Source organism: Delphinus delphis, chromosome 7 (genome assembly GCF_949987515.2).
Source record: "Delphinus delphis chromosome 7, mDelDel1.2, whole genome shotgun sequence".
Classification (NCBI taxonomy): domain Eukaryota; kingdom Metazoa; phylum Chordata; class Mammalia; order Artiodactyla; family Delphinidae; genus Delphinus; species Delphinus delphis.
Window position 1 is genome coordinate 104,863,924 of NC_082689.1, and position 144,179 is coordinate 105,008,102.

The following is a 144,179-nucleotide window of genomic DNA, read 5'->3' on the forward strand; positions in this document are numbered from 1 at the left end:
TACGGACAATCATACTAATCAATTTCTTGAATCTAGGGTTCATGTATGACCCAGGCAGGGCAAATTAAAGTTTTGCCCCATGATTAACATCTGAACATTGGAAGAGAGGCTTCTTTTTCAACTGAGGTTGCTAAACTGAGAGGATATGAATACAGGATTACAGGTGGGCCATTTCCTCATCACAGGGGAAGACACAACATATAGAAGAGAATGAGACCAACACAGAGAGCTAAGATCCAGAGCTCGAGAGAAAGCACAGATTGTCATTTGGTGACCTGAGTCCAGGTGTACTTGAAATCACCTCCAATTTCAGGCCTCTTGGTTACATAAGGATATAATTTTTCCTTTAGCGTGAGATCATTTTAGATAGTTTTCTGCCCCTTGTGACCAAAAGAGTCCTGGCTAAATAGATTATCAATAATTTGTTTACAACAACCAATGACCTTTCATCAGCTATCATTCTCCTTCAGCTCTTCTTGGTATTTCCCAAGGATGATTGGTCCCTGGTTCCCTGAAGCCCTCTGTCTTAGTCTGGTTGGGCCGCTAGAACAAAATTCAACAGACTGGGTAGCTAGTAAACAATAGAAATGTACTGCTTACAGTCCTGGGGGATGGAAGTTCAAGATCAGGGAGACAACATGGTCAGGTCACAGACTTTTAATTTATCCTACCAGGGTGGAAAGGGCTTGTGAGCTCTGTGGGATCTCTTTTTGTAAGAGCACTAACCTCAATCAGGAGACCTCCACCCTCGTGACCTAATCATCTCCCAAAGACCTTGCCTTCAGGGGGATAGGATTTCAATATGTGAAATTTAGGGGAATGCAAACATTTAGACCATAGCACTCTCTCTTCACTTGACTTCTGTTATTTCTGCCCCCCGCCTCCCCGCCCACCAACAGCATACACACTTCCCTATGACTACAGAAGAAGCTTGGTCCTGTTTTTCCCATTAATTTATGGTACGCCCATAGGTAAGTTACTTTACCTAGGGCTTTATTTCCTCATCTCCAAAATGAGTATGTTACACTAAAATTACTCCTAAAATAAACCAGTCAGCTCTAAAATCCTGTGCTTTTATAACAGGAGGAAGTGAGGAGAAATCACTGTGCAGTTAGAAGTTGTATAAATTTTAACACATGCTTGATTCAAATGCAGATGCACTTAGGTGAAATAATTTTTAATTTCCTTTTTAACTGTTGGGTAAGGTCGTGATGCTTTATAATATGTGCATTTTTTTTTCCTAGAGGAAGGAAGGAGACCTTTTGAAAAAAGCCATAAAGGATTTGACAATGCCCAGTAGTGTTGTTGCTGGAATCCAATTACTGGGAAAGCATTCTACATCTTTACACATCACATTTGAACATGTCATCTCCTCTAAATGGAACCTATTTCATTAAAGTTGTTAGGGAACTACAATCATCCTCCTCCCTCCAGTAAAAATGTAATCATAAAAAATTTAAATGTACATATTCATTTTCCTCCCCTTCAACCAAGCAAGTACACCTCATCAGTATTCTCTGAAAAAGTGATTATAATGTCTCTGTTCATGAAAATCTTAATGGAAAAATTAGATGGTCAACAGACTCCTGCTAAACTAAACATCTGATTCTGTTACTAGCTGGTATTCGTTTTTACATCTGCCACCAAAAATCTTTTAGCTTTGCTATTTTTCCTCCTCTGTATTTTTTACTTTCATTGTGTGTGTGTGTGTGTGTGTGTGTGTGTGTGTGTATTAGAGAAAAGAGAAGGAAAATATTTTCCAGATACTCAAGCTAATACTGTACCAAATATTTAAATTGCATATTTTCAAGATTATATATATTCACTGAAAGGGTTTTAATTTACTTACATCCAAGAATATTTCGTTGCTTTATTTCTTCCAAATCAAATTAAATCTGACTTCAACTCTTTATTTGTCAAAGTAGTTAAGAAATGTAATGTCTTTTTGTTTTGAAGAACTCTTACCCACTTGGGAATCATTTCAGAGCTCTTAGGGCCTGCCACACTCCAGAACATTTGGTTCAGGTCTTCTGGTCTGTCCATAATGGTCAGCAGGAATGTATTGTGTCCAAATCTACGTGATTCCTTGAAGTTGACAGCACTGCACACTTTTGTGTTATACTTGTACAAAGAGGCTATTCATGAGGCTAGGAGCCTTTACTCATGCCTTGTCCTTTTACAGTGAAGTCTTGTTCTCCTAAGTCCTACCGTCTTTCTCATGTGCTGAATTAGGAGTAGAGTGATTGATTCTTTCACCTATGGGATTTTCCCCCACTTCTACAGAGTCTTTCTAGTTTGTGCAGAAGTTAAAAAAAATCTATCTATTATCATTTATCTATCTATCATCTGTCTATCTATCTATTTTATCTATCTATCTACAGTTTAACCACCTACTATCTAACTATATATCTATCTACAATCTAACCATCTACTATCTATTTATCTATCTATCTATCATCTATCTACAATCCATCCATCTATCTATCCATCTATCTATCTATCATCTATCTATCTACAATCCATCTATCTACTATATATCTATCTACATATCTGTCCTCAATCTGTGTATCTACAATCTTCTACTCTCTATCTATCTATCTATCTATCTATCTATCTACCCACCTACCTACCTATCTATCATCTCTCTACTTTGACCACACCTAAGTAAGACTTGGCTCCCAGCAGGGGAAACTTGGTCTCCCCACCTTTCCTTGGGGACTCTGGTATGTCCTAGCACAGCACAATGCACACTCCTGTCCTCAAATCTAGGGGATCAGGTGTAAACATAGCTTTCTAGATTTTGAAAATAAAGGCCAGAGAGGATTATCAGAAGTGGAACTTCTGCTTTGAACCAAGACAGACAAAAGTAATTAATTATCCACCCAAACAAAGGTCTAACCACATTTTGGGGAAAGGAGGACTGAATATTACCAGTACTATTTAATACAGTATAGTGGGCAAGAAGAACTATCTTCATCTGGATTCAAATCCCCACTCTAGTGTAGCTGTGGGACTTTGGGCTAATTACTTAAACTCTCTGCACACTAGTTATCTTATTGGTAAAATGAAAATATATTAGTACCTAATAATTTATGGAGTTGCTATGAAGGTTAGATGAGTTATTATTAGAAAGGTGTCAGATTACCCATGAGCTCTATGTAATAAGCCTGCATTTTCTGGACTCAATAACGCTCAACATCTAATGTCAAATACAACATGTTCTTCAGAATCAAAGGCTTAAATCTTGATCTTATCAATTGTCTGACCTTGGGTCATGTAACCTCTCAGCTTTGGTTTCATCATCCGGAAAATGTAGTTATTAGTATCTACTTATAGGATGGTTGCAAGTATTAAAATAAATGATGTCTGTGAATCCCTTAGCAGAAAGTTAAAAAAATATTCTTAACTCTTGACCGTGGAGGGGAATTTATTTCCTGATCTGATTACAACACTGCCCAACTCTAATATGATGTCTGCCAAAGTTACCTTACTTCTCCCATTTTCCTGACCCTAGGGCTAGACACAAGGTAGGAACACAACTACATATAAATCCTTGTTGAATTTAGTTAACTCAGCTGGGACTGAAGAGGTAGGTCTAAGTTATCTTTCTATTGGCTGTCGCCTGTCATCAACAGCGTACCAACTGTTGTCCAGATCTGACAGCAGGACTCAACCCCCAGTTACGTTCATTTATCATGAAATGGAGTCACGCTGAGAGAGTGTTCATTCTTGCCATGGATGCTCTGTCTTGTGCCAAGCAGCCAGGCTGCCTGAATGGAAGCAGATGCAGAGTGCCTGGTCTGGAGGAGCCATCAGAAGGGCCCACAGGTTGCCTGGGAGGATGCATCTGATGCCCATATTGAGCCAAGTCTAACACATGGACTGTTAGCAATATTAATGACTGTCCTCAAACGGGCCCAGCCAAAGATTATTTCTATTCAGTAGTCTTCCAACTCACTCTGTGTGGCAAGGCTGAATGGGAAGGTGAAGCTATGTGCTCTTGATGGCAATATCAGCTATTCTTTGACAAAGTTTGTTTGCTTTTCATCATTCGGTAAACTGCCAGAGACTTTTGGTTCTTCTATTGTATGCTCATCCTTAGCCTAGGCACTTTGTGGAACTCCATAGAGAGCTGTTTTAAGCCACTGAGAAACTTACCATCTAATTGGGAAGAAAAGAACTATATTTATTAACTAAACAGGGAATTAAAATAGTGAGCTCTAGCATATTGATTTAACAGACATCCATTCATGTATCACATAGTTATCAAAGAGTGACAATTGATGGTATGGCTGTGCACTGGACTGTAAGTAAAGAAAGCAGAGCAAACAATGTAACCTGAAATAGCCACAGGATATTTCACAGAGGAGAGAGATTGAGCATTGACTAAAGGAGGGGACAGATTAGTATGCTGATGTCTTTCCTGGTTTGGCACCTTTACATAAACCCAGCCCATGGGTAAAAACCATCAGAGGGGTAATGCAAACTGTTCCCTGGGTCTCAGTACTTTTCATGCTGCTTACCAGTTGTGAGAGCTGAGACTTGAGTGTATGAATGTCTATTTCCCAAACCTAAGTTAGTGTTTGGTGGTTGCAGTAGCATTAGGGCTAATGGTAAATACTGTGTTCTTGTTTCCTTCTTTCTGGGCACATGGTAGAACTGAGTTTTCTTCTTTTGGTGCTGTGTGTGCCCACGTGACTAACTCTGGCGAGTGAAATTTGAATGTGAGTGGACTGTGTTACTTCTAGATGGAAGCTGAGAGTCAGAGTGTGATTCTCCATGACGCTTCTCCCATCACAAACATACAAGCATGTGTCAAAATGGAACTGCCCTCAGTCTCTGTCTCTAGTGACCAAAGCTACTGGCCAATCTGTATTAGACATTGTGGGAGGGAGAGATGCATTTTTGATACATTAAGATTTTGTGTGAGATTTTGGGGCTGCTTTTTACTGAGGCATAACCTGGACCATTCTGCCAGAACTGGAAGCATAAGACAAATGCCAATTATAATAGGGACCAGCCTAATGAAGGGCAAAGAGGATGTCTACCTATCCACAAGGATGAGGGGAGTCTCAGAATCCCCTTAATTAAAAAATGATATCCCCTACCATGTGGTCACAAAAACCCAGTAATCCCCGCTTCTTCTGTCTCCTTTAAGTTATGGCCAAATGCTTCCTGTTAGAATGCAAATGCAATCCCCTACAGCTGCTAATTAGGCAGCCACATAGATCGAGCTTGCCAGCTGTGTTTCTTTCTAGCCCAGTGGTTTTCATCCTCTGTTTTTGCATAAGCCTGGTGGTCCAAAGCTACAGTCAGATTTAAACAGCTTTTTTTTTCCCTTCTCAACTTTCAAAGTGAAAAAGTTAATGGGAATAATTTTTCTTAATTAAAAAAAATTACATCATGAATTGCATTTAAATCTCTTTTACATGCTACTGCTTATTGCTAGTAAAAATGTAGCCCCAGATTCTGTATAGAGTAATTTCAAATACAAATATTTGCATTCTGACATTTCTCATTGTGTCATGGAAAGAACAGAGAGGTGTTTAGGTCTTCTGTGACCTTAACCATGTTCAGAAACATTGAATTATAACTCACTTCTGCTCCTTGTTTTAAGGATTCACAACCCCAACTGTGCCTGTCTCCTAGAAAAGTATGTTAAAATGGAGGGTTCTAGGAGGAAACAAAAGGTCCCCAGGGAATTATAATATTGAAGAAGGCAGAAGGTGGTCAAGGGAATGGACACTTGACTTGGTATTAGGGGAGAAGGGAGACAGCCTGTGTCCACACAATTTAACTATACCTTCCAGGAAATTATCACTTGGAACAATAAGGATGTAAACCAATAAACAACTTTGCTGTTGCATCAGGAAATTTCTACAAACCAATATGTCTGGGCAAATGGTTTGCTCATTAGTTCACCGATCCTACATAATTTATTCCTCAGACTCACTTCAAGACCCCACTTCACGGTGCTACCTGGAACAAAATCCAATAATGATCGACTCCTTGCCTAGAAAGATCTGCCTAATACCACTTGAGCAGAAACACCAAATCTCTATAAATATCCTCCCAATCTTCTCCTTTTGTGACAGTACTAAGTTTCTGTCAAGGTAGCATTTCCTCTTACAGCACTGAGTAAGATTTGGTGAAATATGGTAGATTAGGATCATATGTCCATCCATGTCATACATCGACTTCCCCTTGTTTAGAAATGGAATATTTGAATATATGTTACCAAAAATGGCAAAACACATTCTAAACAGCAAATTTATTTTCCATCAAGTATTTATTTATTCTTGGTAATTAACTAGCCCAGTACCAACTGCACAGGGATGATACATTTGGACAAACTAAAAAGAAACAAACATGCATATTTTGGCCAAGGAGCCCAAATTTCAAAGTGAGTCTGTATTGTGTCTCTCCTCAAAGGAAATTCAAACAACTCTGTAAAGAGAAGTATAGCTAGTACAAATGAAACTTCTACCACTTTATATGCTGGTGCTCTCTGCTTAAATGATCATTTACAGTTTCATCACCATCAAAGAAGTAGATAATTTTGCTGTCAATGATGATCCTGTCCTAGCAAAATATGAATATGAGTTTGTTGTATTTGGACTTTTCTGTGTCAGTTCTTTAGCTGTAACACAATTTTGTTTGCAAAGGAAGACTGCATTTTGGTTTTCATCCATTCTAAAATTAATTAGCCTTTTCATACTTGTAGCTGGCATATCTCACACTCCAGCAGATAGCAAGGCTGCATTTCAGCTAACTACCCATCTTGCAATTATTTTTGCACATCAGATTCATCTCCAAGGAACCGGGCACCAGCTTTAGCATTTTGCTGTCTAAACACAAAGAAAAGAACTATCCCTTCCAACCCAGCAACAAAACATCTAACACTCACTAAGCATCAACCCTGGGTGGAGTGGAGACTGTGCTATGCACTTACGTGTCTTAACTCATGAAACCTCACAATAGCCCTATGAATTAGTACTGTTATTAGCCTGAGTTTGAGACGAGAACATGTAAGCAGACAGAGTTTAAGTTGTCCAACAACGGTAGCTAGAATGTGGGAACTGGAATGGGATATCTACCTGCTCTTTCCACAACCTGTGCACTTAACCACACTCCCTAATAGGGCCCAGAATTAACGCACACCAGAATTTATCTTACTAAACAAACATAAAATATTTGCATTAGGATTACTTCACCATTTTTTTTCTTAAGAGATGGGAAAAGAAATGGCTCCTCATTTTACATTGCATAACCAAATGGTGGCTTCTTCCAAATAAAGGAGTCGTCTGTCTACTGATACATGGAAGCTTCTACTTCTGGTGATTGACATATATTCCAGGCTCCATAAGAGCTTGTGAAAATGGGAACAAAGTTGAGCTCCACCTGCTAAGAGGGCTCCCCTCATCCCCTTGGGTCCCCAAATTACCCAGACCAGACAACTTCAAGCTTGCTATTATCTTTGTCTTTTTGTTTTTTGTGTTTTTTTTTTTTTTTTTTTTTTTTTTTTTGCGGTATGCGGGCCTCTCACTGTTGTGGCCTCTCCCGTTGCGGAGCACAGGCTCCGGACGCATAGACTCAGCAGCCATGGTTCACAGGCCCAGCCGCTCCGTGGCATGTGGGATCTTCCTGGATCAGGGCATGAACCTGTGTCCCCTGCATCGGAAGGCGGACTCTCAAGCACTGCGCCACCAGGGAAGCCCATTACCTTTGTTTTTATCAGGGCTAGATGTCAACTGGCCCTGACTAGTCCTTCTCCTCATTCCTTTCATGCTTCAAACTGGCTGGCTGTTGCCATATCCTGGAAAGTTTTCTCCCTATTTACCCTATTTTTCCATAAGGAGATGCTCTATCTCATTCCCTGTTTCCAAAATGGTGTGCCTAGCAGTTTTACACACATTTACAATTCAATTTTTTCTTCATGTAGTATAAGACTAATCCATTCCTTTTACTTATATTAGATTTGCTTGTCCACTAGCTCAATAAAAGTGAAAGAAATATGAGATTGAATTAAACTTACAAGTGGGATTATAGTGAAGTCTGAAAATCTTTAAGAAGAAAACTGAAAGATTATTGATTTTTATAACTGGGAATATTTTCCAAGTGGCTTAGATGCTCTAGAAAAGAGGAGGAAGTTGTTCTACTTTGAGCATACACCTGTTGAGGCTAATAAATAATTGTACTGCACACTTTGGTTCTCATCCTTTCTCCACACCCCACCTTAATTTGTAAAATGCAAAGATACATGCTTCATCTGTGGGTGAATGAGTCTGTTTAATTGACAAGTTGTCATGATTTCTTGTAATTTTCATTTTTTAACTATGTGAGAAAAGCCAAATGATAAATTATAGTACCATCATTTGTCACTTGATGTAACGATGATCTCTGAATTATAAGTGCTGTGTGCACTAATGCATCTGTTATTTCTCTGTGACAAAGAGGATAATCAAAACCTTTAATAGAGTGTACTCTTTTCTCCTGACAGGTTTATTTATCCTTTTTTCTGTGTTTACAAGATCCCTTCCCACTCATTATCTTCTACTTGCACCCAAAGCAGGGATCCAGAACCAGGACTGAGAGCAAGCCAAGCTTTTCTCTGGTAAGCAGATCAAAGTAAAACTACCATCCTGACTGGTGTATGGGAGGTTCTTGCAGGCAACTTGAGGAGGGCACTTGGATAATTGAAGCCACTGCTAACTTAGCACCAATTCTTCACTAGGTATGTATTATTATTCTTGTTATCTCCAAGAATCATTCAGGAGCATTCTCTCACTCCTCCCTCTGCTGGTTCCAGCCTCATTCCCTCAGTTGCTTGGTTCTTAGGAGAAGCCTCACTCCCCACTATAAATTCCATCTTCTGTGGAATAGGGCAACCTGCATATCACCTAGGTGCTCTCTGATGGTACTTGGAAGGCTGAGGAACTTGGTGGCTTCTCTGATGATTGGTATTCTATCTCTTATCTCGCCTTTTTATTATTTCTTGCTGTCTTTTTTAGAGATTTATAATCAGTAATCTTTAAACTGGGCACACATATCCCTATGGACATAGAAATATTTTCTAAGGAGCATGTATAGATGAAAGAAAATCAATTTCTGCATACTCAGCTTCCATTTGCAACCTTCTCTAAGATTATTCTGTCTGGGAACCCATCTGCCCGTTCTTTTCTTCATTCCCTTTACTAAATGCTTTTTCCAGTTTCCAGGGAAAATAAGGAAGCATCTCCCTCAGCTATCTGGAATTTACTAAAGTGCTGTGATCCAGAGCGTAAAAACCCCCTGAGCACTCAACAAAAGGACACCTCAAAACTGTTCCCCTCTCAAGGAAGAGACCTTTGTTTCAGCCAGGAAGCACCCAGGCAACACTACATCTCACTGCTCGCTAGTTAGCATCTTAGAATTAAAACTCAGCAGTGAGAACTTCATGGAGGGGATGTGTATTCACAAGTTTATTTAAATTTTAAAAATGAACTGAGGCTTTTTCTCTCAGAATTTAAGCCTCTTAGGCTGATTGGTTTGACAGTGAGGACAGGAATTAATGGACTAAATCAGCAGATTTTAATCAAAATATATTAAAGCATTATAAAACATGTAATACGTTGGAAAACACATCTTTGGTAATTATGAGAATTATAATAAAAATTTTCAGATGTCGACTTTAAAATATGTCAGGAGTCCACGGGTTTCCAAGCTGTCATGTGGGAACAAACCTGTTCTCACTGTTCAGTCTCCTGTGCCCATTCAGCATCCGTCTTTCTCTTTCTGTATTTCCTCTATTTGTCTTAATGTATCTCCATGTAACTCCATGTAGCAGTTTCTCAAAAACTGCATATGAGATAGAAATAAAACTATTTTTTAAAAAGTTCTGAGTTCTTAGAATACTGCAGTGGACTTGTTCATCTGAAACGTGATACAAGTTCTTTATGCAGATGGATCAAATTTGATTTCATGGCTCTTTTTCACATCCTGGCATGATTTACTTTTACAGACATTATACTTATGGTATTAAATGTATGTTTTCAAGGAATCAAAGCCTTAGGGAATTAAGTGGTTGCATACACTAGTGAAGTTTGTATGAGCCTGCAGCTCAGTGGAAAGATAATTAAGAGAGAGTTAAGAGAGAGACCCAGTTCAGGGCAAGAGCCCCCAAAACAGGAGCATCCATTCAGCCCTTAAGTCCTGAACAAAACCTTTCCCTAAAATGTTTCTGGATGAAAGAAAATCCAGAATCAAGTCAGTTTTCAGAAATATCATAGCTTAAAGGAAAGTTCTTTTTAATGTGTATTTTGTAATATTTATATCCAAGTGTCAAAGGGAGAGTTTGGATACTAATTCAGTCATACACTTGAGATGAAATGGCCCCCAGGAATATAGCTGTCTGTTGAGATCTATCAAAGCCTTGGTACCAGGGGGCACACCTTCCTTCCTGGCCAGCAACATGGCAAATGAACACTTGAGATCAGAAATATTGCTGAGATGGGACATGAGGCATGTTATAATTACATATTTCCCCCTGCTTTGAACTTTGGGACTAGGTATGCACAAAGGAAAGTTATCTTAATACGTGAAAAAAGAAGCTTATGAGCAGGAGGAAGACATTCAAACAGCATATGAGCACACAACACTCTTGCGCAGTCAGAAGTCATTTTGGCATGGGGTGCAATGGGACCCCCGAGGATCGTGGAATGTGCTCAGAAAGGCAAAGATGTAAGAAAGATCTGAGAAGCGAGGGACAGAGAATAAGAGAAAACACAGGGAAAGAGAGAGTGGAAGGGAGAGAGAAAGAGGAGTTGATTTAGAATGCCAAAAATATTAGTACAGATATGTGCGAGGGATGAATATAAACATGACTGCAAAAATGCATAGGTGATTAGAATCTAGAAAGACCAAAGGGATTTGCTAAAGGATGAAGCAAACAATTTGAAGTCACCACGATGACAATATGGTCCAGGGCAGAGGTCAGCAAACTATGACCATGGGTCACTCTGCCCCACTGCCTGTTTTTGTGTGGCCCAGGAGCTATGAATGGTTTTAATATTTTAATTTTTTAAGGTTTAAACTGTATGTTACTATTTTTATTATTTTAAAATAGTCAAGCATAGGTGAAATAATTTTAGATGACAGAAAAGAATAAAAAAAAAGAATATTTCACAGTGATAATAACTATGTGATTTTCAAATTTCAGTGTCCATAACTGAAATCTAACTAGAACACAGCCATATTTGTGTATAGCTATAGCAACAGAATTGCATAGATGTGACAGGGTCACATGACCTGCAAAGCCTAAAATATTTACTGTCTGACCCTTTATAGAAAAGTATTTCCAATCCTTGTGTAGAGAACTTATACTGGGCTTTTGGCTAGAAACACATTTTTGTTCTACTTTTCCTCTGTGTGTCACCTGGGTTGGTTAGTTAGACTTTCTTGGATTTGGTTTCATCATCTGCAAAACTAATAATATATCTTGGTGGATTTATGGTGATGATTGCGAGTAGTCTCAAAGTGTATTCATTAACCTGGCAGAAATGGTTAAAAGTCACCATGCAACATAAACAATGCATAATCCTCCTATCTAAGGCTAATCTCCTTCTCTTTACTTTGGGTTCTATCACCTTTTTCTTTTTTTCAGGAATTCTAAATATAGAACTGAATCACTTTGCTGTACACCTGAAACCTACACAACATTGTAAATCAACTATACTTCAATAAAAAACTTAAAGTGCTCTCTTTTAAGTAAATTGGAGTCTTTTGATTGCCTTGTTACATCTCATGTTGATTTACCCACCATCTTCATGCCCACTGTGCCCTTGACATAGTAATACTGTAACAAAGCTAATACTTCACATTAAAGAGAAAAGAAAGAAAACATAACAGCATATTTTCAGCAGATTAACGTATTAATTTTGGATATCAGGTTCACAGTAGTTTATACATCTCATATTATGATTCATCATCATCACTGATCTAAGCTCATACTCTCTTCTATTTATTTACTTTTAATTCATTCTTAAAATTTGGTTCTCTGTACCTCTTATTTCCAATTCTAAACCCTCCACATTTTACTCCTCTCCACAGGCAACTGTGGTTTGTATTTAATGTGTGTCCTTCCTTCCACTTTTCATAAAATTATTTGCATTTAGGCATCTATGAGCTATTTACAGTATTGTTTTTTTGGAGGCGGCAAGTTTTACTAATCTGTTTAAGAAGTACTGTAATTCTGATTTTTTCACTTACAATGTTTTTGTGATTCATCCTTGTTACTTATTTAGACCTAGTTCGTTCCTTAGACTGTTGCATTATATTCCACCAATTGCATATGATAGTTTAAAAATATTATTCCCTCATTCCCATTTGACTTGCTTTCCACTTATAGTCATTACAAATCAGGCTCTGATAAATATCCACGTAAATAACTCTTTTTGTACCAAATGAGAGGTTTTACTAAAGCATATATCAGGAGTGAAATTTCTGTAAGATAAAGTTTATCTTATTTTAAGCAAATACTTCCAAATTTATCTGCAAAATAGCTGCACCAATCTTCACTCCCATAAGCAATAGGTGAGGGTTTCCCACATTATCAACATTTGAAATTATTTTACTTGTAAATGTTTACCTTTCTGTTTTTTTGTACAGTGGTTGCTTGTTATTCCTTTTAAGTAGATTTTTCTCTTAGTTAGTGAGGTGGAACTTTTTAATTCATATTCTTTGTAGCCATTTAGGTTTCACCATTATTGAAATATCTGTTCATCTTTTTTGCTCAAATTTTTAAAAATTGGTCACCTTCTCTTTTTTCCCTAAATAATTTAAGATGTACATACACACATATATATACATGGCCCCACCTGGCACATATTCTTTATGATTAGTCAGCAGGAATCATGACAAATATACTCTTTTTATAAGTTATTACTTCTTTAACTATGTTTATGTTTCTTTTATTTTTTAACATCTTTATTGGGATAAAATTCCTTTACAATGATGTGTTAGTTTCTGCTTTATAACAAAGTGAATCACTATACATATACATATGTCCTCATATCTCTTCCCTCTTGCGTCTCCCTCCCTCCCACCGTCCCTGTGCCACCCCTCCAGGCGGTCACAAAGCACAGAGCTGATCTCCCTGTGCTATGCGGCTGCTTCCCACTAGCTATCTACCTTATGTTTGGTACTGTATATATGTCCATGCCTCTCTCTTGCTTTGTCACAGCTCACCATTCCCCCTCCCAATATCTTCAAGTCCGTTCTCTAATAGGACTGTGTGTCTTTATTCCTGTCTTACCCCTAGTTTATTCATGACATTTTTCCCCTAAATTCCATATATATGTGTTTGCATACGGTATCTGTCTTTCTTTTTCTGACTTACTTCACTCTGTATGACAGACTCTAGGTCTATCCACCTCATTACAAATAGCTCAATTTCGTTACTTTTTATGGCTGAGTAATATTCCATTGTATATATGTGCCACATCTTCTTTATCCATTCATCTGATGATGGACACTTAGGTTGTTTCCATCTCCGGGCTATTGTAAATACAGCTGCAATGAACATTTTGGAACATGACTCTTTTTGAATTATGGTTTTCTCAGGGTATATGTCCAGTAGTAGGATTGCTGGGTCATATGGTAGTTCTATTTGTAGTTTTTTAAGGAACCTCCATACGGTTCTCCATAGTGGCTGTACCAATTCACATTCCCACCAGCAGTGCAAGAGTGCTCCCTTTTCTCCACACCCTCTCCAGCATTTATGGTATCTAGATTTTTTGATGATGGCCATTCTGACAAGTGTGAGATGATATCTCATTGTAGTTTTGATTTGCAATTCTCTAATGATTAATGATGTTGAGCATTCTTTCATGTGTTTGTTGGCAGTCTGTATATCTTCTTTGGAGAAATGTCTATTTAGATCTTCTGCCCATTTTTGGATTGGGTTTTTTTGTTTTTTCATTATTGAGCTGCATGAGCTGCTTGTAAATTTTGGAAATTAATCCTTTGTCAGTTGCTTCATTTGCAAATATTTTCTCCCATTCTGAGGGTTGTCTTTTGGTATTGTTTATGGTTTCCTTTGCTGTGCAAAAGCTTTAAAGTTTCATTAGGTCCCATTTGTTTATTTTTGTTTTTACTTCCATTTCCCTAGGAGGTGGGTCAAAAAGGATCTTGCTTTGATTTATGTCATAGAGTGTTCTGCCTATGTTTTCCTCTAAGAGTTTGAGAGTTTCTGGTCTTATATTTAGGTCTTTAATCGATTTTGAGCTTATTTTTGTGTATGGTGTTAGGGAATGACCTAATCTCATACTTTCACAGGGACCTGTCCAGTTTTCCCAGCACCACTTATTGAAGAGGCTGTTCTTTCTACACGGTACATTCCTGCCCCCTCTATCAAAGATAAGGTGACCATATGTGCGTGGGTTTATCTCTGGGCTTTCTATCCTGTTCCAGTGATCTTTCTGTTTTTGTGCCAGTACCATACTGTCTTGATTACTGTAGCTTTGTAGTATAGTCTGAAGTCAGGGAACCTCATTCCTCCAGCTCCATTTTTCGTTCTCAAGGTTGCTTTGGCTATTCAGGGTCTTTTGTGCTTCCATAAAAATTGTGAAACTTTTTCTCTAGTTCTGTGAAAAATGCCAGTGGTAGTTTAATAGCGATTGCATTGAATCTGTAGATTGCTTTGGGTAGTAGAGTCATTTTCACAATGTTGATTCTTCCAATCCAAGAACGTGGTATATCTCTCCATCTATTTGTATCATCTTTAATTTCTTTCATCAGTGTCTTATAATTTTCTGCATACAGGTCTTTTGTTTCCTTAGGTAGGTTTATTCCTAGATATTTTATTCTTTTTGTTGCAATGGTAAATGGGAGTGTTTTCTTGATTTCAATTTCAGATTTTTCATCATTAGTGTATAAGAATACCAGAGATTTCTGTGCATTAATTTTGTATCCTGCTACTTTGCCAAATTCATTGATTAGATCTAGTAGTTTTCTGGTAGCATCTTTAGGATTCTGTATGTATAGTATCATGTCATCTGCAAACAGTGACAGCTTTACTTCTTCTTTTCCGATTTGGATTCCTTTTATTTCCTTTTCTTCTCTGATTGCTACAGCTAAAACTTCCAAAACTATGCTGAATAAGAATGGTGAGCGGGCAACCTTGTGTTTTTCCTGATCTTGGTGGAAATGCTTTCAGATTTTCACCATTGAGGATGATGTTCCTGTGGCTTTGTCATATATGGCCTTTATTATGTTGAAGAAAGTTCCCTCTATGTCTACTTTCTGCAGGGTTTTTATGATAAATGGGTGTTGAATTTTGTCAAAAGCTTTCTCTGCATCTATGGAGGTGATCATATGGTTTTTCTCCTTCAATTTGCTAATATGGTGTATCACATTGATTGATTTGTATATATTGAAGAGTCCTTGCATTCCTGGAATAAACCCCACTTGATCATGGTGTATGATCCTTTTAATATGCTGTTGGATTCTGTTTGCTAGTATTTTGTTGAGGATTTTTGCATCTATGTTCATCAGTGATATTGGCCTGTAGTTTTCTTTCTTTGTGACATCCTTGTCTGGTTTTGGTATCAAGGTGATTGTGGCCTCGTAGAATGAATGTGGGAGTGTTCCTTCCTCTGTAATATTTTGGAAGAGTTTGAGAAGGATAGGTGTTAGCTCTTCCCTAAATGTTTGATAGAATTCACCTGTGAAGCCACCTGGTCTGGGCTTTTGTTTGTTGGAAGAATTTTAATCACAGTTTCAATTTCAGTGCTTGTGATTGCTCTGTTCATATTTTCTATTTCTTCCTGATTCAGTCTTGGCAGGTTGTGCATTTCTAAGAATCTGTCCATTTTTTCTAGATTGTCCATTTTATTGGCATAGAGTTGCTTGTAGTAATCACTCATGATTTTTTTTTATTTCTGCAGTGTCAGTTGTTACTTCTCCTTTTTCATTTCTAATTCTATTGATTTGAGTCTTCTCCCTTTTTTTCTTGATGAGTCTGGCTAGTGGTTTATCTATTTTGTCTATCTTCTCAAAGAACCAGCTTTTAGTTTTATTGATTTTTGCTATTGTTTCCTTCATTTCTTTTTCATTTATTTCTGATCTGCCTTTTATGATTTCTTTCCTTCTGCTAGCTTTGGGGTTTTTTTGTTCTTCTTTCTCTAATTGCTTGAGGTGCAAGGTTAGGTTGCTTATTCGAGATGTTTCCTGCTTCTTAAGGTTGGCTTGTATTGCTATAAACTTCCCCCTTAGAACTGCCTTTTCTGCATCCCATAGGTTTTGGGTCATCATGTCACCATTGTCATTTGTTTGTAGGTATTTTTTAATTTCCTTTTTGATTTCTTCAGTGATCACTTCATTATTAAGTAGTGTATTGTTTAGCCTCCATGTGTTTGTATTTTTTACAGATCTTTTCCTGTAATTGATATCTAGGCTCATGGCGTTGTGGTCGGGAAAGATACTTGATAAAATTTCAATTTTCTTAAATTTACCAAGGCTTGATTTGTGTCCCAAGATATGATCTATCCTGGAGAATGTTGCATGAGCACTTGAGAAAAATGTGTATTCTGTTGTTTTTGGATGGAGTGTCCTATAAATATCAATAAAGTCCATCTTGTTTAATGTATCATTTAAAGCTTGTGTTTCCTTTTTTATTTTCATTTTGGATGATCTGTCCATGGGTGAAAGTGGGGTGTTAAAGTCTCCTACTATGAATGTGTTACTGTCGATTTCCCCTTTTATGGCTGTTAGTATTTGCCTTATGTATTGAGGTGCTCCTATGTTGGGTGCATAAATATTTACAATTGTTATATCTTCTTCTTGGATCCATCCCTTGATCATTATGTAGTGTCCTTCTTTGTCTCTTCTAATAGTCTTTATTTTAAAGTCTATTTTGTCTGATATGGGAATTGCTACTCCAGCTTTCTTTTGGTTTCCATTTACATGGAATATCTTTTTCCATCCCCTTACTTTCAGTCTGTATGTGTCTCTAGGTCTGAAGTGGGTCTCTTGTAGATATATAAAGGTCTTGTTTTTTTATCCATTCAGCCCATCTGTGTCTTTTGGTGGGAGCATTTAGTCCATTTACATTTAAGGTAATTATTGATATGTATGTTCCTATTCCCATTTTCTAAATTGTTTTGGGTTCATTATTATAGTTCTTTTCCTTCTCTTGTGTTTCTTGTCTAGAGAAGTTCCTTTAGCATTTGTTGTAAAGCTGGTTTGGTGGTGCTGAACTCTCTCAGCTTTTGCTTGTCTGTAAAGGTTTTAATTTCTCCATGAAATCTGAATGAGATCCTTGATGGGTAGAGTAGTCTTGGTTTTTCTCCTTCATCACTTTAAGTATGTCCTGCCAGTCCCTTCTGGCTTGTAGGATTTCTGCTGAGAGATCAGCTGTTAACCTTATGGGGATTCCCTTGTGTGTTATTTGTTGTTTTTCCCTTGCTGCTTTAATATGCTTTCTTTGTATTTAATTTTTGACAGTTTGATTAATATGTGTCTTGGAGTATTTCTCCTTGGATTTGTCCTGTATGGGACTCTTTGTGCTTCCTGGACTTGATTTCCTTTCCCATATTAGGGAAGTTTTCAACTATAATCTCTTCAAATATGTTCTCAGTCCCTTTCTTTTTCTCTTCTTCTTCTGGAACCACTATAATTTGAATGTTGGTGTGTTTAATGATGTCGCAGAGATCTCTGAGGCTGTCCTCAGTTCTTTTCATTCTTTTTTCTTTATTCTGCTCTGCAGTATTTATTTTCACTATTTTATCTTCCAGGTCACTTATCCGTTCTTCTGCCTCAGTTTTTCTGCTATTGATCCCATCTAGAGTCTTTTTCATTTCATTTATTGTGTTGTTCATCTTTGTTTGTTTCATCTTTAGTTCTTCTAGGTCCTTGTTAAATGTTTCTTGCTTTTTCTCTATTCTATTTCCAATATTTTGGATCATCTTTACTATCATCATTCTGAATGCTTTTTCAGGTAGACTGCCTATTTCCTCCTCATTTGTTAGGTCTGGTGGGTTTTTATCTTGCTCCTTCATCTGTGGTGTGTTTTTCTGTCTTCTCATTTTGCTTATCTTACTGTGTTTGGGGTCTCCTTTTTGCAGGCTGCAGGTTCGTAGTTCCCATTGTTTTTGGTGTCTGTCCCCAGTGGCTAAGGTTGGTTCAGTGGGTTGTGTAGGCTTCTTGGTGGAGGGGACTAGTGCCTGTGCTCTGGCGGATGAGGCTGTATCTTGTCTTTCTGGTGGGCAGGTCCATGTCTGGTGGTGTTTTTTGGGGTGTCTGTGGCCTTATTATGATTTTAGGCAGCCTCTCTGCTAATGGGTGGGGTTGTGTTCCTGTTTTGCTAGTTGTTTGGCATAGGGTGTCCAGCACTGTAGCTTGCTGGTCGTTGAGTCAAGCTGGGTGCTGTTGTTAAGATGGAGGTCTCTGGGAGATTTTCGCCATTTGATATTATGTGGAGCTGGGAGGTCTCTTGTTGACCAGTGTCCTGAAGTTGGCTCTCCTACCTCAGAGGCAGAGCCCTGACTCCTGGCTGCAGCACTAAGAGCCTTTCATCCACACTGCTGTTTGTCTTGTTTTGGGCTGTAAATTTACAGAGCTTGCTGATATTTCATCTGAGGCAGGATAAATGTTTCCTCCCCTTTGCTGCCTTTGCCAGTTTTCCCGGGATGCTGTCTGCAGGCTCCAGAGTGTCCAGGGTCTCACTTGATCACCCGAATCTGTAGGCGAGGAAAATAATTTTCCCTCCACCCTTTATAGAAAGTGACCAGCTGAGGCCCTTCTCCTTGGGGGCCCCTCCTAAATGGACGAGCTTTTCTTGGTTAAAAGTTCTCTGCTGTGGCCACTGTAACTCAAGATCATTCTTGGTCAGTTTACCCTCTGGGCAGCCTTAAAATAAAATTTAATTCACCCGCGGCCTCACAGTGGCCCAACCCAATTTCAGTCAGACCCTGTCTGAGGATGGATCCGGCCAGTCTGTTTATGTTTATTAATCAGAAATCTTTAACAGCAGTACTGAAGTGTAATTGACATCAATAAACTGCACATAATTAAATTATGTGATTTGAGAAATGTTGACTTACTGAAGTGGGTGCTATGCGTATCCATGAAACTAACACCACAATCAAGATAATTGATATAGCCATCACACTCAAAAGTCCCCAAGCCCCTTTGTAATCCTGCCTTCCAGGGTCTTCCTGCTCACCCCCCTTCACCCACCCTATTCTCACGCAACCACTGATCTGCTTTCTGTCTCTATAGATATTTTAAAAACACTTTTAGAATATTATATAAATTTATATAAATGAAATCATATAGCATGTATAAATCACACAGTATGTGTATGCAGTATGTATGATTTTTTTGTCTTTTTTCATTTGGGTTAATTACTTTGCAATTTATTTATGTCATTGCGTGTATCAATAGTTCATTCCTGTTTATTGCGAAGTAGTATTCCATTGTAGTGATATACCATAACTTAAGTATTCATTCATCTGATTATTATGTATATTTATGTTGCTTCCAGTTTTTGCTTATCACCCAAGAAACTTCTATAAATATACGTGCAAAATATGTATTGACATAAGCTTTTTATTTTTTTAGTAAATAGATAAGTGACATGGCTTTTTAATATGGCTGATGAATGTTTAAACCTTCAAGAAAGTGCTAAACTATTTTCCAAAGTGGTTGTACCATTTTACATTCTTACCAGAAGTATAAACTTACTGTTTTCACAGTATATGGTTTTCAATCCTTTTGCTTTTAACGTACTTCTGTCAACATACTTCTGTCTTTATATAAGTGGATCTCTTGTAAACAATATAGAGTTGGGTATCTTTTAGTTATTCCAGGCCAGCCATCTTGTTCTTTCATTTGCAATGTTTAGTACATTTACTTTGGTGTAATTACTTATATATTTGAGGTTAAATCTTTCATCTTATTAATTGTCTTTTATTTGTCCTATTTGTATTTTCTGCCTTTATTTCTTTGTTCTTACCTTCTTTCTCAGATGAATCAAATAATGTTTTATCATTTCATATCATCTTCCAATTGGCTTTATAAATCTAGCTAATTCCATAATTTTAGCTAATATAATTCTAACATATAAATATATATATTTAGTATTCACTGTAAAGATTGCAGTACATATCCTTGACTGCAGTCTCTCTTCAGTTAGTGCCTTTTCCACTTGCTAAACAATCAAAGAATATTTGAGAGTTATTTGTATTTTCTCTTCAATTACTAATTTATCATTATGAAATGCTTTACTTATTTTTCAAAGTTCTTTTGGCAATTATGGGTTGTTTGCATTTCCATATGAATTTTAGAATCAGCTTGTCAATTTCTACAAAGAAGATAACTAGGATTCTGATAGGAATTACATTAAATATATAGGTAAATGTGGGGAGTATTACCATAATATGTTTTCCAATTCATGAGTATAAGATACTTTCCCATTTATTTAGATCTTTTAAAATTTACTATCAAAAACATTTGTAGTTTTCAGTGTAAGATCTTACATTTTTTTTGTTAAATTTATTCCTAAGTATTTTATTCTTATTGATGCTATTTAAAATGGAATTAATTTCTTAACATGTTTTTAGGTTGTTCCCTGCAAGTTATAGAAATACTGTCGATTTGTGTATATTGATCTTGTATCTTGCAACACTGATGAACTTATTTATTAGTTCTAATAGTTTTTTTTTTTTTTTTTACTGGATTCCTTAGGATTTTCTGCATATATTATCATGTGATCTGTGAATGGAGATAGTTTTACATCTTTTTCAGTCTGGATGCTTTTTAATTATTTTTCTTGCCTAACTGCTCTTGCTGAAACCTACAGTACAATGTTGAACAGAAGCATCAAGAATAGACTTCCTTATCTTGTTTCTGACCTTTTGGGGAAATCATCAAGAATTTCACTATAAAGTAGGATATTAATTGTGGGCTTTTCATACATGACCTGTATCAGATTGAGAAAGTTCCCTTCTATTCATAATTTGTTTAGTGTTTTTATCATGAAAGTCTGTTGTGTTGTGTCAGAGCTTACTAAGGTAATCATATACTTTTTGATTTTTATTCTGTTAAGATGATTCTGGATGATAAACTGTGCTTGCATCCCTGGGATAAATTTTACTTGGTAATATTATGTAATTCTTTTTATACAATGTTAAATTGATTTTCTGGTATCTTGTTGTAGATTTCTGTGGTCCATATTTTATAAGAGGTATTGGTTTGTCATTTTCTTTTCTCATTATGTCTTTGTGAGTTTTTGGAATCAGGAAAATGCTGGCCTCATAGAATGAGTTGAGATGTTTTATCTTCTCTTCAATTTTTTTGGAAGATTTTGTGAAGAATTGATGTTAATGATTGTTTAAGTGTTTGGTAGAAATCACCAGTAAAGCTACCTATACCTAGGCATTTCTTTATGGGTACCATTTTGATTATTAATTAAATTTTTTAACTTTTCTATTCAGAATGACTATTTCTTCTTGAATCAGTTTCAGTAGTTCGCCTCTTTGGAATTTGTCAATTTCATCTACATTCTCCAATTCATAGGCATAAAACTGAGTACAGCCCCACCCACTAGCAAGCAGTCTGTCTTAAGACCCCCTGAGCCCACGGCTGTCCTGGGACCTGTCCACGTTCACAAGAGTGTTCAAGATCTTGCCCCATACACCAGTTTTCTGGCACTAGCCACAGCAGCCCTAGCAGTCCCAGAGACCCTGGGATCCAGATCCACCCACTGATGAGTTGGCACTAGCCCCAGGACACCCCAGGCTATCACAAGCTCTGGGACCCCTGGACCCTGCAGCCAGGGACTATAGAAAACAGTATGGAAATTCCTCAAAACATTAAAAATAGAACTACCATATGACTCAGCAATTTCACTCTTGGGTATACAACTGAATAAAATGAAAACACTAATTTGAAAAGATATATGCATCTATGCTCAAAAGGAAAATGAGTTCACATTTTTTGATCTCTTTGAATTTCATTATCTGACCTGTGTCAATGATATACTAATTTCTTGGGTGGAGTCAAGATGGCGGTGGGGAAGGACGCAGAGTTCATGTCTCCCCACAGCTAGGATGCCTGCCAGAGGCTGGTGGGTGACCTTGAGGCCCATGGAGATGGGAGGAACCTCTGAGCGACCAGAGTGGATGTGGGTTGAGTGAGGGGGGAGTGAGGAGGGAGGAGAAGTGGAGGCTGGACAGTGCCCCTGAGGGGTGGCTGGGAGGGGGGAGGGGCTCCCATGCCTGGAGGGGCCCTGGGGGCTCAGAGGATCAAGGCAGAGTGCACCTAGCATTTCCCCCACCCACTCGGCCCAGGAAGCCTACTGGGCTCCCAGGCCTGATCCTTTGTCCTCTGAGGCCCCCTCTGGCTGCGGGGGTCTTAGGGACATAGGATGGAGGGAGGAGTGGGAAGAGGAGGAGAGGCAGATGGAGGGGACCCTCTGGGGCCGTGGGATTAGAGGAAGTGATGTGGGCTTTTTCCCCACTCATGGCCCCAGGAAGACTGTTGGGCTTCTGGGTCTGGTCCTCTGCATTCTGGGGTCCCCTCTAGTCACGTGGGTCTTAAGGGCATAAGAGGAAGGGAGGAGGGGAAGAAAAAGAGAGGCCAACAGAGAGGAGTCCTCTGGGATGGGAGGATTGTGGGGAATATGCCTAGCATTTCCCCCACCCACTCGGGCCCAGTGAGCCTGCTGGGGTCCTGGACCTGGTCCTCCAACCTCCAAGGCCAGAGGCACTCCTGGGCCACTCCTGCTGCATTGAGCCTAAGCCCCATGCCCCAGACCTCCCAGGGCCTTTTCCAGCCCTGTGGGTCCCAGGCATAGGCCACACCCACCACCTAAATTCCACCCATACATAAGCCCCGCCCCCCTCAGTCAAGGCCATTTCTGGCTTTTTTTTCCTCTTCTTTTTTACTATTGTGGTTCTGTTTTAACTTTCAGTTGATGTTTCATCTATATGTTTATTTTTTATTCTTCCTAACATATCTGTTAGTTTTCTAATCTTATTTTATTTTTTACCCTTGTTATTGTTCTGCTCATTTTTTCCTTTATTTATTTATTTATTTATTTGCTGCCTGATGCAGCTTGTGGGATCTTGGTTCACAAGCTGAGGGTTGGGCCAGAACTCCTGTGGTGAGGGCTCCAAGTCTGAACCACTGGACTAACAGAGAACCTCAGAACCCAGGGAATATTCATTGGAGTGAGTTCTCCCAGAGGTCCTCTTCTTGGCACTAAGACCCAGCTCTATCTAACAGCCTACAAACTCCAGTGCTGGAAGCCTCAGTCCAAACAATGAGCAAGACAGGAACACAATCTCACCCATCAAAAAAAAAAAAATGAGATGACAAAAAATTATGTCACAGATGAAGGAGCAAGGTAAAAACCTATAAGACCAAATAAATGAAGAGGAAATAGTCAACCTACCTGAAAAAGAATTCAGAGTAATGATAGTAAAGATGATCCAGAATCTCAGAAATAGAATGCAGGCACAAAATACAAGACATGTTTTAAAAAGATTTAGAACTAAAGAACAACAACAACAACAAAAAATACACAGATGAACAACAATAACTGAAATGAAAAATACACTAGAAGGAAACAATAACAGAATAACTGAGGCAGAAGAATGAATAAGTGAGCTGGAAGAAGATTGGTGGAAATAAATACCAAGTAGAGGAATAAAGAAAATAAGAATGAAAGGAACTTAAGACAATCTCAGAGACCTCTGGGACAGCATCAAATGCACCAACATTCAAATTATAAGGGTCCCAGAAGAAGAAGAGAAAAAGAAAGAATCTGAGAAAATATTTGAAGAGATTATATTTGAAAACTTCCCTAATATGGGAAAGGAAATAGTCATCCAAGTCCAGGGAGCACAGAGTCCCATACAGGATAAACCCTAGGAGAAACACACCAAGACACATATTAATCACACTAACAAAAATTAAATTCAAAGAAAAATATTAAAAGCAGCAAGAGAAAAGCAAAAATTAACATACAAGGGAATCCCTATAAGGATATCAGTTGATTTTTCAGCAGAAACTCTGCAGGGCAGAAGGGAGTGGCATGAAATACTTAAAGTGATGAAAGAGAAACACCTACAACCAAGATGGCTCTACCCAGCCAGGATCTCATTCAGATTCAACAGAGAAATCAAAAGCTTTACAGACAAGCAAAAGTTAAGATAATTCAGCAGCACCAAACCAACTTTACAACAAATGCTAAAGAAACTTCTCTAGGTGGGAAACACAAGAGAAGAAAAAGACCCACAATAAGAAAGCCAAATCAAATAAGCGAATGGTAATGGGAACATACATATTCATAATAACCTTGAATGCAGATGGATTAAATGCTCCAACGAAAAGGCACAGATTGGCTGAATGGATACAAAAAAACAAGACATTATATATATATATGTGTATATATATATATATATATATATATATATATATATATATATATATATATATATATATATATGCTGTCTACAAGGAGACTCACTTCAGATCTAGGGACACATACAGACTGAGAGTGAAGGGATGAAAAAAGAGATTCCATACAAATGGAAATCAAAAGAAAGCTGGAGTGGCAATACTCATATCAGAAAAAATAGAATTTAAAGTAAATAATGTTACAAGAGACAAGGAAGGACACTACATAATGATCAAGGGATCGATCCAAGAAGAAGATTTAGCAATTGTAAATGTTATACACCCTACATAGGAGCACCTAAATACATAAGGCAAATGCTAACAACCATAAAAGAGGAAATTGACAGTAACACAATAATAGTAGGGGACTTTAACACCCCAATTACACCAATGGACATATCATCCAAACAGAAAGTAAATAAGGAAACACAAGCTTTAAATGACACAATACACCAGATAGATTTAATTGATATTTATAGGACATTCCACCCGAAACTGGCAGAATACACTTTCTTCTCAAGTGCACATGGAACATTCTGCAGAATAGATCACATCTTGTTTCACAAAACAAGCTTCAGAAAATTTAAGAAAATTGAAATAATATCAAGCATCCTTTCTGACCTCAATGCTATGAGATTGGAAATCAATTACAGGAAAAAAAAACTGTAAAAAACACAAATGCATGGAGGCAAAACAGTGCACTACTAAATAACCAAGAGATCACTGAAGAAATCAAAGAAGAAATTAAAAAATACATAGAAACAAATGACAATGAGAACACGATGCCCCAAAAGCTATGGGACACAGCAAAAGCAGTTCTAAGATGGAAGTTAATAGCAATTTAATCTCATCTCAAGAAACATGAAAAATCTCAAACAATCTAACCTTACACCTAAAGCCACTAGAGAAAGAAGAACAAAGAAAATCCAAGGTCAGTAGAAGGAAAGAAATCATAAAGATCAGAGCAGAAATAAGTGAAAGAGAAACAAAGAGAACAATAACAAAGATCAATAAAACTAAAAGTTGGTTCTTTGAGAAGATAAAATTGATAAACCTTTAGCCAGACTCATCAAGAAAAAAAGGGAGGGCTTCCCTGGTGGCACAGTGGTTGAGAGTCCGCCTGCCAATTCAGGGGACACGGGTTCATGCCCCGGTCCGGGAAGATTCCATATGCTGCGGAGCGGCTGGGCCCGTGAGCCATGGCTGCTGAACCTGCACGTCCGGAGCCTGTGCTCTGCAGCGGGAGAGGCCACAACAGTGAGAGGCCCGCGTACCGCAAAAAAAAAAAAAAAAGAAAAAAGAAAAAAAGGGAGAGGACGCATCAATAAAACTAGAAATGAAAAAAGAGGAGTTACAACGGACACTGCAGAAATACAAAGCATCATAAGAGACTACTACAAGTAGCTTTATGCCAATAAAATGGACAACCACAAAGAAATGGACAAATTCTTGGAAAGGTACAATTTTCCAAGACTGAACCAGGAAGAATTAGAAAATATAAACAGAGCTATCACAAGTAATGAAATTGAAATCGTAATTAAAAATTTCCAACAAACAAAAGTCCAGGACCAGATAGCTTCACAGGTGAATTCTATCAAACATTTAGAGAAGAGCTAACACCAATCATTCTCAAACTCTTCCAAAAATACAAATGAGACTTAATTAAACTTAAAGGCTTTTGCACAGCAAAGGAAACCATAAACAAGATAAAAAGACAGCCCTCAGAATGGGAGAAAATATTTGCAAATGATGCAACAGACAAGGATTAATCTCCAAAATATACAAACAGCTCATGGAGCTCAATATCAAAGAACCAAAAAACCCAATTAAAAAATGGGCAGAAAGGCCTTCCCTGGTGGTGCGGTGGTTGAGAGTCCGCCTGCCGATGCAGGGGACATGGGTTCTTGCCCCAGTCTGGGAAGATCCCATATGCCGTGGAGCGGCTGGGTCCATGAAACATGGCCGCTGAGCCTGCACGTCCGGAACCTGTGCTCTGCAACAGGAGAGGCCACAACAGTGAGAGGCCCACGTACCACAAAAGAAACAGAAAAATAAGCAGAAGAACTAAATAAACATTTAACCAAAGAAGACATACAGATGGCCAAGAGTCACATAAAAAGATGCTCACCATCACTAATTATCAGAGAAATACAAATCAAATCTACAATGAGGTATCACCTTACACTGGTCAGAATGGCCATCATCAAAAAATCTACAAACAATAAATGCTAGAGAGGGTGTGGAGAAAAGCGAACCCTCTTGCACTGTTGGTGGGAATGTACATTGATACAGTCACTATGGAGAACAGTATGGAGGTTCCTTAAAAACTAAAAATAGAACTACCATATGACCCAGAAATCCCACTACTTGTCATATACCCTGAGAAAACCGTAATTCAAAAGAACACATGTACCCCATTTTTCATTGCAGCACCATTTACAGTAGCCAGGTCATGACACTTAATTGTCCAATGATAGATGAATGGGCAAAGACAATATGGTACATATATACAATGGAATATTACTCAGCCATAAAAAGAAATGAACCTGGGTCATTTGTAGAGATGTGGATGAGAGTCTGTCATACAGAGTGATGTAACCAGAAAGGGAAAAACAAATATCGTATATTAACACACATGTAGAATCTATAAAAATGGTACAGGTGAACCTCTTTGTAGGGCAGGAATAGAGATGTAGACATAGAGAATGGACATGTGGACACCTTCGCCTTTGGGGGAAGGAGAAGGTGGAATGAATTTGGAGATTAGGCTTGACATAAATACACTACCATGTGTAAAATAGATAGCTAGTGGGAACTTTCTGTATAGCACAGGGAGCTCAGCTCCATGCTCTGTGGTAACCTAGATGGGTGGGACTGGGGAGAGGGCTGGGATGGAAGTCCAAGAGGGAGGGGATATAGGTATATATATAGCTGATTTACTTCATTTTACAGGAGAAACTAACACAACATAGTAAAGCAATTTTACTCCAATAAAAAAAATTATATACTATTTTTATTTAAAACTCTGAGAAGTTTTCTCCTTTCTCTAATTTTGATAATGGATTGTTTGTGAGTGTGCCTTTGTCCTCTGATGTGTGGGAAAATCCACCAGTAAGCCATTTAGGCTTGGGAATGTGGGGAGTTGGGAAATTGTTGACAATTTCTGTTTTAATAGTTACTTTTCTGTTTAATTTTTCTATCATTGTGCCAATTTTGGCAGTTACTGTGTCTTTGATCTTATATATTTATCCATGTCAAATACAGCTTCAGTTTGTGGTTTATTCTTTTCCAAAATGTTCTTCTAATATTTTTGAATCTCTTCTACATTTGTGGTTAGTTTCCCATCCCCTCTCTCTTGTTTTTGTAACTTCTCCCTGTCTCTGTTGTGAATGTTTACTAGTATTTTACTGATCTGTATTTTCAGAAGTTTATCATATTGTGTTTGTAATCATTCTTATTGTTTTGTTTTTCTCTGTTTTGTGGATTTGTGATATCTTTCTTGATTCCTTTCCTTATTTCTTTAAGTTTATGTTTTTAATTTATTTAATTTTTCGAAGCCAATACATAAGTTCATTCATTGTTTTCTGACACATTTAAAATTATTATTTTTCCCTCTAAGTAAACATTTTGATATTTTGAAATTTAACTGCTATTTAGCACTAAGTACCTTAGAGTATTTTTTTCATTTCATCTTTAATCCATTGTTTAAAGGGAGTATGCTTTTAAGTTTTATAAACTGTTTTAATTATCCATTTGCTATTAATTTTCAAATTTGTTGGATTGTGGTCAGAGAAAATATTTGGATGTTGAAATGTATTGAGATGTCCCGTGTGGCTTATTTTACTGTTCCCCATGCTTCTGAGAGGAATCTAGAGTCCTAATGAATAGTACAAAAAAATGGAAACACATCAATTAAATTGTACTTGTTAAGCATGCTAGTCAAGTCCTCCATAACCTAGGATAATTTTGAGGATACTGTGTTTTTAGGGGTGTGTGTGTAACTTCCAAATACACTTGTAAATTACATATTTTTCCTAATACTTTGTCATATGATATATTACATAGTTCAAGGCTATATATTTATGTGATATATGATTTTAATTATTGTCTCCATTTAGTATAGATTTTTCCTTTAATCAGTATGCAACTTGCCTTTCTGTCACACTTTCATTTTTATTTGAGTGCTATTCTTTCATATTAAAATGACCAGCTTGCATTATTTTAACATTTGTTAGCTATTCCTTTGTTTTCTAATCCTTTAAAATCAAATTTCTTGTAATATTTTTTCTTCATCTTTTAAATAAATACCATTAGTTCTATTTTATTAAAACCTATGACTGCATCCTTTTAATAAATAAATAAATTTGTGTGTAACATAATAGCAGATAAAAATGAACTTATTTGCCATCTCCCTTCATATTTTGTAATTATCATGCTTTTTTTGGTTTTGATTTCTTTTTCTAATTATTATTGCACAGATGATATTTTTCTTTTTCTACTGCTGATTTGTAAGCTCTATGTGGTTTTTTTTATAGTAACACTTAATTTTCAAAGCCTTTATGTACCCACATTTACCCTAATTATTTAAGATTATCAATACCTGTATACTGTTTTATGGGAAACAGCAATTGTTTTTATCATGCTTTGTCACTCACCTATCTTTAACCTTCCCAAACCGTCATGTTGATTTTCAGATTGTTGCAGGTATTCTTGGTGAATTTGATGACTTTGCAGGGGAAAAGCTTGGCACTCTATAAACCCTTTCAACAGAAATCTAGTGTCATTTAAAAACACATATTAATTTTAAAATATTTTGTTTTTCCTTTGTCCCTATTTCCTCTCCTCTTTAGACAGATTGGCTCTTTTGCTTTCACATTTTTCTTAGCTTATCACTTAAAATTTTCATTCTCTATCTCTTGATATTACTTTTGAAAAGACCTCCTTCATCTTAATGTTTGGTTTATTAATTTGCTCTCTGAATCCATTTATTCTATCATTTAACTCATTGTTATCATTTTGAGAACTTTATTTGCAGGTAGAAAAAAATCCAGTTTCATCTTAAAGATAGAAAGGAATTTAATGGCATATGCAACCAAATATGTCTTCAGCTATAGTATGAACAGTGTTCCTATCTCTGATCTTTATATGTAGAGTTGATGCTCAGACTCACTTCCATTATGATAGGAAGACGGTTTTAGGCTTCAAACAACATCATCCAGAGCAATATAGAAGCATCTGTGTCCCACAACTTCCCCACAGAAACCTGAGAGTCACTTGAATTTGACCACCTCAGGTTACATGCCAACACACAGATCAGTCACTGTGGACAGGGAAGCAACACATATTGTTCAGTTTTTCAAGGCCATAGGCTCTTTGAGAACCACACATGTCCTGGTGGAAATTATGGACCATTGGGAAATGGGAGTGGTGATGCTAGGGAGTCCACTAATTGGTGCTATAATTCTTTTGAAAATGTTATTTTTAAGGCAATATCACCAACAATTTCTCATGCACACGTCTTGTTCTTATTTCATGCTTGCAAATGCCTTTTAAAAATTTTCTGAGATAATAATAATAGTTGTTTAAAATCCCTCCTCAAACTGCCATATTGCACTTGTCTCTTCTGTTACAGACAGGTCTCTTTTTGCCTTTTTTCCCAATGTTTGACCTTCATCAATACTTTAACTGTTTTGCCCCAAGCTCAGGTTTGTTCTCTCTAGACTGTCAGCTGTCTAGGCTTGTCCTCCTTTGGGTAAAATTTACAGCTAGAAAGCAAAACAGATGTTTGAACTCAGTACTGTAGTGCGGACTCAAACATCTCTTTTTCATGACCTTTTTTGCACCCAGGTCAACTTCCTCCCGTGTCTGAAGGTACCACTCTTGTCTGATGAACTCAACCTTAGTTTCAAGAGCCTGGTCCAAGGGGAAGGGGTGTAGATGCACACTAGCTGGTCTATGTGCAACTGTTCTCAGCATGATTTTGGCATTGTCTTTCCTCCTTCCTGCCATTGTCTTCCTGCTACTGCTCTCTCACCAGGAACCAGGACAGGGTGGACCTTCAAGTGTTGGCACACTTATGCACCTGTTTGTAGGTCCCCCTATCCTGAGTGTTTCCCTGGCCAGCAACACCAGCCTGTGTCCTTACATGCCACCAAAGGGGTTCTAATCAGCTCTTGCCCAGAGTGCTGATTTTAACACCTGTTAAAATTTGTTGCTCCAAATTTTAACAGGTGCCCTACTCAGCTGGGCTCAGGCCCCTATCTCTGTCCCTCTTCCAGACACCATTCTTCCTTACAGTGACATCCAACCATCTTTAGTCTTCCAAGTTTTCCTTTAAGTTTTATTCCTACAGACATCCATTCTGACACCCTGTGTTTTATTTAGTGTCTCCAGGCTTGGTGTGAGGGACTATGCAGAAAGCTGGAGCATAATTTATCATCTAGATCTAAGCTAGAAGCCTTTCTTTATTCCTCCTGTGATAAAATGGAATCTCTCCGATCATTTACACCCTTTCCTCTAATTGACAAGATGGATGACAAGAGTTTGATTCCTTATCACTCCATGGGAGGTGATTTTTTAAGAGACATTTTACTCAGAGAGAGGAAAAGAATATTTATATAATGGTGGGGAATTTCAGGTACAAAAACAAGCCAGATATATGTTTTTTTTTATTATGGGGTAAATGTGGCTCCTAAGTCTCACAATAGAGAAGAATACCTAACTCACTTACTTGTAAGATCCTCCTTCTATAACATATAACATACAAGGTGAGAATTGCCCTTGTTCTCTATACTGGACATGTAAAAAATAAATAAATAAAATTAGTAAGATACATATTCTTATAAACCTTGAAGAACATCTGACAAGGGCAGAGATCATCAAAGCTTTTGTCATAAGGGTGAACTGAAATTTACAGTGGAAAGAGTTAATATGCTAGTCATGTGATACCAGAAAATGTTATACCATTCATAAAATGTGTTGCTATTTTCTATTCTCATTGTTTGTTTGCTTTGAAAAATTTATTTTCTTCATTGTTGATATTTAAAGTCAGTTCTTTAAGTGAAATATTAAAATAAATGTGATTTAGAAATGAATTCAATGACTTTGTTTTAGCAAATCAAGGTCTGTGTATTTTTAAAGTTCTACATTACATTGAAGATGCAAGTTGCATTAGTGAAATTAATAGTACAAAGACTTACAGTACTTTTTTAATGCAAACATTTTATCAAAGTTTTTGTGATTTTCCTTCTTTTTTTCTCATTCACATATGTGTACACACACTTAGAATATTATATCAAGCAGAAGTAGGTCCTCCCTTAACAGTAATTACTTTAAGTGTAAACTCTCCAATCAAAGACAGAGATTTTCAGAATGGATAAAACATACACATGATCCAGCTACATACCATCTATAAGGGACTCAATTTAGATTGGCACATAAAAGTAGGTTGAAAGTAAAATGCTGGAAAAGATACTCTATGCAAATAGTAACCAAAAGACAGCAGAGGTAGCTATACTGATATCATACAAAATAGACTTTAAATTAAAAATTCTTAAGAGACAAAATAGGACAATATATCTTAATAAAAGATTCAATATAGCAAGAAGATACAATTGCAAACATTTACTCACTTTGTAACAGATCATCAAAATATATGAAGCAGGGCTTCCCTGGTGGCACAGTGCTTGAGAATCTGCCTGCCAATTCAGGGGACATGGGTCCGAGCCCTGGTCTGGCAAGATCCCACATGCTGTGGAGCAACTGGGCCCGTGAGCCACAACTACTGAGCCTGCATGTCAGGAGCCTGTGCTGCGCAACAAGAGAGGCCGCGACAGTGAGAGGCCCGCATACCGCAATGAAGAGTGGCCCCTGCTCGCCGCAACTAGAGAAAGCCTTCGCACAGAAACGAAGACCCAACACAGCCAAAAATAAATAAATAAATAAATAGATTAAAAAAATATGAAGCAAAAACTGACTGAACTAAAGGGAAAAATAGACATTTCTTCAATAATAGTTGGAGATTTCAACATCCCACTTTCAATAATGGACAGAACAACCAGACATAAGATAAGTAAGGAAATAAGGACTTGAAGAACACAATAAACCAACTAGATGTAAAAGACATGTACAGAACACAGTAACTTGGATGTACTTAGTGACAACGAATTGTACACTTAAAAATGGTTGAGATGCCAAATTTTGTGTTATGTGTATGTTACCACATATAAAATTTTGAAAATTAATATAAATATGAGGAGTTATGGTTTCATGGGTACAATGTTTCAGTTTCGCAGGATGAAAAATAGTTCTGGTGATGGGTGGTGGTGATGGTTTCACAACAGTGAGAACGTACTTAATACTAGAGAACTGGGGCTTCCCTGGTGGCGCAGTGGTTGAGAGTCCGCCTGCCGATGCAGGGGACACGGGTTTGTGCCCTGGTCCGGGAAGATCCCACATGCTGTGGAGCGGCTGGGCCCGTGAGCCATGGCCTCTGAGCCTGTGCGTCCGGAGCCTGAGCTCCGCAACAGGAGAGGCCACAACAGGGAGAGGCCCACGTACCACAAAAAAAAAAAAAAAACAAAAACTAGAGAACTGTACACTTTAAAATGGTTAGGATAGTAAATTTGTGTGTATTTTACCACAATAAGAAAGCAAAAAAATTCATCATAAAAATCCTTCATGTGATAAGACCAGGATTTAAAACATGTCTCTGGCATAACTCCTACAATCATGTTAAGATAGACATTTGCTTTACACCAAATTCAAGGCTAGTAACAACCACAATAAGGAAGCAGTATGAACTTCTCTGCAGTATGGACTTCACTCCCATTTCACTGTATAAAATATGTGGAGTGAGAAGAGTTGGATGTTGCCACACATTTCAGTCTTACCAGAAACAGCATTCATCACTCTGTCTTGTACAAAATACATGGGAAACGTGTTCCCCTTTGCCAGAGTACAGCATGAGAAACCTTGTGAATTTTGAAGTTCAGAATTTTGCATAAGGTTCTAGAGGCTGTTAGTCACCTTATTGAAAATATGAGATTCCTAAAAACAAATTTCTGGCACCAAATAAATCTAAAGAAAATCATGGTGGAGATATACAAAAATAAAGTCATTTCAAGTTCAGTAGGACTCCAGAATTTTTCCAAGTTTATTTAAAAATGCATGTTTATTAAAGAAATTAGGGAAAACCATCCAAAAAAGTAGAAATATTTTCATGGCTCTACACTTCCTTCTCTGCATTTTAAAGTTGTTTTAAATATACTATAAAAGGTGGAATTATTTCTGGTTTATTCACTTAATATAATAACTGTTTCTCACAAGCATTTATGTTTGGGCCTGTGTCATGTATGTGCTTAGATTTGTTAATTAAGAAATTCTTAAGCACCCAGTATGTTCCAAATCAATCTATATGCTGAGAAAGATATAAGAAAAATAGAAGTCAAAAAATTTAGAGTCCTGAATATATAATACAGATGAGCAGATGAAGGTCCAAATTCCAGGAGAGCTTCCAGAAGGAAAAACTTTTAACATTCCCAAGCAGGGTTAATCAGTCCCTCCCACTGGACTTTCCAGTTCAGATCTTTGTTCTTTTATCTTCATGTCTAAAGTCTCCCGAAGCTCTTGACTGGGTGGTGAAACTCAAGCTGACCTGAACTCATTTGGGAGCCAATATGATCTGAACAGATGTGAGTCTATTTTTAGTCTTTAGCATATTTTGTGTGAATATTCATAGATTCCCTGAAGAATTGTCAGCATGTTTACTTATTGAGTGCTGCTTTAGACAAAGAGTATGGTACGTTATGTCATATAAAAATTGAAAAGTTCTGGATTCCAAAACAAATCTGATGTGAAGGTTTCAGATAGATTACGGGCCTGCGCTTAACCATGGAATTGTAATGCTTACATGCCATCCTTATAGATTCTGAACTTCTGGAAAGGAGACTTACTTCACCTTTGTATCCCCAATACCTTGTGAAAAATAGATGCTCAATTAATGATTTTTGTGTCCTGCTGTGTCTGACAAAGGAATTAGGCTCTGGAGCATGAATAGCAGGCATAAGAAGATGAATTTCAGTACCCCATTTTTGAGACTAGTTTCCCAGGGATCCTCCTATGATGAATTTCAGGGTATGCCTATCATTATCTTATACACATTTTGATTCCTTTAGAAGTTGAACCCCAATCTATGTTGTAGATTTTTAATGTTACATAGAAACAGTGTTGAAGGATATGAAATCCTCATAGACTTCCATAATTTACCAGGTTTTTAGATGATCACATCAACTGGTTTGACAAACATTGTATGTTGGACTTTTGCTTTTTACTGTGTCTTGAATCCATGACTTGAAGTCAGGGGCTCATGTTTGAATAATCTTCTATTTTCTTGCTCAAGGTCATGCAGGTAGGGTATTCTTTCTAAATATAAACATGAACCTGTTTTTTCTTGGCCCCAAACAGAAACACGTCTCCTTTGATTCAAGTCCAAAATTGACTTTAATTCATTTCTATTTTTTCCCAAGTTTCCAGCTGCTTTATTTATTTCCTTTTGTACACTGGCAAACCACTTTCCCCAAACTTTGAGCTCCTTGAGGAAAAGGTCTTAGCTCTATTCATCTGTGCATTCCAGTGTTCAGCATCGTGTCCTATACATGCAGATGCCCAGCAATTTTTGGAAAAAGGTTTTAAAATTACTGCCACTATTCTTTTATGTGCATTTAGCTCTTATTTATAAACCTCTGAAAAATGTGAAGTGAAGCAATAGGAATAAGGCAGGACCTATACAATACTCATGTCAGGAGGACCTCAGGTACCACTTAGCTCCACTCTGCTCATTGATCACATGGGTAGAAAGCGAGTTAAGTGACCAGCAGAACCAAGTGTAAAGCTGAGATTTGGTGCCCAGTCTGTTTCTCTCTCATTTTGGTCTTGTCTCAGATTAAACTGCAAATTGTAATAAGCCCTAGATGAGCCACTTGCACAGAAAAGTCATTCATAAAACATCTATTGAGTGAATGACATATTGTGATGAGAAAACAGACCACTAATAAAAGGAAATGCCCAGGTTGGCAGAAAAGACATGCTAAAATAAAAATCATGAAATCATCATCATACCCCTTTAAATCATGAACCATGCTTTGAAAACCAGTTTGGACTTCATTTCAACCCCTAAATGTGATGTTAATTTTTACTCTTCACTTTTTAGTGTCTGAGGGGCAACAGGAAAGGACCATATTTGGCAGGGAAATGACTGGAAGTTAAAGTAAGACATCAGGGTTCTCAGAAGAAAAGGATGAGGAGTCAGTCTTATATCTGTTCCTTGCACATACTGTATAATTTCCTTTGGATGATTTGAAGATTTGTCTATTTATTACTAGTTTTCAACAAATTGCTTATGATATGCCTTTGTGTAGTTTTCATCATGTTTCTTTTACTTGGAGTTCATTGAGTTTCTGAATCTATGGGCTTTTGTTTTCATTAAGTTTGGGACATTTTTATCCATTGTTTCTCCCAATAGTTTTCTTCTGTCCCCCCTCTTTCTCATATTCTTTGGGGATTCCGATAATATTAGGTTGCTTGAAGTTCTCCTACAGTTCATCAATTCTATATCCCTTTTCTTCAGTTCTTTCTTTCTTTCTTTCTCTCTTTTTCCTTCTTTCCTCCCTCCCTCCCTTCAATCAATAGATCAATTTTGTTGAGTCATAGAGAATGTGAAGAAAAGCAGCTGAATTGAGATATGCTGTTAGAAAGATACGATGGAACAAGTTTTCAAATAGCCCCAAAGTTAGCAGTAAAAAGGCAGTGTTTTATTTGATAAAGCCAGGGAAAGCTTCTCTCATGTAAGTGAATATAACTGCAGCTCTGTGGTAGAAGATTAAACTTCCAGAAAGCAGTGACTGAGGGAGACTGAACTGCAGAACAACACAGAAGGGAGACCTGCCCCCAAGACATTGGCCCTGGCCCAGAAAGAGGTTATAAAGACCCTAAGTGGAGGTGAGAATGCAGGAATGTAGGAGAGGAATCAAGAGAGGGAGCCAAGAGTGCAGTTCAGGATTGCAGCAGAGGAAGACCCTGAACACAATAGAAAACCTCCTCCCATGGACACAATAAATCTACAGCTGCAAATAATTTTCCTCTGAAAAGGACCTGAGAACTGGAGGAACAGCCTCTCCACAACAAAAGACCAAATAAAAGCATTGAGAAGGATTCGACAGGTGGAGACACAGCCTTACCCAGGACCCCACCCCAGGTGTGGTGACCCCACAACTGGAGGGATTCCCCAAATCTGGAACCCTTGAGGAGTGACGGGATTGTACCACACATCAGGCATCCTGACTCTGAGGGACAGCATTGGAAAGATGGGCCCCCCAGATGCCTGGTTTTGAAAATCAAAGGGAAACTGACCAGGAGAAGCACAGAAATGTAGGAAACAGAGATCCCACACTTAAAGGGCTTGCTTGAAAACCTACTGTCCCTGAGACGCAGTGCAGAAGTGATAGGTTGAAAACCTACTATAGCATAAATGAGGGAGACCCACGTACTAATTTTAAAGCAGTTGCTGCAGGGAATTTATCCAGAGATGGGAGCACTGCCAGACACCATTTCTGCAATCTCATCCTAACTTCAGGAGATGGAGCCAATGGACACAATTTTTAGTGCGCTCTCCTGATCCTGCACTGGAGGGTGTGCTCTGCCAACCCTGGACCACAGCCAGGCTGGTAGACTTCTCCACACCCCATCACTTTGGCAGAACTGAAGCAGCAACTACCTGTGCCAGTGCCCTGAGCTGCACCCTCCCTTGCAAAGCAGCTGAGCTGCACCTGCACCCTGCTCTCCCCAGGAAACAGCTGAGCCCCAATTTGCCAGGAATGGGTGCCCTGACCCCTGCCTGACCTGCACAGAGACCAAGCTGAAACTGGGATGGGTAAGTGACTCAAATCCCACTCTTCTCATGCAACAACCATGGCCCTATTACAAATGGTGGGCACATACAGCCCACACAGCCCACACTATGCCCATAGTGTTCCTGGCGCTGGTGACCTGAGGAGATTGCACTCTGGGCAACACGGAAGAGTTCCTACATGAGACCACTCCTTGGAGACTGAGGGAGGTCACCATTTCACCTAATACAGACAAACACAGAGAAACAGGCAAAATGAGGAGAGAGAGGAATATGTTCCAAACCAAAGAACAAGGCAAACCCTCAGATAAAGATCTTTATTTAATGAAATGGTGATAAGCAGAGTACCTGATAAAGAATTCAATTGAATAGTCATAAAGGTGCTATCAATCTCAGAGAAGAAAGGGTGAACACAGTGAGAAGTTCATAAAAGAGGTAGAAAATACAAGAAAGTACCAAACAGAAGTTATAAGTGAATTGAAAAATACACTAGAGAAGTTCAACAGCAGAGTGGATAAAACAGAAACACAAATCAGTGAGCCAAAAGACAAAACAATGGAAAACACGCAGACAAAGCAGCAAAATGAGAAAAGAATTAAAATAAGTGAGAATACCTTCAGGGACCTCTAGGACAACATCAAGTGAAATAACATCACATTAGAAGGGTCCCAGAAGGAGAAAAGAAAGAGAAAGGGCCAGAAAAAAATTGTTTGAAGAAATAATGGCTGAATACTTTCTTGATCTGGGGAAATAAATAGACATCCAGGTCCAGGAAGTCCAGAGAGTTTCAAATAAGATGAACCCAAAGAGGTGCACACTGAGACACACTATAATTAAAATGATAAAAGTTAAGTTTAAAGAGAGAATTTTAAAAACAGCAAGAGAAAAGCAACATATTATGTACAAGATAAACTCCAAAAAGCTATAAGCAGATTTTTCAGGAGAAACTGTCCATGCCAGAAGGAAGGATATGACATATTCAAAGTGCAGAAAGGAAAAAATTTCCAACCAAGAAGTCTACCTTTGCAAGGTTTTCATTTAGAATTGAGGGAAAGATTGAGTTTTCTAGATAAGCAAAAGCTAAAGGAGCTCATCGTCACTAAACTGGCTTCATAAGTAATGTTAAAGGGACATCCTAAGCTAAAAAGAAAAGGCACTAATTAATAATAACAAAAAATAAGTGAAAATCTCACCAGAAAAGGTAAACAAATAGTAAAGGTAGTGTTCAACATCCATTTATGATTTTAAAAAATCTCAACAAAATGGATATAAAAGAAACATACCTGAAGATAATAAAGGCCATATATGGCAAGCCCACAGGTAACATCATACTCAAGGGTGAAAACCTAAAAGCATCTTTTCTAACATCAGAAACAAGAGAAAGATGCCCACCCTCACCACTATTATTCAAGATAGTATTGGAAGTCCTAGTCATAGCAATGAGATAAGAAAAAGAAAGAGACTCCAAACTGGAAAGGAAGAAGTAAAACTGTCACTTTTTGCAGCTGACATGATACTATACACAGAAAATCCTAAAGATGCCACCATAAAACTACTAGAACTCATCAAAAAATACAGTAAGATGCTGAATACAAAATTAATATACAGAAAGCTGTTGCATTTCTATACACTAATAAACAATCAAAAAGAGAAATTAAGAAAATAATCTGATTTACAATCCCATCAAAAACAGTGAGATATCTAGGAATGAATCTACCTCAGGAGGTAAAAGACCTGTATTCAGAAAACTGTAAGACACTTCTGAAAGAAATTGAAGGTGACACAAACAAACGGAAAGGTACACCGTGCTCTTGGGTTAGAATTAATATTGTTAAAATGACTGTAATATCCAAGGCAATCTACAGATTCAATGAAATCCTTATCAAAATATCCATAGCAGTTTTCACAAAATTAGAACAAATAACCCTAAAATTTGTACAGAACCACAAAAGACAATGAATAGCAAAAACAATCTTGAGAAAGAAGAACAAAGCTGGAGGTATCACAGTCCCTGATTTCAAATTATACTACCAAACTATGGTCATCAAAACGTTGTGGTAATGGCACAAGAACAGACACATAGATCAATAGAACCAAATAGAGAGCCTGGAAATAAACCTTATTGATATGATAAGGTCAATGAATTGACCTTATATGATATGGTCAATTAATGTATGACAATGGAGGGAAGAGGTATAATATGGTCACTTATATGATATGGGCAATTAATGTATGACAAATGAGGGGAAAGACAGTCTCTTTAATAAATTGTGTTGGAAAAAATGGACAATTACATGCCAAAGAATCAAACTGGACTACCTTTTCACACTGTATACAAAAAATAAACTGAAAATGGATCAAAGACTTAAATGTGAGAGCTGAAACCATAAAACTCCTAGAACAAATCAGAGGTAGTATGCTCTTTGACATATTTTTTTTGGATCTGTCTCCTCAGGCAAGGGAAACAAAAGCAAAAAATAAACAAATGGAATTACATCAAAGTAAAAAGCTTTTGCACAGTGAAGGAAACCATCAATAAAATGAAAAGGCAGCCTCCTGAAGGGGAGAAGATATTTGCAAACAATATATCTGATAAAGTTTTAATATCCAAAATATATAAAGAACTCATACAACTCAACATGAAACAAACAAATAAGCAACTAGATTAAAAAATGGACAAAGGACTTGAATAAATAGTTTTCCAAGGAAGATACACAGGTGGCCAACAGGCACATGAAAATATGCTCACCATCACTAATCATCCAGGAAAGGCAAATCAAAACCACAATAAGATAACACCTCACACCTGTCAGAATGCTATAATCAAAAAGACAACAAAGACATGTATTGGCAAAGATGTGGAGAAAAAGGAACACTTCTACACTGTTGATGGGACTGTAAATTGGTGCAGCCACTATGGGAAACAGTATGGAAGTTTCTCAAAAAATTAAAATTAGAACTACTATACCATTCAGTAGTCCCACATCTGAGTTTTTATCTGAAGAATACGAAAACACTAATTTGAAAACATATTTATACCTCTATGTTCACTGCAGTGTTATTTACAGTAGCCAAGACATCAAAGCAACCTAAGTGTCCTTTGATAGATAAATAGATAAACAAATTGTGGTATATATACCATGGAATGTTAACTAGCCATAAAAAGAATGAAATCTTGCAGTTTTTGACTGCATGGTTGAACCTAGATGATATTATGCTAGGTGAAGTAAGTTAGGCAGAGAAATGCAAGCACTGTATGATTTCACTTATATGTGGAATCTAAAAAATAAAAGAAATGAACAAAAAACTGAAACAGATGCAGAGAACAAACTGATGGTTGCCAGAGGGAAGGGGTAGGGGAATGGGTGAATTAGGTGAAGGGGATTAAGAGGTACAAACTTCCAGTTATAAAATAAATAAGTCACAGGGATGTACTGTATAGCAGTGGTTGGTTTCATGGAAACAAGGGACCAGTTTTATGGATGACAATTTTTCCACAGACTGGGCTGGGATTGGTGGGGTTGGTTTGGGGATGATTCAAGTACATTACATTTACTGTGCACTTTATTTCTATTATTATTACATCATAATATATAATGAAATAATTATACAATTCACCATAATGCAGAATCAGTGGCACCCCTGAGCTTGTTTTCCTGCAACTAGATGATCCCATCTAGGGGGGATGGGAAACAGTGACACCCGAAATGTTTTGCTTATGTCCAGCCTACTCTGTAATCTTGTTTTGGTTGCTGTCACTGCAGAGAACCCTGCTTCACAAAGATAGGATGTTGGAAATGGAAGCAGGCTTTTCAGTGCTTTTGTGGCAACCTCAGGATATTCTTCCTTGACTTTAATCCAGAATGTATGGAGATTTGAAGTTGTCTCAGATATACTTTTAAGGTCACCGTCATTTGTGATCTCAAGCAGTTGATCCTCTTCTAGCATGGAGAAAGTGGATTCACCTGGCTTATCCACAAATGGGTCATGGACCCTTTCCTTCCCAGTTTGGGGGTCTTTTGTGGTTGAGAAGTAATGCTCAAACTCTTTTGAAAGTTGAGATAGGTGATCGTGTACCAGCTGGGGGAGGAAGGCCCTGGCTCAGCCTCTTTCAGAATCCCTGTTAGTTTTTGAAACATGTCAAAATGCCCAGTGTTCACTCATCGCCCCCATAATTTCAGTTTGGCTTTGAATGCAGCCACTTTATCTGCTGACTTGAACACGGTTGGCATTCTCCCCTGAAGTGATAGATTGATGTCGTTGATCAGGTTGAATATGTCACACAAGTAAGCAAGTTTTGCTACCCATTCTGTGTCACTGAAATGTGTTGCCAGTGGTGACTGTTTTTCTAATAGAAATCTCTGAAGCAACTCTTGTAACTCAGAAACTCTGGCCAGTGATCTACCTTTAGAAAGCCACCTCACTTCTGTGTATCAGGGAAGACGTGTGTGCTCTGCGTCCATCTCCTCACAGAGCTGTGCAAACAGACGTGAGTTAAGGGCACGTACTTTAATGTGGTTGATAATTTTAATTACATCCTACAAAACGTTAAGTTCAGGTGACATTTTTCGGCTAGCCAGCACTTCTCTATGGATGACGCAGTGCATAGACTCACATTCAGAAGCGTCCTCTTTGACCAAGTAGTGAAACCAGAAAGCCATCCAGTCATGGCAGCTGCTCCATCCGTGCATATACCAATGCAAAATGACCAATTCAGTTTTCCTGATACGTAATCATTCAAAGACTTGAATAGTTCTGCAGCTGTGGTGTTGGTTGGCAACAAAAGTGCACATAACATAGCTTCATGAACATCCTCCTGAAAAGTATATCACACAAAAACAAGCATTGTTGCCTTGTTGTCAACATCAGTAGACTCTCAACCTGGATTGTATACCACGGTGACTCATTAATCCTCTCTAACAATTGAACCTCAATATCCTCTGCTATTTCATCATTTTTTCTAGTTATGATGCTAGCCAAAAGAGGAACACGTACCACCTTTTGAACTGCAGCCTCTCCTAAAAGTTCACAACAAACGTCCTTAGCAGCAGGCATGATCAACTTTTCACCAATAGCCAAGGGCTTCTTGGCTTTAGCAATGTGGTTAGCCACTAAAAATTATGCTCACCATGCAGACACATTTGATGAAGTGGTGGCCTTCAATAATTGCTTTTGTTCTTTGTGTTCATGTTTCTTTCTTTTGAAAAACTCCAAAGCCTTGCCTTTTAATACAGGGTTCTTGGTCTCCATGTGGCAAAGCAGTTTTGAAGTTGTCATGGCTTCGTTGGATAGCTGGTCACCACATATTATACAAAGTGGGCTTGGAGACTGTGAAGCACCTGTTGCAATGAACCTTTAATTTAAGTAGGACTCTTGGTATTTTCTTTTAAATGCAGCTTTCTTTTTGTTGGCAGTCTTAGAGTCTTCTGCTGTCTCATCATTGGGTCTTTCCCCCTTTTCAAAGAAACTCTCCAGTGATATTTGTTTTTTACTCATTTTGGCTAGGGTTAGCTTGTGGGCTTACCAAAACTGTGACTGAGACAAGTGCGCAGTGCAGGTAAGAGGAGCAGAGGGAAGTGGTAAATAAAATAATGGGCGGGCCATGAGTGGACTAAAGTAACTGTTGGATCCTGACTTAAAGCCTGCCACCAGATGCAGCTTAATTGTCACTTGCCACTTACTGATAGGATTTTGATATGAGTCTGCAAGCAAATGATTTATTATGACCTCTGTGCAGTCAAACCTCTCTGCTAATGATCATCTGTATTTGCAGCCGCTCCCCAGCACTAGCATCACTGCCTCAGCTCCACCTCAGATCACCAGGCATCAGATTCTCATAAGGAGTGTGCAACATAGGTCCCTCACATGCACAGTTCACAGTAGGGTTCGTGCTCTTCTGAGAATCTAATGCTGCCTCTGATCTGACAGGAGGTGGAGCTCAGGTGGTAATGTGAGAGATGGGGAGCGGCTGTAAATACAGATGAAGAGTCACTCACTCACCCACCTCTTACCTCCTGCTGTGCAGCCCGGTTCTTGGGGGTTGGGGACCCCTGCTGTACAGCATAGGTGATATAGTTTATAATATTGTAATAACTTTGTATGGTGACAGATGGTAAGCAGATTACTGTGGTGATCATTTCCTAATACGTAAAAGTATCAAACCACTATGTTGTAAACCTGAAACTAATATAATATTGTATCTCAATTTAAAATTGAGAAGTTTAAAATTAAAAAGAGGAAGAGAGAGAGGGCTAGACCATCATCAGCTTGGCTGGAATGAGGAAGAGATTGGAAGTAGAGTGGCTCTGACATCTGAATCTGGCTGACTGGGTAGATGATGTGCAGTTAGTGAAAATTAATAATGCAAGATAAGGACTAGGTTGTGAGAAGAAATATGATATTCATATAGCCCTTAAATTTAATTATTTAGGGATTTGAGACCATGCAAAATCAAATGACTTATCCAAAGACACACTTTCCTCTAGTGAGGCAAGAATGTAACCTGCTTTTCCCCAGTCCACAGTATTTTCTGATTGACACCTTTTATCTCTTTAGTATTTATTCTGATTAGCAAGTGTTTACAATTCCTCCTTCTATCTAACTTGATTTTTTTTAAGTAAAACAAAGCTATGTTTTTATTTTATCTTATTCTTCCCTTAACATAGAGATGGATCCTTTACCTAGTGAAAATGTATAATTGACACTTTATATTATTTTCCTTGGGCTAAACAGTCTTATTCATTTTTATCTTTTCCTGTGCATAATATCTAGTTGAAAGTACTTTGAATTAACAACACTTTGCCATTAGTAAGGGCCATTATAGCACTTCAAAGTTTCATTTCAAAAATGATATGTTTACAAATTGATTCACTTTGAGTGAATCAATGAGTTATTACTGATGAGTAATTACTTATGAGTTACTACTGATGAGTCTGAGGACATCATGCCGATTAACAGTACCTTATGTGATTGGCACTGCTAGGTAGTAAGCAAGTGCAGCCTGGAAGTAGACACAGGAACTCTGTCTTCTCAAGGCTGCTCCTTCCCTCCCACACCCTATCTCAGAACCATGTCTATTAGACTAGAGGTTCAAATTTATTTTAGGGTTCAGGACAAATGGATGAGGGTTCCCCTTAAACTGTGAACTTCAGATTGTGAGAACAACAAAGTGGTGCTAGTTTGTGCATCAGGCATCGCACTGACCTGGGGTCCCCAACATAAGTTTGCACCCATTTTCTTACTAGCTGATTGAGTTAAATGCTCAAAGGACACTCACTAGGATCAGCCACTACCCATTTTCTCCAGACACCTCCCTTCCCTTGGACTCAATACACTGGCATTGCCAAAATTGCTGGGAACATCCTGTGCCAACCACACATTTCTGCTGTGTCTTTGACTGCCTTGGTATTTTCCCCTTTCCTTCTTTTCACTTAATAATTCTTATTCCTCTAATAATTCTTATTCCTCCTTGTTTTCCTTTTGGGATTAACTCTTACTTCACAAGCAGTCATGGTGGGCTGCAAATCAAGGTGATCTATCTTTGTCTAGGCAAGAACTGAGAATTTTTGAGTGGAGGAGTATAAAGAAAGGAAAACCACTGGAGCTCATTCACCACAGCAGTGGTTTCCTGATGAGACAGCCGAGCTCCCCAGAGTGTTCCATGTCTGCCACCCTCGCCTTCCCAACTGTTCGATATAAACCAGAGAGACTTAGTGCTCACCAAGTGTTCCACATGCTCCTTCACATTTTCCGTACTTCATTGCAGTTATTTCAGGGCTATGTGCCTTGTTTTGGCCAATGGACTGTGAGAAGAAGTGATATTTTTAGCTTCTGGGCCAAGCATTTAAGAACCAGTGTGCCTCCTATATCCTTCAATGTAATATTACTGAGTAATAAAAAAAGAAGAATGAAATGATGCCATTTACAGCAGCATGGATGGACCTAGAGTTATCACAGTAAGTGAAGTAAGCCAGACAAACACAAATATGATATCACTTATGTGTGGAATCTAAAACAATGATACAAATGAATTTATTTACAAAACAGAAACCCACTCACAGACACAGAAAACAAACTTATGATTACCAAAGGGGAAATGAGGGGAGGAGGGATAAATTAGGAGTTTGGGATTAACAGACACACACTACTATTTATAAAATAGATAAAAAACAAGGAACTATTGTATAACACAGAGAACTATATTCAGTATCTTGTAATAATCTATAAAGGAAAAGAATCTGAAAAAGAATATATATATATATATATATATATATATATATATATATATATATATATATAACTGAATCACTTTGCTCTACACCTGAAATTAACACAACATTGTAAATCAACTGTACTTTAATTAAAAAAAAGTCTAAATCCCTGGGTCACTGTTTGGCAGATACCCCACCTGCATCAGACTAGGACATAAGCAATAGTCAAACCTTCCTTGGGTTCAGCCACTGTGATTTAGGGGTAGTTGTTCTTGCAGTATCTAGAGCTGATTACTCCAATCAATATAACTCTCTATTTCTTAGTTAAATTATTTTCTGCTTTAGTTACCACAGTCAATTTCTTTTGCTAGTACCAAAATAACCTAGATTGATAATACACCATCCATTGTACACCAAAATTAAATCACACCTATGATTATTTGTTTATAACTCTGTTTCCTTCACTAGGCTGTGAGCAATTTGAACCCAGGGACAATGTTTGTTCTATCTTTATTTCTGGTGATTGGACTAGTGCTTGGTATAGAAAGAGTCTCCTTTTAGGCTTGCTAAAAGAATAAATTCTTTTCACCTTAGTGTATTTAATTTGATTTTTATTTGGCTTGATAAAAATAGTGTTTTGATCCTTTGGAATAAAACACAACTCGGCTTGTTTTCCAGCTCAGACAGTGGTAGACTTTCATCAAGTTAATTAACTTTTCTGATCTTCTAGTTCCTTATCTATAAAATGAGGACAAAAACATGACCAAACTTGCAGAGTTATCAGTAAGATAAAATAAGAAAATGTATACAAAATGCTTAGGGCAGTACCTGATACAGAGTGAGAACTAGGTAAACAGCAGCTACTATTATTATCACTGTGGTATAAGAATTGTGAGCCTTTATTTTAATCCACTTTTGTTTTCCATAACCATTGATATCAACACAACCTAGCTGACAAGAGAATCCAATGGACATTTTCCCCAACATTCTTGTCTGTATTTACTCATTATCTTCTCTTCCTAAGGCAATGCCATTTCCCTCATCCCCTCCCATTTTCTTCTATATTGTTGGCACACACTTCTTTACTGATGTAAAAGTAACTAGCAATTCCTTGGGAATGTTTTCACCATAAGTAAGAATTCTTTTATTCCTCAAATAAAATCTCTGTTATAAATAGTTCAGAAGTGTAGATTTAGTAAATGAGAAAAAATCATCTTTTCAAGATTTCCTAACCTGTTGGCAACTCTCACTGTTAAGTGGGTCAGATTCAGCAGTGTGACCAGAAGTGATGACTCCAATTCAATAGGGCTCAGAAGTGATGAAATGTTATGATTCTTTTTCAGCAGCTTGATGCTCAACATTGAGCTGTTTTAGCAAACATCCCTTTATTCTTGCAGCCTGTTGCCATGGAGCATGAAAAAATAAAACATTATAAAAAAAAATTGAGATTGGTGCAAGATGGCAGAATAAAAGGACGTGTGCTTACTCCCTCTTGCGAGAGCACTGGAATCACAACTAACTGCTGAACAATCATTGACAGGAAGACACTGGAACTCATCAAAAAAGATAACGCATATCCAAAGACAAAGGAGAAGCCACAATGAGATGGTAGGAGGGGTGCAATCACAATAAAATCAAATCCCATAATTGCAGGGTGGGTGACTCACAAACTGGAGAATGCATATACCACAGAAGTCCACCCACTGGAGTGAAGGTTCTGAGCCAAAAGTCAGGCTTCCAAACCTGGGGGTCTGGCAACGGGAGGAGGAATTCCTAGAAAATCAGACCTTGAAGGCTAGTGGGACTTGACTGCAGGATTTGACAGGGCTGGAGGAAACAGAGACTCCACTGTTGGAGGGTACACACAAAGTAGTGTGCATGTCGGGACCCAGGGGAAGGAGCAGTGACCCCCTAGGAGACAGAATCAAACCTACCTGCTAGTGCTGGAGGGTCTCCTGCAGAGACAGACAGTGGCTGTGGCTCACTGTGAGGACAAGGACACTGGAAGCAAAAGCTCTGGGAAGCACTCCTTGGCATGAGCCCTCACAGAATCCACCATTAGCCCCAACAAAGAGCTGAGTAGGCTCCAGTGTTGGGTCACCTCAGGCCAAACAACCAACAAGGAGGGGACCCAGCTCCACCCACTAGCAGACAAGCAGATTAAAGTTTTACTGAGCTCTGCTCACCAGAGAAACACTCAGGTCTACCCACCAACACTCCCTCCCATCAGGAAACTTGCACAAGCCTCTTAGATAGCCTCATCCACCAGAAGGCAGACAGCAGAAGCAAGAAGAACTACATTCCTGCAGCCTGTGGAGCAAAAACCACAATCACAGAAAGACAGACAAGATGAAAAGGCAGAGGGTTATGTACCAGATGAAGGAACAAGATAAAATCCCAGAAAAACAACTAAATGAAGTGGAGATAGGCAACCTTCCAGAAAAAGAATTCAGAATAATGAGAATGAAGATGATCTGGGACCTCTGAAAAAAGAATGGAGGCAAAGATCAAGAAGATGTAAGAAATGCTTAACAAAGACCTAGAAGAATTAAAGAACAAACACTTAGAAGAATTAAAGAACAAACAAACAGAGTTGAACAATACAACTGAAATGTAAAATACACTAGAAGGAATCAATAGCAGAATAACTGAAGCAGAAGAACGGATAAATGACCTGGAGGACAGGATGGTGGAATTCACTGCCATGGAACAAAATAAAGGAAAAAGAATGAAAAGAAATGAAGACAGCCTAAGAGACCACTGGGACAACATTAAATGCAACAATATTCACATTATAGGGGTCCCAGGAGGGGAAGAGAGAGAGAAAGGACCCAAGAAAATATTTGAAGAGATTATAGTGAAAACTTCCCTAACATGGACAAAGAAATAGCCACCCAAGTCCAGGAAGTGCAGAGAGTACCAGGCAGGATAAACCCAAGGAGAAATATGCTGAGACACATAGTAATCAAATTGACAATAATTAAAGACAAAGAAAAATTATTGAAAGAAACAAGGGAAAAATGACAACATACAAGGGAACTCCTATAAGGTTAACAGCTGATTTCTCAGCAGAAACTCTACAAGCCAGAAGGGAGTGCCATATATATAAAGTGATGAATGGGAAGAATCAACAACCAAGATTACCCTACCTGGCAAGGATCTCATTCAGATTTGATAGAGAAATCAAAAGCCTTACAGACAAGCAAAAGATAAGAGAATTCAGCACCACCAAACCAGTGGTACAACAAATGCTAAAGGAACTTCTCTAAATGGGAAACACAAGAGAAGAAAAGGACCTACAAAAACACACCCATAAAAATTAAGAAAATGGTAATAGGAACATACATATTGATAATTACCTTAAACGTGAATGAGTTAAATGATCCAATCAAAAGACACAGACTGGCTGAATGGATACAAAAACAAGACCCATATATATGCTGTCTACAAGAGACCCACTTCAGACTTAGGGACACCTACAGCCTGAAAGTGAGGGGATGGAAAAGATATTCTATGCAAATGGAAATCAAAAGAAAGCTGGAGTACCAATAATCATATCAAAAAATAGACTTTAAAATAAAGAATGTTACAAGAGACAAGGAAGGACACTACATAATGATGAAGTGATCAATGCAAGAAGAAGATATAACAATTATAAATGTATATGCACCCAACATAAGAGCACATCAACACACAAGGCAACTGCTATCACTTATAAAAGAGTTAACTGACAGTAACACAATAATAATGGGGGACTTTAACACCCCACTTACATCAATGGACCGATCACTCAAAATGAATATAATTAGGAAACACAGCTTTAAATGACACAACAGACCAGATAGATTTAAATGATATTTATAAGACATTCCATCCAAAACAGCAGATTACATTTCCTTCTCAAGTGTGCATGGAACATTCTCCAGGATAGATCACATCTTGGGTCACAAATCAAGCCTCAGTAAATTTAAGAAAATTGATATCCTATCAAGCATCTTTTCTGACCACAAAGCTATGAGATTGGAAATCCATAATGGGGAAAAAAAACGTAAAAAACACTAACACATAGAGGCTAAACAATACGCTACTAAATAACCAAGAGATCACTGAAGAAATCAAAGAGGAAATTAAAGAATACCTAGACACAAATGACAATGAAAACAGGACAATCCAAAACCTATGGGATGCAGCAAAAGCAGTTCTAAGAAGGGAGTTCATAACAATACAAGCCTACCTCAAGAAACAAAAAAAAAAATCTCAAGTAAACAATCTAACTTTTCACCTAAAGGAACTAGAGAAAGAAGAACAAATTAAACCCGAGGTTAGTTGAAGGAAAGAAATCATAAATATCAGAGCAGAAATGAATGAAATAGAGACAAAGAAAACAATAACAAAGATCAATAAAACTAAGAGCTGGTATTTTCAGAAGATAAATAAAATTGATAACTTTTAGCTAGACCCATCAAGAAAAGGAGAGGACTAGGACTCAAATCAGTAAAATTAGAAATGAGAAAGGAGAAGTTACAAAAGACACTGCAGAAATACAAAACATTCTAAGGGACTACTACAAGCAACTCTATGCCAATAAAATGGACAAACTGAAGAAATGCACAAATTCTCAGAAAGGTATAACCTTCCAAGACTGAACCAGGAAGAAACAGAAAATATGAACAGACAAATCACAAGTAATGAAATTGAAACTGTGATTAAAATCTTCCAATAAACAAAAGTCAAGGATCAGATGGCTTCACAGGCGAATTCTATCAAACATTTAAAGAAGAGCAAACACCCATCCTTCTCAAACTCTTCCAAAAATTTGCAGAGGAAGGAACATTCCCAAACTCATTCTATAAGGCCCCCATCACCCTGATACCAAAACCGGACAAAGATACTATGAAAAAAAGAAAATTACAAACCAATATCAGTGATGCATATGGATGCAAAAATCCTCAACAAAATGCTAGCAAACAGAATCCAACGTATTAAAAGGATCATACACCATGATCAAGTGGGATTTATCCCAAGGCTACAAGGATTCTACAACATATGCAAATCAATCAATGTGGTACACCATATTAAAAAATTGAAGAATAAAAACCATATGATCATCTGAATAGATGTAGAAAAAGCTTTTGAGATAATTCAACACTGTTTATGATAAAAACTCTCCAGAAAGTGGGATTAGAGGGAACCTGCCTCAACATAATAAAGGTCATATACGGCAAACCCACAGCAAACATCATTCTCAATGGTGAAAAACTGAAAGCATTTCCTCTAAGATCAGGAACAAGACAAATATGTCCACTCTCACCACTATTATTCAACATAGTTTTGGAAGTCCTAAGCATGGCAATCAGAGAAGAAAAAGAAATAAAAGGAATACAAATTGGAAAAGAAGAAGTAAAACTCTCACTGTTTGCAGATGACATGATACTATACATAAGGAATCCTAAAGATGCCACCAGAAAACTACTAGAGCTAATCAATGAATTTGGTAAAGTTGCAGGATACAAAATTAATGCACAGAAATTTCTTGTGTTCCTATACACTAACGATGAGCAACGTGAAAGAGAAATTAAGGAAACACTCCCATTTACCACTGCAACAAAAAGAATAAAATACCTAGGAATAAACCTACCTAGGAAGACAAAAGACCCGTATGAAGAAAACTATAAGGCACTGATGAAAGAAATTAAAAATATAAACAGATGGAGAGATATACCATGTTCTTGGATAGGAAGAATCAATATTGTGAAAATGACTATACTACCCAAAGCAATCTACAGATTCAGTGCAATCCCTATCAAATTACCAATGAATATTTTTACAGAACTAGAACAAAAAATCTTAAAATATGTATGGAGACACAAAAGACCCTGAATAGTCAAAGCAGTCTTAAGGTGAAAAAATGGAGCTGGAGGAATCAGACTCCCTGACTTCAGACTATACAACAAAGCTACAGTAATCAAGACAGTATGGTACTGGCATGAAAACAGAAATATAGATAAATGGAACAGGATAGAAAGCCCAGAGATAAACCCATGCATCTATGGTCAACTAATCTATGACAAAGGATGCAAGGACATACAATGGAAAAAGACAGTCTCTTCCATAAGTGGTGCTGGGAAAACTGGACAGCTACATGTAAAAGAATGAAATTAGAACACTCCCTAACACCATACACAAAAAAAAACTCAAAATGGATTAGAGACCTAAATTTAAGGCTGGACACTATAAAACTCTTAAAGGAAAAGATAGAAAGAACACACTTTGATATAAATCACAAGATCTTTTTTGATCCACCTCCTAGAGTAATGGAAATAAAGACAAAAATAAACAAATGGGACCTAATGAAACTTAAAGGCTTTTGCAAAGCAAAGGAAACTACAAACAAGATGAAAACACAACCCTCAGAATGGGAGAAAATATTTGCAAAGGAATCAATGGACAAAGGATTAAAATATATAAACAGCTCATGCAGCTCAATATTAAAAAAACAAACAACCCAACCCAAAAATGGGCAGAAGACCTAAGTAGACATTTCTCCAAAGAAGACATACAGAGGGCCAAGAAGCACCTGAAAAGCTTCTCAATATCACTAATCATTAGAGAAATGCAAATCAAAACTACAATGAGGTATCACCTCACACCAGTTAGAATGGGCATCAAAAGAAAATCTACAAGCAACATATGCTGGAGAGAGTGTGGAGAATAGGGAACCCTCATGCACTCTTGGTGGGAATATAAATAGATAGAGCCACTACGGAGAACAGTATGAAGGTTCCTTAAAAAACTAAAACTAGAATTACCATATGACCCAGTGATCCCACTACTGGGCATATATCCAGAGAAAACCATAATTCAAAGAGACATGCACCCCAATGTTCATTGCAGCACTATTTACAATAGCCAGGTGATGGAAGCAACCTAAATGCCCATCGACAGATGAATGGATAAAGAAGATGTGGTACATATATACAATGAGATATTACTCAGCCATAAAAAGGAACGAAACTGGGTTTCATTTGCAGAGATGTCGATGGATCTAGAGACCATAATACAGAGGGAAGTAAGTCAGAAAGATAAAAACAAATATCGGATATTAATGCATATATGTGGAACCTAGAAAAGTGGTACAGATGAACCGGTTTGCAAGGTAGAACTAGAGACACGGATGTAGAGAACAAATGTATGGACACCAAAGGGGGAAAGCGGTGGGGGGGTTGGTTGTGGTGGGATGAATTGGGAGATTGGGATTGACATGTATACACTGATATGTATAAAATTGATGACTAATAAGAACCTGCTGTATAAAAACATAAATAAAATTCAAAAATTTACAAAAGATATTCCCCCCTGGGGAACCCCCCTGGGCTTCCCTGGTGGAGCAGTGGTTGGGAGTCCGCCTGCCAATGCAGGGGACACTGGTTCATGCCCCGGTCCGGGAGGATCCCACATGCCACGGAGCGGCTGGGCCCGTGGACTATGTCTGCTGGGCCTGTGCATCCAGAGCCTGTGCTCCGCAATGGGGGAGGCCACAGCAGTGAGAGGCCCGCGTACTGAAAAAAAAAAAGAAAAAAAAAGAAATTTTTTTGATAAGTGTGCCGTAAATTACCTTGGAAGGAATCACTTCATTATCCATGACTTAAACATTCCTGTTCCAGAATGGTGGTCTATGTCATGTACTGCTGCATTACCAATTCAATTATGCTTTTGTCGTGCCAACTTCCTGAGCAGTGACAAAGGGTGCCGCAGGCTCCTCGTAGCTGTCAAGCTATAATGTTGTCCAGGAGCAGCTTTCTTCAGGCTGCTGGGTGCGGGAGAATTTATGACATGGCTCTCACAGAACTTGTCTGCCAATAATGGGAAATCGATTATCACTCTCTAAACATTTAGCAGTCCTCCATTAACCTGCCTTCCTTAACTGTTAGTATTTCATGGTTTGGGGGATGAATTTGGAAAAATGAGAGAGAAAGCCTGCTCTACAGAATCTATCACAATAAAATTCATTTTTGTGTTGCTTTCTATATTCTTAATGTTATGAAACCAATTTTGCAGGGAAAGATGTTCCAATGTTTTTGAGGAGATCTTTTTTATGTTGGCAATAGAAAGGATGGAGTTGAGGTTGATATGATGGCAAAACAAATATGTGAGGAGAGAGAACTTCAGTCATTCATGTGATTGTTTTAGCCTCATGGTGGCAAGCATCAATTTTATATTGTGGTATAACAAGTATCTGCTTTTCCTTCTGAATTGATTAAAATGGTGCTGGTGTCACTGGATGCAGCCAATGGAACACTTGTAATTCCAGGCACTACAATGTTTTTACATACCTGTATGTCAGAGAATTATCAAAATTTACTGATGCCTTCATGTTAGCAGGGAACAGAACACTAGATTTGGAAATTTGAGGACAGGAATTAAAGGGGGGAAATGTGATTCATGTTCCTTTGGTTTCTTTCTTTTTCCTTTTCCTCTCTTCCTCCCACCCTCTCTGCATTCTCCACGCCCCCACCCCACCCCCCGCCCTGCTTCCTTTCTTTTTTCTGTCACTCAGTTCTACTTTTTACTGGACTGGGGTCTTTAACAGAAGAAGGTTGAGGAACAGTGAATCAACTCAGTTCTACACAGAATCTATTACCAGCCTGAGGGAAATGTCAACATTTTGTCACCACCATATTTGTGGGAGGTTACGTTTCATCCTCAAAATGACCCTATGAGTTACTATTTCTGTTTTGCTGTTAAGGAAATATTGATAGATTTTCAGAAAAGTCAATGGCTTGCTCAAGATCAACAAGGTTGATCCATTTCCAAAAAAATCTCTTCTTTACTATATATACAAACAACTTCCTAACTATATAAATTTTGGGGCTTTCAAATACATAGAAGGCAAGATCTTTATAACTTAATACTGCCAGTTAGTCTATAATTAGTACAGAGATGGATCTAGTTTTTGCAAGACCTGAAGCTTTTTCAAATCTAGGACTCTATTTAATGAAAATAATACAAAATCATAAAATCACAATTAGGTTTATGACTTTAAATGAAGCCCATCAGGTGAGGGACCTTGAAAATTTAGCTTATTAGTTGCCTGGAAAATCCACCTCTGAATAAATGTCAAGGAAAGAAATAAAATTATTTCCAAGTGTGTTCCAAGTAATCCGGGTTTCCTTGAAGTAAAGCAGTAAAATTGTAGGTGGTTCCAACTGTGTGTTTTCAGTCAAGCAGTCACTCCAATCAACATGGCTTTTTCGTAGGCAAACCCTTGCTAAGTGTTATGTGTCATTAAAGCAGAAGGATGCTGCCTGTTTTCAGAATGAGCCAATAATCCTTGCTAAAGGGACCAGTATTTCCAATGGAAAAATATGAACCCTTTTGGAAGTGCTAACCTTCTGGCTACAAACTTATCCAGTGTTTTAAGATCACATTTCCAAGTAACTCCAGTGCCCATAACTCCATGTCCTATAAATCAAAACTAAAACCACCACCACCAACAGCAAATAACTTCAAATTATTCAAAAACTTTTGCTCTGCATTAATTAAGCCCTTCAGAAGAGTGACCTTCAAACTTTTTGATAAACACAGCCAGAGAATGAATCCATTTTAAATCATGGTTCAGCTATGTATATATATATACATATTCAAGGGTGTGTGTGTGTATAATACATAAAATAATACTTGCTTACTGCATGTACTGAACTCTAATAACTTTTTTTTCCTGCAGTTCTTATTAGTCATCAATTTTATACACGTCAGTGTATATATGTCGATCCCAGTCGCCCAATTCAGCACACCACCATCCCCACCCCACCGCGGTTTTCCCTGCTTGGTGTCCATACTTTTGTTCTCTACATCTGCCTCTCAACTTCTGCCCTGCAAACCGGTTCATCTGTACCATTTTTCTAGGTTCCACATACATGCATTAATATACGATATTTGTTTTTCTCTTTCTGACCTACTTCACTCTGTATGACAGTCTCTAGATCCATACACGTCTCAACAAATGACTCAATTTCGTTCCTTTTTATGACTGAGGAATATCCTATTGTATATATGTACCACATCTTCTTTATCCATTTGTCTGTCGATGGGCATTTAGGTTGCTTCCATCACCTGGCTATTGTAAATAGTGCTGCAATGAACATTGGGGTGCTTGTGTCTTTTTGAATTATGGTTTTCTCTGGATATATGCCCAGTAGTGGGATCACTGGGTCATATGGTAATTCTATTTTTAGTTTTTTAAGGAACCTCCATACTGTTCTCCATAGTGGCTGTATCAATTTATATTCCCACCAACAGTGCAATAGGGTTCCCTTTTCTCCGCACTCTCTCCAGCATTTGTTGTTTGTAGATTTTCTGATGATGCCCATTCTAACTGGTGTGAGGTGATACCTCATTGTAGTTTTGATTTGCACTTCTCTAATAATTAGTGATGTTGAACAGCTTTTCATGTGTTTTTTGGCCGTCTGTATGTCTTCTTTGGAGAAATGTCTATTTAAGTCTTCTGCCCATTTTTGTATTGGGTTGTTTGTTTCTTTAATATTGAGTGACATGAGCTGTTTATATATTTTGGAGATTAATCCTTTGTCTGCTGATTAGTTTGCAAATATTTTCTCCCATTCTGAGGGTTGTCTTTTCATCTTATTTATGGTTTACTTTTCTGTGCAAAAGCTTTGAAGTTTCATTAGGTCCCACTTGTTTATTTTTGTTTTTATTTCCATTACTCTAGGAGGTGGATCAAAAAAGACCTTTCTGTGATTTATGTCAAAGAATGTTCTTCTTATGTTTTCCTCTAAGAGTTTTATAGTGTCCAGTCTTACATTTAGGTCTCTAACCCATTTTGAGGGTTTTTTTTGTGTATGGTGTTAGGGAGTGTTCTAATTTCATTCTTTTACATGTAGCTGTCCAGTTTTCCCAGCAACATTTATTGAAGAGACTGTCTTTTCCCCATTTTATATATTTGCCTCCTTTGTCATAGATTAGTTGACCATAGGTACGTGGGTTTATCTCTGGGCTTTCTATCTTGTTCCATTGATCTAGGTTTCTGTTTTTGTGCCAGTACCATATTGTCTTGATTACTGTAGATTTGTAGTATAGTCTAATAACTTCTATTTTATTTTATTCTATTACCATTTGATTGAAACATGATCTGACTCTTAGAGATGTTAAATGTAATATTCCATGGTTCCTCTCCAAGTAAGACATGAGAGTTAAACACAGGTTTACTCTATAACCAGAGCTAAAATTGCTGACTCTGTAGAGGAGAGAATATATATTTTGTCCTCCAGCTATGGTTAGGAAACAAAAAATCTGTATTATGCGTGAACTAATACAATGTTTTCAGTCAAACTAAGTGAATAACTGTAAATTTAAAAGCTTATTAAATTGAACCCCCAAACAATACATCTTTTTAAATTTATTTTTTCCTACAGGTATGCTCTTTGAGTTTGAGGCATTGGCAAAATTTCCACCAGCATATATCTCTTGTAAACCTTCATCACTTATTTCACTCCTCTTTTAGCTAACTTGTAAGTCACTCTATAGTAGCCCTCAGTGGCTTTATGTTTGTTCTTAGATTGTTACAGAGTGCCATTATATATTTTTTTTAAATGAGCGGTGTTTAGATTATTTAAGGGCCCCAGTCCAAAATCTGAAATATATAAAAGAATGTTTTCTAAATAAATAAGCACACTAGCATTTTGGAGTTGCATTTGCAAGAGTGAGGATTCATTCCTCCATTCCTTGTATTTCCATGCAACACACTTTAATGATACAAAGAAAATCAGCAGCAGTTGGCTATCACCTGCAAATGGGTTGGTAGATACAGCCCAAGCAGCTGTGCCCAAAAGTTACTCACTTTGCCAAGTGAGTTACTTCTATATGGACCACTGTATACTTGAAATACTATTGAAGATTACAACTCACAAATGCTTTAGAAATGGCCAAAATATGGATAAAAATGAGATTGCTTCAAGGTGCTATTTAAAACTTGTGATAGAGTTGAAATAAAATTTTGATCCTTTTTCATTTGGTAAAGAAACATGACTCTTCATATGCAAGAACCATTTAAACAAGCACGTTAATTGGATTTTGCAAAATACCATTTGCTTCAATCAAAAATAATTCACTTAATTTTAAGTACCTAGAACATTTGTTCTAAAAACATGAATGTTTGGCCTAGGAGATTAAAGAGGGATAAAATGAAGAAAGAGGCAGACTCAGTACAGGAAGGAAAGTAAATAAAGAAAGAAACTTGAAGATTAAAAAGTCTTAGGTATATTTGAATCAGTGCAATGATAAAGCCATTGAAGGAAGACAAATAATGGATACATTATTACATTTAACCTTCCAAGTTAGAAAGGTCAAAAGGTGACAGTAAATATACATGTTACAGAGCAAAACATGTGAAAAGTTCTGTTTTTTCCCTGGTGGCGCAGTGGTTGAGAGTCCGCCTGCCGATGCAGGGGACACAGGTTTGTGCCCCGGTCCAAGAAGATCCCACATGCCGCGGAGTGGCTGGGCCTGTGAGCCATGGCTGCTGAGCCTGTGCCTCCAGAGTCTGTGCTCTGCAATGGGAGAGGCCACAACAGTGAGAGGCCTGTGTACAGCAAAACAAACAAACAAACAAACAAAAAACAATAATTAAATGAATGCTTATAAGCTAGTAAGTGCTCTGCTAGTCATTGACAATATTTAAATAGAATTCTTGGTCTAGGATATTAAGAATTTTATAATCTAATAAGAAATACATGTAAATAAGCTACTAAAATGAAATATGATAAGTCCTTTAAAAGATGTGTATAAAATTCAATGTGAACATTATCCTAGTTATCAATTTCATCACCTTCACAATTGAGCTCTTATAATGAAATGTTGGGAGAAAATTCACATTGGATTTCTCATGTTCCTGCATGGTCCAGCCCTTCTGAACAAGAGACATGTCTGAATAGTAAATACCCTTGGAAGCTAGAGATAATGTTTCCCTCCAGAGAGATGCAGAGACTCTCTGAGCCTCGAAAAGTGAAGTGAAGGTAAAACCTTCTTCCCCTCTCTGGAGACACTGGCTTATATTCCAAGACAAGAAACCTAGAGATGCCTTTGCCTTCTCCCTTAGAGAAGAATTTCTTATGTTTCAGGATAATTAGTAATCTTTCTCCAGGGGGTGGGATGAGCAGATGTGCAAGGAGAGCCATCACAGTTCAGAGTCTCCAAATTTTATGGTTCCTTTCTGAGGTGTATGCGTGTGCAGCTAAAACCCTGGCTTTAGTATGTCACCCTGAGGGGATCAGGGCATGGCAGCAGCACAATAATGCTCTGGCTACTGTTTTCCATGTGAATAATAACACCATGTGTTTCAGGGTACCTCTACTTGGGAGACTTGAGGTCTCACATATATACACACCTGTGTGTGTGTGTGTGTGTCTGTGTGTATATATGTGTGCACGTGTGTGTAAATATGTGTGTATATGTGTGTGTGTATGCATGTGTATATGTATGTCTGTGTATATATTTGTGTATATGTGTGTATGTATATAAGTGTGTTTATGTGTGTGTATATATGTGTGTGCATGTGTGTATATATGCATATGCGTGTGCATATATGTGTATATGTGTGTGTGCGTGTGTGCATGTATATGTGTGTGTGTGTGTGTATACATATCATCAGATAACCATAGACTTCATTTTTTCTCATTGTTAAGAGAAGTTTATCACGGATTGAACTGTGTCCTCAAAAAAAAAGAATCACATGCTGAAGTCCTAAGCCCCAGTACCTGAGAATGTGACTTTATTTGGAAAGAGTTATTGCAGATACAATTAGTTAAGATGCAGTCATAAGCATGGACACTAATTCCATATGACTGGTGTCCTTCTATAAAAAGGGAAAATTTGGACAGAGAAACACACAGAAGGAGAATACCATGTGGAGATAAAGATAGAAATAAGAACGATGCTTCTACATGCCAGGAAATGTCAAAGATTGCCAGCAAACTACTAGAAGGTAGGAGAGAGGCACGGAACAGATTCTCTCTCTTGAAGTGTTCAGAAGAAACCAACCCTACCAATCACCTAGATCTGTGAGACAAGACATTTCTGTTACTTAAGCTACCTAGTTTGTGGTACTTTGTTAGGACAGCCTTAGCACACTAATACATTTATCAATACTTATTTTACATAGTTGCTTTGAGCACATGTAAACAATGTTTCCAAAGGGAATAATGTGGTTCACTAAACAATAAAAATCCTGCCCCCCACCGCAAATGGTGAACACATCTCACTCCATCTGTCCCTGTCCTCAGCTCTCAGTCTCTCAGAATCCTATCCTGTCAGACTGCTGGCTTTGTCCTTACATGGCTGATGTATGGTTGAAAGGCGTCTCAGGACATTTTTCCTTCCTGTAAATCAGGTTGCAGAGTGCCTGAAACTATTATGTGTTTAATGTATATCTACTTTGTCTACCTGTCTGTCTATCTGTCTGTCTGTCTCTTCTTTTCCTCCTGGGGAACTCAAAATTAATTCACTGTTGCAGGCAAAGGGGCAAATTGTAGTAGGACTTGGGGGCAGTATGGAAAAAACCTGGACCAAGAGTTAGTCCGCTGTGAGTTTGAATTCCAGTCTGACTACTCCATTACTACATGGGTCAAATCACTTAGCATATCTAAGTATCACTGTCCCTGTGCAGAACTGATTCAACAATAATTATTCTAACCATTTCTAAGTTGTCAGGAGACTCAAAAGAGAGAATACTTGTGAAAAAATTGTGCTACACAAATATGATAAATCTTATAAATCTCATTTTCAATATTTTTAAAATTAAAAAGAAATGTTTGACTCTTCACCTTTTTTATTTCTTATAACATTTTCTATTGTCAACCTCTCCCCCTTCCTTGAAACACTCTCTTCTCTGGATTTCTGTGACACAGTATATTTCTGCTTTCATTCTGTTTGTTTGATTACTCCTCTTAGCCACTGTCACAAGCTCCTCCTTTTCTAGGTGGATGTTGATATAGGCTGAAGTTTTGAAGGCTTCTGTCTTAAGCTACTCTTTTGGTACATTTTCTCTAGGCTAGGCACCCACACCCATGAATCATCACCTTTGCCCAGAAAACTTACAAATGGATATCTCCACCCCAGATCTCTTAACTACAGGCATAAATATTCAACTGTCCACTAGAAATCTCTTCTAATATCATTTATGGCAGCTAACACTCAACATATCCAAAAGTAAATTTCTGATGTTCCTAATTAAACCTTGTATTTCCTGTACATATCTACTGAGACCACCATATCCCCCATCGCCACCCAGAAATCTAAATATTCTGTTCTTCACTCCTCATGTCTATTCCATTATATTCCTGTAGATTTTAAATTCTGTATCACTTCAGATGCTTTAGCTGTACCTAACAGAAAAATACGTCAATTTAAATTTATTTAAAATTAATTTTTTTAAAAATGTCAGTTAATAATAAGCCCTAGCGTAAGAGAGCTCTAGGGTTGGTGAAGTCAGAGGTAATTCATCAGGAACCAATATTTTTCTTCACTTTTCTCTCTGCTGTCATTAACATATCTGCCTTGTCCTCAGACTATTTCTATTATAGTTGCAAGATTGCTGAAGCGCATCTCAGTTTCACATATAAATTCAACAATGCCCAGTGGGAAAAAAGGTCATCTCTTCTTAAGCACCTCTTTTTAAGAATGCAGAAACACTTTCCCAGAAGCCTCTCTGGCTTCTCCCATACATATCATTTGTTTGAATTATACTACATGTCCATACCTAAATCAATTACTGGCAAGGGATCTGGAACCAGCTTACCCTGAAGCTTGGAGGGGAGAGAAGTTACCCGAACAAAATCCAGTCTTCACTGGCAAAGAAGATGATACAAAATAGATTCTGGGAGAGAACAACAGTATCTGTAATCACTTCCTAAATATGTCTCAAACTGCTCATTCTTTTCATCTTAATTCCAAACACTTGAGGTAGATGCTACAGCTGTTTACCAAGAGTTGGAGTTCTAGTACAGTGTGCCCTCTCCAAAAGGGAGCAGTGGTCCTGGGCCTGGATTGATAACCACACTTGCAAGATACAATAGGCTTCACCCAGCACAAAATATACATAGCATTTAGAAAGGATATAAGACAAGAGCAATACAGCATGTATAGCAACAACAAAGGGATCATAACCTCCAGGAAGTTTCCCATTTCTCAATGTTGCTTTGCACTTGGCATGAATGTTTCATGAGAGATCGTACTGAGAAGGTGTGGATGGACACCCTCATCTCAGGGAAGCCATCAACTGTGGCATTTTAAACATTTTATCCCTTGAAAAGCATATAGCTCTTTCAGGAATAAGTGACTATTACCCAGGGCCCAGTGCAGCTGCATCTCATTAATATAGGTTCCTCACTGAACAACCTTGGATACAGATGCTTTAGTACTTAGCAAGCTCAGCAGGGTACCAAACACTTCTACATATTCCTTGATTTAGAATGGCAAGGAAGATACAACTATGCATTAAATTTTCAGTTATTCATGAGGCTAGAGCAGGATTTCTCAATCTTAGCACTACTGATATTTGGCCAGATAGGGGGCTTTCCTGTGCATTGTAGGATGTTTAGTACCAATCACCTGGTTGTAAAAACTCAACCTGTTTCTAGACATTGCAAAATGTCTCCTTGGGGGCAAAATCACACCCAGTTGAGAACCACTGGGTTCAAGGAAAGGCTACAGACTGGCTGCTAGCTTATTGCTTCCTGCATGGAGCATTCCCTACCTACTTGATGTAAGGCATGGTGCAAGTGACTTATTTTTTTTCTAATGAAACATGAGGAGGAGTTACATAGTCACTTCCTTGAGGAAGTGCATAAAAGTCAGTATATAGTTCTCCAGACTTTCTCTTCTATCTAGGATTTGTGGAAGCGCTGGTAGTTGCCATGAGGTCAGAGCAACCTGAAGTATTGTGCCCAGGGGAGAGCAGCCCTGGGCAGTTGTCTGGTCTGTGGAAGATACTAAATAAATGACTGATAAAATTCTGTATGATTTTTTATGTCCTTGAATTTTGGGGGTTGTTTTTTATTTCAGCATAAACCTGTCTTAAGTGGTACAACCCCCTACTCCAAAGAACCATCATCTTAGGTTCAGACAGCTACGACAGTCTCCAAATTGCTCTTCCATACACACACTGGTTCTCCTCTAATCCAGTAGTCATCCTGCCAGATATGTACTTTAATAACTGCAAATCTGATCATGCCATCCCTCAGAGTATAGCCCTTTACTGACGTCAATGACTTCCCATTATGTGTAGGATAAAGTCCAAGTTCCTACTATAACCACAAAGCTCCGAGTAATCTGGCCTCCTGCTTTGTCTCCAGCCTCATTGTACACACTAGTCTCTCTCACTTAATCTCTTTATTCCAGACATACTGACTTTTACTTCCTGGGAATTTTCACACCCACTGCCCTCACCTGTTACCTGAGCTTAGCGTGCGCTGTTCCCGTCCCCCTTCTACATCTAGTTCACACTAACCCTTTCTTCAGAGCTTGAATCAACTGTCACTTCTTCAGAGATGGACTCTTTGGCCCTCCCAACTGAGCCAAATCTTCCAATTAAGTGGTCTTTCTCATAATACTATGCATGTCTGTCTGTAATAGATTTTCTATTGTAATTTTTACTTTAATTGATAAGAGTACAGGATTCACATCTATGTTGTACACTAGATCATAAGCCCCATGAGGTCAGGAGCAATTCTTGCTCATCATTATTTGCCCTAGTACCTGCTCCAAGGTGTGACACATAGTATATTCCCACCTATATTTGATGATTAAATGCTTTATAATAACAGATGGTCCCACTGATAGAAAAGAAATGTTCAAGCCTTGATGTTTCATTTAACCTTCCATATAGTTTCTAATTATTCAAATGAGGTTGCTTTTAAAGTGATAAACCTGTTACATTGCTTGAGGTCTGACTGGATTTGTGGTCATGCAGACATTTAATGGAGTACTCACCCGAAATAATCAACTGTAACCATGAATTCCATTTATTTACAAGAACAAATAAAAGATGACCTTATTCTTATTCTACACTCTATTATACTGAAGTAAAGAATATAACAATTCTGGGCTTGTTGAATTATTAATAACAATTATATGTAGCTAGAGAACAGAGGTTAGAAGTATATGACCCTGTCCTTTGTCTTTGCTCATTTATTTTGCTTAAGAACAACACCTCATATTAGCATAATTCCTTTAAATTGTAAAATCACTTTCATTTCAGCTGATTCTCATAATAGCCCTGGTTGTGTTAGGACAGGACATATGTCTCCATTGTGTGAAAGAATAACGATGATGGCACAGAGATTAAGTGATTTCAATAATTCAGAAGTCTAGGTGAATAGTACAGTCAATATATAGCCCATTTTTCCTGGCTCCCCACCCTTGGATTGTATGATGACTCTGTGGATATTTGTCATAGGAGAAATTTACTGTTGACAAAACAGAGGTAAAAAAAGGAAAGCTGGAAATGAAGTAATGAAAACCCTGGACTTTACATTATTTTCCATTTACTAAAACAAAGCTATAAAAAAAGTGTGTTTAAGTGAAATGACATCATAGCTCAATGGATATATGTTCACCCATGAAAAATTTCCATTTAGGAAGCATTCAAGTGTTTGCTTAGTTAGTAGTATTATCATTATCATTATTTACCAAAACTTAATTCCAAGACATACTTCAAGATTATCTCTGCTGCTGTTCCAATCATTTTCTCATACAATAATTTTTCATAGACTATTTGAAAGAATAGTGCAAGGACTTCCTGGCAGTCCAGTGGTTTAAGACTTCACCTTCCAAAGCAGGGGATGGGGGTTTGATCTCTGGTCGGGATCCCACATGCCTCTTGGCCAAAAAAACAAAACATGAAACAGAAGCAATATTGTAACAAATTCAATAAAGACTTTAAAAAAAAAGAAAAATAATAATAAAAAGAAAAGACTTTGGGTAGTTAGCTGCACCTAAGCAAATTAGCCAACTCCTATTGCTTTATAGAAGAGAGACCCTGAGGTTACCTTCTCTTAGCTAAGGGACAACCAGTCAGCTGAGGAAGTAGCCTTCTAAATGCAATTTTAGGGTGGTTTGTGATATGCACAAATAATGTTGCATTCCAATGTGGGGAAAAGTTAACTGAAAGTAAATCAGCATTGCAGAATTCCAGTAAGGGACTCTCAATGCTTAGGCTGAATGATTATACTGTATTAATTTTCCCATGGACAACACAGTCTAATAGGACAGAGCAGAAGTTTTTTGAGACATAGTGACCTGAATCTGCTTCTGCCTTTAATGCTATATTCAGACAAATCCTCTGAGGTATCTAAGCCTTAGAGGGCTCATCTGTAAATGGGACAAGAATGGGGCCAAGTATGATGGGAATGATGCAATGCTTGTTAGTAGCTGAGTACCACTGTGCCTGATACCTAATAACTATTACTCTTACTACCAACCCATGTGGCTGCAGTAGCCTTGACAACTACTCTGAGTGAATCACATGCCAACTAAGACATCCTCTGTCCTCTGTAACATGTCACCCTGGTGCATCATCAGTGCCTGTGCTGAAGCAATGCTCAGGCAACCACTTCACTCTCTGTGTAGGAGACACCTGCCAGCCTTGACTGGGCACCACATGGAGCTCAGGTCTAAGGACAGGCACTATGGGTGAGTCAAATGTCAGATAGGACTGTGCAACCATGGTGTCTAGACTTCCCTTTTGTGGTTGTTTCAGGCTGCTGCTGTACAGAGATTTATTTTTCCCTTTTGTCCAACCGTTAATGTATATAACCTACTAATTTCTGCCCAAACACCTCTCAATAGGGTCTCAACAGGCTTCCAACTATGTGAGCTATGTGAAAACCAGCGAAATACGCTCACAAGTTCTGACGATACGTAGGCTGAGTGTAGAAGATATTTTTATCAAATAATAAGTAGCATTTTCAGGACATATTTTATACAGGAAAAGTTCAAATCTCTGAGGAGACATTATCTGTGAATAGGAGAAATGCCATTCCAACGTAGATGAGATGGGTATTATAGAAATATTTTACCTGTTGACTGAGCTCATAAAGACCCCATATCACAAGAAAGCAATCAAGGAAAGGAAAGGAGATGGGAAATAATCTTAATTGTGCTCTTTCCTTGCACCTGACCCTTTGTCACAATTTTCACATACTTTATCCCACTTAATAAGCACACCAACAATGTCACTTAGTTCTTAGTTTCTTTTTTCTTTTACAGTAAACTGAGGATCCAATTAAGGATGTCGGTTTAATTCAGATTCAGCTTAGTGAATATTAAGATTTTTATTTTAACATAAATAACTAAATTAAATAACATAACATATCATGATCATTTAACTAACATAACTAAGTTAACTAATTTAGTTATTTAAATGATCATATTATGATCATTTAAGAAAAGATGAAATTTGGTCCCAATTCCAACTCAGTATTTAGTTTATCTACAATGTGTGTGTTTACCACTGAATTTTTCAAATAATTGAATAAAACATACATATTAGGGTTTGGTTGTAGTTTGGCAAATTAGAGCATTCCATTGAAATTTTTTTCATATTTCTATTGGATTTCAAGGCACCTTGAAAAATAAAAGAATATTTGTGCATTGAAATAGACCATATCTATCATCTAGTCCAGACTTCCACCCACAGAAATTCCTTCCATGGTATTCCTGACAAGTAGTGCCCAGGCTCTGCGTGATCCCCTCTAGTGACTGGGAATGTCTCACTTGCAGAGATGGCCCAGAGTACTTTTCATTAACCTACTGGTTGATCTGAGTTCTGTCTTTTCAATCTGAACAGATGCAGTGGCTTCCTCTCAACACATGGTAGAGCTAACAGTGAGAATTCCTTCCCTTATCTCAGTGAATGTATTAGCTGAAAAGTTGGCAGTGTTCTAACACTCCTCACAGCATCACCTGCTTCATCTAAGAGTGATACTCAGGGGAAAAGCCTGGGGTGAGGAGAGAGGATAGTTTAAAGATGAAGGATCAGCAAAGCAACAAAGAAGAGGTGGGCCATGAGCAGAATCTTTAAGTTTCTGACTTTCTGTTATTGCTTTTATTGATTTTGGAATGATTCTCTTATTCCCTTTTGTTTTGTTCCATTTTCCTACAGTCTTCTTTTCATGATTGTACTGAATTTGGATTTTCAGTGGAAGATAGTCATTTGTACACAGTGGAGCTGGGTGCCTGGGATGGGAGGTGGGGTAACCCTAGAATACAACCAGCAAGGTGACCTTGCCAGGGAGAATGGGACACAGAAATACCCTGATTTCCTGTGAGTTAAGAAAGAACAGACCCTGAAAAAAAAATTGTCAAATCTCTAAACAGGCTCCAGAAATGGATCCTTAGAGAAATTCCTCCCAATACAGTAAGAATTAAAACTCAAACTGAGAAAACTAGCAAAAGCAGCAGTAATCCTCAGAGGGAAGCCAGAACAGGGCCACAAATCAAAGAGCAATATTAGAAAAAGCTACAATAACAAGAAAGAATCATAGCAAGACAGTAGAAGGGAGTTGGGGAACTCTAGGTTTTCCTTTTTGTTGGACACACAAGCCAGAAGTCTTGCTTTGTAAACTTCCCAAAAGACTGAACAAGAAATTAAAGCCTGTGGAGGGGCTGGTGGGGATGGAGAGAAGGCTGAGATGAACAACAGAGGCTCCTAGTCTCAGGTCTCTGCTTTAACCCCACCACAGCCTGAATCTAAGAGCATCACCCTTCTCCTGCAGTAGCAGGGCGACTGATGCACTTGCCTGCATCTCTTTAGAGGGTACCCTCCCTTGCTCTAATACCTGATGCACTTGTGCCCTTGGAGGGTGACGCTGCAAACAAAAAAGGAGGAGCCCCACTAAGCCAGGAGCCCAGCACTGCAGGCAGTGAACACCTTTTACAGGAAAGAGGTATTTTAACCATGGTCTTATGTATCTTTGCATTCCAATTTCCCCTGATATTTTCCCCCACTAATTGGAGTGGCATGGGCATTTTTAGGATCCAGCTAAGGGGAAGTTGAGTCAGAAATGTATATAGTTTGGTATATTTAGAATCATTCAACTGTCACTTTAATATACTGCATAGAAACAGCAGCTATGAGTAGCTCAGACACTCGCCATGTTAGATCAATTGACAAAGTGACAAACAAGACACAGGGCTCAAGGGATGTCACAAAATAGATGTCTTTTAGTGCCAGAAAAGAAGTATGTATGCAGCTAAGTGGAAACCAGGTTTGATCCATGAGGAGCAGGAGGCTAGTCTAGGGAAGTTCTCCCAAATCTCATAGTTCATATAACAAATAAGGTTGATATATTTTTCCCTAAACGTGAAAGCCATACTAAAAATGTATGTGGTATTATCAACAAGAACTTGGTAGATGAAAGAAATATATATATATATATATATATATATATATATATATATATATATATATATATATATATATATAAAACTTTTCTAAACTATCAGAAAATTTAAAAAATTACTTGGATCAAGCTGCTAGAAGAAATATTGAATAATCTTTCTATTCTCTTTATAATGTTACAAAATTGATGTCATACAAAAAGGCAATGAAAAAGTTTACAACTATAAATGTAGACAAAGGTATGTATTATAGAGTTATGTCAGTTAGTTAATTAAAGCTATGTTGTTTTCTAGATTTTGTGATTTTTATGACATTCGTTCATTTTTAAAGTAATTTGTATTTGAATTCTTTTATCATTGACATTCAAAGTGATCTTTTAATTTGGAGTTTTGTATTCTTTTTCTTGGAGAGTACATCCCAAACTGTTAAGCTTCTGACCCCACAAAACCTCCACCTGCTTTTGCTTCTTTCATTGTATATATTCCACTGTATCATCTTTTACTTGATTACGTGTCTCTGCTACCTCCTGGGTGGTAAGGACTAAATCTAATTATTCCTAATATTCCCAGCACCTAATGTAATAAGATCTGGCGGTCGTTCAATATATTTTTGTTGATTGAAAATCTAATTGATGGCTACTGGAAAGAAAGTGGAGTTTCCACATAGTTATGCTTCAGATAGGAAAAAAAAAACCAAACACTAAGACTGGAAGTGGGGTCAAAAGCTGAAGGGGAGACTGGGGATGTTGCAGAATGCTGAATAAAATGTGAGAGGATGAAGAACCTCCCACAGAAAAAATAACTGGATTATAGAAAAGACCACTAAAGGGTGCATTTGGGAACAAATGGTAGACATATATAAGGCTTAAAATCAATAGCTTTACTTTCTTTAGAGGAGGTAGATAAATTTCTTTCTGGAATTAAATGTGATTGCACATACATCATTTACCTTAATATCAGTCACAGAGTAGGTGATCAATAGACATGACTGTCACTCTCTTCACTAACTTTGCTTCAAGAATACAAGTTTGAGCCCAGAAACTATACAGGGGTAGAAACCAACAATACATAAGTAAGATGGTCTGGAGTTTAAAACTTATAACAGGTGGAGTGAACACAAGTGAGAATGTATACCTTCTCCCCACATTGAGGAGATTGAGCTGAGTGTTGGAACTGATAGTACTGGTCAGAAGTAGGTAAAGTGGAGAAAGGGGCCCTAGTGGAAAGGAGAGAGAAGAGAAGCCAGTGTAGAATTTCACTCTCCTCTCTCTGCAACCCCACCTAGCAGTGGTCTTTCCTACCCATCCAGGGACACGATGGGGTGCTTGGCTTTGTCCCCCAGGAGGCTTATTTTCCAGGGGTGGTCTTTACAGAATAAACTTTCATTGCAATGTGCCTTAATGGGCTTTGCATTTAGTCAGGCATATCCTTTCACCCATAATTCCTTCCCCTCGACAGTGGCAGCTCACCCACTTACCAACATTATGGCAATTTTCCCTTCACTAGAAATCTCCCCTAAATGTCTACTTAGGAAGCTCTTTGTTTGATGTCATTGACATGTTAATAGGAACAGCTCTGGGTTCTCTGCAGCTGTGAATACTGAAAGCTGAAGAAAATTTGAGAGAAGCTGGCAGGGGCATTCCACATTCCAAGTTCCACTGTTGAACACTAAGTGGAAAACAGAAGGATTCAGAGCGATAATTAAAAAGTTTTGAACACAAAGTTTGATACAAGTTAGAATTTGAAGAGGCCAGATCAACCATGTGCTCTAAGTAAGTGGATAGAACCACAGAGGAACAGCCGGCTCATATTTAAGTCCTCTTAGGCTTTTGTACAAAACCTATAATTAAGAGTTTGCTCATCTTTACATTGACACTAAGGCTGAAGCCCTTTCGTTAATTTTATTAATGATGAATCACCATTTATTCTTGAACAAGTGATAAATGAGGTATAGTCCTTCATGCAGAGGAGTTTACAGTCAAATAAGGAGAACAGTTCTGGAGACAGATGATGGATGTAGTCAGGGTCAGATCTGGAACAAGGAAGGGCTAATAGTGTCCTTTTGAGAGCCAGGCAATCTGGGTCAGGATGGTCCAAAGATGGTGTCATAGCCAGAGGCAATCCCAGGCCTCCTAATGACTATGGAGATATATTTATCTATGTTTTGCAATAATAGATTGGCCCATTTTCCCTTTATATCCCTCTAGTTTAGCAATGAAAATGGGTGATTGTTTTCTACATCCTGATCCAAGGAAGGGGATGTTGTCTCTGTGGAACTTTTTCCCCAAGGATGTAGTTGGGTTGAGCAGGTGTGGACCCTCAGAGTTGCCAGCATGGGGAACCCAGCACAATGTTTGGGTTGAGGTCACATGTCTTATGTGCCAATGTGGGATTGGATTAAAGGTGTTTCAAAATGTCTTTCATAAAGAGATTAAATGAGGAACCTCTTCAGGAGACCAAATATCTCCAATGCTCCAAGCCATTTAAGGCCCTGCTGCAGGTAGAAAAATTTCCTGCAGTTTTTTTTTTTATTAAGGAATCAATTTAGTTTCAAAGGGCAAGGTCACACACAAAGGAAATGGATGACAATAAACTTCTTGAAAACTTATTTCTATGGCTGCTTCCATGTGGCGATAAACCGGATCAAAAAAAATGGTAACAGACAGAACTAGGTATCTATCTTCATTCATATTGTAGCATCTCAAGCTCCTCTGGTTGCAGACATCCTCAAGGGGTATCACATGTGGGTTTGTGAGAGTGGTTCACTCAACCATGTATTTCCCATATTTTCCCTCTTTTGTTCCAGCAGCTACTCTGCTGTCTTACCCTACATCCTTCCTAGTCGAGCCCATGCACTGATACTCGAAGGCCAGGTGTCTTCTGCCATCAATATATAACGAGGTTTCTGATCCTATTCTGTATGTACACATACTGTAAAAACCCCCCGTTTGTGGGAAAAAGTTGTTATCTCCACTTGGGGTACCATCTTGTTTTATATGCAACACAATCATGTGTTCTTTTTATTACTGAAGTATAGTTGATTTACAATACTGTGTTAGTTGCAGGTGTACAGCAAGGTGATTCAGTTATACATACATATATATCTATTTTTTTTTCAAATTCTTTTCTCTTATATGTTATGTATTCTTAGAGCTTTATAAAGTTTTGTGACAAAAGGACTTTCCAGTTACCACGTAGCTTCATTGTGTTCCTCTCACTATAGGGATCTGTACTCTGGTAGTGATCTGTAGAAGCTGGGACAGAGTCCAGGATGGTTTACAGACATCATACTGTACACTAAGTTTCCCCACTAACCCAGACCCACAGTCAGGTCTGTATATCTGAACTCTCACTCCACACTGGCTGAGTTCTTTTCCAGGGTGAGTCTTGTTTTCTCCTGCAAGTAGGTCTCCAATTGCTTGCCCCACTGTTCTTTAGGCATGCTAGAAATCCCAGAATTTGTGACAAGTACACAACTTAGAGCAGATCTTTGGACTCAGTATATTAGGATGACTTGCTATTTGTAACTTGCCTCCAAATAAGTACCCTTTGGTGACAGGCAAAGAAAAAGATACTGTTGATTTACCTAATCCATAGTTAGGAAAAAAAAAATCAATGATTCTGAAACATGGAAAGAGTAATAAGCACCAGGTTCTGTTGGCCCATTTGCTAGGAGCTCTAGAATTCTGTAAGAATTCTGCCATGAAATTTGGGAGCAAAGAGAAGGAAAACTAACATTTAGAGTCATAGAATGTATTAAGTGATATAATTATTAAGGCACATATTTAATGTAGTATTCTTCTTTGTGGAAACTCAAGTTCATAGCAAATGATAACGTATACAAGGCATAAAACTAGTCCTATCTCATTATTTTTATTACCCCATTATTGTTTTCCACTATAATACAAAGTTTAGTCTTTTAAAATCCCTGAGCTGAGACCCCAAGATATTAAGCCCATCAAAATATGTTTTGGATATTAAATCACAAAAATTAAATATAAGGGAAAACAGGGACGTGTGTTTTAAAATCCAGTATTTTAATCCAAGACCTCTTTTACGGCTGTGTCCAGTGGATGCAAGCTGGGCCATCTGGCTCCAGAATCTATGCCATTAAATGTAAAGCCATTAATGAAACTTGGCAAATAGTATTTCTATTAACTTATTTTCCAGGACCTCCCCCCTTATAAAATGAGGACAAAGGATGGAAAACCCAGAAGAATTACAGAGGGAATTCCAGGAGTAAATATGGAGACCATTCTGGTGTCTCTGTAACACACTTCACGTGATTTTTTCACCTGCTCAGTTTTCCTACGTGTTTGGCTGATGGTTACACACCACACCATCAGGACACATGCGAGCTGCCTGAGAGCAATTGCCACTAACAGAGTGTGAACTCAAAACCAGTATATTTATCATCAGAAGACCAGGAGAGAAAAACAAATCAAGTTGACGTCACTGATCAGGAAGAACGAGGACTCGGGAATCAGACAGACTTGGTTTCAGGGCTTAGATCTTTTCTTATTTGCTATTTAATCTTGAGCAAGTTGCTTAACCTTTCGGTATGTTAGTTTTATCAAAGGAAATGAAGTATTAACGTCTAATTCATAATGTTGGTCTTGATTATATAATGAAGCTGTACAGCAAGCCATGGATGAAATTTGGTTTTGGGTATCATGAAACCTCAGTGGACGGAGTCTGGGAGAGTCTCCACCTGTAACTACAAGCAGTCTCATTTTCAGGGAGGCAGAGGCTTCAACATTCCTTTTTTTTTTTTTTTTTTTGCTGTAGAAAACCCACAGAAAGTACCCTTTAGATATAAAAAGAAGTCAAACAGTACTTTACTCAAGGAAAGCTCAAAAGTCACTATTCACCAAATGCAGATAGATGTTCTATTTGGTAATAATTGTAGGATGCAGTTTCATCAAAAGTATACATGTTCATACTTTTGTTTCTTTGACATATTTTGAGGAGAGCATTTCCTTTTTCTTATGCTATGCACTGTTTATACACGTTTGTTTTATATTGTTGTTGGCTTATGCATGTTGTATGAGGTAATGAGGAAGATAGAATAGCAGACATAATTCGATAATACAAGGCCAGAGCAAGGAGTATTACTCATTATTTCATATTGTTATAAAGTTTATTTCTAGCTTAAAGCCCTACTTGGAAATATTCTTTAATTCACTATATGATGCTTCCATCTAGATTGGGTCTGTCATTTATTTTATTTAAATTTTTCTTTTTTTATTTTTTGATATAACAATTACAGTTTTATTCTGTTTATCTTAAATTCCAACATATTTCCAAAACTGTAGAGACATAAACTTTGATAACCTCAGGCAATTTTGTTTACACATATTTCTTATAAAGAAAATGGCTTTTCTTTTTATACAGCAGGTTCTTATTAGTCATCAATTTTACACACATCAGTGTATACATGTCAATCCCAATCTCCCAATTCATCACACCACCACCCCCAAGCCCTTGCAGCTTTCCCCGCTTGGTGTCCATACATTTGTTCTCTACATCTGTGTCTCAATTTCTGCCCTGCAAACTGGTTCAACTGTACCATTTTTCTACGTTCCACATGTATGTGATATTTGTTTTTCTCTTTCTGACTTACTTCACTCTGTATGACAGTCCCTAGATCCATCCACATCTCAACAAATGACCCAACTTCATTCCTTTTTATGGCTGAGTAATATTCCATTGTATATATGTGCCACATCTTCTTTATCCATTCATCTGTCGATGGGCATTTAGGTTGCTTCCATCACCTGGCTATTGTAAATAGTGCTGCAATGAACATTGGGGTACATGTCTTTTTGAACTATGGTTTTCTCTGGGCATATGCCCAGTAGTGGGATCACTGGGTCATATGGTAATTCTATTTTTAGTTTTCTAAGGAACCTCCATACTGTTCTCCATAGTGGCTGTATCAATTTACATTCCCACCAACAGTGCAAGAGGGTTCCCTTTTCTCCGCACCCTCTCCAGCATTTGTTGTTTGTAGATTATCTGATAAAGCCCATTATAACTGGTGTGAGGTGATACCTCATTGTAGTTTTGATTTGCATTTCTCTAATAATTAGTGATGTTGAGCAGCTTTTCATGTGCTTCTTGGTGATCCATATGTCTTCTTTGGAGAAATGTTTATTTAGGTCTTCTGCCCATTTTTGGATTGGGTTGTTTGTTTTTTTAATATCAAGCTGCATGAGCTGTTTATATATTTTGGAGATTAATCCTTTGTCTGCTGATTCATTTGCAAATATTTTCTTCCATTCTGAGGGTTGTCTTTTCATCTTATTTATGGTTTCCTTTTCTGTGCAAAAGCTTTTAAGTTTCATTAGGTCCCATTTGTTTACTTTTGTTCTTATTTCCATTACTCTAGGAGGTGGATCAAAAAAGATCTTGCTGTGATTTATGTCAAAGAGTGTTCTTTCTATGTTTTCCTCTTTCTATGTTTTCCTATGTTTAGGTCTCTAATCCATTTTGAGTTTATTTTTGTGTATAGTGTTAGGGAGTGTTCTAATTTCATTCTTCTACATGTAGCTGTCCAGTTGTCACAGCACTATTTATTGAAGAGACTGTCTTTTCTCCATTGTATATCCTTGCCTCCTTTCTCATAGATTAGTTGACCATAGGTGCTTGGATTTATCTCTGGGCTTTCTATCTTGTTCCATTGATCTGTTTCTGTTTTTGTGCCGGTACCATATTGCCTTGATTACTGTAGCTTTGTAGTATAGTCTGAAGTCAGGGAGTCTGATTCCGCCAGCTTCTTTTTTTCCCCTCAAGACTGCTTTGGCTATTTGGGGTCTTTGTGTCTCCATACAAATTTTAAGATTTCTTATTCTAGTTCCGAAAAAAATGTCATTGGTAATTTGATAGCGATTGCATTGAATCTGAAGACTGCTTTGGGTAGTATAATCATTTTCACAATATTGATTTTTCCAATCCAGGAACATGGTATATCTCTCCATCTGTTGGTATCATCTTGAATTTCTTACATCAGTGTCTTATAGTTTTGTGTATACAGGTCTTTTGTCTCCCTAGGTAGGTTTATTCCTAGGTATTTTATTCTTTTGTTGCAATGGTAAATGGGAGTATTACCTTAATTTCTCTTTCAGATTTTTCATCATTAGTGTATAGGAATGCTAGAGATTTCTGCGCATTAATTTTGTATCCTGCAATTTTACCAAATTCACTGATTAGCTCTAGTAGTTTTCTGGTGGCATCTTTAGGATTCTCTATGTATAGTATCATGTCATCTACAAGCAGTGACAGTTTTATTTCTTCTTTTCCAATTTGTATTCTTTTTATTTCTTTTTCTTCTCTGATTGCTGAGGCTAGGACTTCAAAAACTATGTTGAATAATGGCAGTGAGAGTGGACATCCTTGTCTTGTTCCTGATCTTAGAGGAAGCACTTCCAGTTTTTCACCATTGAGAATGATGTTTGCTGTGGGTTTCTTGTATATGTCCTTTATTATGTTGAGGTAGGTCCCCTCTGCACCTACTTTCTGGAGAGTTTTATCATAAATAGGTGTTGAATTTTGTCAAAAGCTTTTTCTGAATCTATTGAGATGATCATATGGTTTTTATTCTTCAATTTGTTAATACAGTGTATCACATTGATTGACTTGCGTATATTGAAGAATCCTTGGATCATCCCTATATGATCCTTTTAATGTGTTGTTGGATTCTGTTTGCTAGTATTTTATTGAGGATTTTTGCATCTATATTCATTAGTGATATTTGTCTGTAGTTTTCTTTTTTTATACTATCGTTTTCTGGTTTTGGTATCAGGGTGATGGTGGCCTCATACAATGAGTTTGGGAGTATTCCTTCCTCCACAATTTTTTGGAAGAGTTTGAGAAGGCTGGGTTTATTTCTTCTCTAAATGTTTGATAGAATTCACCTGTGAAGCCATCTGGTCTTGGACTTTTGTTTGTTGGAAGATTTTAATCACAGTTTCAATTTCATTACTTGTGATTTCTCTGTTCATATTTTCTATTTCTTCCTGGTTCAGTCTTGGAAGGTTATACCTTTCTGAGAATTTGTCCATTTCTTCCAGGTTGTCCATTTTATTTGCATAGAGTTGCTTGTAGTAGTCTCTTAGGATGCTTTGTATTTCTGCTGTGTCTGTTGTAACTCCTTTTTCATTTCTAATTCTAGTGATTTGAGTCCTCTCCCTCTTTTTCTTGATGAGTCTGGCTAATGGCTTATCAATTTTGTTTATCTTCTCAAAGAACCAGTTTTTAGTTTTATTTATCTTTGCTATTGTTTTCTTTGTTTCTATTTCATTTACTTCTGCTCTGATATTTATGATTTCTTTCCTTCTGCTAACTTTGGGTTTTGTTTGGTTTTCTTTCTAAGTTTCTTTAGGTGTAAGGCTAGATTATTTATTTGAGATTTTTCTTGTTTCTTGAGATAGGCTTGTAGAGCTATAAACTTCCCTCTTAGAACTACTTTTGCTGCATCCCATAGGTTTTGGATCGTCGTGTTTTTATTGTCATTTGTCTCTAGGTATTTTTTAATTTCCTCTTTGAATTCTTCAGTGATTTCTTGCTTATTTAGTAACATAATGTTTAGCCTTCATGTTTTTGTGTTCTTTACGTTTTTTTCCCCTGTAATTCATTTCTAATCTCATAGCTTTGTGGTCAGGAAAGATGCTTGATAGGATTTCAATTTTCTTAAATTTACTGAGGCTTGATTTGTGACCCTAGATGTGATCTATCCTGGAGAACGAACCGTGTGCACTTGAGAAGAAAGTGTACTCTGCTGTTTTTGGATGGAATGTCCTATAAATATCAATTAAATCTATCTGATCTATTGTGTTACTTAAAGTTTCTGTTTCCTTATTTATTTTCATTTTGGATGATCTGTCCATTGATGTAACTGAGGTGTTAAAGCCTCCCACTATTTTTGTATTACTGTCGATTTCCTCTTTTATAGCTGTTAGAAGTTGCCTTATGTATTGAGGTGCTCCTATGTTGGGTGCAAATTTATTTATAATTGTTATATCTTCTTCTTGGATTGATCCCTTGATCATTATGTAGTGTCCTTCCTTGTCTCTTGTAACAGTCTTTGTTTTTTTTTGTTTCTTTCTTTTTTTGCGGTACGCAGGCCTCTCACTGACGCGGCCTCTCCCGTCATGGAGCACAGGCTCCAGACGCGCAGGTCCAGCAGCCATGTCTCGTAGACCCAGCCACTTTGCGGCATGTGGGATCTTCCCGGACTGGGGCACAAACCCATGCCACCTGCATCGGCAGGTGGACTCTCAACCACTGCGCCACAAGGGAAGCCCCATTCTTTGTTTTAAAGTCTATTTTATTTGATATGAGTATTGCTACTCCAGCTTTCTTTTGATTTCCATTTGCATGGAATATCTTTTTCCATCCCCTCACTTTCAGTCTGTATGTTTCCCTAGGTCTGAAGTGTGTCTCTTGTAGACCACATATATATGGGTCTTGTTTTTGTACCCATTCAGCAAGCCTGTGTCTTTTGGTTGGATCATTTAAGGAAATTATCAATATATATGTTCCTATGACCATTTTCTTAATTGTTTTGTGTTTGTTTTTGTAGGTCCTTTTCTTCTCTTGTGTTTCCTGCCTAGAGAAGTTCCTTTAGCATTTGTTGTAGAGCTGGTTTGGTGGTGCTGCTGCTGCTTTCAATAATTTTTGTCTTTAATTTTTGCCAATTTGATTACTATGTGTCTCGGCGTGTTTCTCCTTGGGTATATCCTGTATGGGACTCGCTGCACTTCCTGGACTTGGGTGGCTATTTCCTTTCCCATGTTAGGGAATTTTTTGAGTATAATCTGTTCAAATATTTTCTCAGGTCCTCTCTCTTTATCTTCTCCTTCTGGGACCCCTATAATGGGAATGTTGTTGTGTTTAATGTTGTCCCAGAGGGCTCTTAGGCTGTCTTCATTTCTTTTCATTCTTTTTTCTTTACTCTGTTCTGCAGCAATGAATTCCACCATTCTGTCTTCCAGGTCACTTATCCGTTTTTCTGCCTCAGTTATTCTGTTATTGATTCCTTCTAGTGTAGTTTTCACTTCAGTTATTGTATTATTCATCTCTCTTTGTTTGTTCTTTAATTCTTCTAGGTGGTTGTTAAACATTTCTTGCATCTTCTCGATCTTTGCCTCCATTGTTTTCCGAGGTCCTGGATCATCTTCACTATCATTATTCTGAATTCTTTTTCTGGAAGATTGCCTATCTCCACTTCATTTAGTTGTTTTTCTGGGGTTTTATCTTGTTCCTTCATCTGGTACATAGCCCTCTGCCTTTTCATCTTGTCAATCTTTCTGTGAATGTGGTTTTTGTTCCACAGGCTGCAGGATTGTAGTTCTTCTTGCTTCTGCTGTCTGCCCTCTGGTGGATGAGGCTATCTAAGAGGCTTTGCAAGTTTCCTGATGGGAAGAACTGTTGGTGCGTAGAGCTGACTGTTGCTCTGGTGGGCAGAGCTCAGTAAAACTTTAATCTGCTTATCTGCTGATGGGTGGGGCTTGGTCCCCTCCCTGTTGGTTGTTTGGCCTGAGGCAACCCAACACTGGCACCTACCTGGGCTCTTTGGTGGGGCTAATGGCATACTCTGGGAGGGTTCATGCCAAGGAGTACTTCCCAGAACTTCTGCTGCTAGTGTCATTGTCCCAGCGGTGAGCCACAGCCATCCCCCACCTCTGCAGGAGACCCTCCAACACTAGCAGGTAGGTCTGGTTCAGCCTCCCTTGGGTTCACTGCTCATTCCCCTGGGTCCCTATGTGCACACTACTTTGTGTGTGCCCTCCAAGAGTGGAGTCTCTGTTTCCTCCAGTCCTGTCAAAGCCCTGCAATCAAATCTCACTAGCCTCAAAGTCTGATTCTCTAGGAATTCCTCCTCCCTTTGCTGGACCCCCAGGTTGGGAAGCCTGACTTGGGGCTCAGAACCTTCACTCCAGTGGGTGGCCTTCTGTGGTATAAGTGTTCTCCAGTCTGTGAGTCACCTACCCAGCAGTTCTGGGGTCTGATTTTGCTGTGATTGTGCCCCTCCTACCATCTCATTATGGCTTCTCCTTTGTCTTTGGATGTGGGGTTCTTTTTTGGTGAGTTACAGTGTCTTCCTTTCGATGACTGTCCAGCAGCTAGTTGTGATTCCGGTGTTCTTGCAAGAGGGAGTGAGAGCACGTCCTTCTACTTCACCATATTTTTCAGTGTGATTTGTTTTTGTATCCTATGTTCCTTTTATTCCCCTTTTTGAATTCTTTTCTCACCCATTTGTTTTCATTCTGTGCTGTAATTCATATCCATCATATACACTTTTGTTGTAAAATGCATCAGGGGGTTGCAGTACAGGTAGGAGAGGGAGAACGCAGCTGTGGTTTAATCCAGCTTCACTGGAGAATTTGGTCTTTGCTCATTTAAGTTTCACTAAATGTCTGCACCATGATACTCTGAGCCTAGGAATGTGCATGTGCGTGTATATGTGTGCATATGTGCATGAGTAGGTGTGTGTGTCTATATGAGTGTGTGCAGTAAGGTTATAACCTGGCCTTTCCTTGGCTCCCTCAGTCCAGCATGTGGCTCTAGAAAAAAATCTCATTTTCCCCACCTTTGATGAGACACTAAGCCAATTAGGAGGGTTTTATAGTATTAAGAAAAACAATTTCCAATTTTCTCTGATACTTTTTCTTATGTTTTCAGTTTAGTTCTCTCCAAATTAGTAGTCATAGTTTTCAGGCTTTGTCAGAAGTTTCTTCTTTCCATAGTAATCTTCCAGAAGTGGAGGTGGTACCAAGATCTGTCATAAGCCCCGCTTTCACCTCTCTTTCTTTGTTCATAAAATATCAAAGTTTAAAAAAATAATATTGTAGACTTTTTCCTAGTTAATTTTTTCTGGTGACATTTTTCTAAAATTTATTTTATAATGGGAAAACTTTCTGTGAAAGTTTCATTCTTCAGTGTTTCCTCATGAGATGGAGTTTTATATATGAAATCAAATAAGTAAATTAATAGATAGACAGATAGATGAAACAACTTAAATATTCCATGATAAGCTAAGTAAATTGTAATATAACTATATTATGAAGTGCCATACAATCATCAAAACATATTTATGGAGATTTTTAAAAATAGCATAGGTAATGCTTAAATTTAAATGTGACATGTTAAAAAATACATATAGAAAATAACCTTCACTGTGTAAAAAATATAGAGTTTATGGCTCATGAAGCTTAACTAAACATATGTGTTTACCTCTCCCTTACTCAAAAATCCCACTGAAATGATGTAAGGAATACAATAAGAGCAATAAATCACAAGCAATGTGGCAGTGATATATAGCTGGGAAGAGAGCCTCCAGCATACCAAACTAGTATAAAAGTTTTAGAAATTTTAAAAACCCATGAAGTTAGATGACCACAAAAAACAAGAGTTTCTGAATGACCTTGTCCATAACCCCCAGAATAATTGTGCAAATGTAGTTTTTTATCCTATAACTTCCCTTTATAAGAATTTACACTAGCTTTCTGTATATCCTTCCTTCCACTGTTAGCTCCTCGTTTGATGTTCAGAGTCTTCTAGTATATGGTCCAACCTTCATTCAATTCTGTCACCCTTGTCTTCTCAGTATGAAAATCCCTTTATCTCCTGAATTTGCTCATGTTATTTTCTCAGCCTGAAATGCAGACTTCCCACCTTCAATTCACCATTACACAAATCTTCTCTATATTTAAGGTTTAAAGAATAATTTTTCTCCGACTTCTGGAATTCCCCAAGTAATTAATACCCATCTATAAATTCATACTGATTGGGCCACATTTGTTGATTACAAGTTTGATCATTTTTTTAAGGAATTACCTGACATTTAAATTTGAAGCCTCTTGAGGTCTTCCATTTTTGTACATTTCATGATATGTAACTCCAGGCCATGGACACAGATGTTCAATGGATTCTGAATTCTTAGTAGTGCTCTGGGCACATCATGCTTTCATCTGTCTCTAGGCTTTGGTTCAGGCTCTCTCCCTTGCCTGGAATACTCCTCTTGCTTTCACTTTCTTAATCAAATACCATCTTTCCTTAGAGAGGAAATTTCTTGACTTTCAGTGACTCTCTGCACTACCTCTTTGCTATGAATTTTCCTCAAATAGAGCAAAGATCACACTGTAATCATTTGCATCTCTCTCTCCCTTCCCAAGAATGTGTATGGTATACAGAATCCTCAGATGGCTACCAAGATTCCCACCCCTGATATATAACCTTCTCCCTTTAAAGGTGGGAGAGATCTGAGAATATGATGGCTATTACTCCAATGATTAGGTTACAATAAGATGACTTTGTGTTAATTAAGAAGGAGATTTCTTGAGTGGGTTTGACTTCATCAGGGAAGTCCTTAAAAAGGACTGAGAGCTTTCTGAAGTCAGAGATTCCAAAGTGAGAGTGTGAGAGGGCTGATGGAGAAAGCCATGGAACAAGGACCTCAGAGTGGCCTCTATGAGCCAAGAGCAGTCCCTGATGGGCAGCTAGCAAGACAGGGGGACCTTGGTCCTGCAACCACAGAGAAATGAATTCTGGTGACATCCTGAGAAAGTTTGTAAATGGATATCCTTTCTAGTAAAGCCTCCAGATGATGATGTAAGGTCAACACTTTGATGTCAGCCTTGGGATACCCAGTGTGGAGGACCAAGGTGAGACATGCTAGACTCTTATCGTGCAGAAGAACATCATGCAGAAGATTATCAATTTGTCTTGCTTCAAGCTGTTTATGTTTGTGGTGATTTGCTGCACAGCAATAGAAAAATGAACAAAATATGAGTGTTGCAGTTTAGGCTGCTTGGGACCTGAGATTAGGCAGATTCTGAAATGGAGATTAGGATGCAGAAAGATTGTTGGGAGAATGTTTAACATGAACACCACAGGAGGAGTAAAGGGAGCAAGACTGAGTAGAGGGAGGGGTTGGGCTGTGCTGCAGCCACGATGAAGACCTCAATCCCTTTCATCAGGAGCACTGGGATGGTCCTTCACAGTGGACCAGTCCCTCTGCATAGTCCTTCCTTGACCACTCATTGGATGCAGGCTATCTCCAGGAAGCACACATGGCCTTGGACAAGGTGACTTTCTTCAAGGAAATGTTATTCTTAGACTGGACTCTCAGCTGAGGGTAACAGGGAACATGTTCCTGGTTGTACAGCACACGATGTTCCACTGTGATCTTTTGAAGTGCAGGGACTGCATCTTCATTTCCATATTCCCTTCAACTAGCATTGTGCCTAGCACAGACAGAGTATGCAAGACAAATTTTGGAAAACTCACCTGGTTGAAACATCTCTAGTTTGTTAATAATCAGTACAATATACACTGGAAGTATTTGTTTCAGGGTCCCAATTACTAGGCTTTTATTTAACAAATAATTACTGACCACTTATTATATAACTGACTCTCTTGTAGATATCTGGAATGAGACAGTATATAAAACAGGCAGACTCCCACCTTCATAGATGAACAAAAACTAAACAACAATATACATGTATGTATATAAACACACCAAAGACATGTATAACACATGTATAGCTATGTGTGCATATATATACATATAAATTATATATATATATATTTTTAGTAAAAGTACTTTATTTCCTCTTGTATTTGTTTTATAGCTCGCTTTACAAAGTTGGAAAGCGCATATGTGCAATGAGAAAAAGAAACTGTAAAGCTGGGTATAGAGTATCAGGATTTTGGGGGCAGGGCATGGGGACCAGTTGTGATTTTAAAATAGGATAGTCAAGCTGAATCTCATTGAAAAGGTGACCTTTGAGAAACGACCTGGAAAAGACGTGGGGGAGAGCCATTCCAAAGGAAGGAACAACTAATGCAAAATCATAAGAAAGGGTTTTGGTAGTGAGATGTTTCAGAACATCAAAGAACCCAGTGTGGTAGAAAGAGCAAGTGAGGGGAGGGTGCTAAGAAAAATGAAGTTGGAGAACCAACAGGAGGCCGGGTCACTTAAGGCCTTGTAGACACTGGGGACTTGGGGTTTTACGCTGCATCACTCAGCAGGTTTAAGAGAGAACATACAATGGATGCTCATGTTATGCTGTGCAGTGTGCTGAGCACTTTGTGTTCATATGTTTATTAGTCCTCGTGGAAACTCTGTGTATAAGGTAGTATTGCTAGTATCCCTGTTTCATTAGTGAGCACACCTGGTTTTAAAGACGTTGATTAACCCACCCAAGGGCACACCGAGGTTAAGTTATGAGGACTGTATCTAAGCTCTCTGACTCTTGTGCATTGGATCATAGCATCATCCTGATTCCCAACTCAATGGCTTCTATTTGATTTTGTAGCATCAAACTAGATGAAAAGTTCTGCAAATACAGGTCAAAACCTACTGCTGTCAAAGAGTAAATTGGTAAAATATCTTAACACTCTCCCAGAAAATAGAAAGTGCATTTATCTTCAACTGAGAAAATAAGTTCTGTCGTCATTTGCCATATCGTCACCATCCAACAAACATTTGTCATACTTCCATGTTGCAAGTTGGGTTCTCTGGAACGGCCTTTGAGAATAACCCCTGTGAAAGGTAGGCGACAGAGAGGTGAGTGGGCATAGGGGAAGTTAACCCCAATGCAGCCCCAGTGACAGCCTTCACTGACCTCCCAGGAAGCTTGGGAGCTTGAATGGCTCAGTAGAGTTGGGCCAAGATGGCCAGGCCTTTGTTCTCCTACAGCAGCCCATCACTGGCCTTTGAAGGGGGGCTACAGCGCAAAAATGACATGGTCACTGCAATCCACTATGCACAAAAAGCCATCTCTGATCTCCTGAGTTGTCTTAGTTGCTACAAGAAAAGTACAAGCAGATCGCTAAACATGGTTTTGATGATACAGGAGTGTAGCTTCATCCTAATGGACAAAGAAGCAGTGGTAATATACAAATCCACTGACATTTCCCCTACATTTCGTATGCACAGACACATTTGGTCTGCATCTATAAATTTAAACCTAATGAAATTTTTTTGTGTGTGTGTAGTACGCAGGCCTCTCACTGTTGTGGCCTCTCCCGTTGTGGAGCACAGGCTTCGGATGCGCAGGCTCAGCAGCCATGGCTCACGGGCCTAGCCGCTCCGTGGTATGTGGGATCTTCCCGGACCGGGGCACGAACCCATGTACCCTGCATCGTCAGGCGGACTCTCAACCACTGCACCACCAGGGAAGCCCAAACCTAATGAGATTTTTTACTGCTGCTATAACTTTTTAATCTAAAAAGATTCAGAAACATTCTTCTGTGAAAAGAAAAACCTAGAATTGTGAAGTCTCACAAACAGAGACTAGGAGAGGTGGCATAAGAGAATGTAACACTTTTCCCCATTTTTTCTTCCTCATTCACGCTCACTTCTCCTTTCCCTTTCATGGTTGCTGAGGCTCTACTTACTCATCTGCTGCCAGAAGAACAAGTATCCCAGTGTCAAAGGGCATTATCTCTCTGTGGCTGTGCTGCTGCTGCTAGTTGAGTGATGGTAAGATGTTACTGTTGTTATTACCAGCTTTGATGAGCAAAAAATGCAGCTCAGCTTAAAGTCATTTTCATCCCTAGAATTTTCTTTCTTTTTCTCCTACAGAGACAAGAGTGGTATCTTTTGCATTTTATGGTTTTATTTTTTTAATGTTCCCAAGTAAGCCAAACTCAAAGGACAAACAGTCAAATTCCCTTGCTTTTCATAATTTGTAAAGAATTTACAATGTGTCTCACCACGATTTTATCAATCTCTTCACCCAGGAAAGTCACTAATGGAATTCCCACTGGGTTCATAATAAAAGAAGGTCACAATTTCATCTATTAATTAGCATATTAGTATGTAGGTTCATGCACACCTGAACATAAGGGTGCTATTTTGCATTGTCTTATTTTCTGAGAAAGCAGTGACTTGTATTTTTATATAAACTCTGTGTAATTTTTATCCATGTTTAGAAAAGTTCAGCATACATATTTCCCAGATACTGAAATCTGATAAACCCACATGCTCTACTGTTACACAACCTTCCTTATCTCAGAACTACCCATTCAAAAATCCTATAGGACACCTCCTGTCAATCATTAAATGTGCAGGAATAAGCCTAACTCTTAAAGGACTGGAAAACTATACTCTTCTGGTAATTGTCATTGACACATAAACCTTCTAAGATACTTTGAAACAAGGATATTCCAGTTAACCTTCTCCACCCTTTAACACAGTAGGAGGCAACATAGATTCTCCAACCTCTGAGATTGTTAGGAAAGAAGGGCTTCCAGAACCTTACCAACCAGTCACAGAAGCAAAAATTGTACTCAACTAAAACACACTGGCAAATTCTTCATTTATGTGTCAGAATGTCACCTCTCAGGAAGCAGAGAGCATACTAAGGGAAACAAAATCTCTAGATGATTCACAACTAGCTAGGAAAATTTATATGGATATATGGAACTAATAGGTGCCTTGGGAAGAGTTTATGTTCATTTGCCTATTAATTGAAACATTTATTTATTCGATAATCAAACATTACTTGAACACCTACTGGGCTCCATGAATCAAGGATACAGAAATTAAAAACTCAGACCCTGTCTCGGCTGCAGAGAGGCACAGAAGAAGAAACAAATATATAATGCAATAACCTGAGCACTTCCCTGGAAGTACACTCAGAGAAATATGAGAGGGTATGGGCTAGAAACCAAGCTCAGACTAGCAGCTGTGGAGGAAGCTTATTTTTGCAGGAATTACATATGACATCAGGCTTGAAGTATAGTATAAATAAGCCAGGAGGCCCAGAAATAATCTGGGGGTGGTAGTGGAAGGGCCGGATTGTCAGGACCTTCAACCCTGCTTGGAATTTTGGACTTTATCCTAAAGACAATAAGCAGCCCCTGAAAGCAGGGAAGTCCTGTGGACATTTCTGCTTTATAGCTGGGGGCTGTACACAGGGGTTTCGAATCCATGAGGACCATGAAATTAAATGAGACGTTCCAGATGACCATGTTTTCTTAATGAAATAGAATCAAGTAGAATGGAAAAGAAAACATTAAAATGCATTGTAAATAGTATAAGTAAGTATTGCTTTGTGAAATGTGGGTGTTAGATCACAAAATAAGTTTTTCTTAAAGGGGGCTGTGGTCAAAATAATTTTAGAAGCAGCGTTTTAGAAAGATATTTTAGGTAGTTGAAGGCAGGGATTATTATAACCAATAATAAAAGTGAAAAAAGATGGGCTCTTTGGAATCTGTAAGACCATGGAAAGGACAGTAATTTCATTTCTCTGACATCTCTGAGGAAGGGAAAGCCACCAGATTTTCTATTTTACACACTTATAATAAGAACAGCTCCCTCCTTGTATCCAGCACTGCTTTTGCCATTTTCTCCATCTGAGATGATATTGCCCCTGTTTCTGCATGAAAAATCCATTATTCAAAGGACAGTTAAAATGGTGCTTTTTCCATGAAATTTCCCAGAGCTCCCCACTGAGACATAACCTAGCATCAATCCTTTTATGTACCATAAATCACTTTCTGTCTTAGCCTGTTGTATGGCCTTCACAATAAGTGACACTATTTAGAAATGGCTTGTTTTATTGTTGACCTTCTTATTTCTTCTTCATTTTCCCTCTTCTAGAATGTTAGACATTTGAGGGCAGGATGGGGACTTCCTGTTCACAGTCTTCAGGCCTAGAAGTGGGGCTGGCAGTGCTGAAAGACTGAATAAAAAGTTCTTGAGTAAAGTAATGAATGAACTCATCTCTTACCTGAAAGAACTTGAGGCAGAATTGGTGTGTGACCTGCACCCTGATTCCACAACATTGACTTTATTATCACCACTCTAGGATCCTCATTCTGGTTCCTGTTTTCCCCATTGCACCAAACTGTTTCTTTAAACAGAAGAGCCAAAAAGAGGGAAATTCAATGTAAAGTAGATTCCATTTTGAAACTTTATTTGGATTAAAATGCATTGTGGTCATATTTTCACTTCCTGCTAAATGGTTACATACATAATATATATCTCACCTGCATTATATTTACAAAGCATCAGTGACTCTTATTCTGTGACTTTAGAAAGTTTTTCCAATGTGAATTCAATGTGTCGATGTCCCTGTGAGAGGGGGGAAGAGGGGCACATACGTTTTGGAGGTTCCCAAGTAGGCAGTGCTGGCGATGGTTCCAGGAGTCCTGCCCAGTGGTCTCTGGGAAGGTCTGCAACCCCTTACCCACTTTTTTCCCCTTGTTTATTGTTAAGAAGCAAGGCAACAGGAGAACATGTTAAGCGGAGAACATTTAAATATAGTCTGTGGCTTTTTTGGAATTAAAATAAATAGTAGTATATTAACCATTTTACCAAACATCTCACAATGCTCTTGTTAAGGCTGACAACACTTATTAATTTAAAAGTCAAACAAACTTAGCATTTATCCAGTGATGAAACAACCCTGCTGCTTAACCCTTTGTGCTGCCTCTGTTGAGAGTATTTAGGAGCCTGGCTTGAGGAGAAGACCTGAGCTATCTTTTACCTGATTCAACAAGGCATTAGCAAAACACAGGGATCCCTGAAAAGTCAAATGCAGGCTAAAACCAGAGACTTTTTAGCACTGAGATACAGGTATCCAGTCTGGTGCCCATGCTGATGGCTGATGGAAGAATTTAAATGATTGTGTAAGCGGACCATGTACAATGATCTAGATCTCACTTGGGGCTGATTGCTTCTATACGGTGTCATAATGTGGTTAAGAAGGGGAAAACAATGACCGAAACCAGGACATCTGGATTCTAGTTACTGTTTACTATAAATTAGTTGTATAACAATTAGAGGATTTTAAACAAAAAAAAAACCAAAACAGGACAAATATCATTTGAATTAGAAGATGTTGGGGAAGCAAAATAATTTTCCCTCTACCCTTCTAGGTTGTTGACTGAGACCCTCCCCGCACCCCATAATAAAAGACAGATTAACAGGAAAAACAAACAAGGTTAATAACATGTATACCTCCTGTATATATAGGAAATACCCAGGAAAACTGAGTAACTCTCTGAAGTGGCCCAAGCCACCATCTCCAGCTAAAGACAAAAGAAGATTGGGAGGTTGGCTGTCATAAGGAGTGACCAGGAAAAACACAGTAAACCAGGGTGTGGCTGTTTTGCAGATTTAAGTCCTAGCCTTCCCCATTGATAAGTGTTTCTGCAGGTTGAGAGTACAGATTGAGAGTCCTTCTCTTCATGGTACAGAAAAGAAGACACCCTTACAAATGGAGACTTCCTTTATAAATGTAAATGTTTCTTGCAAAAAGTAACTTTGGCTTGGTTTTCAGAACTTTCCCTGTGTTTACTCTTTCTTAAAAAATAATCAGTGGGGTAGGGATGGATTAGGAGTTTGGGATTAACATATACACACGACTATATATAATATAGGTAAACAACAAGGTCCTACTGTATAGCACAAGGAACTATATTCAATATCCTGTGATAAACCATAATGGAAAAGAATATGAAAAAGATTGTATATATACATATATATAACTGAATCACCTTGCTTACAGCAGAAATTAACACAACATTGTAAATCAACTATACTTCAATAAAATTAAAAAAAAATCAGTCTAAAATAATCCTTAGACCAAAGAGACATATTTTTGTGCAACCAATTCTGCTCCCCTTCAAGGAACTACAGACAAATTTGAGATTAAATCCTATGTTTACTGCTTACCATCTTTGTAATACTTTGCAAGGCCTGGTGTTTCAGAGCCTCAGTTTTCTCATCTGTGGAGAGAGGATGACATGCTGGGTCAGGAAATTACGAGAATCCACTGAGCAGTGTTACGTAAAACAGCTATGAAAAATACGAAGGGTTCAATTTTTTTCTATAAAACATTACTGGGGCTAATTGGGAGAAGGAGACCGAAATCCAGAAGAGCTGGGAAAAGGGTCCTTGGAGGAAGTGGGAAGATTCACCACGGAGAAGTGACAGCAGCGTGTTGGAAAGAGAAGTGGATTGGGGGTTGGGAATATGATTTATCCACTCAGCTCTGCCACCAAATATGGGGACTGGGGATCATCCTATTCTGGACCTAATTTTTCTTGATTTACGAAATCAGAAGAGTGGAGTAGACGATCTTTGAGGTGGTGGTTGTTGTTTTTTCACTCTGTGGACTGAGATATAAGACCAGTGCTATAAGGCAACAAAAGCATTTATCTGGGGCCTTAGAAATTGAAAGTCAGGAGACTCAGATTTGGGTTGAAACTCAAATGTGCTCTGAGGAGGATTGAAAACTAAAGGGTTTTTAAAGGAAAAAGGAGGAAATTCACATAAATTGTTTTGCAAGAATTCCGATCGGTGCTGGCGGACCAGAGCCATTCTCGTCTACACATGATTGGTTGCTGAGGCTGTTACTATGCAAGAGTTCGCTGGGTAAGCCATCTCTCAGGATGCTTTTGGGGTCTGGCCCAGTTCAGAGTACACGTTCCATCCAGGTAGAGACGTGCATAGTCTTTCTAGCAACTCATGGCTCCATCTTAGTGCTCTGCCGGCATCACAGACTCCCTTTTATTCACTCATTCATGACTCTGACAATCACCTGAATCTAAGAGTAAACTGAGTAGCTGCAGGCGGATGTTTAAGGGGTTGGCATATTGCAGGAGATACGGACTTACTCTGTGCTGCCCTGGAAAGCAGAACTAGTCGTGAGAGTTATATTGGGAAAATATTTGCTCGAGATTTAAAAAAAGGGACCCTCCAACAATTAAAATTATTTAAAAATAGAAAAATGCCCTTGTAATGACTCCAAATCACTGGAATTATTAAGCCTCTGTATTTCCTCAGATGCTACCCCTTCTTTTTACAACACCTTCCTCCCTCTTTGTCACCTTGCCAATTCATATTAAGACCCAAGTAACTTATCACCTCTTGGGGGAAGAGGCTCTGGTAAAGTCACCGTGTTTCTGTTTTCCCTCAAGCTTTCATGCTTATCACTGTTGTTGAGGCCAGTCTTAGGGCAAAAGTGTAATTACAACGTAATTTGTCATGGCAAGAAAGTGTAACCTCTCCCAACGGGGGAACTGAAAAACCATGGGTTATCCATGTGATGAGACACCTCAGAGTCATTTAAAATTTTGTCTTTGAGAAGTTGTTTTTCCTTTAATATGTAAAATTGTTTTTTATAATGTTATCTGAAAAAACAAGGTACAAAGTTGTACATATAAATGTGTTTAAACTGATTTTTTCTTCCAGTTTTATTGCGATATAATTGACACACAGCACTGTATAAGTTTAAGCATAATGATTTGACTTATACACATCATGAAGTAATCACAGTAATTTTAGTGAGCATCCATCATCTCATGGAGATATAAAGTTTAAAACAGGGAAAATGATTTTTTTCCTTTTGATGAGAACTCTTAGGATTTGTTCTCTTAACGTTCATATATAATATTGATATATACAGCAGTGCTAATTATAGTTATCATGTTATACATCACATCTCTAGGACTTATTTATCTTGTAACTGTAAGTTCAGACTTTTTGACCACATTCATCTGATTCTTTCTCCCTCAAGGGCCCCACCTCTGGTAACCACATACCTGAACTCTTTTTCTATAATTTTGTTTATTTGTTTTTTGAAGTATAATTGCCTTCCAACTCTATGTTATTTCCTGGTATACAGTACAGTGATTATATATTGTATTTCAGCTGTTTTAAATGTGCTTATGAAGACCTAAAGAGAAGCACATACATTAAAATATCAACACATTTTTTCAAAGTGAGTAAATACAAGTAAATGTTTATTTTTTTCTCAACTGTTTTATGTTTCCATATTTTCTAGAATAAATATTTTTGCTTTTGTAACCAGAAAAAATATTTAAAATTGAAAGTAAATTAAAAAAATCATATTTTGTAACTCATGAGAACAGTTGATATTCATGCTATTCTGGATATCTGGAATGTTACCAAATTCCTGGAATCTGTGTTGTAGGTAGGCATGGAAAATTGTCATGTATGATTTCTGATGAGCAATCCTTTTTTTCTGGAAGCTTCTTTTGCCCTTCATTCTCATTCAGTATCTAGTACCAGAGTCCACCTGCAGGAAGGCTGAGACCAGTGTACCATAAAATCACAGAGGTTGAGTTCAGAGAATGCAGCCTGCCCATATAAGGACGTTGGGATTTAAAAAAAAAAAAAGCACACCCCAAAAGCTTCCCTATATTCTTCCTGTTTCTCTCATGTTACTTGCCCTAACCCTGGTTAAAATGCTGACTAGATTGTTATGCTTGTGGATTTGGATTTCAGCTTCTTCTCTCTTATTTCTTCAGTCTCAATTCTGCCGTGGCCTCAACTCATAAGCCAATCCTTCCAGGGTTCCTGTCTTAAAAGGGGTCCTGCTGATTATGACACAACAAAGCTCTGATGTAGATTTCAGAAAGAGAAAGAGCCATTTCGTATCAGGATTCTCTAGTCAAAAAAAGGATTTGGATGTGTTGTGAGCAGATGACTCAGGTCAGGTGCCTGAATAGTCCAGAAAAAGTGAACTGTGTGACAATGGAGTTCAAGCTATTTGTCTAGTGTCACCTCCTTCAATCAACAAATGTTGAGAAACACCTCACACTAGTCAAGTCTCACTGCTAGGCATTCAAGTGAACAAAGGTGAACAAGCCTCAAGGAGTTCATCAGAGTGTCAGCAGGCAGAGGTGGGAAGAATTAATTGCAATTTTGAGTAATATGCACAATAATATAGTTATATGCTAAGTAGACTGCAGTGTATATGAGAATTTGTCTTTAAATGCAGGCAGATATAAAGAACTGAGTTATAAGAATGGTGAGAATTTATCTCCCAAATATGGGAAAAGGCAAGGAGAGGTAAATGAAGGGGTAGATGAAAGTGCCTGTGTAGAGCTTCAGACACATGAATAGGCATATCCGGTGGGAGATTGTCATTCAGTCGGTTAATATTTAGTGAGAACCAGGTTGTGTTAGGAGCTCTACTGGAATCTCTTAGGCAATGGGAATCAGCTTCTCAACCTGGGCGTGTATTATATGAGGGAGGGAGAAAATACACCGATTAACAAATATAACTATAATACCTTCTCGGCCATCAAGGAGGTGAGGCATAACTTCCCACCCCTTTAGTGTGGACTGCACATGATGATATCTTTCCAAAGAGTAAAATATGAAAAAGGGTGGGGAGAGAATAACTTTACAGTGGTGAAACCTCAGCCACGTGGTCAAGGTCAACATCAGTAGTGATATGCTGATAGTATATATATCCTTGATATGATGGGATGAAAAGGGCACTTTACCTCTGCTGTTTTTTTCCCCAAAACATGTCACTCCAGGCTAAAAATGAGAAAAAAAAATCAAATTCCCATAGAGACACATGTTGCAAAGTACATTACCAGTACTCCTTAAAACTTTAAAAGTCATCCAAAGCAAGTAATATGTAAGAAATTATCACACTAAGAGGAACCTAAGGAGACACAACAAGTAAATGTACTGTGGTGTCCTAGATGGGATCCTGGACACTTAAGTGAAAGCTAAGGAAATCTGAGTAAAGCATGGACTTTGCATAATAACAGTGGTGAAACCAGTACAGTTTCATTCGTTGTGACAAATGTACTAAGGTGAGATGTTAATAACAAGGGAAACAGGATGTGGAGAATATGGAGACTTTCTATAGCATCTTTGCAATTCTTCTATAAATCCAAAATTGTTCTTAAAAATATAAGGTCAATGGATGATAAATGTTGTGAAAACAAAGTAAAGCAAAGAATGGGGAGAAAGAAATTGGGGAGAGAGGAGTTTTTTGGAAGGGATGGTAAGGGACTCCAATATTGGTAGGTGATAGTTGTAAAAAAGGCTGGAGTGAAGACAGAAGAGCATGCCAGTTTCTGTGGGAAGAGCCCAGCAGCAGATGGCATGTGTCAAAGGCCTTGAGGCATTCTGAACTACCCTTGGTGTGTTTGAAGAACAGAAAACAGGCAAGTTTGGACAGAGTACAGTGAGCTGATAGGAAGGTCACAAGATGAGGTAGGAAGCTAGATTATGCAAAAGTTTAGAGGCCATAGTGGAGGATTTGGATTTTACTTAGAGAGAAATAAAGCAATGTTACTTGATTTGCCTTATGTATTCTTAAGATTTTGTTTGCTGTTGCATGGATAGTTGATGGTAGAGGGCAGAGAGGAAGTAGAGGGGTATTTAGGAAACTTATTACTGTGGAGCAGATCAATGGTGATTGTTACCAGAGGCAGGACAGAAGTGGTGGCATTTGTAAGAAATAGGATTTGTATGTATTTGGAAGAAACATGCCATGCTGATGCATCAGACAGAATGAGGGAAAAAGAGAAAAATTAAGGATGCTTCTAAAATGTTTTGAGAAGTTGGGTGGTTGGTGGTGTCATTTACGAAGTTGAGGGAGACTTTGGAAGCAGCAGACTTGAGAGGTAAACCAAGAATTTGAATTTTGGATGTGTACCGTTTGAAATGCACATTTGGCCTCCAATCAGAGATTCAAATAAGTAGCTGAGTAGATGAATTTGGAGTGCAAAGGTGAGATAAGAGCTGAAATAAACACTTAGGAGTCATCAGTTCATCTGAATGGTTTTTCAAGTATGAATGGTGAATTTACATAAGAAGTGATTTTAAGTTAGAGGTGTCTGAAGACCGAGCCCTGAGGAATTCCCAACATTTAGTAGTTGGAAAGAATAGAATTTAACAAATGAACAGTTTGGGGAGGTAGAATTAAAAGCAGGAATGATTGTATATTTCAGAAGCCAAGTGCAGAAATTGTTTCCAAATGGAGGGAGGGGTCAACTGCATCAAATGCTATGAAGAATTAAGTAAGATCAGTACCGGGGATTGACCACTGAATTAGCTCCCTTGACAAAGGTAGTTTAGGGCAATGATGGGAATAAAGACATAATTGGATTGAGTTCAAGAGAGACTGCAGAGTAATAAAATGAAAACCGGTAGTATAAGCAACAACATTTGCTGTCAATTTTGACAAAAAGAGGAAGAAAAAAGCATGGTAACTGGAGAAGATATGAAAGCAAGGTAAAAAAAATTTTTTTGATTGGGCATTTATTAAGTGTAATTTCAAGTTGATGAGAATGATCCAATAGAGAAGGAATGGTTGATTGCCTAAAAGGAAACAGGGGAAATGGGAAAATTGTAGGTGCAAAATACTTTAGAGAAAAGAATAAATGGGATTCAGGTCATAAGTAGAGGGATCTACTTAAATAGAGGTCTAAGAAGTTCATTCACTGTATGAGAAGAATGGTCAGATATAAGAGTGCAGATGGGGTTGATAGATTTGGTGTCATGAGACTGAAAATAGTCTCTGTTTATCTATTTTCTCAGAAAAATGAGAAGCAAGGTCACCAGCTGATAATGAGAAGGAGGAAGGCATTTCGTATTTTAAAGAGTGAAGAAAAGGTGAGAAATAGTTGTTTTGGAGAGTGGGAGAGTGAACTGGCTGGGCTAATAGGTTTCCTAAGCAGAGTTTAGATCATAAATTTAAAGTTCAGCTGGCAGGTACTGTGATTTCTTCAGCCTCAATCATCTGCATGCGTGCAAGAGAGAACAGCAAAAGTTGGATTTAAACCAGGGTTGGGATTTTGCAAAGGAGTGTGATAGAGAGAATGATAAACAAGGAAGAGAATGGCAAATGAAAGGAGTGTTGATAATAACAGTAGACCAAAGACTCTGAACTGGATAAGAAAAGAAGTGATGAGCTGAAGGAAGAAGGGGTTAGAAGGTGGCAGTGTTAAAAGATGTGAAGTTGTCCTTGAATGGAAAAGCAGGTGTTGTTACCCAGAAGACTGGATGCTGGATTGGAGCTCTTAGTGATGCTTTAGTTACTGGTAAAGAGAAAATCTGAAAACAAAAGCAAACAAAACAAAATGATATGGGGGTTATGAACAGTTAAAGGAAGAAAAGTGGGGTGTCCTATAAGTTGATTGGGAGAGGAAGACAAGCTATTGAGAAACCAAATATTAGATGGATTTTGAGGACTGAAAATGATAATAGGAGTATAGTGGAGACGTTAAGAGTTAATACGGGTGCTAAAGACTTTAAAAAATGAGAGGGATTGATCAGAAAGATAGAAAATTGTGACAAAGAAACATAGTGAGAGGTATAATTTGAGAGTACTATATGTGGAGGGAGAGATAAATTAGGAGTTTGAGATTAACATATACACACTACTGTATATAAACTAGGTAAACAACAAGGCCCTACTGTATAGCACAGGGAACTCTACTCTTATAATAAAGTATAATGGAAAAGAATCTGAAAAAAATGTATATATATTCAGATATATATGGATATAGATATAGATATCTAAATCACTTTGCTGTGTACTTGAAACTAACACATAGTAAATTTATTATACTTCAATTTTTTAAAAAGACACCTGATTTAAAAAAAAGAAAGAAAGAAATCTATGTTTCAATAAAGCTTGTTTATTGCTTCTAAAAAAATATGAGAGTATATGCAGCAAAGACCTGGGAGGTTTAGGGAGGAGAAAGAAGCCATCTTCTGGAACTGGCAGCAGAGACCAAGGAGGACATTTATCCCAGACCCAGCAAGATAAGAAGACTCATCTCTTGAGAGGGCTGCAAAGGAAGTGTGACCTCAGGGGAGAGACAGGTTTGTAGAACAGAAGGCAAAGGGAATATTCAGTGAAGCAGTTGAATATATAACATGGGGGTTTTATTCTTCCTAGAGAGTTTAAATTCCAGAGGAAATATTTTGAGGAGTTTGGTAGGAATTAGAGCTTGAATCTGATTAGGGAACTTACACAATAGTAGATGGAAGAACACATCTTAGACTTATTGCCGTAAGAGAGACAAAATGGGACTGTACTAATGTTCTCTTAGGGAGGGGAAACCATCAGTTCAAATTATCATCTACTTCTTGGAAAAGGTCATTTGGGTCATTTGCACTGGTGTAGCAGGCAGTGTTGGAAGGAGGGAGGGTGACCCTGTGTGCTTCCCATAAATCCAGCTGTGGACATTGTTGACACCAGGAAATGAGTCTGAGACAGCGAGCTGAAGTCATGGGGAGAGGTTTGAACCAGGCTTTGAAATTAGGGTCCTGCAGTGAGTTGAATGGTGACTCCTCCTCCCCAAATGATATGTTCATGCCCTATTCACAGATCCTGGGAATGTGACCTTGTTTAGAAAAAAAAATCTTTGCTGATGTCATTAAGTTAAAGATCTTGAGTTGAGATCATTCTGTATGTGTGGGCCCTAAATCCAGTAAGTCTGTAAAAAAAAAGAAGAGAAGGGAAAACAGACACAGACACACAGAGAAGAGGCTATGTGAAGACAGGCAGAGACTGGAGTGATGCAGCTACAAGTCAACGAACACCAAGTGTTGCCAGCAGCCACCTGAAGTTAGGAGAAAGTCATGGAACGGATTTTCTGACAGAGTCTCCAGAAGGAACCAACCAAACACTTTGATATTCTAGCCTTCAGAATTGTGAGAAAATAAAGTTCTGTTGTCTTAAGCCACCAAATTTGTGGTCATTTGTTATGGAAGTCCTAGGAAATGAATACAGGTGTCTAAGTAAAGAATGATAGTGTCACATACATGAACACACATGGCTTTTTAGACTTTTAAAGCAGTCAATCCTTAAAGAGACTTGTGACCAGCCTGAGATTTCTTTAGCCTAGAAGTGTTTAGTTAGCTGATAAAAGCAGACCTTAATTGAAATACTGAGTGTTATTACAATACTGTGTTAGAAATGATTTTACGTTAGCGAATGAAGAAAGAGATTGGCAGGAATGAGTTGAATAAGGAAAAAATAGTGTGTGAAAGAGAACATGCCAAATATTTCAGTAGAAGATCTAACTCAAGGACAATTCTCTGGAGCTGGTAGGACTCTTTCCTCGTGAGACCAGCAAGAACCAACTGACTGAGATGTCTTAGGGTGTTGAATGACAAAGCAGTTTGGTCTGATCTGACTTTGTGCCTTGATCTAGAAACTGTTTCCCACAAATACCACAGAGGACAAAATAATAGGAGTCTGCAGAAATCCTCTTGGATCCTTTCTTTTGATTCTTTTGTCTTTATAATTATTCTGGTAGTTTCCAGTGTTTTCCTCTAGGACATGAAGAAGCTTCCTTAATTTTGATCCTCTGGGACAGATGTCATCGGTCTCTGGCTCTGCATGTTTCTGCCCCACCTGGTGTAGCACTAGTTTCCCAGTGTCAGCCTGGTCTTGCCCACCTGGCAGGTACTTCCTCTGGCTTCTCCATGTTGGTGATGGAGAGTTGCATTATTCGATTGCTCATTCTTTTGGCAAATATTGGACCTCTTACTCTCCCACAAACATTGCTGTAGATATGAAAAATACTTCATAAAGCATATATTCAGTGGATGAGAAAGGCAACACATGAGTACATGAATGAGATTTTAGGAAATAAAACTATATAGGGAAAGAGATAAAAGGCATGCTATTTCTGATAGGGTGGCGAGAGACAAATTCTGAATGGGTGACATTAGTGCATAGACATACGTTACAATGTATGTGGGGAAGAATATTTTAAGCAGAGATAAGAACAGTTGAAAATCCCTTAGATGGAATGAACTTGGCATATCTGAGTGACAGCAGGAAGAGAGCAGGTGAAAATCCCTTAGATGAAATGAACTTGGCATATCTGAGTGACAGCAGGAAGATCAGGGAAGATGCTGTTTATGGAACCAAGGGCAGAGATGGGGCTAGAGAGACTGGGTTTTATCAAGTGCTATGTTTTTGGGGGTTTTAAAAAATATTTTACTTATTTATTTATATTTTTGGTTGCATCAGATCTTAGTTGTGTCAAGCAGGATCTTTGTTGTTGCATGCAGGATCTTCATTGCACACGTGGCCTTCTCTCTAGATATGGCATGCATGTTTTCTCTCTCTAGCTGTGACACGTGGGCTCCAGAGTGTGTGGGCTCTGTAGTTTTCAGCATGTGCACTCTCTAGTTGAGGCACGTGGGCTCAGTAGTTGCAGTGTGCGGGCTTAGTTGCCCCATGGCATGGGGGATCTTAGTTCCCTGACCAGGGATTGAACCCACATCCCCTGCATTGGAAGGCTGATTCTTTACCACTGGACCACCAGGGAAGTCCCAAATGCTATGGTTTTAATGGGGGTAGAACAGTGAGTAAGGCTATATCAACTGATTTCTCTTTTCAAAGTATCACAATGGCCTTGGGGTAGAGAAGAGACAATAAGAAGCCAGAGTGAACTCTGGGAAACAACTTGGGAGGGTTTCTCAATAGTTAAGAAAGAGAGATGAAAGATTAGGATGGTAATGAAGGAAGTGCTGGAAAGCAAGTTGATTGAAGGTGTATTTGAGGGTAGTAGAGTCAACAGGATGTGCTGGTGGATTAAAAAGTGGGATGTGGAAAAAAAAGAGAAATCAAGGTTTTCTCCTAGGCTTTTGACTGAAGAATTGGGTGTATATTGTACATTTATTGGGATAAGGAAGATGAAAAAAGAATCATATTGAGAGAGAAGGTGAGAAACAAATAGTTCCATTTTTAAGTATTGAAATTTACAATGTATCTCAGATGATTAGAGAAAACATTGCGTAGGCAGAGAGAAATATGAATCTGATGCTTAGGAGAAAGATTGAAGCTGGAATTTGGTTTTTAAAACCATAAATCAGAATGAGCTAAACTAGGGAGTAAGTGAAGGATAAAGTTTCCATGCTGACATGGAGAGATAACAAAGAGGCTGGAAAAGTCTTCAAATCTGCAAAACAAAAAGTCTTGCTGCAACACAAAGTATCCTTCCTTTGCAAGAGGGATGGACACAGCACCCATAAGATGGTATCAAGGGCCAGTAAAAACTTTATCAGTATTAAATTGAAACTGTCTTTTGATTCTCTTCAAATCACATTGGGACATTGGGTCAACTTACTAATCTCTAGTGACGTGTGTATGTGTGTGTTTATGTTTATGTATATTATATTATGAACTGTTTGGATATGAGTGACACGTTGTGATTAAGAAATATATTTAAAATGGGTAATTTTTTTCATTATAAAGTCTTCTTCCTGAGAGTCTATATTAAGAAACGTTGAGGCCAAAAGTTTTTCAAAGAGATCTTGATGCTATTGTGTCCTGGCATCAGGTCAGCATCTAAGAACAGTTTAAATTTGGTATGACAGAGGATCATCTTAATGGGAAATGTTTTTAAAAATATGAGATGCAGAGTCAAAGTTTAAGAATACAATCAAGACTGGAAATATGATTTCAGGTGTCTTCCATATAAAATTAGTGAGCTTTAAAACCATGCAAGTGGTCACATTTTCCAAGAGAGAAACATGCCCAGAGAAAAGAGAGCAGGGCACAAAGCTGTGTTCTTCTATAAAGCACATACTTTCTTATTTAACTGTTAAAATGTTAGACACAGAGAAATGTTCCAATAGGGTTAGTGTCTGTCACATGGCAGGTCTCCGTAACTCTTTAACCAGTTAATGAAAGAATGGAATAAATAAGATGTAGTTGAGAGGAAGAGAAACAAACCTGAGCAAAAATCTGAGAAGAAATAAAGTTAATGGGGTAGAACCAAGATAGGGCAGCGTCAAGGAAGCCAAAAGAATAGAGAATTCTAAGAATTTAGAAATTGTTTGCAAACTCAAATGAGGAGGAGGAATTCAGTTCACAAGGAATCAATATCCATGGTTCATTGTCGACCTTGATGGGAACAGGTTTAATAGCATGATTTAGAGTGCTAGGGAATACAGACAAGCAACATATCCTGGAAACAATGTGAGGGTGAGTCTCTGAAGGCTTCCTGGAGGAAGCGATGCTAGGCTTGAATCTTAAATGAGTAAGAGTTTTCCTGGAAAAGTAAGAGAGGACTCAACATATTAGTTAATATTTTTAAGCATTTTGTATCCTGTTCCTTCTCAACTAATCCTTAACAGATCTATAGTGTGTGATCTTCATAAATAATATCTTACTCCAGTCAAGTGCTAATAATGACAAGACGAATTTTTGAGCACTTAAGTGTGCCAGATGCTGTGTTAAGATGCAGTTCATACAAAGGTGCAAAAAATACAGTCCAGTCTTCAAGATTTTTATGATGTATTTGCAGAGAGAAAAAATCAAGTTGATTTATAGAGCACAGACTATGTGTCTGGTCCTATATTCTGCATTAAGGGCACAGAGATAAAACCCACAATGTATGTCCAGGGTTGGACGTGTAGGTTAAAAGACACTTACAGTTTCTTATGATAAATGATATGACAGGGGCTGTGGGAACAAAGAGGAAAGATGCCTAACCTAGATCAGGTAAGAGGTCATGGAAAGCATAGAACAAGTAAACTTTGAGCTCAGTCTTACAGGAGACACTGCCTACGAACTTATCTGAGTAAAGTAGAATGTCCTATGAGAGTTAATGCACAGATCCGAGGGAGGAAGCTGCATTTGAATATTTAGAATAAATACCTGAAAAGTATCTATAAGATGGGAGGGTGAGAGTGATGAGAAAGAAGCCTGGAGAGGGTGAATTTTGGCTAGAAAATGGTGACATCATATAATTCAGAACACTGTGGCTTTCTAACTTTTCAGTAACTCCATATTTCTTAGTGAGCCTCCAAATAATGTCATCTTTATTAACAGCTTCTACAGACCTACTAGTACGTTGGAGTTCTGCTTCACTATGTCTGGGTCCCAAATGGTCCTCTTCAGTCATTCCGAAGCCTTAGCTTATTTTATTTAGGGCTTGCTCCAATAAACACAATATTCCTACATGGAATTTAATGTGAACTATTGTCAGTGATTACTATTCAACATGTGGTCTCTAATCTCCTCTGCACCCCATAGTACTTAATGAGCACTCATTCAATCAGAATTTATTGAGCACTGCTACATGGCTGGAACTGAGCCAGGTGCTTTACAGCAGTGCTTCTCAACCTCTTATATTCATATTTTCTTTGACTGGACATTAACATCATCCTTTCCTTTAATATCAATTGAAATTTCAAATTTTTCTTAAATTAAAAACAAAAGCATTTAATGGAATAAAAGTACTCATAGAGCAAATTAATTTTGTCCTAGGGAGGCACAAGGGACATTTTTGGCTCATATAATGATGATAGAAAGACAAGAATGAATCTGCTTGTTTGTGAAAAAGTTCTGTGCTAAAATTACGTATTCATTTAACAAATATGTATCAAATATCAAGTGTGTGCTGAGCACTGGCCATGTTTGGGATGTACCAATGAGAGCAACAACAACAAAAATGAAGTGGAATTTCTGTTCTAGAAGGTACAGACAGATAATACACATACACATAATGAATAACTAAATGTATAATACATTTTAAAGTGAGAAGTACTATGGAAAAAATAGAAAAGGTTAAGGGAGATGGGAGGGTGGGGTTGGATGGGGGTTGCAGTTTTAAAAAGGGAGGTCCACACTGGCTTTATTGAGAAGGTAAAAATCGAGCAAAGACTTGAAAAGGTTCAAGGAGATACCTATGGGGAATCAAGGGAGGAGCATTCCAAGCACAGCAAACAGCCAGCAGGAAAAGTAGGAGTGGGCCAGGTGAGTAGAGGAACAGCAAGATGTCCTGTCAACCTGGAGCGGGTAGGGTGAGTGTCAGCCAGAGTGGAAGGAGTGATTGGTCAAACAAGTTGTTGGGAGTGGGAAGAGATTCTAAGAGAAAGAGAGGGAGCGAGAGAGGAATCTTTAGTGAGTTACCTAAACAAAGATTACTTTTCTATTCAAGTCTGGGGTGCACTTATTAGTGCAAATAATGGCCTCAGAAATGCATGTGGAAGAATGCAGGACAACGGGATGGAATCTTTCACAAAGCTCCCCTTGAGTTCTTCTGCCAAAGACTGTGCAGTGGTTAATTCAGCTCAGAGGTAGTTGCAGAGGGGGAGCTAGAGGGCCTTGGAATGAGACTACCTTTGTTTAAGTCCTGGCTCCATGACTGCTAGGCTGAGTTCTTTCCGGCAAGTTCCCTAACCTTTCTGTGTCTCATTTCCTCACATGGAAAAAGGAATGCTAGTCTTTCCATCATTATGACACTGTGGGAATTGAGATAATACATGTAAGACATTTAGAGGTTTTGAGGATCAATATGGCTGATGACAAAAACCCATGTCTGACACATACTAAATTCTCAGTCGATATCACCTATTATTGCAGCTTAGAAGAGGGTTTCCTTCAAGTGTTTAGCAGAAAATTTTCACTCCAAAGTCAGGAAAATATCTTCTGCAGACAGAGTAAGTGAGATTTGATACTTTCCTTCAAATCATTTTAAAGAGTTGTGCCCTTGAGCATCTCATCAGTCTGAGAAGATGAAGACATGTTGTCCATAGGTATATTTTGGCTATAAATGGTTGAGGTATATCATAACGAGCAAAGGTATTGGTATTCGTCCCCAAGGTTTTTATGTTCAGTGTATTCAAACTTCAAAAATGTGGTTTTATTTGCTTAACATAGCTATAAAATATAACTCCGAGTAGTTTAGAGCAAATGATGGTTTTAAGTTAGCCTGAAATAGCTTAGTTCCCATTGACCACTAGTGACCGTTTACCGGAGAGACTTTGGGATTGGTTATCAAATCTGTACAGAGAAGGGCAAACATTCTTATCTTTAATATATTTGTCTTCAAAGTCATTGATTACAGCTGTCACAGCAAGGCTGAAGGCCTCTTGTGAATTAGCAAGCAGAGGTTTTGTGGTCACAGTGGGGTAGAGAATAATGGCGGGGGACTTTTAAAAATTAAAGTACACTTGTGAGTGTGCATTTAAAGTGCTTTGTTTTTCTTTTCTTTTTCTTTCTTTTTGTTTTTCTTTTGGAAATTCTGACCACCCTATTAAGGCATGACTGATTTGGTTAGAACTTGAACTCTTCATTAATTTCAAACTCAACCCATTCACTCCAGGACATTTGACACAACATTAAAGAAAAAAAATCAGCTTTTAAAAAAGTAGTATCCTAGGCTACAGAAAGCATCAATTCTTCTGCACATAGTTGAGCACAATTCATGTTATCAGTGGAGGCATTAAAACTAAAAACAAAACAGAGTGACAGCCATACCTTTGAAAAATATTGTTGATCTCTTTGGCTATATTACAATTTTGGCACTTAACTAAAATTTCTTTTAAAATTTAGAATACAAGAAATATTTTTCAAAGCAGTTAGTTTGCAAATTTTATAACTTCTCCAATGATATGACTTAAATTTTTAAAATAGTCTCTCTTATTTCATAAAAATTTTCTGAGTCTGTAGATTCCTGATATTATTTAGTCCAGTACTGCCTTGCTTCATGTGTAGGAAAAATGCTTTGTAAAAAATTTAAAAATATAATATGTAAACATTTTTTATTCAAATCATTTTAAGACAAGAGAGCTTGGGTCAAGTTTAAGATATACAACACAGAAAAATTTCTACAGTAGTTCTTGCAATGTATATAATAAATACAAACTAGGAATGCACTAAAGCTTGGCATTGACCTTGATATTTGACCAAAATCAGGTATTTGGCTTCTACTCTGGTCTTCAAAAGGCTGAATGTCTACTTCGATGTAATTTTGATCCTGTGATCAGATATATTACCATCAATTTAAACACAGTAATGTCATTAGTACTGTAAATAACACATACCATTTGGATTTGTTAATGCCTAAATATTCTTTTCCAGATATAGAAAGACTTCTATCTATAAGTTGAAGTGAACAATTTTCTGCCTACTTTATACATAGAAAAGTTTCTACTTACTTAAAGTATAAATGTACCTTACTGTTGCAACTATAAAATGCTGTAACATCATCAAAGTTGATGTGAAGCCTGTTAAATTTATGTTAAAAACAAATAAAAAATTCATCATTGAAACCATTTGGTCCTGAGCTTTTCTTTGTTAGGAGGTTTTTGATTATAGATCCAATCTCCTTATTCATTATTGGTCTGTTCAGATATTATATTTCTTCTTGATTCATTCTTGATAGGTTGTATTTTTCTAGAAATTTATCCATTTCTCTAGATTATCCTATTGGTATATAATTGTTCATAATTGTCTCATAATCCTATTTTTATGGTATAATTTATAGTTTTTCCTCTTTCATTTCTAATTTTGAGTCTTCTCTCTTTTTTCTTAGTTAATCCAGCTTAAAGTTTGTCTATTTGTTTCTTTTTCCAAAAAAACCAACTCAATTTTGTTGATTTTTTTACATATTGTTTTTGTATTCTATGCTTTATTTCTGCTTGAATCTTTATTATTTCCTTCCTTCTGCTAACTTTAGGTTTAGCTTTTTTCTTCCTTTTTTAGTTTTTAGAGGTATGAAATATTATTTATTTAAGATCTTTCTTCTTTTTAGATATTAGCATTTATATCTATAAACCTCCCTCTTAGTACTCCTTTTGCTGCATCCCATAAGTTTTGATATGTTGTGTTTTCATGTTCATTTTTCTCAAAATATTTTCTAATCTTCCTATGATTTCTTCTTTGACCCATTTGTTCTTCAGGAGTTAGTTATTTAATTTTCACACATTCGTGAATTTTCCAGTTTTCCTTCTATTATTGATGCTACTTTAATACTCTTGTGGTTGGAAAAGATGCTTGGTATTATTTAAAATTTTCAAAATTTATTAAGGGTTATTTTGTGAACTAAAATGTCATCTATCCTAGAAAATGTACCACAGGCTCTTGTGAAAAATCTGTATTCTGTTGCTTTTGGGTAAAATGCTCTCTATACCTGTAGGTCCATTTTGTCTATATGTTATTCAAGAAGAATTAATACTGTTCTTCTTAAACTTTTCCAAAAAACTTAGGGAAGAGTGGACACTTCCAGCCTCATTTTATGAGGCCTGCTACTATCCTGATGCCAAAACCAGACAAAGGTTGTACAGAAAACTACAGGCCAATATCCCTGATGAACATAAATACAAAAATCTTCAATAAAATACTAGCAAACTGAATTCAACAGCACATTTAAAAGATCATACATAATTACTATGTGGAATTTATCCCCAGGATGCAAGGATAGTTCAACATATAAAATCAATTAATGTGATACATGACAACAGAATGAAGGATAAAAGTCACATGATTATCTCAACTGATGCAAAAAAAGCATTTGACAAAATTCAACATTGTTTCATGATAAAAATTCTCAATAAATTATGTATACAAAATATTTACCTCAACATAATAAAAGCCATTTATGAAAAGCTCACAGCTAACATCATAATTAATGTTAGAAAAACCAAAAACATCCCCCTAAGATCAAAGATGACCACTCTTACCACTCCAATTAAACACAGTACTAGAACTTTTAGCCAGAGCAATTAGACAAGGGAAAGAAATAAGAGGTGTACATTCATTTTGTTGTGAAGCTGAAACTAACATACCATTGTAAAGCAATTATACTCCAATAAAGATGTTAAAAAAAAAAAAATAAATAAATAAATAAATAAAAAGGTGTACAAATCAGAAAAGAAGAAGTAAAATTATCTTTGCAGATGAAATGATCTTATTATAGAAAACTCTAATGGCTACACACACACAAAACTGTGAGAGCTAATAAATATATTCAGTAAAGTAGCTGAATACAAAATTGACATATGAAAATCAATTGCATTTCTATAAATTAATGACAAACTAGCCAAAAAGATAATCAAAAAAACAATCTCATTTACAATAGCATAAAAAATAAAATACTTAACAATAAACTCAACTAAAGTGTTTAAAGATTTGTACTCTGAAAACTACAAACAACTGATGAAAGAGATTAAAGAAGACACCAATAATAGGAAAGACATCCTCTGTTCATGGATTGGAAGACTTAATAATGTGAAAATGTCTTTACTACCTAGAATGATCTAGATTGAAAACAATCCCTATCAAAATCCTAATGGCATTTTTTATAGAAATAGAAAAACCCATCCTAAAATTGACATGAAATCACAAAAATCCCTGAATAACCAAAGCAACCTTGAAAAAGAACAAACCTAGAAATATCACACTTCCTGATTTCAAAATATATATAAGCCTACAGTAATTAAAGCAGTATGGTACTCGGATAAACCAAACATACAGACTAATAGAATAGCGAGCCCAGAAATAAACACATACACATACTGTCAACTAATTTTTGACAAGGATGCTTAGAATACACAATGAAATAGTCTCTTCAACAAATGGTGTTCAGAAACTGGATATCCACATGCAAAAGAATAAAATTGTATACTTATAACTACAAAAAAAAAATAAAAATGGATTAGAGATTTAAACATAAGACCTAAAACTGTAAAACTCTTAGAAGAAAACATAGGGGAAAATCTTCATGACACCAGTCTAGGAATGACTAATGGGATATGACACCAAAAGCCCAAGCAAAAGCAAAATCAGATAAGGGGGTTTACAGCAAGCTAAAAAGCATCAACACAGCAAAGGAAATAATCAACAGAATAAAAAGAAGACCCATGGGAGAAAATATCTGCAAACCATATATATCTGGTAAGTGGTTAAAAGCCCTAATGCTTAAGGATCTCCTACAACTCACTAGCAAAAAAAACAAATAATCCAATTTTAAAATGGGCAAAGAACTTGACTAGACATCTTTTGCCAAAATGACATACAAATGGCTAACAGGTTCATAAAAAGATACTCAACATCACTAACCCTCAGAGAAATGCAAGTCAAAACCAAAATGAGCTATCACCTCATACCTGTTAGAATGACATTTTTTTTTTTTTTAAGAAAAAAGTACTGGTGACAATATGGAGAAACTGGAACTCTTGTATACTGTTTGTGGCAATGTGAGATGGTGTGACCGCTATGGAAAACAGTATGAAGATTCCTCAAAAAATTAAAAATAGAACTACCATATGATCCAGTAATTCCCCTTCTGAGTATATACCCAAATGAATGGGAAGCAGGGTCTCAAAGCAATATCTATACTCCTGTGTTCACTGCAGCATTATTCACTATAGCCAAGATGTGGAAGCAACCTAAGTGATGAATGGATAAAGATGTCGTATATGTATATACATGGAATATTATTCAGCCATGAGAAGGAAGGAAGTCTTGTCATTAGTGACAAGCGGCTGTACCTTGAGGGCATCATGCTAAGTGAAATAAGCCAGACTCAGAAGAAGAAATACTGTATTATTCCACTTACATGATGTATCTAAAAGAGTCAAATTTGTAGCGAGAAAGAGTAGAATGGTGGTTATCAGGGGCTTGTGGGAGGGGAATGGGAAGTTTCAGTTCAGATATAAAGTTTCAGTTATACAAGATGATTCAGTTCTAGAGCTCTGCTTTACAACATTGTGCCTATAGCTAGCAATACTGTATTGTGTGCTTAAAAGTTTGCTAAGGTGGTAGACTCCATGTTAAGTGTTCTTAACACAATTAAAAATAATAAAGAATAAATAAAAATTAAAAACCAATGAAGATTCCATTTTATATATGTACCACATCTTTATCCATTCCTATTTTCTGCAAACAGATTGTACCTTCTTCATTTTTTTTTCCTGTGCTATACAGTAGGTCCTCACCAGCCATCTACTTCATACATAGTAGTGTACATATGTTAATCCCAATCTCCCAAGCCATCCCACCTCCCCCTCCCCCCTTGGTGTCCATACATGTATTCTCTATGTCTGTGTTTCTACTTCTGCTTTGCACATAGGTTAATCTGTGCCATTTTTATAAATTGCACATGTATGCATTAATATATTTGTTTTTTTTTTCTCTTTCTGACTTACTTTACCCTGTATGACAGTTTCAGTTTAGGAAGGAGAAAAATTCGGGAGATGAATGACGGTGAGAGTTGCACAACAATGTGAATATACTTAGTGCCACTGAAATGTACAGTTAAATATGGTTAAAATAGTATGTCTTATATTATGTGACTTTTACCACAATAAAACAACAACAACAAAAAAAACCCAATGAGAACTCTCAGATAATTAAATAGCAACATAAATTGGTTGTGACATAAATATTAAGAAAGAGTGCCTTCAGGGAGATCAACTTGATGCTTTGTGATTACCTAGAGGGGTGGGTTAATGAGAGTGGGAGGTAGGCTCAAGAGGGAGGGGATATGGGAATATATGTATGCATATAGCTGATTTACTTTGTTGTACAGTAGAAACTATCACAACATTGTAAAGCAATTATACTCTAATAAATATGTAAAAAAAAAAAGAGTGCATTAAGTAGTTAATTTAGATATAATATTTTCTTTTTGATTTAACAAAATTTAGAAAAGCTTGAAAATTATTAAAAGTTGTATTATATTTTAATAATACTTTAAAAATAAAATTCTGGATTATTCTTTTTTTAGAAAATAATATACTGAGGTGAAATTCATATAACATAAAATTAACCCTTTTAAAGTGAACAATTCAGTGGGTATTGATACATTCACAAAATATTCTACAGCCACTGCCTTTATGTAGTTCCAAAACATTTCCATCATGCCAAAGTAGAACTCACTACCATTATAGTTTTCCCTGCTCCCCTCTAACCCTAGAAACCATCAACCTGTTTGATTTCTCTCTATAGATTTAACTATCCTTGATATTTCATATAAATTGAGTTCTACAGTGTGACCTTTTGTATCTGGCTTCTTTTACTTAGCATAATGCTTTTGAGATTTATTCACACTGTAGCATGCATCAGTACTTCATTTATTTTGATGGCTAAGTAATATTCCATTGTATATATATCACAATTTGCTTATACATTAATCTTCTGATGGACATTCAGTCTGTTACCATCTTTTGGCTACGGTGAATATTGCTGCTAAAACATGCACTTAGGTATACTAGTTTGGGTAGCTGTTTTCAGTTGTTTCGGACATACAAGAGTGTAATTATGGGCTCATATGGCTGTTGGATGTTTAACTTATTCAGGAACTGCCAAAACGGTTTGCACAGTGGTTGAACCATTTTACAGGATCCCACCAGCACTTTATGAGGGCTCTATGTCTCCATACCCTTGCCAAACTTGTCATTTTCTGGTGTTCTGGTTTTAGTCACCCTACTGTGACTGAAGTGGTACTTCATTGTGATTTTAATTTGCATTTCCCTAATGATGAATGATATTGAGTTGTTTTGTTTGTTTTGTTTTTTCCTTGAGAAAAACACCTTTCCTTCAGCACTAGTGATGGGATACTTACAGCACTAGGGTCTCATGAGTCACACCATCATGGAAGTGTTACTGAACAGTTGACCAAAACCAGCTGCCTTGGCCAGGCCCACTTGCCTGAGTTGTCTCACAACAGGAGGTCCCAATAAGGAACATGGTGCTGCCACTGAAAACTAACCAGGAGAATTTGGGAGGGGCCCAAAGAGGGAGGAGACGACCAGCCTACCAGAGCCCTTCTCACTGGAATCCATCTCAGCTGAGCGACGCATGTGCCACCAGGAAGGACCCTGAGTCAGACTAACTATGGGACAAGCCAGAGATTGGCCAGAGACAACCAGGAAGCTAACCCCATCACCATAAAACCAGAGACTGTGAGCCATGAGGCAGAGCAGTTCTCCTGGGTTCCCTTACCCTGCTGCTCTCTGCCCAGGGCCCTCCTTCCAAGTAAAGTCTCTTGCTTTGTCAGCATGTGTGTCTCCTTGGACTATTCATTTCTGAGTGTTACACAAGAGCCCACTCTCAGGCCCTGGAAGGGTAACCCTTCCTGCAACACTCCTGTGCAGCCCCTAGTGATGGTGCTGTCTGACCTGGAGTCCACAGTAGCCACACAGCCTATCTTTGTCTCTTTGTCCAGGTTTATGTACACTTTGGGGTGGGCAAGGGTACCCCAGCACCCTCACACTATATCACTCGACTGCTGACTTGGCTCACAGGCTGCTCTGCTATCAGATGGTTGGTGAAGTTCTCATTCACCTCTTTCTGATGACCTACAAATCGAACTTTCCTGTTGTCTTCATCATCATAAACCTGGCCAGTGTGTGCGTGACCTTCTCCGTGATCTGCGAGGTCCACACCCCACAGCACCTGGCGCCCACTCCCCACCAAGCCCAGCAGCCGGAGGAAGGTCACTGCCGCGGCCACCTTTCAGGTTGACCCTTGACCCGGTGCGTGGACGCTTGCAGCTCCGAGAACCCACACATGCGCACTGCTCAGTAATGAATATTTTTTTCATGTGCTTTTTTGGCAATTCGCATATCTCCTTTGTGCAAATGTCTGTTCAAGTCTCTTCCTCATTTTTAAATTGAGTTATTTGTCTTGTTCCTGTTGACTCGTAAAATTTCTTTTATATTCTAGATACTAGAACTTTATGAGAATTATAATTGGTATATAATTTTCTCCAATTCTCTAGGTTTTCTTTTCACTTTCTTGATGTCTTTTGATGCATAAAAGCTTTGAATTTGGATTAAATCTAATTTATCTCTGTATTTTTTTGTTGCTTTCCTTGTCATTTCTAAAAATCCATTTCCAAATCCAATGTCATGAAGATTTTCCCCCATAGTTTCTTTTAAGAGTTTTATGGTTTTATATTTAGGTCATTCATCCACTCTGAGATTATTTTTTTATATGGTAAAATGTTGGGTCTAACTTTATTCTTTTGAATGCGGATATCCAGTTTTCCCAACTCCATTTGTGGAAGAGACTATTCTTTCCCATGTAATGATCTTGGACCCTGTCAGAAATCAATTGATTATAGATGTATGGGTTTATTTCTGCACTCTCAATTCTAGTCCATTGATTTATATGTTTATGTGTGTCAGTGCCACACCATTTTGATTACTATAGCTTTGTAGAAAGTTTTGAAATTGGGAAGTGTATATCCTCTGGTTTTGTCCTTCTTTTTCAAGATTGTTGGCTATTCAGAGCCCAATTCAATTCCACATAAATATGAGCATTGGATTTTCCATTTTTGCAAAAAAGTCCCCTGGAGTATGGACAGAGATTCCATTAAATCTGTAGATCACTTTGACATCTTAACAATATTAAGTCTTCCAATCCATGACAAGGGGATGACATACTGTTTATTTAAGTCTTCTTTAGTTTGTTTCAACAATGTTTCAAAATGTTTAATGTGTAAATCTTGTGCCTCCTTGGTTAAGTAATTTCTATGTATTTTATTCTTTAATTATGACCAAATATACATAGCATAAAATTTAACACTTTAACCATATGTAGGGTACAATTCAGTGGCATGAATGTATTTACACTGTTAGGCAATAATCATCACTGTCCATTTTCTGAACTTTTTTATAACCTCAATCCTAAACTCTGTACCATAAACAATAATTTTCTATTAATACATCCTCTCCCCATTGAATGGTCTCGTCACTTGAATCATTTTGCTAGGGCTGCCATAATAAAGTACCAGAGATTAGGTGGCTTAAACAACAGAAATTTATTTTCTCACAAATCTAGATCTACAGGCTAGAAGTCCAAGATCAAGGTGTTGGCAGGATTGACTTCTTCTGAGGTCACTCTCCTTGGCATTTAGATAGGCTTTTCTCCCTATTTCTTCACATGGTCTTCCCTCTGAACATGTCCAAATTATTTTTTTCTTATATAAACACCAGTCATAGGAAATAAGGTCTATTCAGCTCCACCTGGAATCAGGAACCAAGATCCCACACTGGGATTTCAGGGTGCCATCTTTAAGACCAATATCAAGCTGAAGAGGGTGGCCAAGGGCAAGTGAAATCACCACAAACTTTCCTACCATTTTTAAGTTTTCTTCTTATTGATTCAGCATTCACTTGGTTGCTGTAAACTTTTGACTGTTTCCCAGAGTTCTGACTAAGTAGATTCTGACAAGTACTGCTTATTTTTAATGTTTTTGTGAAGGAACAGGAGTTTGGAGCTTCCTACTCCATCAATTTGCTGACCTCACTCTTCCAGATTTATTCTTGATCTCAGAAGTTAATTCTATGATAGAGATAATCAGTTTTGGCTTCAAGGTTCAGCTAGTTTTAAAAACTAGGTCTTTTTTGACAATTTGGCAAAAATACGTATTCACTGCACCTTATTATGGACATTGTAAAATGTTCATTCTTGCCAAAGACTTTATTTATCCCTACTTTTTCCAAAACATAAATATGAGGAGTATTAATAAGGTTGCATAAATTACCTTTTGGAGAAGTAAATGGTATTGTTGTTGGCTTGGCTATCTGTAGTGTTTAGTCATTTCTGAAACCTGAGAAACAAGATTTTTTTTTAAGTTTTATAACCAGGATCAGCTATTTAACACTCGACTCAATTTAGTGATGCCCAAAGGCAAATTAAAATGAACTTAATTTGATAAAATCCTCTTTTCTAGCATAGAGATTTCAAGAAGAATGTTTTCAAAATGGAAACATGACCAAAAAAAATCTAGAGTTCAAGCCCAATGTAGTTATTAAGACCCACAAACAAGAAATAGTTTGTCTTTTAACTTAGCTGTACTTAGAAAAAAGCAAACAAACAAACAAAAAACAACCTTATATACACTTGTCATATACAACAGCATTCTAAAATTAAACTGTAGTGTACTAAGACCATCCCTCAGAGTTAACAGACATATCATGCCCCTTGTTAACAGTCGGTTTGGACTGGAATGATTCCTCACTCATTTTTTTTCTATTTCTTCACCATCACACACGTGTTTATCATATTTGTTCTCAAACAATGTGTATTTCTATATAAGTATATATTTCAGTGATTCTAAAATAAATTTACATTACAATATAGAATAGGCTTGTTTCAACGGAAAATACCCTTCTCCATCAAAGAACTTTGTTAGGTTTCTAGGGGATTATACTGGTCCTCTCACTCATCTTTCCCATCTGCCACCCTAGATAAGCTGCAGATCTACATGATGGGAGCATAATATTATAACATCCCTTTCTACTTCAGAGACAAGTTATACACTTATAAGATCCTGAACTTGTAAAATAGTAGTGCCAAAAATCCTTTAGGAGCTGAATGATCATTTACAACATCTCAACTTAAAGACCGAGAAACTGAGGGTTTGTAAGGTATATTGACTTTTCCAGGGTCACATAATGAGGCAGCATAATGGGGACGTGAAGGATTAAATACTGAAATGAGTGCTGTAGGTAATTACACAGAAGGCAGAAATGGAAAGGATTTGAATTATTTAAAGGCTAGTTAACACTGCAGAGCACTTAAACTTTCACAGCACAGAAAGCACTTAAAATAGGGATACCACAGTCTATAAAAATGTATGGGTAGCTTGTTTTCAACCAAGATCTACTTGGCCAATCTAGAAAGTTCGTCTTGGGAAAGGTAAGGAGTTAACAGCCATTAAGATACAGATCTCTGTCTTGTGCAATATTATTTTCTCATGGTTAAAATCAATCCAAGAAATTCGTACCATGAAGTCTGTCTGACTCTGATTTCCATGTGACTTCCACCATTGCACACTGCCTTCCAAGAGGCTGAGCAATGAAGCTATTGAATCGGTCTACATTTTGGGAAGAAAACTTCAAATGCCAGTGTCTAGTAGGTAGGCTTTAATGTTGAGGCCAGCGATAAACTTTTGAGGACAACCATGCCATGGCTAATTTCTATGACATTTAATTTGTTTTCATTTGAATCATTTCAGTCATATAAAAAGGACAGACATTAATATAAAAATAAGCCAAGTTTACCACTCTGAGTTAGGAAATGTCAACATTTTTCTGTATTTGTTTCATATTATTTTTGTTTGTAGGAATAAAAGCTTCAGGTACACTTGAAGCCGCTCAACCTTCCCTTTTGCCAGAAGTAACAATTTTACTGAGGTTGATATGTGGCCTTCTGTAGCTGCTTTATTCCTTACAACATATATTTATGTCTATAAAAAAGTCTAGTAATACTTTATGTGGTTTTTCATATCTGACATTGTCCAATATGCCCCTTTGCAACTTTTCACATTGTTATGTTTGTGATATATCAATGTTGATACATGTATATATAATTTATTTATCTGTGCTTCATTTAATTTGTTATTTTAAACTGATGGATTGAAAGAAGAGCAACAACTTAATTATTTTTTCTCCTCTGGTAGGCATTTTAATTTCCTGTAATTATTTCCTATTATCAACAGTTCTGAAAAGAACACTGTGTTACATGTCTCCTTGTGCAAGTATTTAAGAGTCTAAGATAGCTAACTAATAGTGGTATTACTGAAGTGTAAGGTATGTACTTAAAATTTATGAGACAGTGCTCCAAGTCTCTCCAAACTGGTTGTGCCTTTTGTATGCCATGTTAGACAAGTATTTGCATGTACTTGTCCAATTGCCAGCTAGTCAGGTTCCAGATCATCATTCAGAGCCTGGCAGAAGACAAGTCACATTTTCCAGCTGAAAGGGATACTGTGTTCTCTGCTGTCCTTGGTTTTTCCCTGTCTGAATGGTGCAACTACTCAAGTCATAGCACCCTATAAAGTCTATCTATTGTTTTTATTTGCTACTCTTTGCTTTTCCTGTTACTGAAATAAGGGGTGGGATTTGCTACGTGGCCTTCCTCCTTGAATATTTGCTACATATAGTCCCATGCACACCTGCGATAGTCGGCAAAATGCAGTCAGTAGCAGAGGAAGTATTTGCTTTCAAATCTCCTTGAAAGATTGATAAAGATTACTGGGTCATAGTCCTACTGTCTGTTTGAATTGAACAACAGACAAGATGTAGGGGTATTTTGAGTAGACTATTTGGTATCAATTCACATGCTAAAGAGACTAAAAAATGTGAATTGCACAAATATTGCAGGAGTCCTTTAGGCATTGGAGGTTCACTAACCAGAGGCCAGAATCCATTCGAACATCAAGCATCAGTGTCTCATTTCCTCAACTTTACTCCAGACAGAAGATGCAAAATGAATCCTACAGGTGGTTATTTGAGGGAAACTATATCAAAACTATTTAATTCTGATTGCATTCCTGCTTGATAAATCATATATTTACTCTTTCAACAAATTAACCTCTTGCCTATCAAAGAAGGAAGTTGCATTGTGTTTGAGTTGCGTAGTCTGGGAGAAGCTAACCTTCTTTTCCATTACTGATCCATCAGCTCTCACTAGGTGGTATGGAAAGAGAAGACCTACAATTGCAGTCAATCTCAGGAGAGCTGGGATCAGGCTCTGCCACACAGAGCCACATAGTGTTGGTAAGAAGGATGCGTTTCCCCTAGATGACTGCTGTATTGTTCAGGGTGAATGACTTAGAGGAACCTGGGCTGGGTTTTGGCCCTTTAATCCCCTCATCAGGGCAGTCCATTGCAGTGAGCACCCTGTCTGGCCATCCGCTGCATCTCTGTCTGCAAACAGGTGGTTACCTTTGATTACTGTGTTATTCCACAGAGGGATTTGGGAAGGAACAGTGTGAGATGTGAACTCAGATTTCCAACTTAGAATGCTCTCCAATACGTCTACATCTTTCCTACAAATACTTTTAAGTTCCAGGGAATTAAAATGCAGGTAAGTAACTGTATGTCCTATTTTGTTTGTTTGTATTGTATCAGTTCCATTTTTAAAATGTCATTATATTTTAATAAGTGCAAATCTTTGGCTGCATATTTTGTTGAATGATAGATATTCATCATAAGGCCTATCAGAGTTCTGTTTTTCAGACACTTATTTCCAACATTTTTTATCTCAGCATGTAATGTTCCCGTAAACATTTATGTGTGTAAATCTTGGTCTGCTTTTCAGATTGCTTCCTCATTCATTCATTTTTACATATATGTATATATTGTATCTATTATGTGTCAGAGACTGTTCTGAATGCTTTTGATATATGGGTAACAAGTATTTGAAGGGAACTCTAGGATTTCAGAAATGTAAACATTTCAAGGTTCTTTATAAATACGAGCAAATTTACACGCATAGTTTTCAAGTTACAGATGGTCTTCAAGCACCAAACATTTTGAGGACTAGTGTCTGATCTGTTGGAACTTGAAATGCCAAGACCCATCCTTTCTTTGCTCCAGAGCTCAATATATTACAAAATACTTTAAAAAAACTGATGACCAAATAGGGGGTAGCAATATAAGCTTTACTGAGATAAAATGACTGCAGAGCATAACTGTAACCTGAGGTCCACACTGCCTGTTTCTAGTTCCTCCCCATTGAAGAAAAAGGCCTAAGCAGAGGCAGCTGAAGAAGCTGGGCCAGAAAGAACAGATCCCTCCCCAGCCTAAATATAGACCAGAAGCTCAGAAGGCCATGGCAGCTCCAATTACCCACGAAACAAGTAACAAAAGACGAGGTGCAACTTGTGCACAGAAATCCTATGTACCCTTACCAGGACCCTGGGCATGTCAGGCCCTCCCCAGCCAGATTACCTATACCCCTTTCCAGCTTCCTCCCCTCAGAGAGAGAATAAATGGGCTTATCTTCTGAAAGAAACGTGATAGAGAAAATTTAAGGGTAGTTCTTTTAGAAATACTCCATGAGAGCTACAGGGAGCAGTATGTTTTTTCAGGAAGAGCAAGATATCAAAGGCTTTCATTCCTGGACACTTATTGACTACGTAACATTAGACAATCTACTTAAATTATCTGAACCTCAAGCAGTGAGGGTATGATACCCATTTCATAGTACTACTGCATAAATTAAAAGAAGTATTATTGCTGAGTAACTTCTCCTCCCTGTGGAGTTGTCAATTCATCGACAGGGAAAAAAGTCAAAACAGTTGTTTAATATATTACCTCATTGACTATTACAGCTACAGAGGTCATAGTGGTGAAATTGGAAATGCTGTATAGACGTTCTCATTATTAACCCAGAGTTTATTGAACTTAATGGCTCTTCTAGTCCCAAATGACATAGATCAACCACACATAATTCTATGAGCTTGCTTATTTTATTTATATGTAAGATTAACAGATTTCTTACTTGATAGGCTTTGGAGAGGTGTGTTAGCTGTTGATTTTGGTAGCTGTGTAAACAATGGTTCTAATTTCTCCACGTCCTTGGCAATACTTGTTATTTTCCTTTGTTCTGACTCTGGCCAACCTAGTGGGTATAAAGTGACACTTTGTTGTGGTTTTGATTTGCATTTCTCTAAAGATTAAAAATAAGAGCACATCTTCTTTGGGAAAATGTCTATCTCAGTCCTTTACCCATTTAAAAATTTGATTGTTGTCGTTGAGTTCTTTATATATTCTGGATGCAAGTCCCTTACCAAATATATGATTTGCAAACATACTCTCCCATGATCTCGGTTGCCTTTTCAGTCTTCTGTTAGTTTCTTTTGATGCACAAAACTTTAAGTTTTTATGAGGCACGATTTATCTTTTTTGTTGTTGCTGCTTACACTTTTGATGTCATATCTAAGAAATCATTGTCAAGTTCAAGGTTATAAAGCTTTATAGGTTTAGCTTTTACATTTGCTCTCTACTCATATTTCAGTTCCTTTGGCATATGATGTGAAGTAAGGGTCCAACTTTATTCTTTTGCAAGTGGATATCCAGTTATCCAAGCATCGCTTGTTGAAGAGGCTGTTCTGTATTCATTGAATCACCTTGGCACCCTCATCAAAAATCAAATGGTAATACAGTTGACCCTTGAACAACATAGAGGTTAGAGGACACTGACCCTCTACATAGCGGAAAATTTGCATATAACTTTACAGTCAGCCCTCTGTATCTGTGGTTCCACATCTGGGAATTCAAACAACCTCGGATTATGAAGAACTATAGTAAGTATTTATTGAAAAAAAATCCATGTAAAAGTGGACCTGCACACTTCAAACCCGTTGTTCAAGGGTCAACTGTATATAGAAGGGCAAATTGGAAGTTGATTGTATTCCATTGGTCTATGCTTATGCCAGTACTACACTATTTGATTATTGTACATTAGGAGTAATTCTAGAAATTAGGTAGTGTGAGTCCTCCAACATGGTTCTTCTTTTCCAGTACTGTCTTGACTATTCAGAGTCCCTTGCAATTCCATATAAATTCTAAGATTGGCTTTCCCATTTTTTGCAAAAGGGGTCATTGGGATTTTGAAAGGAATTGCTTTGAATCTGTAGATTGCTTTGGGAAGTATTGCATCATAACAATCTTCTGTTTTCCAATCCATAAATATGGGATGTCTTTTTATTTATTTAAGTATTTATTGATTTCTTTTAACAATGTTTGTAGTTTTCAGTGTACAAGTCTTGAACCTTAGTTGAATTTATTCCTAGGCATTTTATTCTTTATGATACTATCATAAATGAAATTGTTTTCTTAATTTCCTTATTGGATTATTCATTTCTAGTATATAAAAACACAGCACATTTTTGAGTGTTGATCTTGTACCCTTCAAATTGGCTGAATTCATTTACTAACTCTAATATTTTTTGTGTCTTTGGGGCATTTTCTATATGAAAGACCACATCATTTGCAAACAGTTTTTTCTTCTTCCTTTCCAATGTGGATGGCTTTTATTTCTTTTTCTTGCTTAATTGCTCTATCTGAAATGTTCAGGATAATGTTGAATAGAATGACAAAACAGGCATACTTTTCTTTTCCCTGATTTTAGGAAAAAAGCTTTCACTTTTTTACCATTGAGCATGATATGAGCTCTGAGTTTTTCATAAATGGCCTTTATCATGTTGAAGAATTAACTTCTACTCATTTTTTTAAATTATAAAATGTGATGGATTTTTTCAAATGCATTTTATACATTAATTAAGATGATCATGTGTTTTTTCTTCATTCATTTCAATAATTTTGTATATTACATTTATTAATTTTCATATATTGAACACTCTTTGTATTCCTAGGATAAATCTCACTTGTTCATGATACAATCCTTTTAATATATTGTTAGACTCAGTTTGCTAGTATATTTAAAGCACGTTATCATCTATTTGGATAAGAGACATTGGACTGTAATTTTGTTTTCTTTTGATGTATTTGACTAGCTTTGGTATCAGAATTACATTGACATAATAGAATGAGTTAGAAACGGTAGCTCTTACTCTATTTATAAGAGAATTTTAGAGGATTGGTCTTCCTTTTTTGAATTTTTAAAAAATATTTATTTATTTGGTTGTGCTGGGTCTTTAATTGCAGCAGACAAGCTCCTTAGTTGTGACTCGCTGGCTCCTTAGTTGTGGCATGTGAACTTTTAGTTGCAGTATGCACATGGGATCTAGTTTCATGACTAGGGATCAAACCAGGACCCCCTGCATTGGGAGCATGAAGTCTTAACCACTGCACTACCAGTGAAGTCCCTAGAGGATTGGTCTTAATTCTTTTTAAAATATTTGATAGAATAGCCCCAGACATTTTTTGGTGGGGAGGTTTTTGGTTACTGATTCAATCGCCTCACATTGAATTGATTCTTGTGTATGGTGTGAGATAGGGGTTCAACTTCATTCTTTTGTGGGTGGATATCCAGTTGTTCCTGAACCAGTTCTTGAAAAGACTATTCTACATTTTATGTACCATTTTATCTCATAAGGATGCCCAGCATCTGAGGCAAGTTGTCTGGAGGATCATAATCCCAAACCAAGTGGGGATAAGTCCCCCATCACATTGTTTTCTGTCAAAGGCTTTTCCTAAACTGAAGAGAGTTAAGAACTTCTTAGGCCTTTCCTGCTAGTACAGACCTTCCCTAAGACTGTCTTCAGAGGCCTTGAGATGAGCAATGACTTTGGCATGTGATTCTCCCCCAAACGGGAGAAGGTCAAAATTTTCTTAAGCCACATGCTGCCTCTACTTTTGTCACATCTCAATCACACACAACTTTTCTTATTCCCTTGGTTTTGTTTTATCTTAACTACTACACTAATATCATAAACATTATCTTTCCATCTCAAAATTTCCTGCTGCATTAGGATTTTGATTTGAGGCTCCTCAGTGCTGGCAGAGAAAACAGAATCTGGGGGTAGCCACGTGTTTACTCCAGAGTTTTGCCCTTTTGAGTTGAGCCTCCACTTTGGCCTCTGCAGATGGGGCTCTAAGACAAGAAAGATTGCCTTGGCTGTCCAAAGTCTCCAATAGCATCTTTCCTGTCTCCCCACAAAATTCCTCTTCAAGCCAAGACCAGATTATAGTTTGCTTTGGTTAGGATCATAAACAGACTTTCTCTCACCCACAATTTGGTTCTCTTTGTTACTAACAGTAGTAGCTAGAACCACATTTGATAACTCAAACCATCAATGTGAGATCAGCCCAAACAGCCATGAGACCTGGTGCCTGGGTTCCCTGACTCTTTTTAACTGGAGGTTGAATGCAGCCTTTCTTGGAATTGTCACCTCCCTTTCTCTTTCTCTTCCTGGTCCCTGCGGCTTGGTTATAAATGGATTCAGCATCCTTCTTGGACTTGGCTGGCTCTCTCTATAGACACACAGGCAGAAGGGCAGGCCCTTTTTAGGCCTTGAATATGGGTTACCTCAATTTAGCATTTTATCAGAATTCTTCATAGAATTGTACAGATATTAATATTTTAGTGAAAAACTTGCTATTTCTTTTGAGAATGTTTGTCAAAATTTTGGAAAAATGTATGGGCAATTTTAGGTTAGATTTGGGGAAATTATTGGTTTTCTGTCTATAGCACCATTGCAATATTCCTCAAGTTAAGTGTTTTTAGAGTAATAATCTCAATATTTATAAGAGGTGTAAGAGGAATTTAGCAAAAAACAACCACCATTGTGGACATTTTTATCAGATGCCCAAGATGTGTCCTTGAAGCTTATCTAAAATCTGTTCAAAGAAATATGATGAATAAGGAGTATAAAGACCTTCAATTGGGAAGATAAGAAATGAAGATCATCACCTATGACTGAAGAAGACAGAGTCATCTACTATGGAAGCACCAAGGAAAAGGAAATTTGAATTAGAAGACAATGGGGTTGTCATCGCCTCCTGTAGAAATTAGCCGCACTGACTAGCAATGATCTGGAAGGAGCAAAATAAACCAGAGTCAACAAATGTGTAAGAGCAAATGTTGTAGTTTTATAAAACAAGTTGCATTTTTAAAACACATTACATTTGTGAAAACAAATGTTGCTATGTTAGTAACTATTTGTGCCTATTTTTTCTCTTGTATTGTTCAGGGTGTTTTAGTTTCAAAGCATGACAGCTTTTGACAGCATGGTGAGGGTTGGAGGTCAGAGAGAATGTGCCCAGACCAGGAAGACCAGAGCTGAGGTCTCTGACTTCATTGAGGGGCCAAACTCCAAGGTGGATGATCAGCAGTTTTGTAAGCAGTATCATTCAAAGGTTGGTGGTAGGTCTGGTTGTGATGCATGAACTTTTGATACGTAAGGAGCTTCAATTATATAAGAGGCTCAGTCAGCATACAAAGCATATTCACGATGGAACCATAATACGTGTAAGCCTGGAGTGGGGAATCTCTTGTGATAAGTACATCACAAGAACATAGAGAAGCAAGTTCCAGTCATTTGAAAGTGTTAAAGCAGGCAGGTAGCTAGATATGAGCAGAGAAAGGAGGGCACGGGCCAGGTGGCAGGAAACCACACATGTTGGGGTGATCAGTGTCCTGAAGGCAGACAAAGAAAGACGGGAAAAGGAGGGAATCTCTGGCATCCTAATGTAATTTTTGCTCATTATGCTCTCATTACAATAAAATTAGCCTTGCAGATAGGAAGTTCCCATCATGCACCAAGACCATGACCCTTCCAGTAAAGACTAAATAAGGACAGGGGCTCCCCTCATGACACAGTGGTTAAGAATCTGCCTGCCAATGCAGGGGACATGGGTTTGAGTCCTGGTCCAGGAAGATTCCACATGCCACAGAGCAACTAAGCCCATGCATCACAACTATTGAGCCTGCACTCTAGAGCCCGTGAGCCACAACTACTGAACCCTGCACGCCACAACTACTACTGAGCCTAGAGCCCGTGCTCCACAACAAGAGAAGCCACCACAATGAGAAGCCCATGCACTGCAACAAAGAGTAAGCCCTGCTCGCCACAACTAGAGAAAGCCTGCGAACAGCAGCAAAGACCCAATGCAGCCAAAAATAAATTAATTAATTAAAAAAAAAAGACTAAATAAGGACAAAAATCCCTCTTCCCCTTGTGAAGGTGGAGCTGAGATGAAAATCAGGGAATACAACCCCAAGCCCCCCCTTCCCCAATGAATATTCTGCCCTTTCATTCTATGCCTCACATAACCAGCTTGCCAAAGAAACTCAGGGCAGCTACTCACCTGAGCCTGCCCGCTCTCCCCTGGAGAGTGTACTATTGCTTAAATAAATCCTCACTTTACTTTCTTATCCCTGTCACATTTCAGAATTCTTTATGTGACAAGACAAGAGCCTTTCACTGGGAACAAAAGGATACTTTGTTAGAATTAGGAACAGTGATGTGATTCCAAAAATATAGAGAAGGTTTGGTCAAAAATCTATTCCCAGCAAGAATGTGAAACCAGTAGGAGTGGGTAAGTAGAAATCTGAAACTCAAACCAAGGTGTAGAGATTTGGCCATATGGCAGAATGCCCAAAAGACTGGTGATTCATGGGCACATGTGTGTCCAGAGGTCACCCCAACCACATGAAATGAGAAAACGTTGCTTCCATATTCATAAACAAAGGACGTTTCAGCCATCAAGCCATCACATTACAGCTGCTCCCAAAGGTGAGCACTGTGGGAGCTCATGATGGAGACAGGATGCCCCCCATCTAGCAGTCAGCCACTGAAGCCACCCCTAATGATCCTGAGGAGACTCAGGATGAGAAAGCACAGGATCCTTGCCCCAGAGAGCTGAGGTGCATATCAAAGGAATGATTTCAGTGATCCCAGACTCTTACATCTTCCCATACGTAGAGAAGTGCTAAATTCCTTAACCTGAGATGTCTGGTTTTCTTTAACTAACAGTAATCTTTTGATGTTCTGACTACCTGGTCTTTGTTACAAAAACTCCTATAGATCCTGGCCCTTCCCTTGCCTCTTCGAAGCAGTCCCTCAGAGCATCTGAGATGCTGTCTCCTAGGCTTAAGTCCTCAGTCTTGTCTACCAAGTAATATATAATTCTCAAGTTTTAGGTTGTATGTTGTTTTTCAGTTGACACTGCCCAACAAATCTCAGAACTGACCAATGAATAGGGCAGATTTGAGCTTTGTAGCTGACTTTGTACAACATCTTAAGGTTTAGTGTTTTCTAAACTGATTTCCTAAGTTACTTCTTATGGTCAATTAAGCTTAAAAATGATATATGCAAAATTTCCAACTGACGGATTTATTAAACTTCTATAGTAAGTTAAAACAAACAAACAAGCTTTGTTTACCCCAGCATTTTCTAAATTTCCTTAAGAAAGGAATCCTTGAAATGTATTTTGGAAAATCCTGCTGTAATCAGCAGATGAGACCCAGCAATCTAATCCAGAGGGTTTCTAGCTCCTCACACCCATTGCTAAAAGCATTCACTGCACTCTTTACCTCCCTGTTCAGCCCCTGAACTTGGCCCTGAGACCCCATGCACCAAGATTGTGGAAGCATTTTCTTTCCCAGAGAAGTAGATGTCATTTATCTCTTGTTGACCTTTGCATATATCATTCTCTCAGCCATCACCTACTACCAGATTAACTCCTACTCTCTCTCTCCTTCTTTTTAAGCTATCACTCCCTCTCAGGAAACTTCACATCACCTCCCTGATCACTCACTACCAAATCTGCATGCAGTGTCACTCTTAGGTGCTCCCCAGCTCTCTTTCGTTTAGTAGGGATTTATTGAGACTCTATTTTATGCCAGGCTCTTGGGTTACATCAGTGAACAAAACAAAGCATCTGACCTTAGCATCTATCTCGCTAGATGCCTGTCTTACATACACCTCATTAGATTGTCAAGTATCTACTTTTTTTTTGTCTATCTCTCATGCTTACTCTAGCTTTGTAAGAACAAGATCCATCCAATTCTTTCAGTTTTATTCCCAAAACCCAGCATCACTTTTATGATGTTGTAATCATTCAGTAAGTGCTAGTCAATGGCTATGAGAAACAATCATACCATTTCTTATTAATTTTTCCTTTTGTTTGTCATAGTTTCAAATATCAAAATCTTATCTGGGAAGCTATCTCTAGGAGGTCAAAATAATTTATAGTGCAAATCTCTTCATCAGATCTCAGCAATAATGGAGAGAAGCTCCTGGACTTTACCAAGTTCCCCTTGGTCACCCCTCTGGTTTTTGGCAGTAAAGCCCTCCGCCATCTCGTGCTCGTATTTCCTAGAGTAGGAAGGAGGTTGCAATTTTATTAGCTTTTCTAACAACTTTCTACGCAATGTATAATTTTAGTGAATTAAATAAAAGTAAATGAATTTATGTTGAGATTTTTGTTGACCATGCTCAAGTAGCCTCTGTTCCCTTAAGCTGTCAGTCACCTTGGGCTGGCACAGAATGTAGCAAGAACAGAGTCCAGATTTTGACCAATTTGAATTAAATCCTCCCTTTTCCCCCGGGATCTGTGACTTTGGGAAACTTACTTAACATTCTTGAGACTTACTATCCTCATTTGCAAAACAGGAATGACTAAGCTCCTTGCTGACCTCATAGAATTGTGTGAACATTCAAAGAGTGTGGAAGGTGACAGACCTCACACAGTACTGCCTGACATATAGTAGAAACTCTGTAAATGTTAGTTTCTTATTCCTCCCAGGAGGGTGACTTTCCTTTTACGGAAGGGGTGGGGGAAAGAGATATGAGACTGTCAAATTGTGGTGAGAATGTTAAATGAAGGCATCTTCTTGTGCAGATGTTAGGTCTCCTGTAGTTCAGCCTTAATTATTCAGAGGACTGAGCTGGGGGAACTGGAGGTAAATGTATCATTTAGAAAAGTTATCTGCTTAATCTACAGGGGTTCTTTCACTTGCTTCAGGCTGTAATTAAGACTTGTCTGAATATACACTAGTATTGTAATCGAGGTACAAGAGGAAGAAGATGAAATGCAGGAAAAACAGAGCTTCCAGCTTTCTTCTGAGTGAAAGATTGCTCACTTTGGAGAACAGAGTGAGCCTTCAAAAAGTGCTTACCATGTAAAGCAATTATACTCCAATAAAGATGCTAAAAAAAAAAAAAAGTGCTTACCAGGGGAAAATTTTAACATTTCCTTTTAACTACGCAAGTAACATCAATGTGCTAATTATTCTAAAATGAGCTCGGAATTTTCTGTATAGTTACGCTTTATGAAATACTTGAGCTCCATTACACCAAGAAATAAAATGCTGCAAATTCATTTCTGTTAATTCATGCACGATTGAAGCAGGGGCTGGTGTGAAGCCTCCAGAATATGCACATTTTGGTTGCTTTGTTCTTACTGCATTTGTAGTTAAAGGTTTACAACAACAAAAAGCTGTAAGTACATTGGACTCATAACTTTTATGAACTGTTTAAATGCATAATGAAGATGATTCATAAACGTCTCTAATTATATAAGCACATTGCTAAATACGGATTATAAAATATCTTGTTTACTTTTTCTATAAACCCACCATAGGTAAAAGAATATTACGAGCATAGCATCTATTTTGTGTAGGATGGAGATTGGATCTAATTTTTACTTAAGAAAAGTGGCCCTGTGTCATTGGGACCATTTTTTCTTCAATTGTTTTTTCACCAAAATCAGAGAAATCATTCTGATATCATCTCGGTGAATATAAGTGAGGGCTTCAGTTAGCTGAATTTCTCAGTTAAAGCTTTAAGCTAAACCACATTAAAAATAATTCCTCTTTGAAAATCTTTTTAAAATATTTAAATCAAGCCCCCATGGCTCCATGCCCCACAGAGAAATGCAACAAAGCCGTTATGATACTAGATCTTTATCTGTCTCACTAAGGATTTTGTGTGATATGAAGGAAGTCATAATAGCCATTATCTAATGATCAGGTACTATATGCCAAACATACTTGCAGTTGCTTGTCCCACACCCCTTCTCAACCCCTGCCCCCCAGGAATCCAGGAATGAACCTCTGCAAGTATGTGCCAGGCAATTAAGAGGAACTCAGGACTAATTGTGAACGATTTTGTGAAGTAATTTGTCAATGAACATGTTACCGAACTCAGCTTCAGCTGCTTGCTGCTGCTCAAAAGCCAATACTTTGAGAGACAAGTGTCAGTAGAAAGGTAAGGTGCTTTAATCAGAAAGTCTGGCAATCTGGGGAGAAGGTGGGCTCGTGTTCTAAGACCAACTACAAAAATTCTGCTCAGCCATGACAGTTTTTAAAAGAAAGTAATGGGGGGAGGTGGTAAGAATCTCAGTGAATCATTGAGGCAGGATGTTGGGTTCTGCATCCTTCTCCATTGCGTGCAGACTGGCTGACTCTCTCTTCAGATGTTATCTTGGCCACATGATCTGTCTACAGGATTCCTTGGGGAGGGGTGGGGGTGTTGGGGGTAGAGAGCTAGTCATTTTTTAACTGCTTAATTCTTGATTCTTTTTTTTATCTAGGAAAAGAATCAACAGGTTAGGCAAGGCATGTTGTGTGCTCAGGAGAGCATAAGTTAGGAGTTAGGTTAACTGACTAGTGATCTCATTCCTATAATTAGGTTCTTTCAAGGTTAGAGGGGGACAGAAATGGGCAAACAGGAAAGGGGAAGAAGAGTTGCTTTCCAGTATATTGCGTAAGGCTTTTACAGTAAACATCTCCAACCCGCTGCAAACTGTTCGTGGCAGCATTAATTATCACCCCGTTTTACAGGTGAACAACTGAGACTCAAGGAGTCTAAGTCATTTAGACATTGTAACACTGAGAAAAAAATAAGGAAATTGGGTTCCAAGCCACATTCTAAAAATCCAGCCTGGGTTGTTTCTAGTGCTCAAACCATGTTGCAGCTCCATCTGCCAGAACAGGCTCACTGGCCTGGATTGCAGGAAACTCAAGAGTTAGAGGGATTTCATGGGTTTGGGTCAACCTCTGAAAGATGTGTGTCTGTTTCCACATTAGGATGATCTTTTGTCTGCTTCTAAATTGTTTTTTAGCAAATACTTTTGGCTAGCTGAGGTTGTGATTAGTTGTGTTCTCATTAACTGGTGTTTAATTAATGAGAATCTGAACTCTCAGGCAAAAAGAGGGCCAGACTTTAGATTTTATAGATCAGGTTTGGAAACTCTAGGGCTTACAGAGTAACAATGAAAGCAGCTCTTTTGTCCCTTTCCTGTTTGCCTATTTCTGTTCCCCTCTAAACTTAAAAATCTAACTATAGAGAGGGATACAGACCTCAACCTCCTGTCTTGATGATTCATTGAGATTCTCTCTCTCATTGTTCCCTTTAAAAACACTTATGGCTGAGCAGAATCTTCGGAGTTGGTCTCAGGACACAAGTCCATCTTCTTCCCAGATTGTTGGCTTTTCTTTTTCTTTTTTCATTGTATTTATTTATTTTTTAACATCTTCACTGGAGTATAATTGCTTTATAACACAATGGTGTGTTAGTTTCTGCTTTATAACAAAGTGAACCAGCTATACATATAAATATATCTCCATATCTCCTCCTTCTTGCATCTCCCTCCCACCCTCCCTATCCCACCCCTCTAGGTGGTCACAAAGCACGAAACTGATCTCCCTGTGCTATGCAGCTGCTTCCCACAAGTTATCTATATTACATTTGGTAGTATATATTAGTCCATGCCACTCTCTCACTTCGTCCCATCTTACCTTCCCACTCCCCGTGTCCTCAAGTCCATTTTCTCTGTCTGCATCTTTATGCCTGTCCTGCCCCTAGGTTCTTCAGAACCACTTTTTTTTTTTTTAGATTCCATATATATGTGTTAGCATATGGTATTTGTTTTTCGCTTTCTGACTTACTTCACTCTGTGTGACAGACTCTATGTCCATCCACCTCACTACAAATAACTCAATTTCATTTCTTTTCGTGGTTGAGTAATATTCCATTGTATATATGTGTCACATTTTCTTTATCCTTTCATCTGTTGATGGACACTCAGGTTGCTCCCATGTCCTGGTTACTGTAAATAGAGCTGCAGTGAACATTTTGGTACATGACTCTTTTTGAATTACGGTTTCCTCAGGGTATGTGTCCAGCAGTGGGATTGCTGGATCGTATGGTAGTTCTATTTTTAGTTCTTTAAGGAACCTCTATACTGTACTCCATAGTGGCTGTATCAATTTACATTCCCACCAACAGTGCAAGAGCATTCACTTTTCTCCACACTCTCTCCAGCATTTATTGTTTGTAGATGTTTTTGATGATGGCCATTCTGACTGGTGTGGGGGGATACTTCATTGAAGTTTTGATTTGCATTTCTCTAATGATTAGTGATGTTGAGCATACTTTCATGTATTTGTTGGCAATTTGTATATCTTCTTTGGAGAAATGTCTATTTAAGTCTTTTGCCCGTTTTTGGATTATGTTGTTTGTTTTTTTGATATTGAGTTGCATGAGCTGATTGTAATTTTGGAGGTGAATCCTTTGTCAGCTGCTTCATTTGCAAATATTTTCTCCCGTTCTGAGGGTTGTCTTTTCATCTTATTTATGGGTTCCTTTGCTGTGCAAAAGCTTTCAATTTTCATTAGGTCCCATTTGTTTATTTTTATTTCCATTTCTCTAGAGGTGGGTCAAAAGGGATCTTGCTGTGATTTATGTCATAGAGTGTTCTGCCTATGCTTTCCTCTAAGTGTTTTATAGTGTCTGGCCTTACATTTAGGTCTTTAATCCATTTTGAGTTTATTTTTATGTATGGTGTTAGGGAGTGTTCTAATTTCATTCTTTTACTTGTGGCTGTCCAGTTTTCCCAGCACCGCTTATTGAAGAGGCTGTCTTTCTCCATTGTATATTCTTGCCTCCTTTATCAAAAATAAGGTGACCATGTGTGCATGGGTTTTTCTGTGGGTTTTCTATCCTGTTCCATTGATCTATCTTTCTGTTTTTGTGCCAGTACCATACCATCTTGATAACTGTAGCTTTGTAGTATGGTCAGAGGTCCAGGAGCCTGATTCCTCCAGCTCTGTTTTTCTTTCCCAGGTTTGCTTTGGTTATTTGGGGTCTTTTTTATTTCCATACAAATTGTGAAATTTTTTGTCTAGTTCTGTGAAAATTGCCGATGGTAGTTAGATAGGGATTGCATTGATTCTGTAGATTGCTTTGGGTAGTGGAGTCATTTTCACAATGTTGATTCTTCCAATCCAAGAGCATGGTATATCTCTCCATCTGTTTGTATCATCTTTAATTTCTTTCATTAGTGTCTTATAGTTTTCTGCGTACAAGTCTTGTTTTCTCCTTAAGTAGGTTTATTCCTAAGCATTTTATTCTTTTTGTTGTAATGGTAAATGGGAGTGTTTCCTTAATTTCTCTTTCAGATTTTTCATCATTAGTGTATAGGAATGCAAGACATTTCTGTGCATTAATTTTGTATCCTGCTACTTTACCAAATTACTTGATTAGCTCTAGTAGTTTTCTGGTAGCATCTTTAGGATTCTCTATGTATAGTATCATGTCATCTGCAAACAGTGACAACTTTACTTCTTCTTTTCTGATTTGGATTCCTTTTATTTCTTTTTATTCTCTGATTGTTGTGGCTAAAACTTCCAAAACTATGTTGAATAATAGTGGTGAGAGTGGACAACCTTGTCTTGTTCCTGATCTTAGTTGAAATGTTTTCAGTTTTTCACCATTGAGAGCAATGTTGGCTGTGGGTTTGTCATATATGGCCTTTATTATGTTGAGGTAAGTTCCCTCTATGTCTATTTTCTAGAGGGTTTTTATCATAAATGGGTGTTGAATTTTGTCAAAAGCTTTTTCTGCATCTATTGAGCTGATCATATGGTTTTCTCCTTCAGTTTGTTAATATGGTGTATCACATTGATTGACTTACGTATACTGAAGAATCCTTGCATTCCTGAGATAAACCCTACTTGATCATGGTGTATGATCCTTTTAATGTGCTGTTGAATTCTGTTTGCTAGTATTTTGTTGAGGATTTTTGCATGTATGTTCATCAGTGACATTGTTGTGTAGTTTTCTTTTTTTGTGACATCTTTTTCTGGTTTTAGTAATAAGGTGATGGTGGCCTCGTAGAATGAGTTTGGGAGTGTTCCTCCCTCTTCTATATTTTGGAAGAGTTTGAGAAGGATAGGTGTTAGCTCTTCTCAAAATATTTGATAGAATTCACCTGTGAAACCGTCTGGTCCTGGACTTTTGTTCATTAGAAGATTTTTAATCACACTCTCAATTTCAGTGTTTGTGATTCGTCTGTTTATATTTTCGATTTCTTCCTGGTTAAGTCTTGGAAGGTTGTGCTAGATGCTGGCTTTTCTGATTAAAGCAACTTTCCTTTCTATTGACACTTGCCTCTCTAATTATTGGGTTTTGAGTGGTGAGCAGCTGAACCTGAGTTCAGTAGCAACATCAGTATGAGAAGGATCTCAGCCTAATACAACTGGGACAAGTGGATGTCTATCCAATTACTAACCACACAGACAACTGAAATTAAAGTAGTTGGCTCTAAAAACATTGCCAGGAGAGTGAAAAGGCAAGTTCACTAATCTTCTACACTAAATCTTAATGCTTTGGAAGGCAACACTTTCGAGGGCAACTATACAGGTTTCAGAGTTGGGCAAACCTGAGTGCCAATCCTCATTTTTATAACTGTGCAACTTTGAGTCACTTGATCTTTCTCAGCCTCAACTTCCCCCTTTATATAATTGGGAACATACAGCTAATTTCTCCAGTTGAGATAAGGAAAGAAAATAATATGTATGTAGTATTTACCTAGACATAGGATTTTGTCTCTAAACTCTGTTTTTTTGTCCATATGATCTGTCTGAATTCTTGGTTGAACTGAAGAATCATCATCATTTGAGATTATAGTCATCTGAACTTTACATTAACTACATGTAATTTATTTGGAGAATCATGCGTCCTCTAAAGATTTGTAGCTTGCACCATCAGTGAGAGTTGCCAAGACTGCGAGAGATGAAGAGATGTATATATTTCCATGTTCTGGCCCTTGGACCAGCTAATAAGTCCCTGTGGGGGATTCTGAATGGGATTGATTTTCTTTCAACCCTAAAGTTAGAGCTGGGCCTGAACCACAGCTACAGAAATAGGAAAAGTGGGAACACAGGCCAGCAGCCTGGCATGCTGTTCCCAGGTTCTCTTCTCTGGAAGATGGGAGGTGCTGGCATATTGCTTTAAGCCACACTTGTATTGAGAAGGGGAGATATAATTTTCTGATGCTCAAAGAATGTTATTATTCAATTTTTTAAAAAATTAAAGTACTCCTAATTTAAAAAAAAAATTTATTGGAGTATAGTTGATTTACAAATGCTGTGTTAGTTTCTGCTGTACAGCAAAGTGATTCAGTTATACACATATCCACTCTTTTTTAGATTCTTTCCCCATATAGGTCATTATAGAGTATTGTGTGGAGTTCCCTGTGCTATACAGTAGATCCTTATTAGCTAGCTATTTTATATATAGTAGTGTGTATATGTCAATCTCAATCTCCCAATTTATCCCTTCCCTCCCCTCCCCCCCCACCCTTGGTAACCATAAGTTTGTTTTCTACATCTGTGACTCTATTTCTGTTTTGTAAGTAAGTTCATTTGTATCGTTTTTTAGATTCCACATATAAGCAATATCATATGATATTTATCTTTCTCTGTCTGAATTACTTCACTCAGTATGATCATCTCTAGGTCCATCCATGTTGCTGCAAGTGGCATTATTTCATTCTTTTTATGGCTGAGTAACATTCCATCATACATAGGTACCACATCTTTATCCATTCATCTATCGATGGACATTTAGTCTGCTTCCATATCTTAGCTATTGTAAATGGTGCCTCTAAGAACATTGGGGTGCATGTATCTTTTGGTATTAGAGTTTTCTCCAGATATATGCCCAGGAGTGGGATTGCTGTATCACATATTAGCTCTATTTTTAGTTTTTTAAGGAACCTGCATACTGTTCTCCATAATGGTTGTAAAGTACCCCTAATTTTGAAATGATTAATAAATTGGTTTACCATTCAGAAAGTATTATACCCCCCCCCCACACATATATATAAAATAAGAAATCTCCAGAAATTTTCCTCCATGTTTTCACTGGTTTTAAGCATATAAAGAAAATTCGTAAAAGTGGTTTCATTGTCTCTCTCTACTTCAAACCTATATTGCAGTAATACTTACAATTCACAACAGCAAAATATTGAGTGTACCCCTCTAGAAATGTATGTGAGGAAATGTCAACATATATGCACACACATACACAGAGGGATATCATTTTAGACATATTGTTCTGTCACTTGAGTTTTGCTTAATAATACATGTGAACAAATTAATACATAAAGACATTTTAATTCTTTTTATTGGCTGCATAGTGTTCATTTTATTAAGATTTATGTTTTCTCAAGTACTAATGAGTTTGAATATATATTTAATATCTTTCTGGCTAGGAAATGAATCTACTGCAGAGTGAGCTTTTCTCTAATACATGCCTACACTCCTGAACTCAGCCAGACATGTAGAAAGCCAGTATCTCTGATCACATGGAACCAGGGGACCAGGCGTGTACAAGGCCAGGTGTGTATGTGTGTGTGTGTGTGTGTGTGTGTGTTGTGACACCTGCTATGGACCAGCAAGGCCATGTGGACACATTCCTGGTGTTTGCTCTGGTATTCATCCCTGAAAAAACACGTATTTGCCTAAATGAAATTAAATTAATCTTAGATCTTTTTTTCTTTTACTATTTAAGAAACTTTTATTTGAGAATTTCTCAAAATACCTTAAATTAATTTAGAGACACTCTAAAGAATGTGAGAAAAGGGTTATTATAAAGTAAGGGCTTAGAGTTTCTTCTTTAGAGAAATTCATTCATAGGAAATCATATCTCGTTCTCAATTCCAAAAAATAGTCCACAACTCAATTGGTATTCAGTCCAGAGTTATTAAACATTTGTGACATACCACAACTAGGCTGGTTTTGGTATACAGAAATGAAAGTTTTATTCCCAACTTTCCAGGAGCTCACAGTCCAGAGGAGAAGGAGGTGAAAAGTAAAGACATAAGCATCATACAGTGAACTGAATATTTTAGAACCAGTAAATATTGATTACAGTGGGGACCAAGGGCATGAGAATGTTTGGGGTCTGTCTTCATAAGAGCTATAAAAGCTCTCTGGAAAGAAATTTGCTCTGTGTGTGCGCATGTATATGTGCACATGCGTTTGTATGTTCAACTGTATTGAATGTACAACTTTATTGAATTCACTGGTCTACAAAATACATGGCCAACTCCTGCCCAACAATTTTAATACAATTGCACCACACTGAAAGCCAGAGAATGAAGAGACAGATTACAGACCAGACTGTAACTTAATTGTGGAACAACAGAAAAAAGAGGGAACTAGAGAGAGCTTAAAGATGGCGGAAGAGTTAGACGCAGAGATCACCTTCCTCCCCACAAATACATCAGAAATACATCTACAAGTGGAACAACTCCTACAGAACACCTACTGAACGCTGGCAGAAGACCTCAGACCTCCCAAAAGGCAAGACACTCCCCATGTACCTGGGTAGGGCAAAAGAAAAAACAGAGATAAAAAGATAGGGACAGGACCCACACCAGTGGGAGAGAGCTGTGAAGGAGGAAATGTTTCCACACACTAGAAGCCCCTTCGCGGGCGGAGACTGCGGGTGGCAGAGGGGGGAAGCTTCGGAGCCACGGAGAAGAGCGCAGCAACAGGGGTGCGGAGGCAAAGTGGAGAGATTCCTGCACAGAGGATCGGTGCTGACCAGCACTAACCAGCCCAAGAGGCTTGTCTGCTCACCCGCCGGGGTGGGCAGAGGCTGAGGGCTGAGGCTCGGGCTTCGGAGGTCAGATCCCAGGGAGAGGACTGGGGTTGGCGGCGTGAACACAGCCTGAAGGGGGCTAGTGGGCCATGGCTAGATGGATGGGATTCCGGGAAAAAGCTGGAGCTACCGAAGAGGCAAGAGACTTTTTCTTCCCTCTTTGTTTCCTGGTGCACAAGGAGGGGGGATTAAGAGCACCACTTAAAGGAGCTCCAGAGACGGTTGCGAGCAGCGGTTAACAGCGTGGACGCCAGAGACGGGCATGAGACGCTAAGGCTGCTGCTGCCACCACCAAGGGGCCTGTGTGCGAACACAGGTCACTGTCCACACCTCCCCTCCTGGGAGCCTGTGTAGCAGCCCGCCACTGCCAGGGTCCCGGGATCCAGGGACAACTTACCCGGGAGAACGCACGGCGCACCTCAGGCTGGTGCAACGTCTCGCCGGCGTCTGCCGCCACAGGCTCGCCCTGCACTCTGTGCCCCTCCCTTCCCCCCAGCCTGAGTGAGCCAGAATCCCCGAATCAGCTGCGCCTTTAACCCCGTCCCGTCTGAGCGAAGAACAGACGCCCTCCGGCGACCTACACGCAGAGGCGGGGCCAAATCCAAAGCTGGGCCCTGGGAGCTGTGCGAACAAAGAGAAAGGGAAATCTCTCCCAGCAGCCTCAGGAGCAGCGTGGATTAAATCTCCACAATCAACTTGATGTACCCTGCATCTGTGGAATACATGAATAGACAACAAATCATCCCAAATTGAGGAGGTGGACTTTGGGAGCAACACTATATATATATATATATTTTCTTTTTTTACCTTTTTCCCTCTTTTTTGAGTATGCATGTGTACGCTTTTACATGTGATTTTGTCTGTACAGCTTTGCTTTTACAATTTGTCCTAGGGTTCTCTCTGTTTTTTTTTTTTTATTACTTAAAAAAATTTTTTCTTAATAATTATTTTTTATTTTAATAACTTTATGTTATTTTATTTTATCTTCTTCTTTCTTTCTTTCTGTTTTTCCTCCCTTTTATTCTGAGCCATGTGGAGGACAGGCTCTTGGTGCTCCAGCCAGGTGACAGGGCAGTGCCACTGACGGGGGAGAGCCAAGTTCATGACACTGATCCACAAGGGACCTCCCAGCTCCACATAATATCAAATGGCAAAAATCTCCCAGAGATCTCCATCTCAACAGCAAGATCCAGCTCCACTCAACGACCAGCAAGCTACAGTGTTGGACACCCTACGCCAAACAACTAGCAAGACGGTAACACAACCCCATGCATTAGCACAGAGGCTGCCTAAAATCATAATAAGGCCACAGACACACCAAAACAGACGACCATACGTGGACCTGCCCACCAGAAAGACAAGATCCAGCCTCACCCACCAGAACACAGGCACTAGTCCCCTCCACCAGGAAGCCTATACAACCCACTGAACCAATCTTAGCCACTGGGAACAGACACCAAAAACAACAGGAACTACAAACCTGCAGCCTGTGAAAAGTAGGCCCAAACACAGTAAGTTAAGCAAAATGAGAAATACACAGAGAAATACACAGCAGAGAAATACACAGAGAAATACACAGCAGATGAAGCAGAGAAATACACAGCAAAAACCCACCAAACCTAACAAATGAAGAGGAAATAGGCAGTCTACCTGAAAAACAATTCAGAATAATAATAGTAAAGATGATCCACAATCTTGGAAATAGAATGGAAAAAATAAAAGACACATTTAACAATGACCTAGAAGAACTAAAGGGCAAACAAACAGCGATGAACAACATATTAAATGAAATTTAAAATTCTCTAGAAGGGATCAATAGCAGAATAACTGAGGCAGAAGAACAGATAAGTGACTTGGAAGATAAAATAGTGGAAATAACTACTGCAGAGCAGAATAAAGAAAAAAGAATGAAAAGAAATGAGGACAGTCTCAGAGACCTCTGGGACAACATTAAACGCACCAACATTCAAATTATAAGGATCCCAGAAGAACAAGAGAAAAAGAAAGGGACTGAGAAAATATTTAAAGATATTATAGTTGAAAACTTCCCTAATATGGGAATGGAAATAGTTAATCAAGTCCAGGAAGCACAGAGAGTCCCATACAGGATAAATCCAAGGAGAAATACGCCAAGACACATATTGATCAAACTGTCAAGAATTAAATACAAAGAAAACATATTAATAGAAGCAAGGGAAAAACAACAAATAACACACAAGGGAATCCCCATAAGGTTAACATCTGATCTTTCAGCAGAAACTCTGCAAGCCAGAAGGGAGTGGCAGGACATATTTAAAATGACAAAGGAGAAAAACCTACAACCAAGATTACTCTACCCTGCAAGGATCTCATTCAGATTTGACCGATAAATTAACACCTTTATATACAAGCAAAAGCTAAGATAATTCAGCACCACAAAACCAGCTTTACAACAAATGCTAAAGGAACTTTTCAAGGCAGAAAACACAAGAGAAGGAAAAGATCTAAAATAATAAACCCAAAACAATTAAGAAAATGGTAATAGGAACATACATATCGATAGTTACCTAAAATGTAAATGGAATAAATGCTCCAACCAAAAGACATACACTGGCTGAGTGGATACAAAGACAAGACCCATATATATGCTGTCTACAAGAGACCCACTTCAGACCTAGGAACACATGCAGACTGAAAGTGAGGGGATGGAAAAAGATATTCCATGCAAATGAAATCAAAAGAAAGCTGGAGTAGCAATTCTCATATCAGACAAAATAGACTTAAAAACAAAGACTATTACAAGAGACGAAGAAGGACACTACATAATGTTCAAGGGATCAATCCAAGAAGAAGATGTAACAATTATAAATATTTATGCACCCAACATAGGAGCACTTCAATACATAAGGCAAATGCTATCAGCCATAGAAGTGGAAATTGACAGTAACACAATCATAGTAGGGGACTTTAACACCACACTTTCACCAATGGACAGATAATCCAAAATGAAAATAAATAAGGAAATACAAGCTTTAAATAATACATTAAACAAAATGGACTTTATTGATATTTATAGGGCATTCCATCCAAATGCAACAGAATACACATTCTTCTCAAGGGCTCATGGAATATTTCCCAGGATAGATCATATCTTGGGTCACAAATCAAGCCTTGGTAAATTTAAGAAAATTGAAATTGGATCAAGTATCTTTTCTGACAACAATGCTAGGAGACTAGATATCAATTACAGGAAAAAATCTGTAAGAAGTACAAACACAGGGAGGCTAAACAACACACTACTTAATAACCAAGAGATCACTGAAGAAATTAAAGAGGAAATCAAAAAATACCTAGAAACAAATGACAGTGAAAACATGATGACCCAAAACCTATGGAATGCAGCAAAAGCAGTTCTAAGAGGTAAGTTTATAGCGATACAATCACACTTTAAGAAGCAAGAAACATCTCAAATAAACAACCTAACCTTATACCTAAGGCAATTAGAGAAAGAAGAATAAAAGAGACACAAAGTTAGCAGACGGAAAGAAATCATAAAGATCAGATAAGAAATAAATGATAAAGAAATGAAGGAAATTATAGCAAAGATCAAAAAAACTAAAAGCTGATTCTTTGAGAAGATAAACAAAATTGATAAAGCATTAGCCAGACATATCAAGAAAAAAAAGAAGAAGACTCAAATCAATAGAATTAGAAATGAAAAAGGGGAAGTAACATCTGACACTGCAGTAATACAAAGGATCATGAGAGATTAGTAGAAGCAACTCTATGCCAATAAAATGGACAACCTGGAAGAAATGGACAAATTTTTAGAAACGGACAACTTCCGAGACTGAACCAGAAAGAAATAGAAAATATGAACAGACCAATCACAAGCACTGAAATTGAAACTGTGATTAAAAATCTTCCAACAAACAAAAGCCCAGGACCAGATGGCTTCACAGGCAATTTCTATCAAATATTTAGAGAAGAGTTAACACCTATCCTTCTCAAACTCTTCCAAAATATAGCAGAGGGAGGAACACTCCCAAATTCATTCTACAAGGCCACCATCACTCTGATACCAAAACCAGACAAAGATGTCACAAAGAAAGAAAACTACAGGCCAATATCAGTGATGAACATACATGCAAAAATCCTCAACAAAATACTAGCAAACAGAATCCAACAGCACATTAAAAGGATCATACACTATGATCAAGTGGGGTTTATTGCAGGAATGCAAGGATTCTTCAATATATGCAAATCAATCAACGTGACACACCATATTAACAAATTGAAGGAGAAAAACCATATGATCATCTCAGTAGATGCAGAGAAAGCTTTCGGCAAAATTCAACACCATTTATGGTAAAAACCCTCCAGAAAGTAAGTGTAGAGGGAACTTTCCTCAACATAATAAAGGCCATATATGACAAACCCACAGCCAACATCATCCTCAATGGTGAAAAACTGAAAGCATTTCCACTAAGATAAGGAACAAGACAAGGCTGCCCAGTCTCATGACCATTATTCAAAATAGTTTTGGAAGTTTTAGCTGTAGCAATCAGAGAAGAAAAGGAAATAAAAGGAATCCAAATCGGAAAAGAAGAAGTAAAGCTGTCACTCTTTGCAGATGACATGATACTATACATAGAGAATTCTAAAGATGCTACCAGAAATCTACTAGAGCTAATCAATGAATTTGGTAAAGTAGCAGGATACAATATTAATGCACAGAAAGCTCTGGCATTCCTATACACTAATGATGAAAAATCTGAAAGTGAAATCAAGAAAACACTCCCATTTACCATTGTAACAAAAAGAATAAAATATCTAGTAATAAACCTATCTAAGGAGACAAAAGACCTATATGCAGAAAATTATAAGACACTGATGAAAGAAATTAAGCATGATACACATAGATGGAGAGATATACCATGTTCTTCGATTGGAAGAATCAACACTGTGAAAATGACTCTACTAACCAAAGCAATCTACAGATTCAGTGCAATACCTATCAAACTACCACTGGCATTTTTCACAGAACTAGAACAAAAAATTTCACTATTTGTATGGAAACACAAAGACCCCAAATGTCCAAAGCAATCTTGAGAAAGATAAATGGAGCTGGAGGAATCAGACTCCCTGACTTCAGACTATACTAGAAAGCTACAGTAATCAAGACAGTATGGTACTGGCACAGAGACAGAAATATAGAACAATTGAACAGGATAGAAAGCCCAGAAATAAACCCATGCACATATGGTCACCTTATCTTTGATAAGGGAGGCAAAAATATACAGTCGAGAAAAGACAGCCTCTTCAGTAAGTGGTGCTGGGAAAACTGGACAGCTACATGTAAAAGAATGAAATTAGAACACTCCCTAACACCATAAACACAAATAAACTCAAAATGAATTAAAGACCTAAATGTAAGGCCAGACACCATCAAACTCTTAGAGGAAAACATAGGCGGAACACTCTGTGACATGAATCACAGCAAGATCCTTTTTGACCCACCTCCTAGAGAAATGGAAATAGAAACAAAAATAAAAAAATGGGACCAAATGAAACTTAAAAGTTTACACAGCAAAGGAAACCATAAATAAGATGAAAAGACAACCCTCAAAGTGGGAGAAAATATTTGCAAATGAAGCAGCTGACAAAGGATTAATCTCCAAAATTTACAAGCAGCTCATGCAGCTCAACGTTAAAAAAACAAAAAACCCAATCCAAAAATGGGCAGAAGACTTAAATAGAAATAGAAGAATATACAGATTGCTTACAGACACATGAAAGAATGATCAACATCATTAATCATTAGAGAAATGCAAATCAAAACTACAATGAGGTATCACCTCACACCAGTCAGAATGGCCATTATCAAAAAATCTGCAAACAATAAATGCTGGAGAGGGTGTGGAAAAAAGGAGACCCTGTTTAACTGTTGGTTGGTATGAAAATTGATAAAGCCACTATGGAGAACAGTATGGAGGTTCCTTGAAAAACTAAAAGTAGAACTTATATATGACCCAGCAATCCCACTACTGGGCATATATTCTCAGAAAACCATAATTCAAGAAGAATAATGTACCAAAATGTTCATTCCAGCTCTATTTACAATAGCCAGGACATGGAAGCAACCTAAGTGTCCATCAACAGATGAACGGATAAAGAAGATGTGGCACATATGTACAATGGTATATTACTCAGCCATAAAAAGGAACAAAACTGAGTTATTTGTAGTGAGGTGGATGGACTTAGAGACTGTCATACAGAGTGAAGTAAGTCAGAAAGAGAAAAACAAATACCGTATGCTAACACATATATATGGAATAAAAAAAACCCAAAATGGTCATTAAGAACCTAGGGACATGATGGGAATAAAGATGCAGATCTACTAAAGAACTTGAGGATACGGGGAGGGGGAAGGGTAAGCTGTGACAAAGTGAGAGAGTGGCATGGACATATATACACTACCAAAAGTAAAATAGGTAGCTAGTGGGAAGCAGCCGTATAGCACAGGGAGATCAGCTCAGTGCTTTGTGACTGCCTAGAGGGGTGGGATAGGGAGGATCGGAGGGAGGGAGATGCAAGAGAGAAGAGATATGGGGACATATGTATATGTATAACTGATTCACTTTTTTATAAAGGAGAAACTAATACACCATTGTAAAGCAATTAAACTCCAATAAAGATGTTAAAAAAAAAAGAAGGAACTAATAAAGGCTGATGTTTCACATTTGCAAATGAGTTGATGCAACTTGAAGAAAAATTCACGCTCTTTCAGATGTCAGTGCTCACAGAGCTGAAGGTGCAAGAAACAGTACGGTGGGGTTAGGAGCAAAGCAAGAAATAAGACACTAGGACAGAATGAATCATCAAAGCCGATAACACTTGAAGCCCTTACTTTCAATTCCAATGATTCCTGGCATGGTTGAAAATAGTTGACATAATTTTCCTCTATTAATTTGTGTTTTCATGCTGCCTTTGCTCTTTCAGTCACAGAGAGTACAGCTACAAATATAAAAGGGAAAAATATCTTTTTGCAGCATTTTGCAAAAACTAAGACATGAAAAGGGCTGAAAATTTTGCAAAACTTTGTCCTTGATCAGTTTTGCAAACACAGGGGTTCAACATAATTTGAGTAAACAAAGGGGAACAATTTTTGCTAACCTTTCTAATTCCCTCATTATTTCTTCTGGTCACATCCTGGCCCTTGTATTCCTGAAAATTTCCCCTGGAACCCACTGTTTTTTGTTGCTACTGATCTATTCCTCTGGTTTATAAACTTCTTAAAGGAGCTTCGTACCCTCTGAAGGACTGCCCAATGCCTCTCAGGGGAAAGATGTAGACCAAATTGACTCCTGCAGATGGTTTGCACAGAAAAGTAATGTTTGGAGAAGTAGATTGGGGTCTTAGTATGGGGGCCTCAAATGTTTGGCTGTGAAGTTTGGAGCTTATTAAATAGGCACTGGGGATCCACATGAAAAACATGATCATTTGCTGAGATTACTGATGCCAATCCAGAGGGTGGATGGTGGAAAGGGGTAGGAAGAGATACTAAAGGCAGAAAGAGCACTACAGAAATATAACTGTGAAGTGTAAACTCATATTTGAACTAATATAGTAGAAATAGAAGGTTAGGAGCATATATAGTTTCATCCTTCATTCAATCACCGAATTTTTGTTGGACATTGTGTTGGATGCTTTGTGAAGATCCAAAGATATCTCAGGCATCTTTAACTGTCTCACATCTACTTCTATTGTTTGTAAAATTTATTTCAAGCTTGATCTGCTGGAAAAAGTCATCTCTGACACCATACCTCTTTGACATTGGTACCCAGGTCCATGGTTTCCAAGGTTAAGTTCTCTTCACACTGTTGTAATTACCTTTTACATGCACATCATTCACTTTATACTGTGAGGCCCTTGAAGGCAGGAACTATGTCTCATTCATCTTGGTGATGCCCAGAAAGCAATGTAGGGCCTGCAACAGGGGAGGTATCAACATTGACCTAAGGAATAATGGCCTCAATATAAAGGGAAGCATGATTTTAGTACACAGTATTGTCACTGACTTCGGATTTTCCAGGAAGAAATTGAGTTCTTTTAATCACATTGTTACCAAATGCAGGTTTGGCTGCTTGCTGGTCAAAGCCAATAATTCAAGAGGCAAGTGTCAGTAGAAAGGAAAGCTGCTTTAATCAGAAAACCTGGCAATTTGGGGACAAGTTGGACTCGTGTCCAGAGACCAGTTCCAAAGATTCTGCTCAGCCATGACCGTTTTTGAAGGGAAAAATGGCGGGAGGGGAGAAGAATCTCAGTGAATCATCAAGACAGGAAGTTGGGTTCTGCATCCTTCTCCACTGCGTGCAGAATGGCTGACTCTCTCCTCAGATGTTATCTTGCCCGAGTGACCCGCCTGAAGGATTGCTAAGGAGACTCTTGGGAGTAGAGAGCTACTTACTGTTGCTTATTTTTATCTAGGAAAAGAATCAACAGGTTCCTTGGGTTCTTTCAAGGTTAGAGGGGAACAGAAATGGGCAAACAGGAAAGGGGCAAAAGAGCTGATTTTAACATGTTGTGTGTGAGGCGATACAAGTTGTCTAGAAGAGATACAGAGACAGATGAAAAGGCAGAGGCACAGTGCAGTAAAGGAAGGATGGCTATACTCAGATTTGAAAAAGGAAGATTAAGTACTAGGTCTGAATAGAGAAGAAAGCCATAAATGAGGGAATGAAAGAATAACATCCAAAATCAAGGAGCTTGAAAATATGTAGAAAGTGGAATATAAGTTGGGCTGTACCATTCAGTTTGAAGACTAAAAACAATCTGACGGTTCTGGAAACCAATTTTTATGTAGTGTTCGCACTATAACATAGGGCAACCAGGGCATGGGAGATCAAATAGAGCAATGCAGAAAGAAGCTAGAGAGGCGAATTTGCTCTCCAGTGAATGGTCCTGGATGGATTTATAGGTGCCATTTATTTACTCATTCATTCATGCAACATTGCTGAGTGACTATCAAAGTGTTGAGAAACCAAGCATGTCCTCAATAAATGTTTGCTAAACAAATGCTAGACGCTTTGAGGCTTTCTAAACTAAGACAGGTGTTCTACAACTCTAATACTGAGTTGGAATAGGAGCATTTAGAGGGACAGAGAGGACTAGATAGAACCCCATTGGAAAAGGCATCCATTCATTTTTTCCTGGACAGCTGGATAGGCAGACAGAAAAGAGGAATCATGGGAGAGGAATCTAGAAGTTGGGAAAAGCAGGAATAGGCATTTATATTAGAAATCAGTAGACACATTAGGAGCCCCTTTTGGTAGAAGTATAGGACTTGTGTGTAGCTACTGTCAAAATGAAGACTCTGTTGGTGAGATGTTCATACCGCATATAAAGATAAAGGTAGATGTCATCCAAAATTGTATACATGTATGTAAGTATGACGTCTCAGTTCCTGTTGATGAGACCACACATGAAGTTTTTTCTAAAAATATCCTAGAGAATTATCTCTTTTTCCATTGCTCATCATCTTTTAATACAAGACATCTATTTTTTTTTCCACAAAGACCATGATAACAAACCACCAGACAATAAAGCTGGGAAGAGCCCTGGACCAGTAGCCAATCAGGAGCCAGCCAGGTTTCATGGGCTGCTTAATAATCTGACTTTGGGCAATTTGCTTCCATTTTGAGTCTCAATTTCTCTGTATGTTCAAACCAATGTTGAGCTCACTGATATCTCAAATTCTTTCTGACCTTGAGAGCTTTAGGGTTGTTTCTATCTTCTGTTTACATTAACATAATGTAATTAATGTAATTACATTACATTAAGTCAAAACACAGTGAAAGAGAGAGCATATGACCTGCCCAGGACAATAGCTTTTGATGATTTCAATTACTACATAGCAGGGTGTTTTAAAACCTGAAATAAACCATCAACATTGCTGTAGACTGAGCAATGAAACAGTAACAAGCTCCCTAACACAGAACTGGGGTAGGAGTTCCTCTCCTTGGGAAAATTAAATCAACTCAAGTCATCAGACATTTCATTTCCATTTTAAAGTGAGAAAATACACAAGCGATCATCTAAAAATATAATTACAGGGGGAAATGAATAAAGTAGGGTTTGTGTGCATGTTTTAAATTATTCTTTTCAGAATAAATGTTTTTGCAGAATATGTTTCTCCACCGTTGCAGAGCCTTTCCTCAAATATATTCAAATGTAAGTGAAAATAAATAAATAAAGATACAATTCTCAGTGCAAAGTAATTGACAATCAGAGGGAAAGACAGATTTCAGTCATTATGTCTGTACAATGGGTTTGATGGTCAGAGAAAGGAGACATCTTCAGTCGTACTGTTATTAATTGTTATTTTAACCGAAATCATAGGTTAGCTATTTTTTTTAACCATGGATTTTTCTTGAAAATTCAGGCTTTCCAGCTTGTTCTACAATTACTATTCAGAAATTGCATGAAGTTCTCATTAATGATGCTGACCGTCTGGGAAGTAAGTCTGTAGGTGCGTTTCTACTGGTGGGGCGGAAGCAAGGCTCACCTAA